The 144,179-nt window shown below is 47.5% G+C and overlaps 2 protein-coding genes and 1 long non-coding RNA gene across 6 annotated transcripts; 1 reads left to right on the plus strand and 2 right to left on the minus strand.

The window, feature by feature from the left end:
- Positions 1-4,022: 4,022 nt before the first annotated feature.
- Positions 4,023-83,503, minus strand: PHYHD1 (phytanoyl-CoA dioxygenase domain containing 1). 3 transcript variants are annotated; one of them, XM_068249808.1, is made up of 11 exons: positions 83,444-83,503; positions 29,243-29,401; positions 25,128-25,203; positions 20,634-20,681; positions 19,408-19,463; positions 14,750-14,812; positions 12,866-12,887; positions 11,260-11,388; positions 8,839-8,955; positions 6,507-6,633; positions 4,023-4,210 (listed from the first exon to the last, which is right to left on the minus strand). In XM_068249808.1, the coding sequence occupies exons 1-11, from the start codon at positions 83,489-83,491 to the stop codon at positions 4,162-4,164; spliced, it is 894 nt and encodes a 297-aa protein (XP_068105909.1). In that variant the 5' UTR covers positions 83,492-83,503; the 3' UTR covers positions 4,023-4,161. The 3 variants fall into 3 exon arrangements, with proteins under 3 accessions (XP_068105909.1, XP_068105910.1, XP_068105911.1); XM_068249809.1 differs by lacking the exon at positions 83,444-83,503 and adding an exon at positions 36,990-37,072; XM_068249810.1 differs by lacking the exon at positions 20,634-20,681.
- On the minus strand, positions 39,058-45,592 carry LOC137527713 (uncharacterized). Its single transcript, XR_011023204.1, has 2 exons — positions 44,491-45,592; positions 39,058-40,176 (listed from the first exon to the last, which is right to left on the minus strand). It is a non-coding gene; the product is annotated as an uncharacterized lncRNA (long non-coding RNA).
- Positions 83,243-107,977, plus strand: LOC137528501 (opioid growth factor receptor-like protein 1). Of its 2 annotated transcripts, XM_068249805.1 has the most exons (8): positions 83,243-83,431; positions 86,251-86,331; positions 88,532-88,612; positions 99,335-99,398; positions 103,988-104,060; positions 105,872-105,938; positions 106,016-106,164; positions 107,204-107,977. In XM_068249805.1, the coding sequence occupies exons 1-8, from the start codon at positions 83,291-83,293 to the stop codon at positions 107,712-107,714; spliced, it is 1,167 nt and encodes a 388-aa protein (XP_068105906.1). In that variant the 5' UTR covers positions 83,243-83,290; the 3' UTR covers positions 107,715-107,977. The 2 variants fall into 2 exon arrangements, with proteins under 2 accessions (XP_068105906.1, XP_068105907.1); XM_068249806.1 differs by lacking the exon at positions 88,532-88,612.
- Positions 107,978-144,179: the final 36,202 nt, after the last annotated feature.

Genomic DNA, 144,179 nt, shown 5'->3' on the forward strand with positions numbered 1-144,179 from the left:
TTCACAAGCACAAAATAAACCATATTTGCACTATAAAGAACACTTTTGTGAAACGTGTCTCCCTGGTTTGTATTTATTGGTATGTACAGCAGAGCTGGATCATCCTCAAGGTAATCCTATGCAGTTGCTTATGGCCCCGAGAGATCTAGAAGCCTGGTGGATGCTAGCCCTCACCAGATCTTACTAGAAAAAGCCAGGTGATCATCAGCGGTGGGCAAAAACTATCTTGCCTAGAGCCCCATTTAATCTTAATCCATTTCTGAGTGTTGCGTATGCCAGGACTATGTTACAGAAACCTGTGTAATTCCTCTTTCAGTTTTAACAAACTACTGTACTATTTAACTCAATGGAAATGTCTGCCTGTAATCTGTTTCCTCCTTTCTGAAGGTGCTTAGTCCTACACGCACGAGTACTGACATTCACAGGGATTGGGACTTGATCCCTCTGGTGACCGTTCAAGCCTGAGGTCTGTACATATGTGCTGCTGGATTACAGTCTAGTAACTGTTGCTATGGCGTGGGGAGGAGCAACAGAGTGGGTGGGGTGAGGAAGCCACCAGCCAACATACACATGCTAGTTTCTCGGCCACCATACCAGAGAACCATCTAGCGTGTTTGAGGCTTTTTATGATTAAGATTTGCCTGCTAACACCAGTTAAAGCCCAACTAAACATTAAAGTGGCAAAGGGGAGGGGGGGATGGGTACATGCAGAATGTAGAGTGAAGGGGTAAAGCAACTCACCTGTCCAGGACCCAGCAATGCATGTCACCAATCTTCCTCCTATGCTTCCTGGTCTTCAATTGTTCCACTGGCATCTGTCATCACATGATGATGGCTACCTATACAAGGGGGGGGGAGGGGTAGTATTACCGTTTAATATATTTAGACATCCCCTGCTAACTATACAGGGGATGCTACCACTGGGCACCTAATACTGGAGACCTATCAATTAGTGGTGGTGGGGGTACAGCCTCCTGCTAACTATACAGCGGATGCTACCACTGGACACCTAATGGTGTGTACACACTTGAAAGATATCAGACCAATTTTACCACCTTCCATGTAGTATGAGAGCCATACTCTACACAGTCTATTCTATAGAGCTGCACTCCCCATCAGATAAAAACTCTTTGCAAGATGCTGTACACATTCAAAAGATCGGTATCTGCAAAATATCTGTTCCTGCAAAAGATCCATTCCTGCAAAATGCATTCATAGTCTATGATATCTGCAGATCTTCTTACACACCTTGTTTAACAGACATTCATCTGCAGATCAGATCCACCAGGATGGATTTTCAGATCTGCAGATGAAGTCTGTTAAACAAGGTGTGTATGAGGATCTGCAGATATAGACTATGAATGCATTTTGCAGGAACGGATCTTTTGCAGATACTGTTATTTTGAATGTGTACAGCATCTTTGTGTGCAGCATCTTGCAAAGAATTTTATCTGATGGGGAGTTCAGCTCCATAGAAAAGACTGTATAGAGTATGGCTCTCATACTACATGGAAGGTGGTAAAATTGGTCTAAGATCTTTCATTTATCTTTCAAGTGGGTACACACCATTATACTGGAGACCTCTCTGGAACCTATCAATTAGTGGTGGTGGGGCAGCCTCCTGCTAACTATACAGGGAATGTATCACTGGACACCTAATACTGGCGGCTTCTCTAAAAGCTACCAGTTAGTGGTGGGAGGGATTTTACAACTGAGTTCTGGGTTGGGGGTCAGCTTTCACTCACTCAACCTCCTTGCCGGTTATCCCGAGCTCGGGGTAACCTGCGCAGGAGGATTTCTCAGGCCCCACTGGGCCGATTTGCATTTTTTTTTGTATTGCACGCAGCTAGCACTTTGCTAGCTGCGTGCATATTTCGATCGCCCTGCCGCCCCCCCCCCCCCCCCTCCATCCCCCTTGCGCAGCCTGGCCAATCAGTGCCAGGCAGCGCTAAGGGGTGGATCGGGATTCCCAATGATGTCGGTGATGTCATCCCACCCCGTCGCCATGGCGACGGGGGAAGCACAGCAGGAAATCCCGTTCTGAACGGTATTTCCTGCTTGCAAAGATCGCCGGCGGCGATCGAAGTAGGTAGGGGGATGCCGCTTGTCAGCGGCTATCATGTAGCGAGCCCTGGGCTTGCTACATGATTTAAAAAAAAAAAAAATTTAAAAGTGCTGCGCCGCCCTCTTGCTGTCAGAATTGGAACGGCAAGGGGGTTAAAGGAAACCTAAACTGAGAAGGATATGGATTTTTCCTTTTAAAATAATACCAGTTGCCTGACTCTCCTGCTGATCCTGTGTCCTTAATACTTTTAGCCACAGCCCCTGAACAAGCATGCAGATCAGGTACGCTGACTGAGGTCAGACTGGATTAGCTGCATGTTTGAGGTGTGGGATTCAGCCACCATTGCAGCCAAAGAGATCAGCAGGAGTGCCAAGCAACTGGTTTTGTTTAAAAGGAAACATCCATTTCCCTCTCAGTTTAGGTTCCCTTTAACCTCAGCTATCTATCCCAGAAGCTACCGTTTTTCTGACAAACCCCAACCACACAGCAGCAGGCAACAGAGAGTGATGACATAATCAGGGCACAGGCCTATTTGATTTACAAGCCATTTAGGCTAAGTCGACAGCAGAGACCAAATCGAACTGTTTGCTGAACCAGAGATCAATGGGCAAACAGCATCCCAAAGGACCTTATGCTAGGTACACACGTTACGTTTTTCCGCTCGGTGTCTGTCATCTGCTGCAATAGACATCATGATTACCGGGAGGGACACATCAGCTTGTACACTGCATACATTGTGTCCATACACATTGCAGGTGTGGTCCGGACCTACAGTCGCCTTCACTGTTGCATACAACAGTCTGAGTAGGAAATGAAACACTTGTGGTCATTACCATCAGGCCTTTGCTATGCCAGAGTGTTCAGTCTAACAGAATTTGTAATAATCACATTAAGGGCTGGTGGTTCTGAAGCGGTTTTTAAGACGCTTACAGGGGGAAAACTGCTTGGCTAATGAAAGTGAATGGGATGGTGCACACCAGAGCGGGGTCAATTTTTCCACAAACGCAAACTCGGGCTGCAGCATTTTTTAAATTTCTGAGGCATTTCAGCCTCAATGTTAAAGTATAGGAAAGTGGAAAACAGCTCTGAAAAACGCTAGATCAGAGTGGTTTTCCAGGCGTTTTTGTTACAGAAGCTGTTCAATAACAGCTTTTACTGTAACAATATTTGTAATCTGCTACACAAAAACGCTCTAAAAAACGCTAGGCATGTTTAGAAAATCTCCATGCCTAGAATTGCTCTGAAATCTGCTCCAAAAACCTCTAGTGTTTTGCAGATCTGCTAGAGGTTTTTGGTGTGCACTGGGCCTAACTGAAGTTTCCAAGTACACCTAATAAATATAGTCTGAAAAGAAAAATGGAAGAAACCAAGAGATGGCCACTTCTATTTCAGAAGGCGTCATCCCACACTTGTACTATAATGTTTACAGAAGAACTGTGCTCTAATACTGTATATGTTCTGCAATCCCATTATACCATTAGGAGGAACTTTTTACCAGGGATTGAACTTCATCCCAATCAGTAGCTAAAACCTTCTTTCCCACAAGAAATCTTTACCTTTTCTCAAATACATCTGGGGGAGGGGGATCTGTATGGCTGATATTGTGGTGAAACCCCTCCCACAGTGTGATGTCATGGCCCGTGCTCCTGACAGTTTGCTGTCTGTGAACCTCATCAGTGGGAAATAACGGATTTTTCCAACTGCCAAGTCAGCAATATCTCCCTCTGTGCATAGAACTCTCAGTAACAAACATTCTGCACAGATCACCTGGCAGAACTAAAGATGTCAGCACCAGTGATACATTTCAGGATGTAAATCTGAGAGAGGAAAGATTTTACAATCGGCAAACACTGACTAAATCCTCTATAAATTAATATTTTTAAAAAATAATCAATTGTATTCATTGTTTTCACTACAGTTCCTCTTTAACAACAACAAGAGCATTCTGAGATAAATATTTTCAACAAGTAAAGCTTTATTGATTGATTTTTCCTTGAATAAAACCTTTGATAAACCCTGTTTGTTTCGGACGGTGAATCTTTACTTCGTCAGGCATGATGGTGAGGACATCTCCAGAAGTTAATACACATTGAGGCTCATCTCGTGTAAAGAGATGGAAATGGCAGTTCAGGAGTTGGTTGCAACCTGGAGAAAACAATGCTTACAGCATAAATATAGTGAGCTGAGCTGGGAAGAAAGCTTTAGTCTAAGGCAGTGATCTGCAAACTTAGCTCTCCAGCTGTTAAAGAGACTCTGAAGCGAGAATAAATCTCGCTTCAGAGCTCATAGTTAGCAGGGGCATGTGTGCCCCTGCTAAACCGCCGCTATCGCGCCGCTAAACGGGGGTCCCTTCGACCCCAAACCCTTCCCCCCCTGCAACACTTGGTCGCTCATGGAGGCAGGGCTAATGGCTGCAGCCCTGCCTCCAGTCGCGTCTATCAGTGAAGGAAGACTGAGAGGGGCGGGGGAGAGGCGGAGATACGCGCTGACAGACACGTGTGGGGCAGGGCTGCGGCGGTTAGCCCTGCCCCAACCAGGAAGCGCTCCCCCGCTGCACCGAGGGGATTTGTGAGGTGAGGACCCCCGTTTAGCGGCGCAATAGCGGCGGTTTAGCAGGGGCACACATGCCCCTGCTAACTATGAGGTCTGAAGCGAGATTTATTCTCGCTTCAGACTCTCTTTAAGGAACTACAAGTCCCACAATTAATTTGCCTTTATGAATCATGACTGACTGTCAGACTCCCGCAATGCATTGTGGGACTTGTAGTTCATTAACAGCTGGAGAGCCACGTTTGCAGATCACTGGTCTAAGGGGACCCACAACTATTCTCAACAATCTGGACATGACCACTAGTGTGTAAGAAAGAGGACCCAGCAGGAAACCTTATCCACCCCGCCAAGCAAAGAAGTTTAGTAAAGATGTGTGAGCAAAGGCGGGTTCTGGAGTGTAATTTTATCTTTTGTGTTTCCCATCGCGGCCCCTATTTCTTACAAACTAGTGGATGCGACCAGACTGGCGCAGATAGGAAGTGCCCCTTGGTCGATGAGGTTTCCCCTCAACTAGACTAGCGCACACATCTTCCAGAGGATTTGCAAATATAACTGGCAAATGGTTTGTTACTATTGTTATGAACATTTCTAACATACACTGCATACCTAGGAAAGCATATTTTGTCTAGAGCTAGGCATACACGTATTGATTTTTACAGCTAATTCAACCAATCTACCTGAAGGAGAGGGTTTTCTGTCTCCTGGCAAAATACCCATAAACGCTGAAACAACTTATACAGGTTTGTATGATTTTAGAACTAAGGATGCGCAAGCATAGTTTTGTAAGATGTGAATCTGTCCCCACTTGTGACACTGTTAATTTACCTGGCTGACCTCACGCTGCATCGCTCCACCCTCCCGGCACTTCCTGCTTCACAACCGGAACTTCCACTGTGAAGTTGGCACTTCCATTAAGGCAAAGGTGGCAATCGCCCCCAGGCCCCCCAAGCATCTGTCCTCCCTTTAAAAATTACATTTGGCAAGCTGCTGGGTACCATGGCTTGTAGTGGCAGGAAGGTAAATAATTTGCCTGATTCCACGCTGGGCTGGTTGCCATGGTTTCCTCTGCCTTGCCTTTCTTCCTGGTGGTGAAACACACACACTGCAGACAGCAGCAGCGGCACTCTCCCCATCATAGCAGGCATGTGATGTCACATCAGTATGTCCATGCCTGCGAAAGGGGCTCTGCTGTTGTGCGTGCCTCACCACCAGGAAGAAAGGTGGAAGGCAAAGCGGAGGAAACCATGGCAACCGGGACGGTGTGGAATAGGTAAAGTACATGCCTTCCTATTTTCCGCTCCTGGGGGGGTGTCTGGGTACTAACTTCCAGAGGGTGGAATGGAGGGCCCCAGCTTAAGTTTACCCTGGAGCCCCAGGGGCCTTTAAACTGTCTCTGGCTGCAGCGTCCCCCTGCTTGCACACAAGCGGGTACAGATTTGTGTCTCATGAAACTGCTCGCTCATTCTTACTGGTCGCTTATCCGGGGGCTGTCCCAGTTTTGTTTATTTGTGGTTTTCTATTGCTCTAAATTTAAACATTCTTTGATTTAAAATGCCTACAGTGACGGCAATCATAGGGAAGCTATTGATGTGAATTGTGCTCCATGCTGCAGTGAGATGCTAATATGGACATAAAAATGCTACAGGACCTATTTTTCTGGACCGTTGTGCCCAGCGGAACAAAAACTGAAGGTTTTGCTGCTGCATAGGAACGAATAGAAAACTAACAGTTTATAGCACACTGGCTGTAAAAAAATGACAGTTTTTACCTGATCCTGATGGCCAGATCCGTACGGCCGGCTCCGCAAAAAAACGCTAATGTGAACCCGGGCCTTAGCTTGTCTCAGGTCAGTGCCCTTTTGTCACCACATGTTCTCTTTGAAAGTCCTTACCAGTTTTGTGGACTCCAGGTGGTGTTTTCAGATTCCATCACGTGGAAGGAGTAAGCATGACGGGAGTCCGGTGAATTGTTCAGCTCACTTTTGTGGACAACTTCGCCATGAATAAGCACCAAACTTCCTGCATACAAAACAGTCAGAGAGGAGTACTCTTGTTAAATGTTTGGTTCAGCAAAAGAAGATCTAGAAGTTTTTGTCCCTAATAAGTCATATGCTGTAAACCATCTCATTTAGGGTGCATACTAGGGGTGCTCATTCGGATTTCGCGGAATTTAAATTTAGAAATTTCTGATCGGAAATCTGGATTTCCGATTGGAAACCGGTACTCGGAAATCGGATTTCTGCAGAAATACTGCATTACTGCAATTCGGTAATTTTAGGCCAATCACAGAACTCGGAAACAATGGACCAATCAGAGAATGTAGAAACAACTCGAAAGTATTTGGCCAATCAGAGAATGCAAAAAATAACAAAAAACTACTCGGAAATCCGCGAAATCGGTAATCAGCATTGGCGGAAATTGGAATTTCTGCAGAATCGGAAATCGACATTTCCGACCATCCCCAGTGCATACACATGTACAAGCACTGTCGCTTGCAGGGACCAGGACTCAATCCCTCAGACAACAGTTCTGGACCCAGATCTGAAGGTTAACAAGGTGTCCTGTGGAGGGTGGTGGAAGGATGGCACGTGGTACACAATGGAGCTGGGGAACAATGGCCCTGGGCTTAGCCTATGCTCAGCCAAAATAATCTGGCAATCTGGATCTCAGTGATGCATGGGGGCTCTAACTTGTTATACTGGGTGCATGTACAGAACACTCCCATCTGAATTAGCATTTTTCTACAGAAAATTTAAATGTACTAATTTGAAATACACCTTTAACTACTTTCTACTTCTGGACGTAAAGCTACGTCCAAGCGGCCATGTGTGCTGCCACGGCCGATCGTATGCGTGCACGCGTGCTCCTGGCCGCGGATCGTTAGCCCAGGAATCAATGAATTGGGCCATGGTGCCCGATCACTGATTCCTCTCCCCCACAGAAAAAGTGACAGCTTCTCTCGGAAGCCTCGCTTTTTTTTCCTCCTACGCCCCCCTACGTCCCTCTAAGCGTACATGTTACGCTTAGAGTGACGTTATGTAAACAAACCTAAGGTTGCCATCTTGTGGCCAAAAAGTAAAACTACCTCTACATTAAAAAAAAAATTACTATTTACATCCCACCCTCCCAAAAATACCCAAATAAAATGTTTGATAATAATAATAAAAAGAAAACAACATTACAATAAAATAAAAAAAAACATGTAAATATTTACCTAAGGGTCTAAATTTTTTAAATATCTATGTAAAGATGAAATATTTCATTTTTTTTTTTTTTTTTTTTTATTATAAGCTTGTAAATAGTGATGGATGCAAAACGGAAAAAATGCACTTTTATTTTCAAATAAAATATTGTCGCCATACATTGTGATAGGGACAGAATTTAAATGGTGTAATAACCGGGACAAATGGGCAAATACAATACGTGGGTTTTAAATATGGAGGAATGTATTATTTTAAAACTATAATGGCCAAAAACTGAGAAATAATGATTTTTTTTTATTTTCTTATTCTTCCTGTTAAAATGCATTTAAAGTAAGGTAGCACTTAGCAAAACGTACCACCCAAAGAAAGCCTAATTGGTGGCGGAAAAAACAAGATATAGATCAGTTCATTGTGATAGTAATGATAAAGTTATAGGCTAATGAATGGGAGGTGAACATTGCTCGGATGCATAAAGTGAAAACGACTGAGGGCTGAAGCAGTTAAAGAGGAACTCCAGCCTAAACAAACATACTGTCATTAAGTTACATTAGTTATGTTAATTAAAATAGATAGGTAATATAATCTCTTACCCACACTGTTTTAAAAGAACAGGCAAATGTTTGATTTCATGACGGCAGCCATCTTTTTGGTTGAAAGAAGGTGACAGGGAGCATGAGACATAGTTCCATCTGTCCTGTGTGCTGATCACTCCTCCCAGTTGCTAGGCAACATGAACAACATAGGAAATCCCATCATGCTCTGCACAGCATCAGGAGAAAAAAGCCTGGGCTTTTTTTCTTTGACGAGTGGAGCTTAGGTAAAAATGCAGCTAAAAATGATGCTTTGGTAAGAAAAACAAAGTTCTGATGCTGTGAAACCGTTAAAGAAACACCAAGCCTTTTCAGTTCTGCTGAGTAGATTTTTAGTCCGGAGTTTCACTTTAATCCAAGAACCCAGTAAAACTATACTTCTCCCTCACCAGGTTATGACTTCCTTTTCATCTCAAGTGAACAGACGTTACCTTTTGGCACTGGAGCCGGCAGGAACAAGTCATCCTGGTAGGCTGGCTCTTCCCCGATAAATGTGGTACAAGGGATTGTGCCGGGCGGTGTGCGCACCATGCGCCGAGAGATTCCCGCTGCCAGCAAAAGGAAACAAAGCTCATTGTGTGGACTCCGCAAATCCCCAGTAATCAAAAATGACCAGTATGAAAATGATCGATCACCTAGGCTAGTCTTATGCTGGGTACACACACTATGAGATTTTCTGGCCGATTTACTGTCAGATCGACTATTTCCAACATGTCTGATCTGCTTTCCGATCGATTTCCGTTCTCTTCAATAGGAAATCGATCGAAAATGCTCGGAAATCGATCAGAAAGCAAATCGAACATGTTGGAAATAATTGATCTGACGGTAAATCGTCCAGAAAATCTCATAGTGTGTACCCAGCATAATGTGGATGGAGGTACAGTAGTTTACATGTTGGCTTCTTTGCCACCTGCTGGTGAAATTTGGAGCTACATCCCCCACTGGTCAAAACAGAAATCCAACAGAATGCAGAGGAGCAAGACATGCAACACCTATTACTGTATTTATATTGTTTTCCACATGTCTATGTTTTCTGCTGTTCGGCAATGTTTACTACATAGACATTTTGTCCATGATCCCCTCCTGTAATTCACCTTCCCTTTAACCCTTAAGCTGCCAATATAATAAGAGAAATATAAGCAACAATACAAACAGTATTAGAGCAGAAGGACAGGGAACAACAATGGTCTAACATACACATACAGACTGAGCGTAAATCTACAGAAAACCAGCGCTGCATAGAATGAACATATACTCGACCTACTGAAACTTAGTATGTCGAGGGCAGGTAGGAGGAGAGGCAAAAAGATCAGGTTCCAGGGCTCTAGTGCTTGAAAAGAAAAACAGAGGGTGGTGGGTGTCCGGGAGCCCAGAGGAAACATAAATCCTGGAACACCATTCAAAATATAGAGCTAGGGAGCCCAAGGAAAGGCATACCCAGAGACTAGATTAAATATATACAGAAATAGGGCTATATTCCATGACCTGACCTCGATCTGCCAATTTATTTAGAGGCTTGCGAGTGCTCCAGGCCAATTTATTTTAGAACATTTTTTATTTCTTAATTGTTACATTTCCTTGCTTCTAAATAGTACTGCTGTATTGTGTATTTATGGCCACTTGTCACTAGGGGGCAGTGTGAGACAAAAACAGTGGACTTCTGCTTTCAGTTTCTATATCCTCTGCTAGCAGAGAGACATCAAAACATTCCAAGAACTTACAGCACAACGAGTTCTGTTGGCTCAGGTCAAAAGCAGTGCATTTATCTCAAACAAGATAATGCCTTTGAAGCTGTTAATGGGTTAATACATGGCTTCTCCTGTTCTGGTCAATGTCCTTTCAGAAATCTTATGCAGTGCACATTTTTACAGTGCACATAGCGCAGCGGTGCAGGGGGAAGAGAGCGGCGGTGTGGGGACACAGAGGCTTGTCATGAGGCAGAGAACACGCCTTTGTGTCCCATCTACCATGGGTTCTCTTTAAAGAGGAACTGTAGCCAAGGATTGAACTTCATCCCAATCAGTAGCTGATACCCCCTTTCCCATGAGAAATCTTTACCTTTTCTCAGACAGATCATCAGGAGGCTATGTGTGGCTGATATTGTGGTGAAACCCCTCCCACAGTATGATGGCAGCACCTAGGTACTGACATCACACTGTGGGAGCCTTGTTGCATTGTGGGAAATCCAAAGGTTTGTTCCCCTGGGTAACCTCCTCCACAAGCCTTGCTCGGCCCGGGTCACCGATGCTCAATTCTCCCGTGGGTCACCACTCCACACACAGCACAATTTTCATCAATAAGGAGAAGGCACTCAACTGGCTTCCAAAACTTGCGTTTATCGAATCATTTAGCAATTACACGACATGTTTCGGGGACATCCCCTTCATCAGGTGTACATGTTTCGGGGACATCCACTTCATCAGGTGTACCTTGTACACCTGATGAAGGGGATGTCCCCGAAACATGTCAAGTTTTGGAAGCCAGTTGAGTGCCTTCTCCTTATTGATGAGCATTGTGGGAAATAGCTGTTTCCAACTACCATAAAAGCAGCATCTCCTTCCAGCAGTAAAGATTTTGCCATGTGATACATTTCAGAATGTAAATTACGGAGAGGAAAGATTTTACAATGGGCAAACACAGACTAAATCATTTATAAATAATTATTGTAAAAAATAAGCATATTTTTCATTACCGGTACATTATTTTCACTGCAGTTCCTTTTTAAACAATTCTTAAACCCTAACCTATCTCCAGACGTATGGTTAATAATATCCTAGCTTTGTACTTTCACCCCACCCTTATTGATAACCCTAAGCAGGTTTGCCATTTTGTAGCACTTCATTCTCTCTTACCCTTGTGAGAGCCTGGAATGAACCAGAGGCAGCCATTTTGCTCAGTAGCATCTTCTACAGCAATCCAGAATCCTACTATGCGACTAAGAGGCTCCGTGTTCAGGAATGTGGCGTCCTGGTGCGGTGTGACTGGTGCACAAATAAAGCAGCGTTACACAGTCAACTGGCAGGATTTATTTAATAGAAGTGTCTAATTTGTCATTACAGATGCAAATAAAACTGGAACATAAGTTCTACAGTAACCAAAGACAACTACGGTACTCAGAATCTGGTGCAGTAAAAGCAGCGCAGGAGATTTGGGGGCAGCTGCCACCACCATAGACCATAATAAGAATTACGGCTCTAGCAGCGCTCATTGAATGATTTGGGCGCCATCAGAAGACGGAACTCAAATTACTATAAAAACTGTAATTTGGCCGCCAGCAATAACTGGAAGCGGAATTACACCTTACCCCCAATATCCATGGCGGTCTGGAGGGGAAATAGTCATTAACGCTGCAGCGAGTGGTGCAAGAGCAGTGTAAGTCATTTACTGGCTTTACTTTGCGCCCAAATCTCCCGGCTGACGATTCATGTGTACTACTCAGAATCCTTCATTTACCAGCTGAAAACCTCTCCTCTCTAGAGATGGCCAGTGAAATGCAAATTATTCTGGCGTGCATGCAAATTGCTTTCAATTAGTATGCAGCCTAGAAGTGGGCCAATGAAAACTGAGAAGAAGTAAATGTAATTAGGCGTTAAAGGGCCACTATAGTGAAAAAAGTAAGCAGTTAAAATCTGACAGAACTGACAGGTTTTGGACTAGTCCATCTCCTCATGGGCGATTCTCAGAGCTTTCTTTGTTTTCAAAAGAATTCCCTGAATGGCAGTTGCTAAGTCTAACTGCCAAAATGATGTGCAAGCAAGTAGGGAGGATGACTTACTATTTTGGCAGTTAGACCAGGCAACTGCCATTCAGGAATTGCTTTTGAAAACAAAGAAAACCCTGAGAATCCCAGGAAGTGAGCACTTCCTGTGTACGCGCCATGACGTCCCTAATATGGGACCGCTCTCCTGTCTGCACTGTGGGTCACTGGGTGATCTGAGGCCTCTGTATGCCACACCACCGCCAGTCAATCGAGCAAGGGGAGTCTGAAGAGGAGGGGCCCACCTAAGCAGTCGGGGTCAGGGAGGAAGGCGAGTGGGATGCCGGGTGTGATGCTGCCCCTTGTAAGACACTGCCTGACGCAAGTAGTTCAGGCTGTGTCATACAAGGTACGCCCCTTGTACAGCAACCACTGATACCTCCCAGCCAGTGAGCAGCCATGTGCCAACATAGAGCATTGTTCTCCCCAATCACCCCACCCACTCCTGTGCCACTCTGTCAGCCCTCTGCCACCTCTTTACAGCCACAGAACACATCACTATCCTACTGGCTAGCAACGCGTCTGTAATCTGATACCGCTCCCCGGCTGGCAATATTGCTTATAGGAGTGTACAAGGCTTTAGTTCCATTATAAAAAGTCATCCAAAGCAGTTGCTGGCCCACACAATGATCACAGCTTTGTTGAGCAGAACTAGCACACAAATACTTAAAACCTTTTATATATGATAGATTATCATTTACCTTCCCCTCCGATGTTGGGTTGCTAAAATCAAAAGAAAACAACAATAAGTATGTTAGAGAATACTATGATAAGCCTGTACATACACACTTACTGCAGTTACCCCCCTAGTTCTACGTGTGGCATGGGGTCACTTCAAGAACAGCCTACTGGAAATCTCCATCATGTTTATGGAGGTTAGTTCCTGACACGACATACTGAATATGTTATAATTTAAGTAGGCCTCAGTTATTTGGCCTGAGTTTTATGTAAAAGGCTTGAGTATGCCTTTAAAATAAATAGAGTTTCTTGTGATTCAGGCAGAAGCATCTCAGTGTCTGCGTGTAGCAGATGATACACACAGATACCAAGAACATGTTCCTGAAAGAAGGCCACAGGCCTACACTGGCCTCAACATGTACACCACAAGAACAATCAACATAGGCCAGGTTTACCAAAATACAAAATTCCAGTAAGTAAGGGAAAAGTGACATTAATTATTAATGGAGTAGGTGGGTATTATGACACCACGAGGGGGCTCAGCCAATAGTCTGGTCTGTGGGAGGGCGAAGATGAGGTCACATTTAACTCTTTCCTAGTCGGTATTAAAGAAGCGGACGAGCTGAAAGAGGGCTCTCTGATTCCTGCTCTGCTTCCTACTTCATGCTACCTAGATGCTGACTAGAACCTCTAAGTATCTGTATTCTATATGTAATCTGATATAATGTATGCTGTACATAGGTAGTCTAGATGTAACTTAGAATAGATCTAAGAAGACCTGATTACAGTCACTAGGAAGGTAATCAAGAAGCTTGTAACGCAACATGAAGATTGGCGTGGCTAGGATATGATGAACTGTATCTATCTGTATTTCTGTTTCCTGAATAAATAACGTGAATATTGAAGAAGCCTGAGAAAGTCTATCTCCTGCTTGCTGTGATGAGTCGTGTGTGCAACTCTTGCTGATGAGTTGCTGGTACCGAAAAAAGGTGATTTAGAACAGTTTATAACAGAATATTTCCATAGCAGCAGTTCAGCTGTCTCTGCAACCCCACCGCTCATTGCTGGGTATTGGACTTTTCGGGTCATGTCTGTTTTGCATAGTCATTTTCCATAGGAAATTAACAATTTCTAAAGACTCATTTCCTCCCTTCAGTGTGGAACCCTGCCTACTAGGGATTGGCAGCCATCACAGACTAGATGATAAGTCATCAGGGAGGCGTGGCCTCAGCCTAACTAGGCACTAAAGCAGACCCAAACTCTTGCACAGCACACAGTGAAAGGTCTGTATTCTACATATAGTTGCTGAAGAAATTAACTTTTCACTTTGTTTATGCACATTAACCTGTCTAATTAATTCTTATCAGCAACTGTGAATTGACTGTAGGAGAGCTCTGCTCCATATAGTAAACAATGAGCAAAAGTGAAACCAATTAAGGGTCTTTTTTTGTCTTTCCATAAACTGTAATGTGGATTTTTTCCCCATAAAGGTTATCATGCTGTGGCTGATCTTTTAGAGCAAAGAGGAAGTTCTGCGTTTATTTCCACTGCAGCTGTATTTAGAGGATATATGAATTTATACAGTACATATTTTATTTAAAGCAGGCCTGAACTCAGAAGTTCCTCTCTGCGCTATAAGATAAGCAACAGCATAATAACCTTTAAAATGAAAACATTTCTTTGTCATGGCTGATAAAAATCCTGCAATAAATCTGCAGTGCGTGTCTACTTCATGCTTTCATGGAAGCAGACATAGGGTCAACATCCTGTGCAAATTCCCATGCTCGATCCCCCACATCTTCTCCTCCAGTCTGAAGTCACGCCTTCCCACTGAAGACCGACAGTCAGCAGATCATTTTCCATTAGACAATACAGATAAAGAAGGCCATAACGTACAGGAACATTACCTTAAATATGTACATGCTCTGGACTATGACTGGTTTTACAAGGCCAATCCGGCGACCCACCTCCTGCAATAGGAAACAAAAATGAGTACCGTATATTATTCCGGCATATAAGACGACTGGGCATATAAGACGACCCCCCAACTTTTCCAGTTAAATTAAAGCGTTTGGGATATACTTGCTGTATAAGACTACCCTCTTCCACCACACATCAAATAAAAATTGTAAAAAAAAAAAAAAATCACAGATACTGGTGCTGTACTGTGGTACCCAGTATATAACACTATTGTCATGCTGTAGGAATCCTGCTGGTGGTGAATTTTGGACTTGACATGAACCTCCGCTGTCCACCAGCAGGGGTCTCTATTATTGTTTGATGCTCTGTAACTTCTGGACTGACCTGCAGAGGGAGCTCTGTGAACATTTGGGGGAGTCACATGACCAGCTTGCTCGCAACCTCCTATAGCTATGCCACTAAATTCCGTAGTGATTTTGGGCATAGAGTTTCAGGCACTGCACATTTTGGTACATAAATATTTCGGCATGATGTATTTTGGCACAGTACAGTTCTGCTACCTCATTTTCTGGGGTCATGGTCTAAGATGTAATGCTTGCAGAGAAGTGTAATTTGAGTCTAGCAGGCTTTTAGCTGTTTAGGAATATTACATAGCTGGCTGAAAATGGAAATTAAAAAGGTATTAAAGTGACACTGAGGTGAAAAAAAAAAACACCTTATGATATAATGAATTGTATGTGTAGTTTGGATAATTAATAGATTAGTAGCAAAGAAAAGAGTCTCATTTTTATTTTCAGTTATATAGCTTGTTTATAACATTGCATCATTCTCTAATATTAGCAGTTTACAAACTACACTCTGCCTTTGCTCTGTTTCATCGTTTAAAATGCAATGACCCTTTGAACTTCCCTGCAGTATATTATTATCTGAAGTTATCTTTCACTGTTTTTTTCTTTTTTGATGTAGAAGTGCTTGAGAAAATAGCACTGCTGCTCTGACTAAATTAGTTGGAGAGTTCTTTTGCATAGATAACAAATTCTTAACTCTTCATGTACTGGAAACCATATAAGACTCATATCTGTGCTACTAAAGGTGCGTACACACGCACTACGGCCGCCAACGACGGGTCCGTCACACCCTCCTGCTGGGCGGACTTTCAGACGACATTAGTGCGTGTGTACGCAGTGTCGGCGGACTTATAAGGCTGTTTCTGAGCGATCCGCCCAGTCTGACGGACCCGTCGTTGGCGGCCGTAGTGCGTGTGTACGCACCTTAATGTTATATTTCTTAGCTATACTACACATACAATTCATTATCTCATAAGTGTATTTTCACTTCAGATTCCCTTTAAAACTAACACTAACCTAGATCTAATCCAATGCAATCCATCAAAGTCTAATGAAAAAAAAAAAAAAAAAAATACAGCAGAAGTTCCAATTGTGTTGAACCATTGGCAACAAAGGCATTAGGCCATTTTTCTTTGTTGAAATGTTCATGAAAAGATGTTGAAAATAAATACAAAAATGCATTGAAATCCATGGAAAAATGATTTTGCAAAAATTCTGTGCATTTTTTTCAGAAAACAAAGCCTCTGGCAAAAACATGATTCTTGCGGCAAAAATAATTTTGCAGGCTGATCGCTGGGCATAAATAGATTTTTTTTTAAATTTATCAGGGTGAAAAAATGGTAAGAGTATCTACTGAGGTGTTTCAGTTAGGTCTTTGATAAACTTGGCCCCTAGGTTGTATTTCTCCTAAAGGGACAGGTGCCTATATTAGAATTCAAGAGTGTGGGTTCTGCACACTGTTGGGTATATTGGTCTGGCATGGCAAGTTCTCTTAGCCAAAAAGGTGAAGGGTACCACCCAAATCAGAACTATATACAACTAACATTACAGCTAGCACTCACACAACTGAAACCGTTCAATAAGCCATACAGCATATTTATAGCAGATCTCCCACATTTCGGGGATACATCATGACCCCTTTCTCAAGAAAAGGCAACACAACTAGCCCTGAAAAACACCAACAATAACTAAACAATTAAGAAATCCGAAGAAAAGCTTCAAAACTGTAAGAGGTAGAAAGGTACCATGAATACCGCAACTCCCCCCCCCCCCCCCACATAAAAAAAAAAAAACAGGATGCAATAAGAACAAAAAACTTTAGGATTTATTTAAGGGCACCTTTTTTGTCCTACTAACTCATTTTTAAATGTTGGTCTATCTGTGATCCAGACACATTAGGCCGGTCACACTGTACACTGGCGGTAACAGTGCAATGCAATCAGGGGAGTAGCAATAGGGGTTGCAGAGGTTGCAACCGCATCGGGCCCTTGGGCCAGAGGGGCCCTGAAGGGCAATCCCTCAACTACAGTAACAGCTTTCTATTGGTCCTGTGTTCATAATAATCACTTCTATAGATACTTTGAATGTGGTAATCATTAACAAACTGCACCCCATCCCCTTCTAGCACCTCTGACACTGTAGTTGCCATTGGCAGGTTTGGTGCGCCGTATCAATTGTTATGTATAGAGTGCTTGGGGGCCCCAATGTAAAACTTGCATCGGGGCCCACAGCTCCTTAGCTACGCCACTGAATGCAATCGAACACTAAAAAAGGCTTTCAGGGATTTCCACGTTAATATGTGGTAATCCCCCTTCTGGCTGAAAGGCAAGCGGCAAGTGAGTAGAGTGAAGTCTTTTAGCACTGGTGATGTATGAGTGAACCTCTCTAGCACTCACTTCCTGTGGTGGAAATGCGAATCGCGTAGAAGTAGGGGCTGCACAGTTAGCACTCTCGCCTTGCAGCGCTGGGTCCCCGGTTCGAATCCCAGCCAGGTCAACATCTGCAGGGAGTTTGTATGTTCTTCCCGTGTCTGTGTGGGTTTCCTCCGGGTACTCCGGTTTCCTCCCATATCCCCAAAACATACAGATAAGTTAATTGGCTTCCCCCTAAAATTGGCCCTATACTGTGATACATACACTACACTATACATACATAGACATATGACCAGGGGCGTAGCAATAGGGGGTGCAGCGGTAGCGACCGCATCGGGGCCCTTGGGCCAGAGGGGCCCCGAGTGGCCCTCCCTCAACTACAGTATTAGCTCTATATTGGTCCTGTGCTCATAATAATCATTTATATATATACTTTGAATAGTGGTAATCATTAACAAACCATTCCCCATCCCCTTCTTGCACCTCTGACATTGTAGTTGCCATTGGCAGCTTTTAGTGCGCCATTTCAATTGCTATGTATACAGCGCATGGGGGGCCCCATTGTAAAACTTGCATCGGGGCCCACAGCTCCTTAGCTACGCCACTGCATATGACTATGGTAGGGATTAGAAATCAAAAAGGAGGAGCTTAATCATGTGCATAAAAAAATGTCAGACAATTATTGTACCTTATGCCCATCCAATATAGAGCGTGACACAGCCCTCAAAAGTGCATATAATAAAAAACGGTAAAGCTTGGGCTATTTGTGTCAACAAGGAATACAAAATTTTATTAATGCAAAACTGACAGATAAATACCTCAAAGAACAATACATAACAACCTATTATTGCCAACAATTCATTTAGTTAAAAACATGAGCCTAGCAGATAGCTTCATAGGTCAGCTGGTTGAAACCATATACGCTCCAGATTGCAATGTGTGTATGGCGTAATAACAATCATACATCCATCACTCACCTGCGCATTCACATCAAAGTGCACCGTGCCCAGCAAAGTGTTCAAAAAGTTGGGGGGCCCCCTTTCCCACTCGGCAACAGGGATTCCACTAAGGTCACAGCAGTAGCTTGGATCCTGTGTTATAACAGTCACATCCCATTTATATTCCCATATTGCACAGTATGCTGTAAAGCTGTAACACGGGGAGATCTCACCAACTTGGACACTTGTATTGCCCAGTTCCGTCTGGTATCACCGCCTCACATGGACCCAGCAGATCCTGTAAGTCCTGTCACCCCTGCTCAGTCGCAGCAGGGGATCCACACGTGATGATTCCCCGGCAAAGGGGGGTGCACGCCGGGCTCAGAGCAGTAACGGACACCCGCTGCTGCTGGAGCGATCAGCTGACCGAAGCTCAGCTTAAATTGTGAGCCCCTCAGAAGGACAGTTAAGTGACAAGACAATATACTCTATACAGCGCTGCGGAAGATGTCGGCGCTATATAAATACTAAATAATAATAATAAAGTAATAAAAATAAAGTGTATTGAAAAAAACATTTTAAAAAAATTGGTTCACCATAGATTTACATGATTTCTGGTCTGCCGCATGTCACTGTCCATGTTACCCGGCAACGCACAGATGCTCTAGTGTCAGATGCGATGTTTCTGACACATCCAGTGTGAAAGGCCCCATAGTCTTTTACTGCCCTGGCATCACCCAGCGGTAAAAAGGGTAACACACTGCAATGAAAACGTCCCAGTGTGAAAGGGGGCCTTAAATTTTTGCAATAAGCTTATGGATCATTAAACTAATCTAGTTGTATAAAGACAGTGCTTGCTGGAGCTTTCAATGTACACAGTGTCTAAAGTATGATGCACTTAATTTATAGTGTTCCAAAAGGTATACCCCTAATCACTATACCCGTCTGTCCTGTGTGCTGCAAACAAGAAGGATCTGTGCTCACTCACCTGTATTTTGGAGGAATGGGTGATGCTCTTAAAAAGTGGAACGTGAGTGTGTAGACCTGAAAATAAAGAGAAATGTAAGGGCATGTGCCATCAGGCTCTTACACGGCTGTGTAGAGAAGGGGATTATTGTTGGGGTACCATGGGTTGGGAAGGGGAGGAGAGATATGCTGGGTACTTTGGGTTTACAAGGAGACCTTACCATGTGGAGTGAGGAGTTAGGCCCTAACTGTTAGGGGACCCCTCAGCTCCTACAGGAAATGTAACTGTGCAGAATGAGGAGTGCTGAAACATCACAGAGCCCTTCTTTAAGTACAGGCTCGCCTCCTTCCTCCAGAAATTGGTAAGGAGCGTACTGAATAAGTATCATAGTTACCGGTACTAGCTTGGCTGCTAAGAGAAAACCAGCAAGCTGTTGTACTCCCACATTTCTCCTGCTGCCACTGCAGGAAGGGGGTGTGCAGGGCCGGCCCTAGACTTTTTGCCGCCTGAGGCAAATTTTGAAAAAATGTGATCCCCCGCCCATGCCTCTTACTGTCAGCTGCTTACTCACTATTTAAAGCTGGAGGGGCGCGCAGATCGGGGGACCCAGGCGAGGGAGCAGGGGGGTCGGGTAGATGCCGCCCCTAGAAGTTTGCCGCCTGAGGCAAAAGTTTCACCCCGCCTCATGAGCAGGCCGGCCCTGGGGGTGTGGCATTCAGACCACACACCAACTCTCTTCACCACAGATTGGAGCAGAGGAAAGGTGTGGCTGTTACTGCCACTGACCTCCCCCTTGCAGGGCCGAATTTCTGGAGAGGCTACAAAGGCCCTGGCCATGGGTGGCAGCTGGCTAAGGGGCCAGCTGGACATGGAAGAGGGGTTGCTGCAAATAAAGAGCAACAGATAGAAATAGGGAACTGCAGACCAAGGGATTTGTATATAATAAAAGGAGGCTGCTGTACATGGATGTCAGGCATGGAAGGGGGTCTGCACAGGGAATAGGAAGGGGAGCAGCAAAAAAGTTGGTCTAGGGGCACAAAAAGTATAAATCCAGCCTTGCCCCCTCGGTATATCCATCAGCAGGTGGCATGGCTTTGGGGCAGTGCCAATCAGAGCCAAAGGGGCTCCAACTAGCTGGGGGGACGAGAGCTCTCTGGCCAGAGAAGTTACGGTAGTTTTAGCAAAAACTCATTCCTGAAAGTGGACTTTAAATGCAGCTCTGAAACGCGGTTTACGATTGCTCTTACCATGTCCTATTTTATTCACTGACTTTTCTCTGTCTACCAAAAATTCACCTGTATAAAAAAAATAAATAAAAAAAAAATAAAAAAAAAAGTGTCAACATAAACACAAACGTACTCATTTCTACCCAGACCTCAAAATGTAAATTTCTATCTGCCATCGTTTTGTTGGGAACTGTAGTGAAATTAACAATGATTTTTTTGTTTTGTTTACAATATTCATTAAAAAGCATTTGTCCATTGTAAACACATTATGAAATTTATCACATGTGGTGACATCTTTAGTCCTGTCAGGTGATCACTGTGGAATGCCAGCCAATCCCAGCGATCTGCTCTCATAGGCATCAGGCTATGAGAGCCGATCGCTCTCTGTGCCTCTCCAGGGGACAGCTGAGTGACACGGCTGTCTCCAGTACAGCGCTGTATAGATGTAATAGTTTCGCCATCTAACAGTCTCCTAGTGGCGATCGCCGCTCTTTTTGCACATTGAACCACAAATGCATTTGCAGAGATACAATGCGTTTGTACACCTCTTTTAATGCATTGGCATGGATCAGTGGCGGACACAGCCAGCAGTGGGCCCCTGTGCAAAATATCAATTGTGGGCCCCCCTGACCTGCGGCGCGCAAAGCGCGCCGCGGCAAAAAATGGGCCTAGCTATAACCTGCAGCAAAAATGGGTGTGGCAATAACCTGCGGCAAAAAATAGGTGTGGATAGAACCTGCGGCACGTAGCACCGCGGCAAAAAATGGGCGTGGCAATGACCGGATAAGGGCGGAGCTAACTGTAATTTAAAGTGATCCCGGGGTGAGAGTGATATGGAGGCTACCATATTTATTTCCTTATGCCCAGAAAATACGTGCAATGATGTCGGCAGATATGCCCAGAAAATACGTGCAGAAAATATCGGAATACCTGGGTCCTTTGGGCTATAGGAATACCTGGGTCCTTTGGGCTATAGGAATACCTGGGTCTGGGTGGGTGGGTGGGTGGGCTATAGGAATACCTGGGTCTGGGTGGGTGGGTGGGCTATAGGAATACCTGGGTCTGGGTGGGTGGGTGGGCTATAGGAATACCTGGGTCTGGGTGGGTGGGCTATAGGATTACCTGGGTGTGGGTGGGCTATAGGATTACCTGGGGGTGGGTGGGTGGGCTATAGGATTGTCTGGGTGGGTGGGTGGGCTATAGGATTACCTGGGTCTGGGTGGGTGGGCTATAGGATTACCTGGGTCTGGGTGGGTGGGCTGTAGCAATACCTGGGTCTGGGTGGTTGGGTGGGCTGTAGGATTACCTGGGGGGGGCTGTAGAATTACCTGGGGGTGGGCTGTAGGATTACCGGGGGGGGGGCTGTAGAATTACCTGGTAGGGCCTTTAGGATTACCTGGGGGTGGGCTGTAGGATTACCTGGGGGGCGGGCTGTAGGATTACCTGGGGGGGGGAAGCTGTAGGATTACCTGGGGGGCGGGCTGTAGGATTACCTGGGGGGCGGGCTGTAGGATTACCTGGGGGGGGGGCTGTAGGAGTACCTGGGGGGGTGAAGCTGTAGGATTACCTGGGGGGGGCGGGCTGTAGGATTACCTGGGGGGCGGGCTGGTCGGTCTGGGAGGGTGAAAGATAAGATTACCTGGTGGGTGGACTATTTGCCGAGGCTGGGAGGAGGGCCCGATCACTCCCTCACCTCGGCGGGCCCCCCTCCTGTTATGCGCGGCGCCGAGCGGGAGATACAGCCAGCTATTAGTCTCCGGGCTGCAGCAGACACTAGAGCACCAGCCGCCTGTCCATTCCTGTCTCCTCCTCAGCAATACCGCTCTGCACGCACTGAATCAGGAAGTAGTGCAGAGCGGTATTGCTGAGGAGGAGACAGGAGTGGACAGGCGGCTGGTGCTCTAGTGTCTGCTGCAGCCCGGAGACAATAGCTGTATCTCCCGCTAGGCGCCGAGCATAACAGGAGGGGGGCCCGCCGAGGTGAGGGAGTGATAAGAGTCGGGCCCCCCGGGGATAAAAAAAACTAAAAAAAAAACAAACAAAAAAAACGCCTGCAATACATAATGGGCCCCTCAAAAACGGAGCTTGAGGGGCCCCTGTGCGCTTGCACGGCCGTATGTCCGCCACTGGCATGGATTTTACTCTTGTTTTGAATCTAGTTTTACTACTTATATCTGTGAACTCCATGGATTTTTTTCTTTTGGGAAAGGGGGGGGGGACAAAATGTGCATAGTATGAAAAGAGCATTCTTCTTGAGAACTTACTGGTACATAGTAAAAACCGGTACAGAGTATGGGAGTCTGTAAATCCATGGGAACTTAAAGGAGTAATCAAGCAACTAATGCTACCCAGAGTGCTACTTACCCGGGCTTTCCCTCCAGCCCCTGGCAGCCGCTATGTACCACGCCGCAGCTCCGCTCTCCGCCATTGGCACCCGGTCCCCAACGGTGCCCTCTGCGGCGCCTGTGCGAGCGCCGCTGTCATTCACCTCCACAAGGTCCAGAATGTACTGCAAAGGGGCAGAACTACTGCGCCTGCGCAGTACACTCCGGACCACATGGAGGTGCTTGACAGCAGCGCTTGCGCAGGCGCACTGCCGGGGGCCAGCAGCAGAGAGTGGAGCTAAGGCTGCAATCCAAATGCATACACGCATATTCTCAGTCCAAGTCTCGGCAGACACAAAATACTTATAACATGAAATGTTCTTCTAATGTTGTCAACAATGTTAAGTGAATATATATATATATATATATATATATATATATATATATATATATATATATATATATATATATATATATATATATATATATATATATATATACATACAAAATTGAAATTCAAAGATAATGCTGCGCAAGGTGCTAGAAAGAGTACTTAAATACAGTCCAGGCTGCAGGCAGTGTCCTCTGTATAGGCGTTGCAGAGTCTAAAATTGATCCAATACTGCTGCGCTTGTATGTCTCACAAATCCAACCGGCATATGTAGGAAAGAATAAACAGAGAGGGGAACATGGGGTGTATCGTAGGAACTACTTCAACCTCAGTGTAAAACCACACACTACCAAGAGCAGTGAATGAGCCCCAAACGCACCAAAACTGCCACCAACTCTCCCTATGGATTGGCTGCTCACCCTCAGTTTTCTTGCTAGTAAAACACAATCATCGGCAACCATTGCCATCAAAGATAAGATCCTAAAGTCAGTATAAAAGGTAACGTAGCGTAATCCCGTTTATTATAAGTAAAAAAACCCTGCTACAAAATTTTGCTTACAATGTACATGCTTGAAATATAGTGTATCACATTAAAATACTGCACCACAGCATCAGCGCGTCCGCCGGCCAGGTATAGTGTAAAGCCTCGCATCCCAAACGTCTGTGCGTGCGTCCAAGCTCCGCCCTACATGTATTGTACTGTCCACGTTTTGATTTCAGTGAATTTTATATAGTGAATGAAATGTCATTTCTGCCCTTAACTTTTTTTCTTTTCTCCTCCAATCGCTGAGTCACCTCAGCCTTGCTTGTAAACACAAGTGAGCAGAGGATTGTGTTTCAGATAGGCAGCTAGGCAGGGAAATAAATGGAAGAGGAGGAATATATTATAGATAAAAAGAACTCCCAGCATGCAACTGTTTTGCACTGACTATTAAAGGGCCAGTGCTCCTAAAGTATGTGATAACTCCAAAACCATAACAGCAGAAAAAGTTTTGAAAGTTTTGAATGCTGGATTACCATCTTTATCACTTAATACACTCAGACCAGTTGCTGTTGAAATTTGATTTTTATGGTGACAATCCCGCTTTAACCTCCCTGGCGGTTCATTTTTTTTGCCAAATTGGCAAAAATCCTTTATTTTTTTTATTTATTTTTTTGTTTCATGTAAAGCTACCAGAGTGGTAGCTACATGAAACACCACTAGAGGGCGCATGTGTCCCTCTAGTGCGATCGTCGCCGGCACTAATAGCAAACAGGGGAGCGCGTATATAATGCGTTCCCGTTTGGCTTCTCCTGTCGCCATGGCGACGATCGGGATGACGTCAGCCGATGTCCTGACGTCAGGCGCACCCGATCCAGCCCATAGCGCTGCCCGGAACTCATTGGTCCGGGCAGCGCAGGGCTCTGGCGGGGGGGCCCTCCTTCGCCGCTGCGTGTGGGCGATCGCCGCAGAGCGGCGGCGATCAAGCTGTGCGCGCGGCTAGCAAAGTGCTGGCTGCGCGCACAGCACTTTGAATGGGGCGAATCGCCCCAGTAGAGCCGGAGAAATCCTCCTGCGCGGCATAGCCCGAGCTCAGCTCGGGCTTACCGCCAGGGAGGTTAAGCAATAATATTATTCAATGCACATATAGAGGTGATAATTACCAGTATAGCAGCAATGAAGAGCTAATAGGATGTATGAAGGAGGGCCCCTAATGGGCCCCTCTAGTCCAGGGGCCCCAGTGCGGTTGCTACCTCTGCATCCCCTGTTCCTACACCACTGCCTGTGTTTGTGACTATGTAAATCCATCATGCTATTACCTTTTTCATTGAAAACTCCTTTCTCAAAAAAGAAGCGTATCTTGTCTCCGCTGGTGAGGAAATAATCAGCACTTCCCTATAGGAATGAGGGAGGGAGAGAGAGACAGGCTCAAAAAACATAATTTAAAAGCAGGATTATGTAGGATAACATAATGAGCAGAAGCAGATTATTGCACAATGCACTTCATTTGTCACCATGCAAAGGAGGCCTTAAAGGGGCACTATGGCGAAAAATTGTAAAATATGCGTAAACAGACAAATAAGAAGTACGTTTTTTCCAGAGTAAAATGAGCCATAAATTACTTTTCTCTTGTGTTGCTGTCACTTACAGTAGGTAATAGAAATCTGACAGAAGTGACAGGTTTTGGACTAGTCCATCTCTTTATAGGGGATTCTCAGCAAGGCTTCTATTCTTTATAAAGATATTACCTAAAAAGGATTTAAACAATGATGCTGGCCAGCCTCCCTGCCTGCTACACAGTTTTCTGGCAGTTAAACAGAGCAACTGCCATTCAGTAAGTGCTTTTGAAAATAAATCCCTGAGAATCCCCTATGAGATGAACTAGTCCAAAACCTGTCGCTTCTGTCAGATTTCTATTACCTACTGTAAGTGACAGCAGCATAGGAGAAAAGTAATTTATGGCTCATTTTACTCTTGAAAAAAAAAAAACTTACTTCTTATTTGTATATGTTTGGCGAAAAATTGAAACATTTTATATATGTGCATAGTGCCCCTTTAATGAGGAACTTTAACCCAGGATTGAACTTCATTCCAGGCAGTAGCTGACCCCCTTTCCCATGAGAAAGCTTTACCTTTTCTTGTATAGATCATGACAACACACTGTGGGCGGAGTTTCACCCCAATATCAGCCCCTCTGGTGTGTGTAGCTGATATTGTGGTGAAACCCTTCCCACAGTGTGATGTCATGATCACGGTCCTGACAATTTGCTGTCTGTGAACCTCATTGCATTGTGGGAATTAACGGCTTTTTCCAACTGCAAAGCAAGTTGTATCTCCCTCTGTGCATAGAAGCCTCAGTAATGAGCATTTTGTACAGATCACCTGGCAGAGCTAAAGATGTCACCACCAGTGATACATTTCATAAATCAGGAAAGAATTTTGCAATGGGCAAACAGTAATCTATAAATAAATATTGTAAAAAAAAAAAAAAAAAAAAAAACTTTTATTCATTCAGTTATTTTCACTACAGTTCCTCTTTAAAGCTTAACGTGGAAAAACAGGCTGGTGGTGTACTATACAATAAAAAAGAACCCATTATCCCACTACGTATTACTCATGTAGTTATCCTACCTGCTTTTGTCCAAAAGTAAGGTCATCTGGTTTAAAATCAGGAAATTCTATTTTTTGTTGAGAAAAATGCAGTCGATTCATTTCAGCACTATATGCTGCAAAGGTTAATTACAAATTGTGTTTAGCATGTTTATATGCATATAAATAGAATTTCACCTAAGAGAAAACTTATGAGAAAAAAACGCATTGAAACGGGCCCAAGGAGTGTGGTACTCTACGGATGAACAGCTGCATACTTGTGTTTTTAACCTTGGAACTATATACAGTGAGCTCCCAGTGGACTAGAAGATGATTATACATATAATTTTCCATTATACTGTAGATTAGGGTTAGGATATTAGTATTAGGGTTGAGACATCTTTTCACACCCTATAGATGCTGTCCTACATCCAGGGCCGGGCCGAGGCATAGGCTGGAGAGGCTCCAGCCTCAGGGCGCAGTGTAGGAGGGGGCGCAGAATTCATTCAGCTGTCATTCCTAATTGTGTTTGAAGCAGAAAGAAATAAGAAAAGGGGATACATGGCGGTGACTGCAAGCCAGATAACTAGAGATTAAGGTGTTGGGGAGGTTGTGGGCCCTGTGGCGCTTCTTAGTCTAATAGCAATCAGTGTGTAACGGCTGGGGTGGCAGAGATGGAGGGGCGCACTTTGGTGTCTCAGCCTTGGGTGCTGGAGGACCTTGTCCCGGCTCTGCCTACATCCTGCCTGAATACAGTGTTGGTAACAGCACTCCTGACAAGTACTGGTATTGCTATGGCAGTACCATACAATGGAAAATGTTCTTTAGATATATACAGTTGAGACACTTTTTTTCATCCAAGTTCTTGACAAGTTCCTTAAAAGTTGAAGTAACAGGTGGGGGATCATCACCCTTCTGCAGAGATCACTCGAGAAGCCTCTGTCGGCCATCTACTAGGAAATACTTATGGCCAATATATGTAAAATTTTAAAAAAAAAAGTGTAAAAAACAAATGGCAAACAGATATTCCTTCACTGAATGATGAATACTGGACAGAAATATTAGAGACTAGATACTGGCCAGAATACTATATGGACAGTGATCTCTGCAATGTATCGCCTCATCCAGGTTAAGTTCCTACACAGGGTATACCCCTCAGAAATTGGCAGCAATTGACCCGACAAAACTCATATTGCCCTAAATGTCGCTCTAGCACAGGATCCTTCCTACATATGTTCTGGTAGTGCAGAATGGTACAGACATTTTTGGGAGAAATGGGAAAGGTCCTTATTACTCTTCTGAAAATACCAATTGACCTGTCTACCAAGATGGCTTTACTCTGAGTATTGGATGATACAGTGAAAAACAACCATAACAAATGACTCTTATGCCTCCTATAATTCTACACCCAAAGAGAAATTCTTAAAATGATCAGATTCGTCTCCCCCTTCTAAGGCAAACTGGACAAAAATCAACAAAGCCCTTCAGATGTACAAGCTCACGTACCTAAACAGGGACTGCTACTAAATTTGACAAACTATGGTCAGCAGAGCCGGCACAAAGTCCTCCAGCACCCAAGGCTGAGACACCAAACTGTGTCGCACCCTCCCCGCTGTCACACATTGATTGCTATTACACTAATGGCCCATACGCACGGGCTACAAAAGTGGCCTGTCGCCAGCACACGTGAGCATGTGCGCGACAGGCCGGCAACAGCTCGTCGCCAGGTCCCTCCGCGTACACACGCGGAAGAGGGACCAGCGATGCGACGGAAGCTGTCGCCGACGTTCCTCCCCCCTCGCCGGAAGCGCCGTCTATTTGCAATTATGTTGCTGTCGCTAGTCCGCATACTCACGAGGACTGGCGACAGTTGCGGCGGCAACTGTCGCCAGGCGATTGACCGCGGTCAATCGCCTGGCGACATCAGCGACGAGCGACGGTTCGGGGTGCGCGCCCGTGCAATGCCTCATACTCACGGGCGACCTGTCGCCGCAACACGCGCTCGCCGCGTGTTGCGCTGACATTTGTAGCCCGTGAGTTTGGGCCATTAGAGGTGCCCCAGGGAACCCAACCCCCAACCCCCCCCCCCCCCCCTTAACACCTTAATCTCTAGTTATCTGGCTTGCAGTCACTGCCATGTATCCCCTTTTCTTATCTCTCTCTGCTTCAAATACAATAGGGGAATGATAGCTGAGTGAGTTGAACACTCCCTCCTACATTGCGCCATGAGGCTGGTGCCTCTCTCGCCTCTGTCTCGGCCCGGCCTTGATGGTCAGGCTGGCTTGGTCAGGCTGGTGGACAGGCTGGCTTGGTCAGGCTGGTGGGCGACGGCAACTAAAAACACTGTGATCATTGGCGTCGGAGGCAGTAGGCTCCATTCTTCCTCTTCTCTCTTCTCCCCCTCCTACCCCTTCCCTTCTTTCTATTTTTTTCTCCCTTCCTCTTATCCGTCTCTTGCAGGGCTATCAGCCATAGGGGCTACAAGACATGGTGATTATCTGCTACCAAAATTAAATTAAGTGATATGTGTACAACATTAACACTCTGCTTACAAGATCCTACTTTAAATATTAAAAACTAAGTTCTGTATATTATATGTTATATAATGACTGTACTGCTTCACAAGATAGAGTAGCCTCTGTACTATAATAGGCATAACTATTTTTAGTGCCTTCACTAGATGTTGTAACGTTATTTGTTAAAACAATAAAATGATTTATGCGGTAAAAATGGTTGTATCTTCCTTTGGATACACCAGGGTATTGACAAATATAAACCTTTGGCCATTACATATGGTTCTATAGGATTATCCCTCATCAGAACATCCAGAAAGCTGCTTTCGTACCTGTGCTTTAAGCTGCTCCTCTTGTTGAGTTGAGAACTCTGTTCTTAAGTGGGGAGGCACGTCCATCTCTTGTAATATCCTCCTAATTTCTTGTTTCATGGACTCGCATTCTTCGGCGCTGAATAGCCTTTCCAGAACCAGAAATCCATCTTCACGGAACTATGTATTAAACAGGGCACATGTCAAGAACTGCACTAAACAGCTGCTTAAAAAGAGCCTTGTAACAATAGAATCTCGCCATTAGGTGGTGCTATTGCTTTTAAGAACGAAATAATTTGTTCCGATGAATTCATACAGGCAGAAGAACTAGTAACTGTGTCACTTTAAGCCTCCTAGCTAGATGATCTTTGGCACTGTCTCAGTTGAGAATTAAGTATGTTTACAGTTGTCCCACAGGGCCGTGCAGAGGATCCTTAAGTGGGGGGTGCTCAAATTTAAAAAAGGGGCCTGGCAATGCCTTCCCCCGCATGCCCCCCGCTCCTCGTTTCTGGTTAGGGGGGTATTGATTGTCATGCTGCTGAATGCAGATGATGGGTGCCATGTGGGTTCTGGGTGTAAGTACTGAGTGTCATGTGGGTTCTGGCTATGGTTGGGTATCGAGTGTCATGCGGGTGTTGATTGCAAGAACTTAGTGCCATGTAGGATCTGGGTGCATGTACTGGATGTCATGTGGGTGCTGGGTGCGGGTACCGGGTGTGACATGGGTGCAAATACTTGGCGCCATGCCTGTACTGGGTGCTGGCTATGGGTGGGCTTTGGGCATCACATGGGTTTTGAATGCAGGTACTTTGGGTGCGGTTACGGGTTAAGTGGATACTTGGTGCAGATAGTGGGTGCCATGTAGAAGCCGTTTGCAGGTGTGAGTACTGGGTGCAATTTTAGGCCTGGGTACAGATACTTAGTGTCATGTGAGTGTGAGTACTGGGTGCCAGCTATGAGGGGAAGGGGTGGCTGATGGGAAAAGTAGAGGTCAGTGTGGGTGCTGCAGGAAGGGGCAGGGCCATGCAGAGGATCCTCAAGGGTGTGGTGCTCAAATTTGAAATCGATAAATCATGCTAAATTGTGTATGTAATACCTCCTCATAAGGCAGTCTTATCTCCCCCCCCACACACACACCTTTATAGCAGTATCACGCAGGCTGTGTGTCTCCTTCCAACTCTTTTGGTGCTACCACCCTCAAATCAGCAGTGATAGGTGCCCACTGTTAGTGGGTTAGAGTGGGCACAGTGGAGCCCACTGTAGAGGCACAGGCTCACCTTTCATTCCTGGGACCTCTGTCCCTCTTGATCAGCACCCAAGCCTCTTTTCAGGCAAAGAAGTGGTTACCAATATGCAGTGGTTTCTAATCATTAGTAGATGCAAAACTGCAGTAAGTGTCAAGGTGCAGTGGGTGCCCAGATGCAGTGGATGGTAAGACGCAAAGGTTCATTTTGTGGTAAGTTGCAGTGGGTGCCGAGATGCCAACGTAAAGTCTGTGTCAAGCTGCTTTGGGTACCAAGGTCCAGTTTGTATTGGGTGTTTATTTGCAGTGGGTGCTATGCAGTATTGGGTGCTGAATGAGTAGCAGATGGTGATAAACAATAGTGGGTGCCATGTAAGTGCTAATTGGTACAGGGAGCCATGTGAGTGTTGGACATGAGTGAGTAGGGAGTGCCATGTGTGGTCTGGATGTGTGCCATGGGAGAGTACTGTGTCTCATATGGGTTCGGACCAAGGATGGGTACTGGGTGCTATTTGGGTGCTGGCCATGGACGGGTACTAGGTGCACATAATGGCTTTGGAACTTGGTGACGTGTGAGTACTGTGCCATGTGGGTGTGGATTATGGGGGTATGTGGGTCTTAGGTGCAAATACTGAGTGCCAAGTGGGTACTGGGAGTGAGTACATGGTGACATATGGGTGATGGGTGCTGGCTAGTGGGATATTGGCATGTGGGTGCTAAAGGCAGATGCTGGGTGCCATGTGGGTTCTGGGTGCTAGCACAGGGTGTCATGTGGATTCTGGCTGTATGGGTGTGTATCAACCATCATGTAGGTGTTGATTGCAGGTACTCAGTCCCTTTTGAGTTCTGGGTGCAAGTACTGGATGTCATATGTGAGTGCTTGGTGTGGGTGCTGGGCACCAAGTGGAGGCTTAGTGCAACTGGAACTACTGCAGATGAAACATGTAGGTGTTGGGTGCAGGTACTGGGTATCACATAGGTGCAAATACTTGGTGCCATGCCTGCACTGGGTGCTAGCTCTGGGTGGGTGTTGTGTGTCACGTGGGTTCTGAGTGCAGGTACATCGGGTGCTAGTACTGGTTATGTGAGTGGATGCCATGTGGAGGCTGTGTGCAGGTGTGAGTAGTGAGTGACATGTCAGAGCTGGGTGCAAGTACTGTGCCATGTAGGAGTGAGTACTGGGTGCCAGCTATAGGGTGAAGGGGTGCAGGTATTGGGTGTCATGTGGCTGTTTGATGCAAGTACTAAGTGCCATATTGAGGCCAGATGTGAATATTGGGTGCAGGGTGCTTGGTGCAAGTATTGGGTGCTTGCTATAGTGGGGGTTACTGGTTGAGTGTAATGTGGGTGCTGAATATTGGTGGGATTGCTGTGGGTGCAGGGGGTGGGAGGTCACTGTGGGTACTGCTATGAATGGCATAGTTGCTGCTAGGGGAGGTCGAGGTCAGTGTGGTTGATCGGGGAAGGGTAGGTCACTGTGGGTGCTGGGGGGAGAAGGAACTGTGGGTGCTGTGGAAAGTAGAGGTCAGTATGGGTGCAGGCGGAAAGGGAGGTCGCTGTGGGTCCTTTGAGGAGATCACTGTGGGTCTCGGGAGGTAGAGGTCATTGTGGGTGCAGGGGGTGGGAGGTCACTATGGGTGCTGCTATGAATGGCATAGTTGCTGCTAAGGGAGGTAGAGGTCAGTGTGGGTGCTAGGGGAAGGGTAGGCCACTGTGGGTGCTGGGAGAAGTCAGTGTGGTTACTGGAGGAGGGAGTGGATGCTGGTTGTTGGGAGAAGCCACTGTGGGCGCTGGCAATGGGAGAGGTCACTGTAGGGGCTGCTTTTGGGATGGGAGGTCCCTGTGGGTGCTGCAGGGGACAGGAGGGTAGCCACTGGGGGAGGGAAAAAATCACTGTGGGTGCTGGGGGAGGGATAGGTTAGTGTGGGTGCTGGGGTAGGCAGGATCACTGCTAGAGCTGGGGAGGGAGAGGTCACTATGGGTCCTAGGTGGAGGGAGAGACCACTGTGGGTGCTAGGTGGAGGGAGAGGTCACTGTGGGTGCTGGGGGAGGGAAAGGTCACTGTGGGTGCTGGGGGAGGGAAAGGTCACTGTGGGTGCTAGGGGAGGGAGAGGTCACTGTGGGTGCTGGGGAGGGAGAGGTCACTATGGGTCCCAGGTGGATGGAGAGGTCACTGTGGGTGCTAGGTGGAGGGAGAGGTCACTGTGGGTGCTAGATGGAGGGAGAGGTCACTGTGGGTGCTGGGTAAGAGAGAGGTCACTGTGGGTGCTAGGTGGAGGGAGAGGTCTCTGTGGGTGCTGGGTAAGAGAGGTCACTGTGGGTGCTAGGTGGAGGGAGAGGTCACTGTGGGTGCTGGGGGAGGGAGAGGTCACTGTGGGTACTGGGTAGGGAGAGGTCAGTATGGGTCCTAGGTGGAGGGAGAGGTCACTGTGAGTGCTAGGGGAGGGAGTGGTCACTGGGTACTAGGTGGAGGGAGTGGTCACTATGGGTCCTAGGTGGAGGGAGAGGTCAGTATGCCACACTAGGATTCCTGTCTGGGCCTCTTCACTTGAAAGTGTCCCAGGCGGGGCTTCCAGTGGGTGGGCGGGGCTTATCACGGTCGGGGGCGGAGCTTATTTTGCGCGGCGAGAGGGGCCTTTTTTGAAGATTTTAAAAAGGGGAGTGCCTGGGCACCCCCCTGTGCACGTGCCTGTTGTCCCACATTGTACTTTATATGGCTCTGCTATAGCAGATCGCTAAACTACAACAGAAAGCTGTCATCCCTCCTCCTCTTTCATTTCACAATACACATTCACGTTCAAAACAAGTTTTATTATTCAAAAAACATTCAGAAATGAGAAATACAAGTAAGGGCCCTGACACACCAGAGCATTTTGCTGGTCATTTTCGTTAAAAAAAAAACCAAAAAAACAAACACTTCCATTGACTTACATTTAAATCACGGCAAAATTGTTGAGACCGATCTTGTGAAAAATCATGATCACAGCTTTTTTTGCCGTAAATCTACAGCAATTTTAATGTACGGGGTTTTTTGGGTTTTTTTTTATGAAAACAACCCATAAAGCCAGGGCCCTAAGAAAATAAAAATAAACCAATAACCCAGAGTGAACAAGAATAACAAGGTCACAAAACTTAGAGATTTCGTAACAAAAATTGCATCCTGTTTTTTATCATCCTACAAGTTCCAAAAGCTATTCTAATGTGTTCTGGCTTACTGCAGCACTTTCTGCTATCACTATCTCTGTCATAAATCAATGCATCTTTCCCCTGTCAGACTTGTCGGCCTGTGTCTGGAAGGCTGCCAAGTTCTTCAGTGTTGTGGTTCTGCTATGCACTCCCCCCTCCAGGCCCCTCTATGCACACTGCCTGTGTGTTATTTAGATTAGAGCAGCTTCTCTCTTCTCTCTTATCTTTTACAAGCTGGATAAATCGTCAACCGAGCTGGCTGGGCTTTCACATACTGAAGAATTACAGACACAGGCAGAGCGGTTTGCAGGAAGAAACGAGCAGACTGAAACTTAAGTGCATGAGAGATGCAGGGGGAAAGAAACACACAAATGATCTCTTGAGATTCAAAAGGAATGCTGTATACAGCCTGCTTGTGTATGGATGTATTTTCTATGTGTGGACATACTGTACATCAACCTACTTCCTGTTTTGGTGGCCATTTTGTTTGTTTATAAACAAACTTTTTAAAACTGTTTTTAACCACTTTTAATGCGGCGGGGAGCGGCGAAATTGTGACAGAGGGTAATAGGAGATATCCCCTAACGCACTGGTATGTTTACTTTTGTGCGATTTTAACAATACAGATTCTCTTTAATGTGGCGCAGACAATACACATTTTCCAGTGCCCATCTATAGTATAGCTGATCAAGGCAACGTTAAAGGTCTAAGCTCAATGCATGTAGCCCGATGGGTCACTAGCCTGCATTCAATCTGCGCGTAAGACCACTTTGCATCTCACTGACACTGATCATCACCTCCAGTCAATAAGCTGCAACGCTAAGGCAGGGATCACACTTGGGGGAATCACATCCATTTTGCCGCAATGCGAAATCATATTTGGAAACACACGTAATGCTTTCTTATGAACATTCACGCTCAAGTGTTACAACGTGCGTCTTTCTGCATGCAGAGAAAAAAATACCGGCTGCGTTGCTTTTCTCACACAACACGTGTGGTGCAAAGCATGGTCCATGGAAAACCAATTCCGTGGTGTAATCCCTGCTTCAGGGTTCTATCACACTATGCACATTGTGTGGTGATAAAATCACAGTGCAGTGCAATGCAATGGTGGTAAAAAGTTGCATAACGCGTTAGATGTGCACTGCGACCATACAGTGAAGCAAATGGTTCAATAAAATTGTGCTTCGCTGCCACTGTAAAGTGCACGTTGTCCAGTAAACACACAACATGCTGAGCATTACTCCGACAGGACCTGCCACTCCGTAGCATATGTGAACGTGTACCAGAGATATATCATTGCATCACATAGCAGGATGCAATGGAACGCAAGGGATTCAGTGTAAAAGTAACCTAAAGGCCTGGAGCCCACAATTTGACGAATCCCAGAAGTGCCGCAATTTCACTGCAATTCCCAACCGAACTGTAGCCACTGATGCAATCACTCCAGGAGTGCTCCCAAAATGCTGAAAGCAATGTGGGACCGCCCCCATAGTGATCCACTGATGTAGCGGTTTGCTAATTGGCAAGTACTGCAAAAGCGCTCCTAGTAGGCCCCATGCCTAAGGTGTAGTGGAGGCGCTCTGAATGGCCATTAGAGACTGTGACCCTGATTTGAGCAGTGTAGATCCATTAATAGCCTTCTCACAGGTGAGTTTGATCAGCATAGTTGCACTCACCTCTATTAGGCCTCTTATCCACGGACAGTTGAACTGTGTGCTCAGCAAGCAGTTACCAGGCAGTAGCGAGCAGTTGCCAGGCAGCAGCGAGCAGTTGCCAGGCAGCAGCAAGCAGTTGCCAGGCAGCAGCAAGCAGTTGCCAGGCAGCAGCAAGCAGTTGCCAGGCAGCAGCAAGCAGTTGCCAGACAGCAGCAAGCAGTTGCCAGGCAGCAGCAAGCAGTTGCCAGACAGCAGCAGGCAGTTGTGAGAGTTTGAGAGGTATTTCACTGCCTATCAACAGTACGGACTGTTGATAGACAGTGAAATGCCTATCAAACCCTCACAACTGCTAATTGCTGCCTGAAAACTGCTAGTTGCTGCCTGGTAACGGTTCTCTACTTGGTAACTGCTTGCTGAGCACACAGCTCAACAGTCCGTGGAAACACGAGCAGTTGATAGGCAGTGAAATGCCTTTCGAACTCTCATACCTTCTTGCTGCTGCCTGATAACTGCTCACTGCTGCCTGGTAACTGCTTGCTGAGCACACAGTTCAACTGTCTGTGGAAAAGAGGCCTTAGAGAGGGGTAGGGGTCACACTTGAAGAATGGCAAACACATGCATTTTTTTGCTAATGCGTTTCTGTTTTCCATTTTCAGATTTTTCCAAGGCCTCTTTTCCACGGACAGTTTAACTGTGTTCTCAGCAAGCAGTTACCAGGCAGCAGTGAGCAGTTATCAGGCAGCTGCAAGCAGTTGTGAGAGTTTGAGAGGCATTTCACTGCCTATCAACAGTCTGTGGAAAAGAGGCCTTAGTTTTCCATTTTTTAATGCAGTATTTTTGATGCAATTTTAATGCGTTTTGGCCCATTTTAAGGCCTCTTTTCCACGAACTGTTGAGCTGTGTGCTCAGTAAGCAGTTACCAGGCAGAAGTTAGCAGTTATCATGCAGCAACAAGCAGTTAACACGCAGCAGTGAGGAGTAGAGAGAGTTTGAGAGGCATTTCACTGCCTATCAACAGTTCGTGGAAAGGAGGCCTAATTTATTTTGCACAAATCACATGTGAAAAACGCACTTTGTAATTGGGCGCTAATCTAGTTTAGGGTACCCAGCAGTAAAACCTCATAGGGAACAGTTATCTAATCACAGCACCTTTCTACAGCACAAAGAGTTGTGATTGGCTGAATAGTGTAGGCGTAGTTTACTACAACCTATCTGAAACCCAGCAGTTCCAGAGGGTGCTGGCCACCCAATCACATTAGCGGAATTTCCCTATGAGGATTCCTTCTGGGTCCCCGAACTGCAGAGAGGAGCAGAAAACGCAGTAGCCCTATTGCTAACAATTATGTGTGTTTTCACTTTGCAGGCAAAAAAACACATGCGATTTTGCTAGGTGTGAGCCCGACCTAAGATGCAAATTTTCCAGGTTTGCATGCAAATAATAATATCAAACTGGGCCAAACAATCACAGCAAGGTCTATAAAGTTTGGTTCAAGTGGTGTGCAAGCCTGCAGTATATCGCTACAGTGACTAGTATAGATGTTAATGCTAATAGCATGCACTGAATTAGCTGTATCAGTAGAAATAGTACCCCTTGGATGCCCTGCCAATCAGCCAATAAAAGTAAAGCCCGTAATATGAAGTTTGCATGATTCAGGAAGATGCATGAATAATTTTTTCTCACCTTGTGGATCTGCTCATCTGTCACCAGAGCCATATTGAGCTGTATAATCTTCCTGTGACCTCCTGCCCAGGCAGGCGGGGAGGATGGGAAAACAGCACAACAGATGATCTGGGCAGATAAACAAGAACAAGAGGCCCTGCATTCCACTAGCGGTCATGTGACGAGAATCAGCTGGCCAACTAACTGATTATGCGTAAAAATAAAGTATTTTTTTGTACTCAAAGCCAACTGTGCATAATGTAAACTGCACTGTTTTAAAACAGAAGTGAAGCTGGAAATAGAAATACCTCCCTATATAAAAACTACAGTGGGATGCGAAAATTTGGGCAACCTTGTTAATCGTCATGATTTTCCTGTATAAATCGTTGGTTGTTATGATAAAAAATGTCAGTTAAATATATCATATATGAGACACACACAGTGATATTTGACATGTGAAATGAAGTTTATTGGATTTACAGAATGTGTGCAATAATTGTTTAAACAAAATTACGCAGGTGCATAAAAAGAAATGAAATCAATATTTAGTAGATCCTCCTTTTGCAGAAATTACAGCCTCTAAACACTTCCTGTAGGTTCCAGTGAGAGTCTGGATTCTGGTTGAAGGCATTTTGGACCACTCCTCTTTACAAAACCTCTCTAGTTCATTCAGGTTTGATGGCTTGCATGGACAGCTCTCTTTAACTCACACCACAGATTTTCAATTATATTCAGGTCTGGGGATTGAGATGGCCATTCCAGAACACTGTACTTGTTCCTCAGTGGCGCACGGAGGGGGTTGTTCTGAGTGTCTAGAACACCCCCCTGCACCGGGAGTGGGGCTGCCGCATGGCCCGGCCGGCTGGGGAGAGAAGACAGAAGAAAATGATGGAGGCGCCAGCCGCGCTAATAAGGGATGCGGGAGCCGGCTTTATTCCTCGCTCCCTCCCTCCCTCTGAATGCCCCTCACCTGCGGTGAATGTGTGCCCGGCTCCCCCATGAGTGTATGCGCAGCGGAGCGGTAGGTCCTCTTACCGCAGATCAGGCGCACCAGCAACTGTAGTCTCATGCTTCCTGTTTACCATGACGTCACAGGAAGCATGAGACTCCAGTTGCTGGTGCGCCTGATCTGCGGTAAGAGGACCTACCGCTCCGCTGCGCACACACTCATGGGGGAGCCGGCACACATTCACCGCAGGTGGGGGCATTCAGAGGGAGGGAGGGAGCGAGGAATAAAGCCGGTTCCCGCATCCCTTATTAGCGCGGCTGGCGCCTCCATCATTTTATTCTGTCTTCTCCCCCGGGCAATCTTCTCCCCACACAGGGGGCGGGCACCTTCCTTCACCTATCTTATACTGGGGGGCATATACCTATCTAATCTATCCTGGGGGCCATATACCCAGGCACGTGTAGAGGGGGGTGCTGGGGATGCTTGAGCACCCCCCCTTTTGAACTTCTCTGTCACGTGGCCCCTTTTCCCGTCTGCACAAACGGTGCAGGTAACAGTACCCTCAGTGCCTGCACAGTGAGTGAGCAGCCATCCACCGCTCACAGTGACAACTAACACGGGAGTAATAGGTCTGGAACCCCCTTCCCACTTGAGCCAAAAGCATATTGCAGCATTTAGGAGCAGGAGCAGAGAGATCAGCACACAGCGCGAACTTTGAATGAGATCTTGGCTCTCCTGTTCTGCTGCTTCATATTGCCGACTTCCGGGTAGAGTATCCTGGCTGTCAGAGCACAGCGTGAGTGCAGAGAGAAGACGGGAGAGATCAGCCAGCAGCCTGGTCTGTTATCAGCGATTATGCCTCATTCAGCTCCCCTGCTGCTGCTTATCTCTGTGAGGATCTCCTTCAGGGCTGCTCTGTACTCTGGCTGAAAGTTCGTCTGCAGACAGCGAGTGAAGCTCTCCCCAACCCCCACCTTCAGAAATGTATGTACTCTAACGTGTAGCGTAGCATTTATTTCCATCTCTTCCTAAGTGTGTGGCTGTTTACTTCCCTATTTCCCTCCTTAGCTAGCCTGTGTCACGGTCACCATGTGCTTTGTCCAAGATGTTTAAGGACAGGGAAGACTCGGACACACCTCGTCAAATAGACAACACATTTATTCATGCATCAAGGGCCGTTGATACAGGCATCATCAGTAATGCTACAGATTATTAGCACACAGCAGATTTTATAGGGTTACAAGTATGCAAAAATATACACTCCCTGGGGCTGGCCAGGATATTTGTCAGTGTTACAAAAACCAATCACAGTTCAATAATCAGTGCAGACATGAAGCAGTTAACATTTAATTCTTAGAACTCTCCACCCATATTATAATGAGTTTCACCACCCACTGTTCTCTTACTCAACCTTCTGTTTAAGCTCACAAGGGGAAGTGGTTCAGTCTGGACAACACATCACTTGTCTAAATCTGTCTGTGGGGCCCCTTTTCCACTAAAAGTCAAGGAAGCTAGGACATTGCAAAATAACGGTAAATCTACAATTATGACATATTCAAGAGTAACAAGTGTCCCTGAACACGTACACATCATGTGGCCTTCTTCTAACACATTTTGTTCATATATCACCAAATGGAGCTAATTTAGAACAAAATGTCCGTTATACAATAAAGACAGGTATCACAGCTTTGTCACTCCCTCCTCTAGTTCATCCCTGTGAACTACTTATATCAAAAGTTTTTCCTTGGTCCTTTGGTGGGGGGCCCCAGCTGATATCACCGGATGGCATTGTAGTATCTTCTCCCTCCCCAGAGCCGCACCCTTAGCCAAAACTCTGAGTTGGGTGGTGCACCCTGGGAGAGCATTATTGTGTCTCTCCTCAGGGTGAGTCAGAAAAGGTTCCTTGAGGTCCTCCATTGAAGCAAAGTGTCATACCAGGATGAAGAGTGCTCCTTTTTGATGTGGAGCGATGTCTTACCAAGGATTCAGCTGCTGTCACCTGTCCAGCTGGGGTTTCTTTCCTCACATCCTCGGGACCTCTTGCCACTGGTTTGTAGAATAACAGGTTATATGATGACACATGAGGTAGAGTTGAAATCATGAGGTAGGTGCCACACTTATGGACAACAAGTCTCTTAGGTGTCTTCTTGGTGATAAGCCAGGACCCCTTTAAGTCTTCTGAGGTAGATCTTAAGGTAGAACTAGAGGGTGATTGATGTGGTTGTTGCCCAGGTGCACAAGGAAAACACAAGAACATGTCTGCAGGACAGAGGAAAAAGTTTTTTTTTTTTTTTTTTTTTTTTTTTTTTTTATAAAGTCCCAGTACCAAGCCCCAGGTGTCTGTGGCCCCTTACTCTTTTTTTTTTTTTTTTTAAATAGAGCCATATCATATTTGTTCAATAATAACACATAGGGGATTACAATGCCTAATAAATCTACCCTCTCACTTCTAACAGACTCCTCCCGCCCCTAGCTCAGCAGTCTGACCGCTGGCTTCCGGTTCAAGAAGAGTCTGTATAATTATCAGTTTCATTCATACCTATGTTAACTTGTTTTCTCCATCGCTGGAGGACCCTACGATTTCCAGTCACTCGTGTCCATTCACACTATTTAACTACAAGGGATTGGGGTAAAATTACCATGATTACACAACATTTATCCATATTCGTCATCCGGGGATACCACCACTAAAACATCCCTGAATTTCTTTTTATTTCTTATTTATCCTTGGGCTCAACCTCTTCATTTTACAAAACATGAATAACTGAAAAAGGTCAAACAATACGGTAAGGGCTATTAGTACCACTACTGGGTTGAGCATGAGATTCAGAAAGGCACTTGCTTTTGGACTATACCCGAATAAGCTTTCCCACCAGGACACACTAGCATCTTGCTCAAGGGCATGTGAGACCTGTAACAGTTTCTCACGATTATGCTCCAGGAGCACAGTTGCTTGCCTTTCTGAAGCTCCGAGAGTTTGTATGATCTCATCCTTTTTCCCAAAATCCAATAACCACCCTTTCAATTCTGCTCCACACCCTAAAGGAATCTTTTTGTAAATAGACAGGTGTATCAGGTTTGATGTCGAGTCTCTTTTCAGGTGTTATGGGTGTTCGCCCTTCTGGCTGTGCCAGATCTATCCCTAGGACTGGGCCAATGGTGCAGTACACCCCTCGGGTCAGTGTTCTACCTTGAGTACAATTCAATGTGTACACTGCATAAGAAGTGACATTCTCCATCTGATACCAGCACCAATAACCCTGTCCCAGACATTTCATCCTGCTCGGCACCTTTTTTGTTGCGTCCATCAAACATTATCCTTCCTTGTCCCAGCGTTGCTGTCTCAAAATTATATTTTGTTGTCCTTGACATAAGAGAACATTTTCCTTTTTCCAGTGCCCATATGTATCTACTAATCTGGGCTTCCCTTCTTCATACAGCACTAAATTTCATGGTTAACCCAGGAGTGCAAAACCCGCACCTTCAGATAGAATAGAACCCAGATTTACCACTGCATAAGCTTGGTATTCTTTGCCAGCAACAGGCACTAAGAAGGAAATAGTGCCTGTGAGGCTCTGACACCCATGGAACTGAGTAAGCCACCATTTTTCATGTGTCTTGCAAAATCAAGGACAGATCTTTCAGCCTGTTTACGTAAATTTATAGGAAAATGGCCAGCGTGCAGCGAGGTTATCATTAGCTTTAAATCTTGTGAAAGTTCAGATTGAACCTGCGTACATGATAATGCCAACTGGACGTCTTCTGAATGTTTAAACAGACCTGCAATTAAACCCTTGAACTTCTTCTTCATTACTTCTGACAGTGATGCTGTAGCATCAATGTGGTCATATTGTAAATTCTCCAATAGATGACTTATATCAAAATGGGTCTTCACTCCCTCCCCTACATGCTGAGCCAACCCTCCAAGTTTATTTTGTAGCCCCTCTAAATCCATAGTGTTCAAAAAGCTCCCAAACCGAGACCCCCAGCCCCTAGTGCTGTACCCATCAAATCCCTTTTTACTTTATTGTGGCTATATCCTGATTCCAACCACCCTTTCAGCATGTATATCTGATTTTTGACATACCCACCACACCTCCTGTCTCATGCACTCACCCTAAAGTCAGTTAGGGTTACTCTCCATGTGTACAGAACAAACTGAGTACCCACCAACACTGCCCGTGGTGCGGCTAATTGGGGAACAATTAGATCCGCCGCTTTAACAGCTGGGACCTCACATGTGTCTGAACTCACCTTATCATGGACCACAACATCCTTTTCCCATTCTACTTGAACTACAGTTACACATACTTTATCTTTTCCTTCCCATGTGTACCATCCCTTTTTATTTATCGACAGGTTGCTCATACCAGGAACTGGACTTTCCCCATCCATGAGAATCTTTCCAGTCCGTGGTATGATACACTCCCCTCAATCCCTCAGACATGGGAATCCCATACATCCATTCATTTACCTTTGGTGCATCTATCCCATTGCACAGCACATCCCACCTCCAAGGGTTTGGTCCATTGAAGGAGAGATACTGATTTGATGACCAGTACGCTGCGTCAATAATACAATGACCTTCAATGTCTGATGTACAGGCCTCTCTCATAATTCTGACCATATACTGACGTACTGTTATACCTTCTTTAGGTGTGGTGTGTTCAACTGACTTACTTTCCGCATCTGTTTGTACATGCAATACCAGGGTGCTAAAATAGGCACCAAGTCTGACTTTTTCAGTGTCTTCATACTAGGCGACTTGTTTGACTACACTTCAGTTCAGTCCAACCATAATTCTTTCTTGAGTCAAGTATGTCAGAGGGTTTACAGTTCCAATGTACTCGGAACTCCATAATCCCATCTGCTAGGTTATGACACTTATTTAACAAAGTACCTTGCACCGGTTTGGGTTGGTCATAGAATATTTTCCTATACTGTCCTGTCTCTCCAACATTATATACCATGTACATAATGTTCCAGTCGTCATACCCTCCTCTTGTCGGGTCTTCAGGATATAATTTTCCTTTGTCACTTCTTACTGGCAATGGGTCAACTGAGGTTCTATTGTTTAAATTGGATAAGTCCCTCAAATCTTCACTGTCAAGTGGCTCGAGTCGTCATCTATGTCATTTGGGTCTGTAATAAAAAAATTTCTAGCATGGTACATATGTCTACTTCAGGGTCCTCATGTCCCTCACAGTCAAGTATATTTTTGTCGTGGACATATGTCAAAAAGAAAATAATCTCAGGTCTTCCCTGCAACTTCTGTTTTGGATACTCCTGGAAAGGGGGAATCATTCTGCAATGCCACAAAGTTCACCTAGGATATGCCATTCAGTGTATCTTGGCACTAATTTCCCATGTTTATACTCTATCCTGTGAAGGTGGGATGGATCCCATCCTTTTGGTTTTTATTCCCCATATTTCATAAGATTTGGGTGGAACCCAAGGTTCCTGATGGTGATTTGGGACATGCTAACTATCAGTCCCTGTGGATTCACTTGACAAACGGCATAACATACAGACTAACATAAATGCCCCTGTTGGCATAGTTGCCTTAATTATTTTCCTGTATTCTTTTGCAATGAGATGCATGGATCCAGAGAACCTTTCCCCTCCAGTTGTCACCGAATTTAGAACCTGAAATAGAGGAGACAACTTGTCCATGCAATTTGTATACATGGGTTATGTAATGATTATACACACATCTCTAATGTTTAATGCATAGTTTGTCCTTACCCTCTCTATTCCTGACATAACTGAAGCTGTATAAATATCTGTGAAAGGCTGGAGGTCCAGCCCTTCAATTCAGGTCTAGGAAGTTTATACATAGAAACTGACAAGCACCTGTTGAGGGCCCTTCCATCATGGGAGGACCCCTGCCTTTGAAAGCTAATCACATTAGTCAGCTGGAGAGTCAGATGAAGAGTCAGATAACTCAGCCTCCGTGTCCCTATCTGTCTGTGTTGAGTTATAGTTAGACTGAGGTGTGTAGCTACACTGTTTGATGAAATGCCCTGGGCTTCCACATCTGTAACATACCCTCAAACCTCGCCTACGAGGTCTAGGTGGATAGACAATTTTGAGTTGGTTTGCCAAAGCGTTTGTCCAAAAATATCCCTTTTCACTGGAGTCCTGTGACACATCCCTCGGTATAAATGTCTTGCTGACTATTTCTTTCAGGTCCCTCTCCCCACACACCCTTTTGATAAGTCGAAACATGTCTCCCCATGTGGCCTTGTAGCACGTCTGTGTATCTATTATTCCCTTTGCAAATTTGGCAGGGTCAGTTCTTGGATGGGGTATGGTACTCAGGAGTCCCTTCATTTCTGCGGGAGTCCCGGGTATATGGTGTCTAACTGTACCTGTCTGGTTACCCTGATTATCTGATAGCACTTGCTCTCTAACGGGGAATAAAAGCTCAGGTGACTGAGGACCCTCTTCCCAACTAGGAGCAGCAGGAGATCGTGACAGGTTGACACTGCTCCTTGGCCTACTTGAAGCTTGCTGTATCTGTGGTTGATTAAGGAGACTTATGTCATTTTTAAAAGGGTTAGTGTCACTTACCCTGCATGGCTGGCTGTTGGTGTTTCCTCCCTTAGCTGTGTAGGAGCTGTGGGTTTGTTTAACTCATTAGTCAGTCCTGAATACAACGAGGATTGGCATACAGATGTAGAGTCATCTCTCTCCCTGTCAGGTTGTATGTGGGCCAGCCTGTCACTGCTACTGTGTGTTGTCTCTAATGAGGTCTGCGTTAGCTGTCTGTTGTCGCTGTGTGCCTGTACTTCCTCTTTCTTAGTGAGATCAACTGGTGGCTATGTGTCAGCACTGTCATCAAGAGCTTCTGCAGCAGCTCTGTGTTTCACATGCTGAGACACGGCCTTGTCAGTCTGCCTACGAGAAGACCCGGACATAAGTGCTGTCCAAGCCTGGTGTGCTCCCATATCCAGCACATCAGTGTCTTCAGTCCCCTCATCTTCTAGCTGTGGTGACCCTCCTGTGCCTGATTGTTTTACTGTCATGATGGTGACGTCTTCGGATCGGCGAATCGCCTCCATCATCCACCTACTCCATGCTTCTCGCTCGTTTGGGCGAGTCATCCTTACCCTGTGGACATCCCACAAATTTTCCCACACCTTTGGTTTAAAAGTTCCCTTTCTGGCATATTTCTGGTTAGTCCATCGCTCCCAGTCCTCCAAGTATCGGGAGACCCACGGTCCATACTTGCTACACATCTCTTCTCGCGGCGTCAAATGCTGCGGCTCACCGCGATTTGACGCTCGCTTCTGAGCAATTGAATTCCCCATAATATGGACTATGTGTTCCCCTTGAATTCCAAGCAATTCTCACACCAGAGATGGCCAATCTCTGGTTTCGCCTGGGAGCAACTTGAGCAACAGGTTCTCTCCCTGTTGCTACCGTGTGAACCACTAAGCACACTGGAGTCAGCCAATCCCGTCACCCCTCTGTTGATTTTCACAAGGGTCAGCAAGGTTTTACTGATGTTATTCAGCACTATTGTGCTCACTCCAGCACATAGTAGAGGGAGTCACAATAGTCACACTGTCTCACGTGGTCTGGCAACATTGTGCTCACTCCAGCACACAGTAGAGGGAGTCACAATAGTCACACTGTCTCACGTGGTCTGGCAAACAGCAAGGTTTTATGTTTGTTATTCAGCAATATTGTGCTCACTCCAGCACACAGTAGAGGGAGTCACAATAATCACACTGTCTCACGTGGTCTGGCAATATTGTGCTCACTCCAGCACACAGTAGAGGGAGTCACAATAGTCACACTGTCTCACGTGGTCTGGCAAACAGCAAGGTTTTATGTTTGTTATTCAGCAATATTGTGCTCACTCCAGCACACAGTAGAGGGAGTCACAATAATCACACTGTCTCACGTGGTCTGGCAATATTGTGCTCACTCCAGCACACAGTAGAGGGAGTCACAATAATTACACTGTCTCACGTGGTCTGGCAAACAGCAAGGTTTTATGTTTGTTATTCAGCAATATTGTGCTCACTCCAGCACACAGTAGAGGGAGTCACAATAATCACACTGTCTCACGTGGTCTGGCAATATTGTGCTCACTCCAGCACACAGTAGAGGGAGTCACAATAATTACACTGTCTCACGTGGTCTGGCAAACAGCAAGGTTTTATGTTTGTTATTCAGCAATATTGTGCTCACTCCAGCACACAGTAGAGGGAGTCACAATAATCACACTGTCTCACGTGGTCTGGCAATATTGTGCTCACTCCAGCACACAGTAGAGGGAGTCACAATAGTCACACTGTCTCACGTGGTCTGGCAAACAGCAAGGTTTTATGTTTGTTATTCAGCAATATTGTGCTCACTCCAGCACACAGTAGAGGGAGTCACAATAATCACACTGTCTCACGTGGTCTGGCAATATTGTGCTCACTCCAGCACACAGTAGAGGGAGTCACAATAATTACACTGTCTCACGTGGTCTGGCAAACAGTTATGTTTGTCCTTGCTGCCCAACAGGTCACCCGATCCTTTACTGTTGCCCAGTAGGCATTGGTCTGGTGAACATTGCCAACCCTGTGAAATCCAAACTGCAATAATTGTGCGGGTGACAAACACTTAGATCTGGCTGAGTGGACCCTTCACTGGCTTGGTCTGATAGAGGGTCCCCTCCCGATGGACTAACCTCGACACCACCATCTACAATCTCTATTGAATGGCAACTGACCGAGTCTAACTGATTGGGCTCTTCTCTGAAGTGGCACTAAGTTTGCTCTCCTGATGCCCTGATACCAAAACCGAACCTCAATGCTCTCTCTGACTCAGCTTTGAGATAATAATGGGTGATCCATGAAGGGGGAAGGCTGCATATAGTGTGTTACGTAGTTGCTTATATTACTAAGATGAGTAGGGATTACTTCATAAGGGGAGCAGTGAGGTGTGCCCGTCATCATTGGTTGGAGGGGGTACATCCCATCATTTGTATTCAGAGCATAGTTGAGGGGAGTGTATTCTGACACTCTCCCTGTCCCGTATGCAGGTGGTGATTCTTCCCTTAACTGTGCTAGGGTAGTTGGCGTCCTTACTTCAGTGGTTAGCTGAGGATATATAGTGGGATGACGCAGTTTCCCTAGCTCCCCTCTTCCCCTGTGAGCTCCTAGGCTTGCTGACTCTGGCACATCCTGTCTCTGCCTCTGATCTATGTGAAACTGTACTTCCTCTGTTTCAGTGAGGTCAATGAGAGGCTGTGTTGCAGCACTGCCTCTTGTAAGAGGTTCTGCAGCAGCTTTATTGCTCACGTCCTGTGACACAGTTCTATTAAATGACTCATGCAGCTCCCTGGACATGATTGCAGACCAAGCTTGGTATGCTCCCATCTCCATTACCTCCTTCTCCTCTATTTGCTCATCCTCTGACCCATACAATTGTTCAGTGCTTGCAGTTGTAGGTCTCATCTCACCTGTGACAGTTGCAGATTGTGTCACTGTCAATATGTTCACATCCTCTGATTTCTGGATGGACTCCTTCACTCATCTACTCCATGCCTTTCTTTCATTAGGACGATTCATTCTCATTTTGTGTGTTTCCCACAGATTTTCCCAAATTTTTGGCTTAAAGGTACCCTTTTTAGCAAATTTATGGTTCGTCCACCGCTCCCACTCCTCCAAATACCGTGAAACCCATAGTCCATATTTGTACTACAGTCACAAAAGTCTGCAATGCCCCACTTAGACCCTCCAGCCCCAGTGAGAGCTTACAAAGTTCCCACCTTGCTGCCTGATTATCCTGCAAGACACCAGTACTAGTGAGGTTTCACAAAGGCTCACCTGTCTGCTTGGGTGACCTGGGGAACAGCAAAACCCTAAGTTCGGCTGTACTGCTCACCTGGTCGCCCAGTTGTGTCTAGCAGGCAATGGTCTGGTGTGCATCACAATCCCTGTGACATCCAGTAGTGACTTTCACAATAGCCTGCGATGCCTCACTTAGACCCCTTCAGCCACAGTGGAAGCTTATAAAGCTCTCACTGTGCTGCCTGGTTAGCCCGCAAGACACCAGTACCAGCGAGGTTTCACAAAGGCTCACCTGTCTGCTTGGGCGACCTGGGGAACAGCAAAACCCCAAGTTCGGCTGTACTGCTCACCTGGTCGCCCAATTATGTCTAGCAGGCAGTGGTCTGGTGTGCATCACAATCCCTGTGAAGTCCCGAACAAAGACCATGTGTTCACCCTGAATTCCACGCAATTCTCACACCAAAGGTGGCCAATCCTCTGGTTCCCAGTGGGAGCAACTCGAGCAACACTCTCTGTGTTGCTTCTGTGCAATACACTTATTGACACAAGGGTCAGCCAATCCCGCCAATCTTCTAGTGACTTTCACAATAGCTTGCGATGCCTCACTTAGACCCCTTCAGCCACAGTGGAAGTTTATAAGGCTCTCACTGTGCTGCCTGGTTAGCCTGCAAGACACCAGTACCAGTGAGGTTTCACAAAGGCTCACCTGTCTGCTTGGGCGACCTGGGGAACAGCAAAACCCTAAGTTCGGCTATACTGCTCACCTGGTCGCCCAATTATGTCTAGCAGGCAGTGGTCCGGTGTGCATCACAATCCCTGTGAAGTCCGGACTACAGTCACAAAAGTCTGCAATGCCCCACTTAGACCCTCCAGCCCCAGTGAGAGCTTACAAAGTTCCCACCTTGCTGCCTGATTATCCCGCAAGACACCAGTACTAGTGAGGTTTCACAAAGGCTCACCTGTCTGCTTGGGCGACCTGGGGAACAGCAAAACCCTAAGTTCGGCTGTACTGCTCACCTGGTCGCCCAGTTGTGTCTAGCAGGCAATGGTCTGGTGTGCATCACAATCCCTGTGACATCCAGTAATCTATTGATCGGCAATGAATTGGATCTGGCTGAGCGGAGACTTCTCTCTCGTGGTCGGGAAGCTCCTCCCCAGGTGGACAAACCTCAAAGCCAAACCTCAAAACCTCCTCTTAAGGCAGCTTGAGTCTCATATTCATCAGCCAAATCAGGACAACACAAATTCTTCCACCAGATATAACACCACTAGACTATCAGAATGATTATACTGCTAACTGTAGCAATGAGCCAATAAATCAGTGTCTCACAATCCCTCTTAGGGCAAGTAACAGCACACTGTGAGAAATTTATATTTATTTGATCAGGATAAGACCTTTTGAGCATGCGGTCACTCTCTCACTCATCCAGGGGTGTACACAGGCTATACTGTCTCAGATATGTGAGCCATCAGAGTCATCTAAGTTGTCTAGTCCCTGCCCCACCCTCTCTAATAGTTGAGGGATTGGGAGGTCCTAAGGGGGCGACTAATTTTTGATAGAAAATATAATGCTGAGCGACTATTTTAGGCTTTGGCTGGTATTCAAGACCCACTTCTGCACACTCCCAGGGTGTTGACTATAAGGGGAATTGAGTGCTGCCTGGGAGGCGTGGCACATAGGGCCTTATTACAATTGGCCTGTATCTGTCTAGAGAGGTATTGGGGATGCCGCAGGTCACTCTCCTCCTGATCAAATATTCAACTATACTGGGTACTTTTTCCAATGACGTGAGACACTCTGGGCACACTCTAAAGTGTCTGTAGAGGTTAGTACAAAAACAGCACAGTTCAGGCAAGTTTAGTTTTCTCCTTTCCACACACCAATTAAGTAGGCCCCACTGATGAGCCCCACTAGACTTTACGTAGTGTGATGTAATTTAATGTGTATTCCACCTTGGTGTTTGTTGGGAAGGAGAAGACAGTTGCCTACACATATAAGAGAACACTTAGTCAAATACAGTTATCTCTGAGCTGCACACATTAGGTACCTTGCAGCCAATAAAACACCATTACACATCACCATCAGTTTAAACACATGTTCAATCTCCCTGCTACAAGTATCCCATCCAAAGTTATGTTGTCTCAGGGGAGAGCCAGCCCACAAGTTCTCTGCTTTGAAGGAAGCGAATCTCCCCTCTGTCTGTGATTTATGACCACGGTCTATAGTTTTTCAACCTGTGGTTTCCTTCTGAAAACTTTCTCCACAGTGTGTATCCTGTGTAATAGCTGCATGTTGCAGCACCACAGGGCTATGCACACAATAGTATGCTGACTCACAGAGTTTGTAATCTAGATTGGCTCTCCTCTGTCGACCCCCAATACTCAAGATACCAACATAGAATGTTCTCTTCAGAAATATGACATTACTCAACATGAATCCACATTCATATACTACTGTAATGAATTTTCGTTACTCACACAACACTATACTCCATACAATAGCAACTAAGTCAGATTCCATGCACTAAGTCAATCACAGCAGACAGACGGCATACATAACATATGTTAGATCTCAAGCATTAAGTTAATCAGAAGAAAAAGACGGTATGCATACAGAGTACAGAGTAAGAAATAGAAGATGACATACCACATATCAGGAGACCGTTGTCATGGGAGGTCCTCACGGAAACCCTGCTGAGCGGAGTAGGGTTGCAACCAGCAGGGAGGTGCAAATATCAAGTAGGTGATCAAGTCTCACCTGGTACAGCGCTGTTTAGGGATTTGATATCTGGACCTCTCCACGGCTGTTTCTCCAAGGTTCCGCTCCTCAAGATGTCCAGGGTCCCTCCAGAGGTGTGCCACAAAGTCAATCGTTCATTGCCCGCGTTTCTCCACCAAAACTGTCCAAGATGTTTAAGGACAGGGAAGACTCGGACACACCTCGTCAAATAGACAACACATTTATTCATGCATCAAGGGCCGTTGATACAGGCATCATCAGTAATGCTACAGATTATTAGCACACAGCAGATTTTATAGGGTTACAAGTATGCAAAAATATACACTCCCTGGGGCTGGCCAGGATATTTGTCAGTGTTACAAAAACCAATCACAGTTCAATAATCAGTGCAGACATGAAGCAGTTAACATTTAATTCTTAGAACTCTCCACCCATATTATAATGAGTTTCACCACCCACTGTTCTCTTACTCAACCTTCTGTTTAAGCTCACAAGGGGAAGTGGTTCAGTCTGGACAACACATCACTTGTCTAAATCTGTCTGTGGGGCCCCTTTTCCACTAAAAGTCAAGGAAGCTAGGACATTGCAAAATAACGGTAAATCTACAATTATGACATATTCAAGAGTAACAAGTGTCCCTGAACACGTACACATCATGTGGCCTTCTTCTAACACATTTTGTTCATATATCACCAAATGGAGCTAATTTAGAACAAAATGTCCGTTATACAATAAAGACAGGTATCACAGCTTTGTCAGCTTATTTCTGTTCTAGCTTGTATCCCCCCCTCCCCCGCCCCTCCTGTGACATTCAGTGCCCCCTTCCCTATGTCACATTCAGTGCCCCACCCTCCTCCCTGTGTCACATTCAGCACCCCTGTGCCCCCCTCCCTGTGTCACATTCAGCACCCCTGTGCCCCCCTCCCTGTGTCACATTCAGCACCCCTGTGCCCCCCTCCCTGTGTCACATTCAGCACCCCTGTGCCCCCCTCCCTGTGTCACATTCAGCACCCCTGTGCCCCCTCCCTGTGTGACATTCAGTGCCCCCTCCCTATGTCACCTTCAGTGCCCCCACCCTCCTCCCTGTGTCACATTCAGCACCCCTGTGCCCCCCTCCCTGTATGACATTCAGTGCCCCCCACCCACCTCCCCATGTCACATTCAGCACCCCTGTGCCCCTTCTGCCGACGAAATAGTACGTTCATAGACAAATGCATAGTACTGTGGCACCTATACTGGCTAACCTGTACTGTGGCACCTATACTGGCTAACCTGTACTGTGACACCTATACTGGCTAACCTGTACTGCGGCACCTATACTGGCTAACCTGTACTGCGGCACCTATACTGGCTAACCTGTACTGCGGCACCTATACTGGCTAACCTGTACTGCGGCAGCTATACTGGCTAACCTGTACTGCAGCACCTAAACCGGCTAACCTGTACTGTGGCACCTATACTGGCTAACCTGTACTGTGGCACCTATACTGGCTAACCTGTACTGTGGCACCTATACTGGCTAACCTGTACTGCAGCACCTATACTGGCTAACCTGTATTGAGACACCTATACTGGCTAACCTGTACTGCAGCATTTATATTGGCTAACCTGTACTGCGACACCTATACTGGCTAACCTGTACTGTGGCCCCTATACTGGCTAACCTGTACTGTGGCCCCTATACTGGCTAACCTGTACTGTGGCACCTATACTGGCTAACCTGTACTGTGGCACCTATACTGGCTAACCTGTACTGTGGCACCTATACTGGCTAACCTGTACTGTGGCACCTATACTGGCTAACCTGTACTGCAGCACCTATACTGGCTAACCTGTATTGAGACACCTATACTGGCTAACCTGTACTGCAGCATTTATATTGGCTAACCTGTACTGCGACACCTATACTGGCTAACCTGTACTGTGGCACCTATACTGGCTAACCTGTACTGTGGCACCTATACTGGCTAACCTGTACTGTGACACCTATACTGGCTAACGTGTACTGTGGCACCTATTCTGGCTAACCTGTACTGTGGCACCTATACTGGCTAACCTATACTGTGGCACCTATACTGGCTAACCTGTACTGTGACACCTATACTGGCTAACCTGTACTGTGACACCTATACTGGCTAACCTGTACTGCGGCACCTATACTGGCTGTCCTGTACTGTGGCACCTATACTGGCTAACCTATACTGTGGCACCTATACTGGCTAACCTGTACTGCAGCACCTATACTGGCTAACCTGTACTGTGACACCTGTACTGGCTAACCTGTATTGAGACACCTATACTGGCTAACCTGTACTGCAACACCTATACTGGCTAACCCAGGCATGGGCAAACTTGGCCCTCTAGCTGTTAAGGAACTACAAGTCCCACAATGCATTGCAGGAGTCTTACAGCCACAGTCATGACTCATAAAGGCAAATGCATTGTGGCACTTGTAGTTCCTTAACAGCTGGAGGGCCAAGTTTGCCCATGCCTGGCCTAACTTGTACTGCAGCAACTATACTGGCTAACCTGTACTGCGAAACCTATAGCTGGCTTACCTATACTAGGGCACCTATAGCTGGCTAAACTATAATGGGGGCACCTATACGTGGCTACCTATATTGGGGGACCTCATACTCACCATCGGTGTACTGATCCATTGTTGTGAATCTAATCGAAATCATAATTTCTGACAGAAATCGGGCAATTCAATCTTTATCTAAAATCGTGCAGGCCTTCTGGCTGGCTTGTTTAAAATGACAGCTCCATGGTGGCCGGCGGGCACTGTTCTGTGACTTGATTGCACAGATCAGATGGACGGGCACAGCAGCCAGTGGATGGGCCCGGTGAGGGGTGGACCCAGGCCTGAGGATGTTCGAGGGGCCCCAAAATTTTTGATGGCAGCCCTGTGTAGGGCAAGGCCAGGGGGGGAACACATAGACGGAGCAGCTGCAGCACCTACAAACATCAAACACTTGGTGTGTTCAGCGTGCTTCCTCCTAATATCACCACGGCGCGTCTCCGTGGTAACCACGCACCGCTAATCTTACCAGACGCGGCTGCCAGAGGAAGAAACTTGCCCAGCCCCCCGGCGATGATGTCAGAGTGCGCGGCTCGCATGTGCTTGACAGGCTCACGTAGAGATTCACCAAGCAGTGTGCGCCTCTGTCCTCAGCTTGGTCACACTCACTGGAGGAAGAAAGAGTGCTCCTGCCCGGGGCTGTGCTGTCACGGTGGTGACTGATTGGTAAATGAGTCTGTCTAAATAAACCGAACTAAAGCCAGGCCTCAGAGTAGGACTGTCTGGAAGCTATAGGGGGGCCCTGACTTAACTTCAATACTTGATGCTTTGACGTGGGTGGGACTGGGAGCAGGAGGGAGACCCTGACTTTTACTTAATCTTGCTGGCTTGGCTGTTAATGTGCTTTTTTCAGGGGTAGGGGGAGGGAAGGTGGGGTGTCTATGGTGTGGGTGGGACAGGGAGCAGGGGGGGCCCTGACTAACTCGATACTGTCCTGGTTGATAGCGTGATTTTTTTGGGGGGGGGGGCGGGGCAGGTGATAGGGTGTGGGTGGGACTGGGAGTAGGAGGGGCGCCCTGACTTTAACTTGATGCTGGCCTGGTTGGTAGTTTTGGGAGGAGGGATGGAGGATCGATATGTCATGGGTGGACTGGGAGCAGGAGGGGGCCCTGGCTTTAAGTAAGTAAACCTGAGACAGGGGGATATAAAAAATGTATACATACCTGGGACTTCTTCAAGCCCCCTCTGGCCTTATCGCTCCCTCGCCGCTGTCCTCCGCTGTGCCCGGCCGTGTGCTCCTTTGGCTGGGAGTGTTTTGCTCTTGCGCAGTAGAGTTCTTGCACAGTGTTCTGCTCTCGCGCAGTAGTAGGTGCATCGACTGGACAAACTACTGGGGGGGGCTGGAGGAAGCCCCAGACATGTATAGATTTTGTATATCATCCCCATCTCAGGTACACTTTAACTTGATGCTGACCTGGTTGGTAGTGTGGTTTTTTTTTCGTGGGGGGAGGGGAGGGTGTGAGGCCCCTTTTTGAAATTGGAGCACCCCCCACTTAAGGACCCTCTGCACGGCCCTGCATATACCTATCTAACCTATACTGGGGGGCATATACCTATCTAATCTATACTGGGGGGCATATACCTATCTAACCTATACTGGGGGGCATATACCTATCTAACCTATACTGGGGGGCATATACCTATCTAACCTATACTGGGGGGCATATACCTATCTAACCTATACTGGGGGGCATATACCTATCTAATCTATTCTGGGGGGCATATACCTATCTAACCTATACTGGGGGGCATATACCTATCTAACCTATACTGGGGGGCATATACCTATCTAATCTATACTGGGGGGCATATACCTATCTAACCTATACTGGGGGGCATATACCTATCTAACCTATACTGGGGGGCATATACCTATCTAACCTATACTGGGGGGCATATACCTATCTAACCTATACTGGGGGGCATATACCTATCTAACCTATACTGGGGGGCATATGCCCTATCTAACCTATACTGGGGGGCATAGCCCTATCTAACCTATACTGGGGGGCATAGCCCTATCTAACCTATACTGGCTGGGCATATCCCTATCAAACCTATACTGGGGGGCATATACCTATCTAACCTATACTGGGGGGCATATACCTATCTAACCTATACTGGGGGACATATACCTATCTAATCTATACTGGGGGGCATATACCTATCTAACCTATACTGGGGGCAACTATATGGGCTACCTATACTGGGGGGGACCTATAGCTGGCTACCTATACTGCGGGCACCTATACCTGTCTCCACGTTGGGGGCGCATTTTACGCCCTCACCCTGGGTGCAATTTAGCCTAGAAACTGCTAGTATTTGGCTCCACCCACACCATATTTTGGCCACGCCCACACGCCACTTTCAGGAACCCCCCCCCTTGGAAATCCTGGATTTGCCCCTGTGCATGAATACCTTAGTGGATTTTGAGCAGTGTTTAGGGTTGTTGTCTTGTTGAAAAATCCAGCCCCAACGCAGCTTCAGCTTTGTATCTGATTCCTGGACATTGGTCTCCAGAATCTGCTGATACTGGGTGGAATCCATGCGTCTCTCAACTTTGAAAATATTCCAAGTCCCTGCACTGGCCACACAGCCCCACAGCATGATGGAACCACCACCATATTTTACTGTAGGTAGCAGGTGTTTTTCTTGGAATGCTGTGTTCTTTTTCCTCCATGCATAACGCTCCTTGTTATGCCCAGATGTGAAGGATTGTGGAATGGCCGCCGCATGCTCGGACGGCGTGGCGGCTAGTTCCGCGTCCAGCCCGGCGGTTTACGTGCGGCGACTTGTGTCTGATGTGATACAGCCTTCCTGTACACATAGGCTGAGGAATACACGCGCGCGTGCGGAGAGACAGAAGCTTTATGGGAAACAGAGAGGGATCAGCTGACTCCCTTGGTCAGCTGATCCCAGGATGTATGCGGATTGGCTGGAGGGGCTGGGGCGGCGCTGATCAGCGCTACACTATATAACCACTCGCCTCTCAGTCTCATGTTGTCTGCCGTTGCAAATGCTTTACGTGTTAGCACACAGACCTCAGTCAGATCCTACAGTGTGTTAGAACCAGGAGGACCTGGGAATTCACACTGAGCTAGATTACTCTCGCATACTATGTCAATGCTATGTTATGCTATAGACTAGTTCCAGGGTGTTGTGACTACGGTCCTCACACCCAAGCCTAGGAAACTGTGTCAATGCTATGTTATGCTTTAGACTAGTTCCAGGGTGTTGTGACTAGAGGTGGGCCGAAAGGTTCGCCGGCGAACGGTTCCAGGCGAACATCGGGTGGTTCGCCTTCGCCGGCGAACTTTCCCGGAAGTTCGATTCGCCCCATAATGCTCTATGAGGGTCAACTTTGACCCTCTGCATCACAGTCAGCAGGCGCATTGTAGGCAATCAGGCTACGCTAAGCCCTGGAGCCCCACCCCCCCTTATATAAGGCAGGCTCCGGCGGCCATTAGCCTCACTCGTGTGCCTGCTAGAGACAGAATAGGGAAAGCTGCTGCAGACTTGTTCTCCTAGGGACAGATTAGTCAGGCTCTTGCCTTCTTAGCTTGCTTAGCTGAATCTTATTGCTATAATAGCGCCCCAGAAAAGCTCTTTTCAGAGCTCATCCTGCTGTGATCAATTTTTTTTTCTGTGTTTGAAACTGACACTTGTGGTGTTTAGACAGCATTGCTAATTCATACTGTGTGTCACACTGCCAGCAGCAGCAACACATTCAGTGACTAGTACTACCTGTGTGTGTGATACACTTGTGTTGTTTAGACAGCATTGCTAATTCATACTGTGTGTGTCCCACTGCCAGCAGCAGCACATTCAGTGACTACTACCTGTGTGTGTGATACACTTGTGTTGCTTAGACAGCATTGCTAATTCATAATGTGTGTGTACCACTGCCAGCAGCCCACCAGCATCCAGCAGCACATTCAGTGACACCTGTGTGTGTGACAGGGAGCTGCACATTGTACTACCTACCCAGTACTGCATTTACCTACTACTAGTACCTGTTGTGTTTAGTTAACCCACCTCATCACTGCATACACCTACGTTTGTGTTGAGTGAACCCACCTCGCTGCACATAACTACCTTTTGTGTTGAGTGAACTTGCGTCACTGCATGTAACTACCTTTTAAGTTGAGTGAACTCACCTCACTGCATATATAACTACCTTTGGGTTGAGTGAACTCAGCTGACTGCATATAGCTACCTTTTGTGTTCAGTGAATTCACCTCACTGCATATAGCTACCTTTTGTGTTCAGTGAATTCACCTCACTGCATATATAACTACCTTTGGGTTGAGTGAATTCACCTCACTGCACATAGCTACCTTCTGTGTTCAGTGAACTCACCTCACTGCATATATAACTACCTTTGGGTTGAGTGAACTCAGCTGACTGCATATAGCTACCTTTTGTGTTCAGTGAATTCACCTCACTGCATATAGCTACCTTTTGTGTTCAGTGAATTCACCTCACTGCATATATAACTACCTTTGGGCTGAGTGAATTCACCTCACTGCATATATAACTACATTTGGGTTGAGTGAATTCACCTCACTGCATATAGCTACCTTTTGTGTTCAGTGAATTCACCTCACTGCATATATAACTACCTTTGGGTTGAGTGAACTCACCTCACTGCACATAGCTACCTTCTGTGTTCAGTGAACTCACCTCACTGCATATATAACTACCTTTGGGTTGAGTGAACTCAGCTGACTGCATATAGCTACCTTTTGTGTTCAGTGAACTCACCTTACTGCATATAGCTACCTTTTGTGTTCAGTGAATTCACCTCACTGCATATACCTAGCTTACCCCCGAGATGGACAAAATGGACAAACCAGGTAGAGGAAGAGGTAGAGGCAGACCCAGAGGAAGGCCACCAGGCACTGGCAGGTCTGTGCGAGTGATTTTGTGCGGCCCTGGCCCAAAGTACAGTGCTCAGAAGAAGGCACGTGCCATCACTTCCCAAAATTGTGAGGACGTGCTTGAGTATTTAACACAGAAAACCTCATCTCCCGCAGCCACCAGCGCTACAACAAGCGCCACATCCGCTACATTTGACACTTCGCAGGAGTTATTTGGTGGTGGTGGTGAAATCACTGATTCACAGCCACTACTGCAACAACAAGAAGAAGGCGCAGGTACACCACCTCATACGTCAGAGTTAGGTGGCGATAGTATGGACGTAATGTGTGAGGAGGGGCATGATTATCCACCTGAAGTTGGTGCAGTTGAGGAGGTGTCTGAGGAAAGCGAAGCTAGGCAGGAGGATTATGATGACAATTATACGGATGTCACGTATGTACCCAATAGAGGAGATGACCAGGGGGACAGTTCAGAGGGGGAGCCAGAGAGGAGTAGGAGGAGACGACTCCATGATAGAAGCAGAGGGAGCTCGTCCTCAGAAACAGCTGGGGGCAGTGTCCGGCGCCATGTATCGCCAGCTATGGCCAGCCAGCCAACATGCCCTTCAAGGTCAGCTGTTGATGCCACCGTAGTGCCATCGCCCCAGGGGGGCTCTGCGGTTTGGAAATATTTTACGGTGTGTGCCTCAGATAGGAGCAAAGCCATCTGTTCTCTCTGCCTCTAAAAATTGAGCCGTGGAAAGGCCAACAGTCACGTAGGGACAAGTGCCTTACGAAGGCACCTGGAGAGAAGGCACAAACAGCTATGGGAAGAACACCTGAGGAAAAGCAGCACCCCTCAAAAGACAAGCCACCCTCCTTCTCCTCTTCCTTCTTCAGGTGCATCGTCCTCTTTATCCGCTTTCTCCCTTGAACCTTCACAGCCACCCTCCTTCACACCGCCTCTGCCCTTGAGCGGTTCCTGCTCCTCTGCCCACAGCAGTAGCCAGGTGTCCGTGAAGGAAGTCTTTGAGCGGAAGAAGCCAATTTCGGCCAGTCACCCTCTTGCCCGGCGTCTGACAGCTGGTGTGGCGGAACTATTAGCTCACCAGCTATTACCATACAAGCTGGTGGAGTCAGAGGCTTTCCGTAAATTTGTGGCCATTGGGACACCGCACCGCAGTGGAAGATACCAGGCCGCACTTATTTTTCAGGAAAGGCCATACCTAGAGTGACCATATTTTTGTGGGTCCAACCTGGGACGGGGGGGGGGGGGGCGTGGGGGGGGGGGCGGCGCACGTAGCGCGCCGCGGCGAAAAGTGGGAAGGAGTGAGGAGCACGCAGCGGCGAAGACTGGGGGAGGGGGGCTGCGGCGCGCGCAGCGCGCCGCGCCGAAAAAATGGCCGTGGCCATGACATTGTATGGGCGGAGCTAACGTAATGATGTAACAGCGAGGCATAAGAAAGCAGTGTTTACGCCATGATGTGGACAAACGAGACTTTGTATCATGGGTGTGCAGAAACTGTGTGATGCTAATAGTATACCGTAACCACAAAGCAGCAAACATAGCCATCTATGACCATTAAATAATAAATGCAGTAACAGTTACCCCGGACACCAGAAAATAAACGCAATAGGCAACATGTCAGTATAAAATAAATGCAATGCGGGCAAACATGTCAGTACAAAATAAACGCAATGCGGGCAACATGTCAGTACAAAATAAACGCACTGCGGGCAAACATTTCACCAGAAAAGAAACGCACTGCGGCCAAACATTTCACCAGAAAAGAAACGCACTGCGGCCAAACATTTCACCAGAAAAGAAACGCAATGCGGCAAACATTTCGCCAGAAAAGAAACGCACTGCGGCAAACATTTCGCCAGAAAAGAAACAATGCGGGCAAACATTTCACCTGGAAAAGAAACAATGCGGGCAAACATTTCACCTGGAAAAGAAACAATGCGGGCAAACATTTCACCTGGAAAAGAAACAATGCGGGCAAACATTTCACCTGGAAAAGAAACAATGCGGGCAAACATTTCACCTGGAAAAGAAACAATGCGGGCAAACATTTCACCTGGAAAAGAAACAATGCGGGCAAACATTTCACCTGGAAAAGAAAGCATTTACTCACCTGGCAGAAGTGTCCGGCCTCTGGCGCGCTGCTCCGTCCCGGGACCGTCTTCCTCCTCCTGCTCTTCTCTCCCGCGCTGACAGGGCTATGGCAAGATGGCGCCCGAAGCCCTGTACTAGTGACACAAATAGGTCTCCAGTACAGGGCTTCGGCAGCCATCTTGCCGTAGCCCTGCTCGCCTGCCGGTGTCGGAAACAGACACCGGAAGAGGAGGCTGGAGCGGGGCTGCGGGCAATGAACTGGCACGGCGTCTATAGACGCCGCTGCCAGTTCATTGAGGAGAGAGTGGCCAGAGTCCCGAGGCCGGGACGTCCCGCTGCTGAAAGCGGGACGTTTCCCGGGACCTCATTAAGCCTGGGACAGCGGACCCCGAATCCGGGACGTGTCCCGGGCAATCCGGGACGTCTGGTCACTCTACCATACCCAAACTGTACCGTGCAGTTCAGAGGCAAGTGGTGTCATCTATTGCAAAGAGCGTTGGGTCAAGGGTCCACCTGACCACGGATGCCTGGTCTGCCAAGCACGGGCAGGGCCGCTACATTACGTACACAGCCCATTGGGTCAACCTGGTGACCGATGGCAGCAAGCAGGGAGTACGTGGCTGCGCAGCGGACCGACTTGTCACACCTCAACGGCTTGCAGGCAGGCCTCCTGCCACCTCCTCTCCTTCTCCTCCAGCTACATCCTCTTCGCTGTCAACCTCCTCCTCCTCAGCTGAGTGTCAGTTGAACTCTAGCGGTGCTGCCATCTCCTCTTCCTCTCCAGCTACACAGCCCCATCTCCCCAGAGCCTACGCTGCATGCCAGGTACGACGGTGTCACGCAATTTTAGACATGTCTTGCCTCAAAGCGGAGAGTCACACTGGAGCAGCTCTCCTGGCTGCTCTTAACAAACAGGTGGAGCAATGGTTGACCCCGCACCAGCTGGAGATCGGCAACATGGTGTGTGACAACGGCAGCAATCTCCTTTCCGCTTTGAATTTGGGAAAGCTGACACATGTACCCTGCATGGCACATGTGCTGAATCTGGTCGTGCAAAGATTTGTACCCAGGCTTAGAGGACGTCCTGAAGCAGACCAGGAAGTTGTGTGGGCATTTCAGGTGGTCTTATACGGCCATGGCACGGCTTGCGGACATTCAGCTGAAAAACAACTTGCCGGTGAGACGCTTGATATGCGATAGCCCGACTCGCTGGAATTCCACCCTGCTCATGTTCTCTCGCCTGCTAGACCAGGAGAAAGCCATCACCCAGTACCTGCACAGCTACAGTAGAAGGACACAATCTGGGAAGATGGGGATGTTGTGGCCCAACAGCTGGACACTGATGCGAAATGCATGCAGGACCATGCGGCCGTTTGAGGAGGTGACCAACCTGGTGAGTCGCGCTGAAGGCACCATCAGCGACTTGATCCCCTACGCTTACTTCCTGGAGCGTGCCGTGCGTAGAGTGGTGGATGAAGCTGTGGAGGAGCGGGAACAGGAACAGCTACGGCAGGAGGAGTCGTGGGACCAATTTTCAGCCGAACCACAGGTTTCCTCAACACCTGCGGCACCACAGAGGGGGGAGGAGGAGGAAGAAGAGGAGTCGTGTGGGGAAGGAGAGGAGTCAGACTCGGATGATTATGAGGAAGGTGTTTCTGTGGAGGAGGAAGAGGCGGCAGAAGAACAACTGCAGCAGCCGTCACAGGGGGCTTTTGCTGCTCCACGTTCCCGTGGTATTGTCCGTGGCTGGGGGGAGGAAGAGGAGTTGCGTGACGTCACTGTGGAAGAGCAAAAGGAGATGGAGAGTACGTCTGGATCTGACTTTGTGCAGATGGCCTCTTTCATGTTGTCCAGCCTGTTGAGGGACCCCCGTATCAAAAAACTCAAGGGGAATGACCTGTACTGGGTGGCCACGCTACTAGACCCTCGGTACAGGCACAAAGTGGCAGACCTGTTACCAACTACACACAAGGCGGAAAGGATGCTGCACTTGCAGAACAAGCTGTCAATGATGCTTTACAATGCATTTAAGGCTGATGTGACAGTACAACGCAATAAAGGTAGAGTTGGGCCGAACCTCCGATTTTAGGTTCGCGAAATGTTCGGTTCGCGTTAAAGTTCGCGAACCGCAATAGACTTCAATGGGGATGCGAACTTTGAAAAAAAAAATAATTATGCTGGCCACAAAAGTGATGGAAAAGATGTTTCAAGGGGTCTAACACCTGGAGGGGGGCATGGCGGAGTGGGATACATGCCAAAAGTCCCCGGGAAAAATCTGGATTTGACGCAAAGCAGCGTTTTAAGGGCAGAAATCACATTGAATGCTAAATGACAGGCCTAAAGTGCTTTCAAACATCTTGCATGTGTATACATCAATCAGGTAGTGTAATTAAGGTACTGCTTCACACTGACACACCAAACTCACCGTGTAACGCACCGCAAACAGCTGTTTGTGTAGTGACGGCCGTGCTGGACTGGTGCGCACCATGGCGAGAGTGCAGGTTTTGGTGGCTTTACAGCCCATATGGTCGCCTGGCTGATGTAGCTGAATGACAGAACAGTGACTGTCCAGCTGATCAAATTTGGTCTGACCACAATGAGGCAACGACCTTATTATCGTGGGTGTGCCCCCCGAGACACTCATCTAGGCGCCGGTCATTGCTTCATTGTGATACGCAAGCCCCTTCACCACGGCAAGGTAATGATCACGAAGGGGAATGGGCGCATGTACATGCCTTTTCTTTTGTTGTTGCAGCTGCCCGCAGTGCAGCCAGAAAAATTAGGCAGTCATGTACACGCACCAGAAAAATTATTACAGCGGCCGCTGCTAGCAGCGGCCTAAAAAAATTCAGCAATCCGCCTGGAGTCCCGGACCCTGTTGGTGGTGGCGGAGAAGGTAGTCAAGCGGCCTGCAGGCAGACATGCTGTGTGGAGGGACTGGGAGCGACTTAGTCTTCTTGGGGCAGGGCAGGCAGCCAGTCACACGGCGTGCAGGCAGAGATGCTGTGTGTGCGGGGACTGACTTAGTCTTGGGGCGGGCAGCAGCCCTCCGGGATCCATGCCTCATTCATTTTGATAAAGGTGAGGTACTTAACACTTTTGTGACTTAGGCGACTTCTCTTCTCTGTGACAATGCCTCCAGCTGCGCTGAAGGTCCTTTCTGACAGGACGCTTGCGGCAGGGCAGGAGAGAAGTTGGATGGCAAATTGGGACAGCTCTGGCCACAGGTCAAGCCTGCGCACCCAGTAGTTCAAGGGTTCCTCATCGCTGTTCACAGCAGTGTCTACATCCACACTTAAGGCCAGGTAGTCGGCTACCTGCCGTTCCAGGCGTTGGTGGAGGGAGGATCCGGAAGGGCTACGGCGAGGCGTTGGACTAAAGAACGTCCACATGTCCGACATCACCATGAGATCGCTGGAGCGTCCTGTCTTTGACTGCGTGGACACGGGAGGAGGATTAGTGGCAGTGGTACCTTGCTGGCGTTGTGCCGTCACATCACCCTTAAAGGCATTGTAAAGCATAGTTGACAGCTGGTTCTGCATGTGCTGCATCCTTTCTACCTTCCGGTGAGTTGGTAACAGGTCCGCCACTTTGTGCCTGTACCGAGGGTCTAGTAGTGTGGCCAACCAGTACAGGTCATTCCCCTTGAGGTTTTTTATACGGGGGTCCCTCAACAGGCAGGACAGCATAAAAGACGACATCTGCACAAAGTCGGATCCAGTACCCTCCATCTCCTCTTGCTCTTCCTCAGTGACGTCAGGTAAGTCAACCTCCTCCCCCCAGCCGCGAACAATACCACGGGAAGGTTGAGCAGCACAAGCCCCTTGCGATGCCTGCTGAGGTTGTTCTCCTGCCGCTGTCCCCTCCTCCTCCTCCTCCTCTCCCAAAGAAACACCTTGCTCATCATCCTCTGAGTCTGACTCGTCTTCTGCACACGACTTCTCTTCTTCCTCCTCCTCCCCCCTCTGTGCTGCCGCAGGTGTTGAGGAAACAGCTGGGTCTGATGAAAATTGATCCCATGCCTGTTCCTGCCGTAACGGTTCCTGGTCACGCTCATTCACAGCTTCATCCGCCACTCTCGCACAGCACGCTCCAAGAAGTAAGCGTAGGGAATTAAGTCGCTGATGGTGCCCTCACTGCGGCTCACCAGGTTGGTCACCTCCTCAAATGGCCGCATGAGCCTGCATGCATTTTTCATCAGTGTCCAGTTGTCGGGCCAGAACATCCCCATCTTCCCAGACTGTTTCATTCTACTGTAGTTGTAGAGGTAGTGGGTCACGGCTTTCTTCTGTTCTAGCAGGCGGGAGAACATGAGCAGGGTCGAGTTCCAGCGAGTCGGGCTATCGCAAATGAGGCGTCTCACCGGCATGTTGTTTTTGCGCTGAATTTCCGCAAAGCGTGCCATGGCTGTGTAAGACCGCCTCAAATGCCCACAGAACGTCCTGGCCTGCTTCAGGACATTCGCTAAGCCAGGGTACTTTGCCACAAATCTTTGAACCACTAGATTCATGACATGTGCCATGCAGGGTATGTGTGTCAGCTTCCCCATATGCAAAGCGGCAAGCAGATTGCTGCCGTTGTCGCACACCACGTTGCCTATCTCCAGGTGGTGCGGGGTCAGCCACTCATCCACCTGTTTCTTAAGAGCAGCCAGGAGAGCTGCTCCAGTGTGACTCTCCGATTTGAGACAAGACATGTCTAAGATGGCGTGACACCGTCTTACCTGGCATGCAGCATAGGCCCTGCGGAGCTGGTGCTGTGTAGCTGGAGAGGAGAACTGCCACTCAGCCAAGGAGGAGGAGGACAGCGAAGAGCATGTAGCAGGAGGAGAGGAGGTGGCAGGAGGCCTGCCTGCAAGCCGTGGAGGTGTCACAATTTGGTCCGCTGCGCCCTGCTTGCCATCGTTCACCACCAGGTTCACCCAATGGGCTGTGTACGTAATGTAGCGACCCTGCCCGTGCTTGGCAGACCAGGAATCCGTGGTCAGGTGTACCCTTGACCCAACGCTCTTCGCAAGAGATGACACCACTTGCCTCTCAACTTCACGGTGCAGTTGGGGTATGGCCTTTCTCGAAAAATAAGTGCGGCCTGGCATCTTCCACTGCGGTGTTCCGATGGCCACAAATTTACGGAAGGCCTCAGAGTCCACCAGCCGGTATGGTAACAGCTGCCGAGCTAACAGTTCCGCCACGCCAGCTGTCAGACGCCGGGCAAGGGGGTGACTGGCCGAAATTGGCTTCTTCCGCTCAAACATTTCCTTCACGGACACCTGACTGCTGCTGTGGGCAGAGGAGCAGGAACCGCTCAAGGGCAGAGGCGGAGTGGAGGAGGGTGCCTGTGAAGGTGGAAGGGAGAAAGCGGCAGAAGCAGATAATGCACCTGATGGAGGAGGAAGAGGAGAAGGAGGGTGGCTTTGCTTTTGTGTGCTGCTGCTGCTTTTGCTCAGGTGGCCATCCCATTGCTGTTTGTGCCTTTTCTCCAAGTGCCTTCGTAAGGCACTTGTCCCTACGTGAGTGTTGGCCTTTCCACGGCTCAATTTTTGTTGGCAGAGCGAACAGATGGCTTTGGTCCGATCTGAGGCACACACATTAAAAAATGTCCACACCGCTGAGCCACCCTGGGATGTGGGCACTAAGGGGACCTCAGCAGCTGATGCTGAAGGGCAAGTTGGCTGGCTGTACATAGGTGGCGATACATGGTGCCGGACTCTGCCACCAGCTGTTTCTGACGAAGAGCTGCCCCAGCTTCTTTCAGCAACTTCTCTCCTCCTACTACTCTCTGACTCCCCCTCTGAACTGTCCCTCTCTGCATCTCCTCTATTGGGAACATACAGAGGATCCCTATTACCGTGATCATCGTAGTCATCCTGCCCAGCTTCGCTTGCCTCAGACAAATCCAAACTTGCACCATCATTAGGTCCTTCATCCTCCTGACACGTTACATCCATAGTGGTGCCGCGTAACTCAGACATATGAGCTGGTGAAAATTCATCTGGCTGTAACAACAATGGCTGTGCATCAGTGATTTCACCACTAAATAATTCTTGCGAAGTGTCAAATGCAGCGGAAGTGGTGCTAGTAGTAGCGCTGGTGGCTGAGCAAGATGAGGTGTTCTGTGTCGCTAAATACTCAACCACGTCCTGACAATCTTGGGAGGTGATGGGACGAGCCTTCTTCCGAGCACTGTACTGTGGGCCAGGTCCACACGAAATTACATTTACACGACCTCGCGCAGACCTGCCGGGTGGCCTTCCTCTGGCACTACCTCTTCCTCTACCTGTTTTGTCCATATCGGGTATGCACGGAGTGGTATATCACACTGCGTGCACTCACGTAGGTAGGTGGGTTCACTTAACTGCACAGGTATGCGCACTGATGCGGTGGGTTCACTGAACAGAACAGGTATACAGTGGCGGGTTCACAGAACAGGTATGCAGTGGCAGGTTCACTGAACACAACAGGTATGCAGTGGCGGGTTCACTGAACAGGTATACAGTGGCGGGTCCACTGAACAGAACAGGTATGCAGTGGGGGGGTTCACTGAACAGGTATACAGTGGCGGGTCCACTGAACAGAACAGGTATGCAGTGGCGGGTTCACTAAACAGAACAGGTATACAGTGGCGGGTTCACTAAACAGAACAGGTATACAGTGGCGGGTTCACTGAACAGAACAGGTATGCAGTGGTGGGTTCACTGAACAGGTATACAGTGGCGGGTCCACTGAACAGAACAGGTATGCAGTGGCGGGTTCACTAAACAGAACAGGTATACAGTGGCGGGTTCACTAAACAGAACAGGTATACAGTGGTGGGTTCACAGAACAGGTATGCAGTGGCAGGTTCACTGAACACAACAGGTATGCAGTGGCAGGTTCAGTGAACAGAACAGGTATGCAGTGGCGGGTTCACTGAACAGGTATACAGTGGCGGGTCCACTGAACAGAACAGGTATGCAGTGGCGGGTTCACTGAACAGGTATACAGTGGCGGGTCCACTGAACAGAACAGGTATACAGTGGCGGGTTCACAGAACAGGTATGCAGTGGCAGGTTCACTGAACACAACAGGTATGCAGTGGCGGGTTCACTGAACAGGTATACAGTGGCGGGTCCACTGAACAGAACAGGTATGCAGTGGCGGGTTCACTGAACAGAACAGGTATGCAGTGGCGGGTCCACTGAACAGAACAGGTATGCAGTGGCAGGTTCACTAAACAGAACAGGTATACAGTGGCGGGTTCACAGAACAGGTATGCAGTGGCAGGTTCACTGAACACAACAGGTATGCAGTGGCGGGTTCACTGAACAGGTATACAGTGGCGGGTTCACTAAACAGAACAGGTATACAGTGGCGGGTTCACAGAACAGGTATGCAGTGGCAGGTTCACTGAACACAACAGGTATGCAGTGGCGGGTTCACTGAACAGAACAGGTATGCAGTGGCGGGTTCACTGAACAGGTATACAGTGGCGGGTCCACTGAACAGAACAGGTATGCAGTGGCGGGTCCACTGAACAGAACAGGTATGCAGTGGCGGGTTCACTAAACAGAACAGGTATACAGTGGCGGGTTCACAGAACAGGTATGCAGTGACAGGTTCACTGAACACAACAGGTATGCAGTGGCGGATTCACTGAACAGGTATACAGTGGCGGGTTCACTAAACAGAACAGGTATACAGTGGCGGGTTCACAGAACAGGTATGCAGTGGCGGGTTCACTGAACAGGTATACAGTGGCGGGTCCACTGAACAGAACAGGTATGCAGTGGGGGGGTTCACTGAACAGGTATACAGTGGCGGGTCCACTGAACAGAACAGGTATGCAGTGGCGGGTTCACTAAACAGAACAGGTATACAGTGGCGGGTTCACAGAACAGGTATGCAGTGGCAGGTTCACTGAACACAACAGGTATGCAGTGGCGGGTTCACTGAACACAACAGGTATGCAGTGGCGGGGTCACTAAACAGGTATACAGTGGCGGGTCCACTGAACAGAACAGGTATGCAGTGGCGGGTTCACTGAACACAACAGGTATGCAGTGGTGGGTTCACTGAACAGGTATGCAGTGGTGGGTTCACAGAACAGGTATGCAGTGGTGGGTTCACAGCACAGGTATGCAGTGGTGGGTTCACTGAACAGGTATACAGTGGCGGGTCCACTGAACAGAACAGGTATGCAGTGGCGGGTTCACTGAACAGGTATGCAGTGGTGGGTTCACAGAACAGGTATGCAGTGGTGGGTTCACAGCACAGGTATGCAGTGGTGGGTTCAATGAACAGGTATACAGTGGCGGGTCCACTGAACAGAACAGGTATGCAGTGGCAGGTTCACTGAACAGGTATGCAGTGGTGGGTTCACAGCACAGGTATGCAGTGGTGGGTTCACTGAACAGGTATGCAGTGGTGGGTTCACAGCACAGGTATGCAGTGGTGGGTTCACAGAACAGGTATGCAGTGGTGGGTTCACAGCACAGGTATGCAGTGGTGGGTTCACAGAACAGGTATGCAGCCAGACAGGAACAAGTTAAGCCTAACTAATCTTTCCCTGAGAGACAGTCTGCAGCAGCTCGCCCTACTCTCACTAACGCAGGCAGCACACGAGTGACCGTAATGGCCGCCGCTGCCTGCCTTATATAAGGGGGGGTGGGGCTCCAGGGGCTAGTGTAGCCTAATTGGCTACACTGGGCCTGCTGACTGTGATGTAGAGGGTCAAAGTTGACCCTCCATGTGCATTATGGGGCGAACCGAACTTCCGCAAAGGTTCGCCTGCGGGACGCGAACGCGAACCACTGAAGTTCGCATGGAACCGTTCGCAGGCGAACCGTTCGGCCCAACTCTAAATAAAGGTACCACTGGCAGTATTCCTCCTCCTCCTCACCAGTCCACGCAGGCAAGGACAGGCCGCTCCAGCGATCTTGGGGTGATGTCGGACATGCGGACATTCTTCAGTCCAACGCCTCGCAGTAGCCCTTCGGGATCCACCCTCCACCAACGCCTGGACCGGCAGGTAGCCGACTACCTGGCCTTAAGTGTGGATGTACACACTGCGACTGCAAGCAGCGAGGATGAACCCTTGCTCTATTGGTTGCGCAGGCTTGACCTGTGGCCAGAGCTGTCCCAATTTGCCATACAACTTCTCTCTTGCCCTGCCGCAAGCGCCCTGTCAGAAAGGACCTTCAGTGCAGCTGGAGGCATTGTCACTGAGAAGAGAAGTCGCCTAAGTCATGACAGTGTTCAGTACCTGACCTTTATCAAAATGAACGAGGCATGGATCCCTGAGGGCTATTGCACGACCGAAGACTAAGTCAGTCCCCACAGACAGCATCTCTGCCTGCAGGCCGTTTGACTGCCTTCTCCGCCGCCACCACCACCAGGGCCCAGGACTCTAGGCGGATTCCAGAATTTTTAAGGCCGCTGCTAGCAGCGGCCGCTATACTAATTTTTCTTGGGCATGCACATGCCTGCCTAATTTTTATGGCTGAACTGCAGGCGGCTGCAACAATAAACAAAAGGCATGTACATGTGCCCATCCCCCTTCGTGATCATTACCTTGCCGCGGTGAAGGGGCTTGCGTATCACAACGAAGCAATGACCGCCGGCTATATGAGTGTCTCGGTGGGGGTGGCACACCAAAGATAATAAGGTCATTGTTTCATTGTGGTCAGACCAAATTTGATCAGCTGGACAGTCACTGTTCTGTCATTCAGCTACATCAGCCAGGCGAGCATATGGGCTGAAAAGCCACTATCACCTGCACTCTCGTCATGGTGCGCACCAGTCCAGCACGGCCGTCACTACACAAACGGCTGTTTGCACTCACTGCATACCTTTCACTGCATCTGTGACTGCACATTATACCTGGCAGTCAGTGCATAACTTGCAATTGAACGGATACAGTTTCAAACAATTTAAAAATACAACCATCTAAAGTTTCAAACAATTTAAAAATACAACCATCTACATTTTCAAACAATTTAAAAAAATGCCAACAAAAATTGCCCTCATTCTTGGCAAATGCATTCGACTTGGTTTGTCTTCCGCTGGCTCAAGGGTCCATCTGACCACAGATGCCTGGTCTGCAAAGCACGGTCAGGGCAGCTACAGCATGGGTCTCAGCAGGCTCCCACTTCGGGCCGGAATCCAACCTTCATTCCCCGCGGTGACAATGGCAGACTTGCCCTCCATAACGGATTCTCGCCGGAGACCAACCTGGTGAATCGCAGTGAAGGCACCATCCGACTTGCCCTCCATAACGGATTCCCGTTAAAGGATTTAAAGTTGATTCATTACAATTAGGGCCTCAAAAGGTCCTCCTGAGTCCTGTATTGTTATTTTTGGTCACTACCTCGGGGCGGGCGTGCATGCCTGCCTGCCTGCTGCCCTCCTTGCCTGGATGTGTGGTGGTAGCCGTTGATCAGGCTCCAACTCCTGAACGCAATACAACCATCTAAAGTTTCGAACAATTTAAAAATACAACCATCTAAAGTTCCAAACAATTTAAAAATACAACCATCTACATTTTCAAACAATTTAAAAAAATGCCAACAAAAATTGCCCTCCGTAAAACATTCTTGGCAAATGCTTTCGACTTGGTTTGTCTTCCGCTGGCTCAAGGGTCCATCTGACCAGTGACCACAGATGCCTGGTCTGCAAAGCACGGTCAGGGCAGCTACAGCATGGGTCTCAGCAGGCTCCCACTTCCGGCCGGAATCCAACCTCCATTCCCCGCGGTGACAATGGCAGACTTACCCTCCATAACGGATTCCCGTTAAAGGATTTAAAGTTGATTCATTACAATTAGGGCCTCAAAGTCCTGTATTGCATGCCTGCCTGCTGCCCTCCTTGGATGTGCAGTGGTAGCCGTTGCTCAGGCTCCACACCGGATTCCATACCTCATTCCCCGGCCATTACCCGGGGTCACAAATGGAAGACTTGCCCGCCTCCATATGATTCTCGTGAAAGGAATGTGGTGTCATCTTTGCCCGCCACAATTGGTTCTCGTTAAAGGATTTAAAGTACATTCATTTCAAATACACAGCAGGGCCTCGAAAGTCTTCCTCCTGTATTGTTATTTTTGGTCACTACCTCGAGGTGGGCGTGCATGCCTGCCCGCTGCCCTCCTTGGATGTGTAGTGGTAGCCGTTTCTCAGGCTCCACACCGGATTCCATCCCTCATTCCCCGGCCATTACCCGGGGTCACAAATGGCAGACTTGCCCGCCTCCATATGATTCTCGTGAAAGGAATGTGGTGTCATCTTTGCTCGCCACAATTGGTTCTCGTTAAAGGATTTAAAGTACATTCATTTCAAATACACAGCAGGGCCTCGAAAGTCTTCCTCCTGTATTGTTATTTTTGGTCACTACCTCGAGGTGGGCGTGCATGCCTGCCTGCTGCCCTCCTTGGATGTGTTGCGTTGCTCAGGCTCCACACCGGATTCCATCCCTCATTCCCCGGCCTTTAACCGGGGTCACAATGTCAGACTTGCCCGCCTCCATAGGATTCTCATTGTAGCGGTACTGAACAAGTACACAGCAAGTAGAAAATGTAATTTAAAAACAAAACATAAGCTTTTTAACAGTGCCATGGAAAGTTGAGAAGGAAGTCACACATTACCTGACATCACTGAGTGAGGAAGAGCAATCTCGCCATGTTGCGCAGTAGTCCAGCACGGCCGTCACAACACACAACAAACAGCTATTTGCGGTGCGTTACACAGTGAGTTTGGTGTGTCAGTGTGAAGCAGTACTCTAATTACACTCCCTGATTGATGTATACACATGCAAGATGTTTTAAAGCACGTTAGGCCTGCAATTTAGCATTCAATGTGATTTCTGCCCTTAAAACGCTGCTTTGCATCACTTTAGGGGCGTCGCTAGCCCTGTTTTAGGGGGGCACGTGCCCCCAATCTTTCCTGGGGTGCCACGGATCTCCGCCCGGCCGCCCCCTCTGTCAAGACTCAGCGGCTCCCTCCAGCCGCCGCGTCACTGACAGTCTCAGACCTCAGGATCAGGCGGCGAGCCGGCGACCAATCGTGCGGGCGCTAGGACCCAGCGCCCGCACTGATATGCGGAAGTGACATCACTTCCGCATATCGAGCGGGTGCGTCCAGCGTCCGCTCGTACATCTGGTCGGGTCGCCGCTGATCCTGAGGTCTGCTGAGAGGTAGGGGGGGAGCGGCGGCGGCGGCTAGAGGGGGGGGCCTCCCTGTCACTCACTCACCAAAGGGGCTCCCTGGCACGCACTCACTCCCTAAAGGGGCTCCCTGGCACGCACTCACTCCCTAAAGGGGCTCCCTGGCACGCACTCACTCCCTAAAGGGGCTCCCCGTCACTCACTCACTGCCTAAAGGGGCTCCCTGTCACTCACTCCCTAAAGGGGCTCCCTGTCACTCACTCACTCCCTAAAGGGGCTCCCTGGCACTCACTCACTGCCTAAAGGGGCTCCCCTGGCACTCACTCACTCCCTAAAGGGGCTCCCTGGCACTCGATCACTCCCTAAAGGGGCTCCCTGGCACGCACTCACTCCCTAAAGGGGCTCCCTGGCACTCACTCACTCCCTAAAGGGGCTCCCTGTCACTCACTCACTCCCTAAAGGGGCTCCCTGTCACTCACTCACTCCCTAAAGGGGCTCCCTGTCACTCACTCACTCCCTAAAGGGGCTCCCTGGCACGCACCCACTCCCTAAAGGGGCTTCCTGGCACGCACTCACTCCCTAAAGGGGCTCCCTGTCACTCACTCACTCCCTAAAGGGGCTCCCTGTCACTCACTCACTCCCTAAAGGGGCTCCCTGGCACTCACTCACTCCCTAAAGGGGCTCCCTGTCACTCACTCACTCCCTCAAGGGGCTCCCTGTCACTCACTCCCTAAAGGGGCTCCCTGGCACGCACCCACTCCCTAAAGGGGCTCCCTGGCACGCACTCACTCCCTAAAGGGGCTCCCTGGCACGCACTCACTCCCTAAAGGGGCTCCCTGGCACGCACCCACTCCCTAAAGGGGCTCCCTGGCATGCACCCACTCCCTAAAGGGGCTCCCTGGCACGCACCCACTCCCTAAAGGGGCTCCCTGGCACGCACCCACTCCCTAAAGGGGCTCCCTGGCACGCACTCACTCCCTAAAGGGGCTCCCTGGCACGCACTCACTCCCTAAAGGGGCTCCCTGGCACGCACTCAGTTCCTAAAGGGGCTCCCTGGCACTCACTCACTCCCTAAAGGGCCTCCCTGTCACTCACTCACTCCCTAAAGGGCCTCCCTGTCACTCACTCACTCCCTAAAGGGGCTCCCTGTCACTCACTCACTGCCTAAAGGGGCTTCCTGTCACTCACTCACTGCCTAAAGGGGCTCCCTGGCACTCACTCACTGCCTAAAGGGGCTTCCTGTCACTCACTCACTGCCTAAAGGGGCTCCCTGGCACTCACTCACTACCTAAAGGTGCTCCCTGTCACTCACTATCGGGGTCCCTGTCACTCACTACCTAACTGGAGGCGCCTGTCACTCACTAGCTAACCTGGGGGTCCCTGTCACTCACTACCTAACTTGGGGGGGCTACCATATTAAGGGGGCATTCTGCCTATTTATGTGAAATGCTGTCTATTTATGTGCCTCATGACTGCTGAATGTGTCTTGTTGGGAGCCTTATGATTTGTTGGGGGCCTCATGATTGCTGAATTTGTCTTGTTGGGGGCCTCATGATTTGTTGGGGGCCTCATGATTGCTGAATTTGTCTTGTTGGGGGCCTCATGATTTGTTGGAGGCCTCATGATTGCTGAATTTGTCTTGTTGGGGGCCTCCTGATTTGTTGGGGGCCTCATGATTGCTGAATATGTCTTGTTGGGGGTCACATGATTGCTAACTGCGAGACTATGGGAAAAGCTGAATCCTTATCATATGAGACAATAGCATTAATCCTACTTTTTTAGCGTTTTAAAACAGAAAATAAAACTGGGAGGTTCTAAAAAATTGAATACATTTTTCAGGAGTAGGATGGATGAAATTGTTTATCTTCACAGTTTATTTTCAACTTGGATTTTCCATAATGTTCATGTATGAGTTAAAACGTTTGTACAGTATTTAGTTTAAATTGCTGTTGCCACTTTGCGATAGATACCGGAAAGTGACTTTTGGGTTGCAGTTTGGGCACTCGGCCTCCAAAAGGTTCGCCACCACTGTCCTAATCTGATGTCCCACCATTGCTAGGTTCATGTAAATTTGTCTCCACCCGTTACCACACCTATATTCTGGTCCATGGCCCACCCATTTTTTGGTGCGGAGCGATAAGCACGCCGCACAACGTGATCGTCATATTTTTGGCACGCTAGCTGCAGTGTGCTGAATTCTGCTGCCTACAGTATGTACAGTATACGCTGTTCTCTAGTGCTTGCACTGTGTGCTGATTTACCTCCAGTGTGTACAGTGTAAGGTGCTACTCTGTGCCTTTATTGATTGTAAACCAGCTGTATTGTATGCTGATCCCTGCTACTTTCAGTATGTACAGTATTAGCTGTAAAGCCTGGTACACACATACAATTTTGATTAGCCAATTTTAGCTCTGTTCATAAAATTCATTGTCTGTTGGCCCACTTACTGCACGGGGGTGGGAAATTGGGGGTCAGTGATTGACCAATCAAAATTGTATGTGCGTATACATCTTTGATCTATGCCTATACTGATTGTAAATGATCGAAATAAAGGACAGGGGGCTCCGTCCAATATTTCGATGGGCAGGCCCGTTATCCGTAGCTTACACCGCTGCTAAGTTCATGTACATTTGGCCCCACCCATGGCCACGCCCACTCACCGCATGGCCACGCCCATTGCCTCCCCGCCTGGTGCCCACAGGTGCCACTGATCTCCAACTGAATTCCTTTCATTACTACCTCCAGCCCCTCTGGTGGTTCTTACTCAAAGTGGTACTATTACATCATACTCTCATATCTCAGGTGTCCAAAGGTTAGACATACCTGGATTATTGGTGATGCGGCAGTTCATCCATAATCTGGTGTATATCTGTATTACTGGTGATTCTGCAGATCGCCAATAATCGGATTCTCTCTGCGTGTTGACACCATTCGTTACACCAAATAATTCAACTTTAGTTTCATCTGTCCACAGCACCTTATTCCAAAATGAAGCTGGCTTGTCCAAATGTGCTTTAGTCTCAAGCGGCTCTGTTTGTGCTATGGGCAGAGATACGCATGCAGCATCTCCTTGTGTAAAGTGTGCCAAATGGTTGAACGATGCACAGTGACTCCATCTGCAGCAAGATGATGTTGTAGGTCTTTGGTGGTGGTCTGTGGATTGACTCTGACTGCTCTCACCATTCGTCGCTTCTGTTTATCCGAGATTTTTTTTGGTCTGTCACTTCAAGCCTTAACTTGAATTGAGCCTGTGGGCTTCCATTTCCTCAATGTGTTCCTAACTGTGGAAACAGACAGCTGAAATCTCTGAAAATACAACAAAAAGAATAATCCCTGCGCTGTCTTGGATGGATGATGAGAGGAAGTGGGCGGGTGCTGCTCCGGCAGCTGCGTGGTGCCAGTGATTCTGACAAAAAACAAAGAGGGAACAAGAGCGCACCGCTGGTGCAATAACGTTTTTTATACTTCAATCAGTCACGCTGATACAAGTTACACTTACAGTGTATAGGAAATCAATGCGCCCGTCAGGCCTGCCGTCTATCCTCTCCTGTGTCCCGCGCTTGGCCAGAGCAGCAGGGTGCGTTGGAAACAGCGTGGGAGTCGGAGGCGGTGGGCGGAGCCAGGACGCGGAGATGCCGTCTGACGTCACAACGTTTCAGCGTAGACCACGCCTTCATCAGGTGACGTCAGCGGCAAGGACGGTAATGTTTTATACCCACGTATGTGGGTGGTGGCGGCAAGAAAGCCTCCTATTGGCTGTTTAAGACGTGCTTGAGGTGTAGTTTAAAAACCACGTGTATGTGTGGTGGAAACTTGGCAGCCTCCTATTGGCTGTTGTGACAGATACTTAAAAATGTATTTAGAAGATTTGAAAAACTTAGAAAAAATATGTATAAAAAAAGGGTTAAGACTTGTAAAAACAATTATGCTGAGACATAGTTGTTGTCTCTGCTATCCTAAAAAATGAATAAAATTAAAATCAATAAAAGTCAGACTTTCTTCCGTCTTTAGGAGCTGTTCCCCTAGGATTGCCAAAGCAGTTCCGCTCATGCGGAGGGATACAACTTAATGTTCCTGATACGGAATATACTGTGATGGGTGGTGCTGTTAGATCCTCGAACTCCCGATAAACTTGAATTGAATTAAAATACATTTTTGAATAGGAGAAAATAAAAGAGATTGCCCACGGCTTCTTGTGGGTTTGCTCTGCCTAACGGGATTGGCCTAAGAAATCGGACGTACAGACAGCCATATTCTGTCATGTACCCCCCCCCCCTTTTTTTCTTTCCCCTTTCTCCCCCCCCCCCCCCCCCTGCAGGTATGGCATATGTATATATGGACACCCGTAATCTGGGTAGCTCTCTTCCCCCTCCTGTGACCGCATTTATATTTAGTTAATGGCCACTGGGCAGCACTTGCTTTTCGGCACCTAACAACCAGCCCTTTCGGCCACTCAGCTGTCAACCGCATCCTAGAAGCTGCAAAAAAGAAATTTAAAATCACAAACACTGGTCCACATGACAGCCCGGAGGCCCCAGGTCTCTCTCTGGTCCACATGACCACAAACACTGGTCCACATGACTGACATCTGCTGGCCAGATAGAGTCAGGATATTGCTCTAGCTGGAAGTTAGCAATTGTGTTTGTTGCAGTTGGCATTCAGTTTAGAGGTGGTGGGGTGAGTTCCCTGGAGGTGAGAGGTCCAGGGCTTGCCCGCACTTCCCTCTAGGTGTCGCATGGTGGTTTGGGGGCCCCAGTGAGTGAGAGAGACCTGGGGCCCCTGGGCTGTCATGTGGACCAGTGTTTGTAATTTTAAATTTCTTTTTTGCAGCTTCTAGGATGCGGTTGACAGGTGAGTGGTTAGGGAGGGGACTGTGTGGGAGATGTGCCTACACGGGGCGTCCCTGTAAACGACGCAATTCACGATTGCGTCCAACCGGAGCCTCCCACCTGAATGCTAATTTATGTAATTCCTGCTAGGTATGGTACAGCAGACAAAGGGTGTATGACAGTACACCTGATTGGCTGACTGGCGTCTGCTGCCCAGATAGAGGCAGGATATTGCTCTAGCTGGAAGTTAGCAATTGTGTTTGTTGCAGTTGGCATTCAGTTTAGAGGTGGTGGGGTGAGTTCCCTGGAGGTGAGAGGTCCAGGGCTTGCCCACACTTCCCTCTAGGTGTCGCATGGTGGTTTGGGGGCCCCAGCGAGTGAGAGAGACCTGGGGCCCCCGGGCTGTCATGTGGACCAGTGTTTGAGGTGTTCATAAATGCCAGACTTCACAGGTGGATTTGCAGTTTGAACTTAAAGAAAATCTGTAAGAAGCCTCCCCCTTCCCCAGGGGATACTTACCTCGGGAGGGGGAAGCCTCTTGATCCCAAAGAAGCTTCCCGTCCTCCTCCATCCTGGCAATCCAGCGCTGGAAACACTCAAACACCAGGGAGTTAAATATTTACCTAACGCAATCCAATGCAGGCAAACCTGATCAAGCTTGGCTATTTTTGCCTGAGGCCGATCAGAAAGCCGCCACTGCATCTGTGCTGGAAAGGTAAATACTGCCGGCACTGCTGCGCCTGCGCCACAGCCGACATCCTTCTTGGCTGTGGTTTCAGGGGCTTCCAGCACAGGGATCACTGGGATGGAGGGGGACCAGGAAAGCCTCAATAGGATGCAGAGGCTTTCCCCTCCCAAGGTAAGTATCCCCTGGGAGGAGGTATTTTTGTTATAGATTATCCTTAAATGCTTCCAGGGATGAAGATGTCCTGATTGGGTGTGGCAGGGAGTTCCAAAGTGTAGGGGCAGCATAACAAAAGACTCTGTTTCCAAAGGTATAGAGGTGGACTGTGGACATGCTAGAGGACGACATTACAAGTGCTGCGGGCATATTACTGCCATTGGGGAATTGCATTCTCTTTCTTTCCAACCTACCTGTCAGCTTACTTACAGTAGCTGCTTGTATCGGCAGCCACTACACCCTCCAGTGCAGAGGTCAGAGCAGGGAATTATAGGAATCTGGCACTTCTCGGTGTCACATCCATCCCCATCATTCAGCACTTGTCATATGATGTCATATCAAGGCCGCTTCTGGGCATAGGCAGGGAGTTCTGGCATTTCTAGCTGCTTGGGTGTTGCATTCACTTCCCTCCTGGTCTGCCAGTTAGTCCGCCTGCCTGCTAAAATCTGCAGCTTCTCCCCCCAATCCAATGTAGAGGACATCGCAATGAAGTTTGTGGATCTGGCATATTTATCTGATGCTCTCTCCTCTAGCGCTTTAGCTCTCAAGTCCATTGCCATCTCTCTTGTTTGTAATGTCACATCTGGACCATTTCTGTGTATAATTGGAGAGTTCGGCCACTGCTGGTTGGTATTCTCTTGCCTCACAGCTGACCTGCTTGCTTAGACGGACCCGTTGGACACAATGGCCTCAATTCACTAAGCATTACCACATTCGGTGATGCAGAAAACAGCTAATTTTCCAGATCACCTTCCCAAATTCCAATTCACTATATCTATAAGGGCCGGTTCACACGGACGGCAGGTGGTGTTGGGGCGGCCAGGAAGTCGCATCGTCCTGTGACGTCTCGTTCGGTGGCAGCGGTACGGGGACATGAAGCCGCATCAACTAGCCATCCCTGGACGTCGCATGCGGCTTCTAGGGACGGCAGAAACGACGCGTTAAATTAGGATCGGAACGCCGCATTTATGCAATCGACGGTAATCTGCGGTAACCGCGCAATGCTAAACGCTCCCATTCACTTGAATGGGAGGGTTTAGCCGATGGGTCCCGAACGCTTGCCGGTAGACGCCGCCAAGCGTCCGTGTGAACCAGCCCTTACTGCACACAAAGTTAAAATTACTGACTAGTGAGGTGAAAATGCTCGAGTGAATTTGGGAAAAAGGTTTAAAATGGGGTATTTTACCAACCTACATTATTTATTTTATTAATTTTACTAAACTTCCCTTAGTGAGGCCAATGTGTCAAAAACTGGTGTTCAAAGAAAGGCAGTAGATTTTAATATGCGCAGTCCTGAAGTTTTAAGTAGCAATGTGGTGTTCAGTGGTAAATATGATAACCAGAGAATGATGATGGTGTGAGATATTGATAAATTTACTGAGATAGAAAATAGGGAAAATGTCCCAGTGCAAAATGTACTCCTATTAAAAAGCAAAAAGATGAAAAAGACAAGACACAAAATATTTATAGTGCGCTTTTCTCTTGGCGGACTCAAAACACCAGAGCTGCAGCCACTAGGGCACACTCTATGGAAGACCAGGTTCATCAGGGAGTCTTGCCCAAGGACTACTTACTGTTTTATGTACCGGCTTCAGCCGGTATTCTAACCCCGGTTACAGGCTCACACCCCTCATCAAATGCAAAGGCCTTACCAGTACGCTATCCAGCTGATAATTGAGTGAAAGGTTGCCATGCGGAAGGGTTTATGTTGAAGAGATAGTTCCAAGAAAATGAAAAAATTGATATTTGTCCTACAGGGAGGAAATGAAGCAAGCCAGAGGTGATTGAGTGCCAGGCAAAAATGTTCATGTTAACCCATTCTCTAGAGGCTTCCTATGTCCTCCTTGGGACAAAGGCCATGCAGAGGGGGGTCGCGTTCAAGGGCGTCATGTTCAAATTCTAAAAAGGCCCCCACCTCACCCCTTGATAGCAGTATCAGGCAATGATAGGTGCCCTATATTAGAGCGGGCAACCACTTGTGGCTTTCTGCATCCTATACGTTGCTATACGGTGTTGTATCTCCAAGTAGCCAATATTCTGCTCTGCTTCTGTTGGTTATTGCTGGCTGCATTGCATCAGTACTGCAGTTGAACTGTGACTCGTGCAGGACCACCTCCATGCTACTGCACAGGCCATCCTTGTGTGACTGCAGTATGGCCATGCTCGTGACAGAAGAGGAGCATGACCTCCATGTTAAAGGGGCTCCCGGCAAGTGACGGGCAACCAGAGGACAATGAGGGAAGACTCAATAGGATCCAGAGACTTTCTTCTCCTTGGGTAAGTATCCGGGTTTTTTCGGTTTTCTTTTAAAGAGAACCCGAGGTGGGTTTTACAAATCCTATTAGCACACAGAGGCTAGTTCTGCATATAATGCCCAGGCCCCCCCTGCGCTCTGCAGTGCCCCCCAAAGTAAACCGCTATGCTAGCGACACACAGCGTGTCGCCAGCAGGCAGTTTACATGTACACTGTCACTCTCCGCCGCTCCCCCGCCTCCTCTATGTCGCTGCTCCCCACCCAACGTCCCTTCCCTCCCCGCTGATTGGTGCGGCGGTTTACTTTGGGGGGCACAGCAGAGTGCAGGGGGGGCCTGGGGGGATATAATATAGCAACAGAGGCTGGGAATTATATGCAGAACCAGCCTCTGTGTGCTAATAGGATTTGTAAAACCCACCTCAGGTTCTCTTTAAGATGAATTTTATTAAATTTTAAACGACATACAACAATACAAAACAAACAACCCAAAACCCTTGCCGCCCTTCGCCCTCCAAAGGTTCAGTGCGTCCAACATTCTTGCAACGAGGGCATATGTAGATATCAGGTCAAGGTGCCATATAGGCCATTACTATAGCCATACATAGCTTTAGGACAACAACAGTGTCAGTGACAGGAAGCGGGCTTAGACTCATGAAACATGTTGCCTGTGCATAAACAAAAATTTCTCTTTTCTATTATGAGAATGTAGTGGGCTGTGGGTGTCAGAACACCCTCTAAGAAAAGGCACAGGAGACAAAAAAAGGGAGCCCGATTGTGCAGTATGTATCAGCAATGTGGTGGTGGAAGAAATGTGAAAGAACTACTCACAAAGGTGGGTTGCAGGGGGCACCCGACCACAGGAAGCAGGTGGAGACAATAAACCCGACTCCACTCGTGGTGGTCACCGGGGACCTGGATGAGGTCGCTCTCTTTGAAGAAAAATAGGAAACAGGTCTTCCTGTGTAGGGAGCCTCCCTACAAGAGAGGCTCCCTCCCTACGCTGGACTTTTCATTTAATTTGGCACTGTTATTGGCCTGAGGAAGCGGGCTCAGACCCGCGAAATGCGTTGCCTGTGCTATCTCTAATAAAATCTTTTGCACCATAAAGATTTTTCGTCATTGAGGTAAGCTACCTCATTTTCTTTATCGATTTTAAACTGTTTTTAAACGCTTTTATTACACACCAGGGCGCCTCTTTAAACCATTTTGTGCTATTATGAGAATGTCTTCATTGAGGTAAGCTGCCTCGTCCTTTTTTCGCTTTTAATATTGTTTTTAACATAGTTTTACACACCCCTGGGGGCTTCTCTATCCCTATTGTGCAAAGACAGAAGGAAGTGAATTTGATTACCCAGTTCCAGCTTCCAAGCTGCATCCCACTGACTTTCTCGATTTGAGATTGAGTAGGGTAAGAAAGGCGTGTATGAAAAGAGGGCACGAGGAATAATGGGCACCCGTTTTCATTAATAAAATTATTGTTACTATCTACTTGCCGTATATTCTTAGTTTTAAAAGTGTAAATAGTGTAAGTTATAATGAAATATTACACTCTCACACAGAACTCTCCACCCCTCCAATGGCTATCCTTAAAATACCCCATACTGATGACTAACCCTAAAACCTAGGTTCTCAACATGTGGTACTTGGGCTTGATATACTTAACCAGGAATAACGAATTTAGAGTTTTAGAAAATGATAAATCTTATGTAAACAACACCAAATTAGTTTGTTAGCTAATTAAAATCAATAGCAAATGCTTGGAAATTGTTTAGAACCAATTATCATGTACTACCATTAAATATATATTTGTCAAGTGGTACTTGTGATAATGTTTACTATGTTAGGGGGTACTTGGTGAGTACAGGCTTTTAAAAGGGGTACATACCAATAAAATGTTGAGAAACACTGGTCTAAAACACCCCATCCTGATGCCTAACCCTGAAACACGATATCCTGATGACTAACCCTAAACCTCCCCCTTCCTGACAACTAACCCTAATACCTCCCTTGATGATGCCTAACCCTAAAATCCCCTTTCCTGACGCCTAATACTAAAACTCTCCTTCCTGATGCCTAACCCTAACCCCCCCCCCCCCTACATGACGCAAAACCCTAAAACCTCCTTTCCTGTCGGCTAACCCTAAAACTCCCTTGCCTGATACCTAACCCTAAAACTCCCTAACGCCTAACCCTAAAACCCCTCTTTCCTGATGCCTAACCCTAAAACCCTTCCTTCCTGACGTCTAACCCTAAAACCCCCCTTGATGATGCCTAACCCTAAAACCCCCCTTACTCATGCCTAACCCTAAAATCCCCCTGCCTCATCCTAAAATCCCCCTTCCTCATGCCTAACCCTAAAACCCCCCTTCCTGACACCTAACCCTAAAACCCCCCTTCGACCTCTTTCACATTGCTCTCTGTTCACGTTGGGCGCTTTTTGACACGTTTTTTTTTTCTTTTTCCGGCGCTTGGGTGGGCAATGCGTTTTTGTTAAAATCTCTTTTCGAATCCTAAAACCCTCCTTCCTGAAACCTAACCCTAAAACCTCCCTTCCTGATGCCTAACCCTAAATCCCCCTTTCCTGACGCCTAAACCTAAATCCCCCCTTCCTGACACCTAACCCTAAAACCCCCTTCCTAACCTTATAATGTTCAAAACTATACATTTCAAAACAATAATTTTTAAAAAATGAATAATTTTTTAATACAAAACGTTAAAAAACGTCAAAACCTATAACGTTCTAATTTTAAAGGCGATAAAAATTGTAAAAAATATAGCATCATAATTTTGATAACAATAATTATCGTGCACCCAAATTTCTTCTTTGGGCATCTAATAGCAATAGCAATAGCTAATTGCATTAGCGCCTATCACCCATTAGCTGCTGGCCGCCCAAATTTCCTGCTTCCTAAGAAAGGTGGTTCTTCGATCACTGATAATAAGTTGCGCAAAGTGATCCATGAATTGCCAGTGTGTACTGTTAGCAACTCCTGTACCTTCAGAGAGACACACCTATGCCACAGATCACTGGCAGCTATGACAGCGCAGGCCATGGTAACGCACGGAGTACAGTTTGTAACCTGAAACCTTCTGTGTGTTCTAAAGGTTGCCCAGCCCTAGGCACAGCTTTCACTTTCTGTTTATAACGATCTGAGCTGTAAGTTATGAGGAAGTCAAAATCTGTCCCCCAGCAAAGAGCCAGAACCCCCCCATATTATGACTCTGAATATGACTCAACCTGGGAAGACGCAGAACACTTATCCTGGGGAAATGAGGGGCGAGGAAAAAAGGAGAAACAACAACAGGTACTACCTCACCCAGAGCGCTGGTCTGTGTACGTGTGATAGAAGCAGGACACAGGGCATCTCAAGCAATAGTTATGGCTTGCACTGCTGTCATGGTTACAGCAGCTCCAACATATACATATGGTAGTTTATGCAATCATAGTTTTTTTTTAAATGGTGCAAAAAATAATAACAAGGTAAGTTTGCTGTAAGAGAGAAAAAAAAAGTGATGTTTGGCTGGTTGACATGGCATGGATCATTGCAAACCATCCTGCCTGATCTGCACAATTGCTAATGTAATGCTATGTGTGTGATCCCACTTGAGGGATGTGATTTTTAGGCCCCTTTTCCACGAGCATTTGAAAGCAAGTGAAAAGCCTCTTAAAGGGGTTCTGTGGAGTGCTGGAAAAAAGAAAAACGGACACTTACCTGGAGCTTCTATCAGCCCCCTGCAGCTGTCATGTCCCGCACCGTCCTCCTCCGATCACCCATTCCCCGCCGCCGGTCTTGGTCAGTTATTTGTCTGACAAGACGAATAGTGTGCGCTCCCGCTCGCGTCTCCGGGAGCTTACTGCGCAGGCGCAGTACAAGGTGTTTTGTACTGCGCAGTAAGCTCCCGGAGACGTGCACGGCTGCGCAGCCACAGTTAACGCAACAGACGTGCAATTAGAACAGTGCCGGCGGCGGGAGATTTTTCCAGCACTCCTCCACAGAACTCCTTTAAACTCTCACAACTGTTTGCTGCTGCCTGGTAACTGTTTGCTGCTGCCTGGTAACTGTTTGCTGCTGCCTGGTAACTGCTTGCTGAACACACAGTATAACAACCTATGGAAACGAGCCCGTAAAGGAAACTTGAACTGAATAAAATTATTTAAAATAAACACGATGTAGCTGCAAATGAATATTACATACTTACCTTGCCATCAGTTCCTCTCAGAAGCTCACCATTTTCTTCTTACAGTGAACCCTTCCAGTTCTGACAAGATTTTGTCAGAGCTAAAATATACCAGTTGCAGTCAGTTATATATCCCCTGCTGTCAGTTACAACTGAATGTGCAAGGTAATGTCCATGTTTCCCTATGGCTCAAGTGGGTGATATTACAGTTTAACAGCGTGCTGAACAGGAAGCTCTTATCAGGTTATGGCCATTTTCAAAATAGAGGACAGAGAATTCCATTGATCACAGAGGACAAAGAGGATGCAGGAGAGGAGAAAGAGATTGAGTAGTTGACTACATGGGAGGTAAGTAAGACTTTTAATTTTCAGTTCAGGTTCTCTTTAAAGGATACATCTGGGAAACATTTAAAAATCAGATTTACTTACCTAGGGCTTCCTCCAGCCCCTGGAAGCCTACATGTCCCTCCAACCCTGTCTCACGGGGTCCTCTCTGTAGCAGCCGCTGATCAGGCACGGTCGGCGATCACTGCACATGCGCGATTGTGCAGTCGCGCTCCTCTCACATGCCCATTGGTTGCTGACCTGGCCAGATCGGCGGCTGCTACTATGGAGGGGACCCCAGAAGACTGGCGAGGGACACATAGGCTTCCAGGGGCTAGAGGAAGCCCTAGGTCAGTAAATCTGATTCTTTAATTAATGTTTCGCAGGTGTATCCTTTAAAAAAATTGCCCTTAGCATTAAATTAGCTAGAGCAAGACCTCTTTAGATTCAGATTACAAATGCTTAATAAAAGCGCTGCTAGTGGGTCCCAGGCCATAGATTCAAAGCCTGGTTGGTTGTTTTGTGCTCATGCTCCACTGTAGCATGGTAGTATGCCACATTACAAATCGGCCGTTATACCACAACGCCCCACTGTGAACTTGGCCTCAAGCTTTCATCTCCTTATAAATAATTGTGCTTAAAGAGAACCCGAGGTGGGATTTAATTATGTTAGTGGGGCACAGAGACTGGTTGTGCACACTATCACCAGCCTCTGTTGCCCTATGGTGTGCCTCCAGGACCCCCCTACGCGCCGCTATACCCCCCACAGTGCTGGCGACACACAGCGTGTCGCCAGCACAATGTTTACCTGTGCGCTGTCTGTCAGCTCCGCTCCCCCGCCTCCTCCGTATCGGCGCTACCCGCCCGTGTCCCTTCCCTCCCGCTGATTGGAGGTAAGTGTGTGTGTCGCCAGCACTGCGGGGGGTATAGCGGTGCGCAGGGGGGTCCTGGAGGCACACCATGGGGCAACAGAGGCTGGTGTTAGTGTGCACAACCAGCCTCTGTGCCCCACTAACATAATTAGTTTAGAGTCTGTTAAACACTTTTTCAGTTGAAAAATCATATATTTACATAGATCTGTGCATCAGTCCTGAAAGAAGGACAAATGAGGGAGAAAGAGGGACAGAGTGATTTGGTTCCCAAAAAGGGACAGTTGGGAGCTATGACTATCATGATAAATTGTAAAATATAAAAGACATAATATGCATATGTACAAAATAAATGTACATTTGTCCAAGAGAGAAATGCATATTTTTTTTTACACTATGCTCAGGACTCTGCATAGGGAAGGAGGGAGGGAGGCACTGGGGGAGGGGAGTAAGCTGACTTTCCATCATCAGGCGCCTGTAGGCATGCGCCTACAGTGCCTTATGGAAAATCCGGTCCTGCACTTAGGGCTGGGACCTACTGGGAGTGCTTTTCTAGCACCTGCCGATCAGCAAGGCTGATTCCCCTACAGAAATCACCAGCACTTGCAATCATTGCTTTGCGAATTGCGATTAGTGATCTCCCTGCCGCACTCCCCCCTCCCTCACCCGACTCTCCAGTCAATCTGAAGCCATGCTCCACCAAAAGAGGTACCAGGCATCACTAATGGATCATGTTCTCTGCTTTAATTATAGCCTCATAGAGAAAGCTCTAGAACTAGAGCAGCCAGAGAGCTTCAGAACTACAGACATGGATACCCAGCTGCCGAGTATGAGGTAAGACCTTTCTCACCATGGTAATGACTAGAGATGTCCCGAACGGTTCCAGGCAAACTTCGGGTGGTTCGAACTTTTGCGGAAGTTCGATTCGCCCCATAATGCACTATGAGGGTCAACTGTGACCCTCTACATCACAGTCAGCAGGCACATTGTAGCCAATCCTGCTACACTCAGCACTGGAGCCCCCCCCCCCCCACCCCTTATATAAGGCAGGCTCGCCGGCCATTACACTCACTCGTGTGCCTGCTAGAGACAGACTAGGGTGAGCTGCTGATGATTTTTTCTCCTAGGGAAAGATTAGTCAGGCTCTTGGCTTGTTAAGCTTGCTCCTGGCTGAATCTTATTGCTTTAATAGCACCCCTCATTCAACAGCTCTTTTCAGAGTTAATCCTTTTCTTGTGATCTTTTTTTTTTTATCTGTGTGTCAAACTGACACTTGTGTTGCATAGACAGGATTGCTAATTCATACTGTGTGTGTGCCACTGCCAGCAGCCCAGCAGCACATTCAGTGACTATACCTGTGTGTGTGACAGGGAGCTGCACATTGTACTACCCAGTACTGCATATAATACCTACTAGTACCTGTTGTGTTTAGTTAACCCACCTCATCACTGCATATACCTACCTTTGCTTTGTGTTGAGTGAACCCACCTCAATGCATCTACCTAGCTGTTGTGTTGAGTGATCCCACCTCACTGCATCTAACTACCTTTAGTGTTCAGTGAACCCACCTCACTGCATCTAACTACCTTTAGTGTTCAGTTAACCCACCTCACTGCATCTAACTACCTTTAGTGTTCAGTGAATCCACCTTACTGCATATAGCTAGCTGTTGTGTTGAGTAAACCCACCTCACTGCATATACCTAGCATCCCCCCGAGATGGACAAAATGGACAAACCAGGTAGAGGAAGAGGTAGAGGCAGACCCAGAGGAAGGCCACCTGGCACTGCCAGGTCTGTACGAGGTTGTGTTGATGTGATTTCGTGCGAACCTGGCCCAAAGTACAGTGCTCAGAAGAAGGCACGTGCCATCACTTCCCAAAATTGTGAGGACGTGGTTGAGTATTTAACACAGAACACCTCATCTCCCGCTGCCACCAGCGCTACTACAAGCACCACATCTGCTGCATTTGACACTTCGCAGGAGTTATTTGGTGTGGAAATCACTGATTCACAGCCAATAATGCTGCAACAAGATGATGACGTCATCAAGCTGGGACCCGACGCTGACGTGAGACTGAGCAGAGATGCTGGCCAGAGCAGAAGGGGGCGCCGATCGTCGCTGGAATGGCACGGAGATGAGTGGATCCTCTTCTTTTCCCTCCTACCGCCGCAGCTGTCAAAGTGATCGCTACGATCCGACGGCGATTGTAGTGAGCACGTGATCAGCAGCCATACGCGACGGCTGCTGATCACTCGGGGGAGATGCCAGCTGTCATAAGACAGCTTAATCTCCCCTCTCCGGTGCGCAAGATCGCGTCGGGACGGTTTGTTAGCGCGGACGTTGAATCAACGTCCGGTCAGAACGGTAGCACCACCTGCTGGACGTTGATTCAACGTCCGTGGTCCCCAAAAGGTTAAACACTGTATATCAATTCAAATATAGTTTAGAGTCTGTTAAACACTTTTTCAGTTGAAAAATCATATATTTGCATAGATCTGTGCATCAGTCCTGAAAGAGGGACAAATGAGGGAGAAAGAGGGACAGAGTGATTTGGTTCCCAAAAAGGGACAGTTGGGAGCTATGACTATCATGATAAATTGTAAAATATAAAAGACATAATATGCATATGTACAAAATAAATGTACATTTGTCCAAGAGAGAAATGCATATATTTTTTACACTATGCTCAGGACTCTGCATAGGGAAGGAGGGAAGGAGGCACTGGGGGAGGGGAGTAAGCTGACTTTCCATCATCAGGCGCCTGTAGGCATGCGCCTACAGTGCCTTATGGAAAATGCGGTCCTGCACTTAGGGTTGGGACCTACTGGAAGTGCTTTTCTAGCACCTGCCGATCAGCGAGGCTGATTACCCTACAGAAATCACCAGCACTTGCAATCATTGCTTTGCGAATTGCGATTAGTGATCTCCCTGCTGCACTCCCCCACCCGACTCTCCAGTCAATCTGAAGCCATGTTCCACCAAAAGAGATACCAGGCATCACTAATGGATCATGTTCTCTGCTTTAATTATAGCCTCATAGAGAAAGCTCTAGAACTAGAGCAGCCAGAGAGCTTCAGAACTACAGACATGGATACCCAGCTGCCGAGTATGAGGTAAGACCTCTCTCACCATGGTAATGACTAGAGATGTCCCGAACGGTTTGCCGGCGAACGGTTCCAGGCGAACTTCGGGTGGTTCGAACTTTTGCGGAAGTTCGATTCGCCCCATAATGCACTATGAGGGTCAACTGTGACCCTCTACATCACAGTCAGCAGGCACATTGTAGCCAATCCTGCTACACTCAGCCCTGGAGCCCCATCCCCCCTTATATAAGGCAGGCTCGCCGGCCATTACACTCACTCGTGTGCCTGCTAGAGACAGACTAGGGCGAGCTGCTGCAGATTTTTTCTCCTAGGGAAAGATTAGTCAGGCTTTTGGCTTGTTAAGCTTTCTCCTGGCTGAATCTTATTACTTTAATAGCACCCCTCATTCAACAGCTCTTTTCAGAGCTAATCCTTTTCTTGTGATCTTTTTATTTTTATCTGTGTGTCAAACTGACACTTGTGTTGCATAGACAGGATTGCTAATTCATACTGTGTGTGTGCCACTGCCAGCAGCCCAGCAGCACAATCAGTGACTATACCTGTGTGCAGGGCTGGGCCGAGGCATAGGCTGGAGAGGCTCCAGCCTCAGGGCGCAGTGTAGGAGGGGGCGACAATTCATTAAGCTGTCATTCCTAATTGTGTTTGAAGCAGAAGGAAATAAGAAAAGGGGATACATAGCAGTGACTGCAAGCCAGATAACTAGATATTAAGGTGTTGGGGAGGTTGTGGGCACTGTGGCACCTCTTAGTCTAATAGCAATCAGTGTGTGACGGCTGGGGTGACAGGGATGGAGGGGCGCACTTTGGTGTCTCAGCCTTGGATGCTGGAGGACCTTGTCCCGCCTCTGCCTGTGTGTGTGACAGGGAGCTGCACATTGTACTACCCAGTACTGCATATAATACCTACTAGTACCTGTTGTGTTTAGTTAACCCACCTCATCACTGCATATACCTACCTTTGCTTTGTGTTGAGTGAACCCACCTCACTGCATCTACCTAGCTGTTGTGCTGAGTGAACCCACCTCACTGCATCTAACTACCTTTAGTGTTCAGTGAACCCACCTCACTGCATCTAACTACCTTTAGTGTTCAGTGAACCCACCTCACTGCATCTAACTACCTTTAGTGTTCAGTGAACCCACCTTACTGCATATAGCTAGCTGTTGTGTTGAGTGAACCCACCTCACTGCATCTAACTACTTATTGTGTTGAGTGAACCCACCTCACTGCATCTAACTACCTTTAGTGTTCAGTGAACCCACCTCACTGCATATAGCTAGCTGTTGTGTTGAGTGAACCCACCTCACTGCATCTAAATACCTATTGTGTTGAGTGAACCCACCTCACTGCATCTAACTACCTTCAGTGTTCAGTGAACCCACCTCACTGCATATAGCTAGCTGTTGTGTTGAGTGAACCCACCTTACTGCATCTAACTACCTATTGTGTTCAGTGAACCCACCTCACTGCATCTAACTACCTATTGGGCTCGATTCACAAAGCGGTGATAACCCAGTTAAAGACTTTAGGCGTGATAACCATTTTTATCATGCCTAAACTCAGTTTAGGCATGATAAGTTTAGGCATGATAAGTTTAGGTGTGATAAGTTTAGGTGTGATAAGTTTAGGCATGCTAAGTTTAGATAAGTTTATTACGCGCGCAAAGTCCCGCACGCAAAGCAGCGCCATTAAAATCTATGCAAAGTGCACCAGACTTTGCTAGCGCAAAACTTTTGATCAGCTGTGCACTGCGGTGCTAATCCAGTTGGTGCTTAAACTTATCACGCCTAAAAACGTATCACACCTAAACTTATCATGCCTAAACTTATCACACCTAAACTTATCACACCTAAACTTATCATGCCTAAACAGAGTTTAGGCGTGATAAAGGGCTTTTCACCACGGTGCTAACTGTTAGCACCGCTTTGTGAATCAGGCCCCTTGTGTTGAGTGAACCCCCCTCACTGCATATACCTAGCATCCCCCCGAGATCGACAAAATGGACAAACCAGGTAGAGGAAGAAGTAGAGGCAGACCCAGAGGAAGGCCCCCTGGCACTGCCAGGTCTGTGCGAGGTCATGTTGATGTGATTTCGTGCGGACCTGGCCCAAAGTACAGTGCTCAGAAGAAGGCACGTGCCATCACTTTCCAAAATTGTGAGGACGTGGTTGAGTATTTAACACAGAAATCCTCATCTCCTGCAGCCACCAGTGCTACTACAAGCACCACATCCGCTGCATTTGACACTTCGGGGGAGTTATTTGGTGTGGAAATCACTGATTCACAGCCAATAATGCTGCAACAAGATGAAGGCGCTAAGCAAGTTACAACACCTCATACGTTTGAGTTAGGTGGCGATAGTATGGACGTAACGTGTGAGGAGGGGGATGATGAAGCACCTGATGTTGGTGCAGTTGTGGAGGTGTCTGAGGAAAGCAAAGCTGGGCAGGAGGATTATGATGGCGATTATACGGATGCCACGTATGTTCCCAATAGAGTATATGACCAGGGGGACAGTTCAGAGGGGGAGCTAGAGAGGAGTAGGAGGAGACGAGTCCATGAAAGAAGCAGAGGGAGCTCGTCCTCAGAAACAGCTGGGGGCAGTGTCCGGCGCCATGTATTGCCAGCTATAGACAGCCAGCCAACATGCCCTTCAACATCAGCTGCTGAAGCCACCATAGTGCCATCACCCCAGGGGGGCTCAGCGGTTTGGAAATTTTTTAACGTGTGTACCTCAGATCTGCCTCCAAAAATTGAGCCGTGGAAAGGCCAACACTCACGTAGGGACAAGTGCCTTACGAAGGCACCTGGAGAAAAGGCACAAACAGGAATGGGAAGAACATCTGAGGAAAAGCAGCACCCAAAAGACAAGCCACCCTCCATCTCCTCTTCCTCCTTCAGGTGCATCGTCTTCATCCGCTTTCTCCCTTGCACCTTCACAGCCACTCTCCTCCACACCGCCTCTGCCCTTGAGCGAGCGGTTCCTGCTCCTCTGCCCACAGCAGTAGCCAGGTGTCCATGAAGGAAGTCTTTGAGCGGAAGAAGCCAATTTCAGCCAGTCACCCTCTTGCCCGGCGTCTGACAGCTGGCATGGCGGAACTATTAGCTCGCCAGCTATTACCATACAAGCTGGTGGAGTCAGAGGCTTTCCGTAAATTTGTGGCCATTGGGACACCGCAGTGGAAGATACCAGGCCGCAATTATTATTCACAAAAGGCCATACCCAAACTGTACCGTGCAGTTGAGAGGCAAGTGGTGTCATCTCTTGCGAAGAGCGTTGGGTCAAGGGTCCACCTGACCACGGATGCCTAGCCTGCCAAGCACGGGCAGGGCCGCTACATTACGTACACAGCCCATTGGGTCAACCTGGTGACCGATGGCAAGCATGGAGTACGTGGCTGCACAGCGGACCAACTTGTGACACCTCCACGTCTTGCAGGCAGGCCTCCTGGCACCTCCTCTCCTTCTCCTCCTGCTACATCCTCTTCGCTGTCATCCTCCTCCTCCTCCTTGGCTGAGTGGCAGTTCTACTCTAGTGGTGCTGCCATCTCCTCCTCTCCAGCTACACAGCCCCATCTCCCTAGAGCCTACGCTGCATGCCAGGTACGACGGTGTCACACCATTTTAGACATGTCTTGCCTCAAAGCGGAGAGTCACACTGGACCAGCTCTCCTGGCTGCTCTTAACAAAGAGGTGGAGCAATGGCTGATCCCGCACCAGCTGGAGATTGGCAACGTGGTGTGGGACAACGGCAGCAATCTCCTTTCCGCTTTGAATTTGGGAAAGCTGACACATGTACCCTGCATGGCTCATGTGCTGAATCTGGTGGTGCAAAGATTTGTGTCAAAGTACCCAGGCTTAGAGGACGTCCTGAAGCAGGCCAGGAAGTTGTGTGGGCATTTCAGGCGGTCTTACACTGCCACGGCCCGCTTTGCGGACATTCAGCAGAGAAACAAGTTGCCAGTGAGACGCCTCATTTGCGATAGCCCGACTCGCTGGAATTCCACCCTGCTCATGTTCTCTCGCCTGCTAGACCAGGAGAAAGCCGTCATCCAGTACCTGTACAATTATAGTAGAAGGACACAATCTGGGAAGATGGGGATGTTGTGGCCCAACAGCTGGACACTGATGCGAAATGCATGCAGGATCATGCAGCCGTTTGAGGAGGTGACCAACCTGGTGAGTCGCGCTGAAGGCACTATCAGCGACTTGATCCCCTACGCTTACTTCCTGGAGCGTGCCGTGCGTAGAGTGGTGGATGAAGCTGTGGAGGAGTGTGAACAAGAACAGTTATGGCAGGAGGAGTCGTGGGAGCGATTTTCATCCGAACCAGATGTTTACTCGACACCTCCAGCAGCACAGAGGGGGGAGGAGGAGGAAGAAGAGGAGTCGTGTGGGGAAGGAGAGGAGTCAGACTCAGATGAGGATGAGAAAGGTGTTTCTGTGGAGGAGGAAGAGGCGGCGGCAGAAGAACAACCGCAGCAGCCGTCACAGGGGGCTTGTGCTGCTCCACATTCCCGTGGTATTGTTCATGGCTGGGGGGAGGAAGAGGAGTTGCGTGACGTCACTCAAGAAGAGCAAGAGGAGATGGAGAGTACGTCTGGATCCGACTTTGTGCAGATGGCCTATTTCATGTTGTCCAGCCTGTTGAGGGACCCCCGTATCAAAAAACTCAAGGGGAATAACCTGTACTGGGTGGCCACGCTACTAGACCCTCGGTACAGGCACAAAGTGGCAGACCTGTTAACAACTCAACAGAAGGCGGAAAGGATGCAGCACTTGCAGAACAAGCTGTCAATGATGCTTTACAATGCGTTTAAGCGTGATGTGACATCACAACGCAATAAAGGTACCACTGGCAGTAATCCTCCTCCTCCCAAGTCCACACAGGCAAGGACAGGATGCTCCAGCGATCTCGGGGTGATGTCAGACATGCGGACTTTCTTTAGTCCAACGCCTCGCCGTAGCCCTTCTGGATCCACTCTCCACCAACGCCTGGACCCGCAGGTAGCCGACTACCTGGCCTTAAGTGTGGATGTAGACACTGCGAGCAGCGACGATGAACCCTTGGTCTACTGGGTGCGCAGGCTTGACCTGTGGCCAGAGCTGTCCCAATTTGCCATCCAATTTCTCTCTTGTCCTGCCGCAAGCGTCCTGTCAGAAAGGACCTTCAGTGCAGCTGGAGGCATTGTCACTGAGAAGAGAAGTCACTTAAGTCACAAAAGTGTTCAGTACCTCACCTTTATCAAAGTGAATGAGGCATGGATCCCGGAGGGCTTCTGTCCGACCGAAGACTAAGTCAGTCCCCACACACAACATCTCTGCCTGCAGGCCGCTTGCCTTCTCCGCCCCCACCAACAGGGTCCAGGACTCTAGGCGGATTCCTGAATTTTTAAGGCCGCTGCCAGCAGTGGCCGCTATACTAATTTTTCTGGTGCGTGTACATGCCTGCCTAATTTTTCAGGCTGCACTGCGGGCGGCTGCAGCAAAAAAACAAAAGGCATGTTGTAACGAATGTGGGATTCTCTCCGTGATCAGCGCACAACGCGTGTGCCGATACGGCGGAAATCCTCCACAAGCGTATAATTGCAGGAACCCAGCAAAAGGTGCTACGCACCCGTAGAGGGAAATTCCTGTCGGCAGATGGCGCTGGGGAGTGCAGAGGAACCAATCCTCTGTACCTCCACAAATGCCAGACAGGAATTGTACGAAGCGCAGAACGCAATCGCAAGAGAAGCGATTGCGAATGAGAACGAGCAAAGGGACAGGTTGTATGTGTGTGCGCCAATATAGTCGCCACCCCGCGACAGCGCACACACAACAGCAGATACGAAACAGAAATGCAACCGCAAGAAAGGCGATTGCCAGAAGTGACACAAGGCAGATCAGAACAGAATACGAGGATAGCAAAGGCACAGCAAATCATACAACGAGAAGGTAAAGAAAACAACAAGCGCTAACTGAACGCGAACACCGCACTCATTCGCAACAGTGCACGCGTTCGTGTGCGGTCCCCGCGTGATAAGCACAGCAGGGACAAGCACGTCTAACTAACCACCGACATACAAACATAAAACAGAGGACGCGAGCGCTTGCTTAACGGTTACCTCACCGAGCCTCCAGCAAGCGTTCGTAGGAGACAAGACAGACACACGGAAACAGGAACAAGCGAGAGACAGGACCCACAGCACTAGTGAAAGAGGCTAGTGCGATACAGGAAGACAGAACAGAAGGATCCACAGTGCTAGCGCAAGATGCTAGTGCGATCCAGGTACAGAGTAGCAGAACAGAAGGATCCACAGCACTAGCGCAGGATGCTAGTGCGATCCAGGTACAGAGTAGCAGAACAGAAGGATCCACAGCCCTAGCGCAGGATGCTAGTGCGATCCAGGTACAGAGTAGCAGAACAGAAGGATCCACAGCACTAGCGCAGGATGCTAGTGCGATCCAGGGAGGCAGAACAGAAGGATCCACAGCACTAGCGAAAAGGGGCTAGCGCGATCCAAGGAGACAGAACAGAAGGATCCACAGCACTAGCGCAAGATGCTAGTGCGATTCAAGTGAGACAGATCAGAAGAGATAGCTGGTAGCAACCGCTGCACCAGCTATACTCCAAGAACAGAGATCAGAACGATTTCCTGTCGACCACCGCTGGGACAGGACAATCACAACAGAACAAACAAAACAGATAAGCAATCCTAACTGCACTAGAGAAACCTGCCTAGCGCAGTTTCAGGAATTACTCTAAGCTGATCTTCAAACAAAGAGTAAGGCTGACACTCCTCCAGGAGTGTTTTACAGGAAGGAATCCTTATGACCACCCAAGCATTGTGGGAAACACATAGTACTTATAGTACTCGCCTCCAATGAATGTGGCCAGGCAATTTGCATGACAACGTATGCAAATTCCTCAGCAAGCACAAGCTGCAAAGCTGACAGAAGGTCTCCTTTCCAGAGTCCTGCAGCATGCAAACCTAAACAATGGTCAAAAGGCTGCCTGCCTGCGCAGGCAGCTAAGCGGATTCTCACACATGTACATGTGCCCATCCCCCTTCGTGATCATTACCTTGCCGCGGTGAAGGGGCTTGCGTATCACAATGAAGCAATGACCGCCGGCTATATGAGTGTCTCGGGTGGGGGTGGCACACCAAAGATAATAAGATCGTTGCTTCATTGTGGTCAGACCAAATTTGATCAGCAGGACAGTCACTGTTTTTCTATCATTGAGCTACCACAGCCTGGCGACCATATGGCCTGGAAAACCGCCACGGCCTGCACTCTGGCCATGTTGCGCACCAGTCCAGCACGGCCGTCACTACGCAAACAGCTGTTTGCGGTGCGTTACACATTGAGTTTGGTGTGTCAGTGTGAAGCAGTACTCTAATTACACTCCCTGATTGATGTATACACATGCAAGATGTTTGAAAGCACTTTAGGCCTGCAATTTAGCATTCAATGTGATTTCTGCCCTTAAAACGCTGCTTTGCGTGAAATCCAGATTTTTCCCCGGGACTTTTGCCGTGTATCCCACTCCGCCATGCCCCTCTCCAGGTGTTAGACCCCTTGAAACATGTTTTCCATCACTTTTGTGGCCAGCATAAATTTTTTCTATTTTTGAAAGTTCGCCTCCCCATTGAAGTCTATTGCGGTTCACGAACTTTTGCGCGAACCAAACCTTCCGCGGAAGTTCGCGAACCGAAAATAGGAGGTTCGTGACATCTCTAGTAATGACATGATCAGTGTTCTTTCTTTCAACCACTGCAAGATTGTTCAGTAGAGAAAAGATCCAGTAATCTACACGCTTGTGCAAGCACACGCCTTTTTCTGATGGGACCAGTGAGGCAGTGTTCCCACTTGGTGCTGGACTACGTGCGGCCAGCGGGAGCGGACAGTGTAGGCTGGAGCCTGGGGCAGATGCACTCCCCCATAGGCTATATGGTGGAACGCATCCGCCTGCATGGGATTATAGTGGACTGCACAGAAGTGCGGTCCGCTTACTGCAATGGATCCTGCGGAGCTGCTCACTGTCCATTTAGCGATGAGCAAAGAACTGACAAAAATGTGACTTAAAATAAAAAAATAAATAAAAACGATTTTTTTATTAAACTGATCAATAACAGTAGATCAACAACTGTAGAATAATATTACCATAATTACTAAATATACTAAAAATATAATTACCGTACTATATTTTAACATTTTTAAAACACAGTTCATGATAAGTATACATTGTGGGGTATAGAACTGTATTAGACCTATTTTTTAACATTGAGTCTCAGGCTGGATTCACATATGACATAGCGTGAAAAAGTAGCGTTAAAGTATAGTGCATTTTACTGCATTTTTGGTGCGTTTTGCAGGTTTTTTTAACGCAGATGCGTTTCTCATGCGTTTTGCGTGAGTTTTAATGCATTTGCGGTTCGCTAATGTAAAACACATATGCGTTTTGTACACTTTTTTTAATTTAAATTTATGCAAATCGCTAGAAAGACAAAAGGAAGCGGAAACACATAAGAAATCTTTTTTAGGCTCCCTGCACACTGCATGCGATTCCGATTCCGCTTTTTAATCTTTACTGCATGCTGCATTTTTTGATCCGTTTTTCTGTTGAATGTATTCAGGGAAAATCGGAATTGAAAATCGGAATCGGAATCGCAAAACGGATTTGCAGTGTGCAGGGAGCCTTAATCTTTTTTTTAATTAAAAACGCATTACAAAACGCATGCAATACACAATGCATATGCGTTACCATAGACTTTCATTATGTGCGGTTTGGCAGCCATCCTGCATATTATGCAACACTACCAGCGCTTGGGAAATGCATACTGTAAAAACGCAGCTTCTTCAGCATCCCATAGACTAACATTGCTGCATAAAACGCAGCGTTTCTGCTATGTGTGCACCCAGCCTCAAGCAACAAGAAAGCACACTTATCCGGCATCAGCTGATACCCATCGGTGTCGGATAACTACAACTCTACTGAAGATATATCTATGCATATGTGTGTGTATTATATTTTACAGTATATATTTTTTATCTCTGTATTTGTATTTATATAGTGCTGAAATCTTCCACTGTGATGTATAATAGAGTTGGTGGGGCAGCCAATCACAGATGAACTTCATTTTTGATAGCAAATTTGCAGCAGCTAATCTAGGGTGTGGCAACCAATCATCTACAATAGATCCCATGACACAAGCCATTTCTGCCATACCCTAGAGGCATGGCCGGATTTACCGTAAGGCACTATAGGCACGTGCCTACAGACGCCTGATGATGAAAAGGCGGCTTACTCCCCTCCTTGAGTATCTCCTTCCTTACCATCCCAAGTGGACCATAAATGAGAGGGTTACTCATCCATCTCTCTGCATTCCACTAACAAGATCTCCCTTCAGTCAGGGGCACCTCTACCTACTTTATACTAGTTAGCCAGAGGTACACTCAGTATTATGGGACACCTATAGCAACATACCCCGGGCAGGGGAAGTAAAAGAGAAGTGACAGCTGGGACAGCCAGCACACTTGCAGTGCGGATCAATGGGGGTTTGTAGGATCATGGAGGGCAAAGTCTGAGGTGCCGGAACATCTGTGCCTATAGGCTCCTGTGATGTAAATCCGGGCCTGCCTAGATGTGCCTCTGTTCCCAGATAAGAGCAGGGGCTGCAAAAAAAAAAAAAAAAAAAAAAGTGGGTAGTGGGTTAAGCCAGCCAACACTGGTAAACATTAAAGGCAATGAAGTTGATTCCATGAAACCTGTCTAACTGATTGGGTATATAGGAGTGATGCCATTTTCAGGTTTACAGCAACTACATTTATTATAAAACATATTAAAGAGAATCTGTAGTAAAAATAAAAAACAGATACTCACCTAAGGAGAGGGAAGACACTGGGTGCTATAGAGCCTTCTTGTTCTCTTCATGGTCCCCACATTCCAGCACTGGGTCCACTGTTCAAATCCCCCACCACAGGAGGTTTCGGAAGTCTTCAGGAGCACTTGGGCTCCTGAAGACGGGTGTCTCTGTTACTGTACTGCGCACACGCGAGTGCGTGAGAGAGGGTCCATGCACGTGCGCAGTACAGAGCGGCCTGAGTGCTTCCGAAGACTCCCGAAGCCCACTAGAAGCAGAAGAGAGCAGTCTACGACCCGTGGCCCTGGGTCGTAGACTGCTAACAGGGAAGCCTGCAGGGGAACACGGGGCCGTGAGGTGAATGGGAAGGCTCTATAGGACCCAGAGACCCTCTCTTGCCTAGAGGCCATGGTTCCAGTCCAAGCCAGGATCCTATCGGCATGGAAGTTGTATGTTCTCTCTGTGTTAAAGTGAGTTTCCTCTTCAGGGTAATCTGGTTTGCTCTCACATCCCAAAAACATATTGGTAGGTTAATTGATTTTAGACTGCAGTGGAGACATAAAAAATTGTGAACCCCACTGTGAGGAAGGTATTCATGGCAATTGTTTGATGTTCTCTGTTAAATGCTTTGTGTAGTGTTCATACATGTGGCCTGCAGATGGCACTGTTCTGCTTGTATTCCTGCATACGATTATCTAGACTGTTCTGGGTCATTTGTTCCTGTTTAGCTAGGAACACGGAGTGACGTCACAAGACTACTGAACACAACATTTTGGTAAAAATGTTGGTGCTAAATACAAGTAACAATAATAACAAGGCAATACTAATTTCCAATATTATGCAGTACTGTTTTTAAATTTGCTTTTTTTCCTCTTCTTGCTAAGGTCACACATCCAAAGACTCCTAACTTCGATTTCTATAAAAAAAGGATTCCGTTTAAGCCGAATGGTCAGTAAGAATAATACAAATTATCATGATCTTGCTCATCTTCTATTAAAGAGATTCAAACTTTTATGAAAAAGAAAAAACAAAACAAAAGCAAATCAAAAAAAAAAAATCTCTCAAGGTAAATGAGATGATTGAGCACCTGAACAGTAAGGGCCTGTTTCCATTACATGCAGTACGATGCGGCTACATAGATGCATGGCACCGCGGCCGAACTGTAACCAAGGCACTGCAATGAAACAGTTTCCAGCGTGTGCTGGTTATCTGAAGCAGTGCATATTCTTGCACGGCCGCATTTGCATCCGCTCTCATCCTATTCACTTCCGCATCAGGAGATGCGGAAATGATGCGGATGGGAGCGGAAGTAATGCGTAGCCGCATCGCATCCCTTTCGGCTCCCATTCGCTAGTGGAAACGGGTCCTAACTATAATAATTGGGTGGGTCTGCAGAGGAACTGCTCAGACTATGTGCAAAAAGACTTACATGCGTGCCAGTCACCAAACGATTTACTGTTGCCATGGTTGCAAATACCATACTTTGAATCACCTGCTTTGGAAACCAACAGCTGGCTGAAAACAAAAATTTAAAGAGCCTCTGTAACAAAATTTTCAGCCTTATTTCTTCTATCCTATAAGTTCCTATACCTGTTCTAATGTGGTCTGGCTTACTGCAGCCTTTTCTAGTTGCACTGTCTCTGTAATATATCTAATCTTCTTTTCTTTGTCAAGCTTTGTCGACCCAAGGAGGAATGGGCTGCCTCTGTTGTAATGAATACAAGATATGCATGCCCCCCAGGCTCTGTGTGTCGTTTGTTTATTCATGAGGCTGAGAGGGAAGGGAGCTGCCTGTCACATGCTGAGAAACTGTGCTATTTCATTTAGAGCTATTTTTTAGCTTTTACTGTACTAGCACTTGATTCACTAAATGCTGGGAAGAATTTTCCTTAGGGCCCGTTTCCACTAGATGAAAATTTGTGTATCTTTTTTAAGCACACTAATTCGCATAGCAATGATTCCTAGGGCCCTTTTCCATTAGATGCAAAAATTGCATCCAGAAAAAAAAAATCCAGACAGCACTGTTACAATTTTTCGGACCCGTATGCTGTTTTATACAAAATATTTTGAAAGCACTACAATGAATGCTGAAAGCACAACAAATAAAATATACTAAAATGTCCAAAAAGTAATAATAAAAAACTTGAAGACAGAGTCTCTACACAGGTGCGCTTCTATATTAGCCGTGGCAGGCTTTCTCCGTAAATCCTTGTTTATAGTAGACAGCGCTCACAGTGTTCTTATATCCACCACCAGGCACCCCGTTAGGGAATAGACTTACCCTGCAGATGTGACCACTGCTAGACTGGTCATATAGCGCTCAGCAATTGCCCAGCACTTTGGGTTGTCGGCTCCTCCCTCCTCAGTGTGTTAGTGTTGTGTGGATCCAACAAACCTCATATGAAGAGAATGTGCTCATAACATAATTCCATCAAAGTAAAAAAGCTTTTATTTTTAAAATGCACTCACAAGCAAGTGGCAGGTACAGCAGGCATAGAGTATTAACGGGCTCTCCCCGTTGCCTCCCGGGCAGGCTCTTGGTTAATTCCCGTTCTTGCCGCCTAGCTCCAGGACCACATCAAAGGCACTTCCTGGACATCTGCTAGGCTCGCCTTTAGGTCAGAAACCCACTAGGAGCACTTTCTAAGCACCAGTGATTTTAAAAAGCTCTTGTTAATGCAATGCTGTGGGGGATTTTTATAAAATCACATTGCTCAAGTGGGATCACACCCATAGCATTACATTAGCAAGAAAGCGCTCAGAAAATCGCTCCTAGTGGGTTTCTGGCCTTTCTGTTATACACATTATATAAATTACTCTACAGAGCTTATGCAGCTATTTATTTTAGCCTTTGCTACCCCAGGAACTTACCATCTAATAATTCCCCAGCCACACTCATACCAACATTCATGTACAAACTGACCGTACAACTAGATTGATCAGCTGCAAACAGACGATTGGAAGGTATTTTTTGGATTGTCAGAAAAGAATGTCATCGCTGCTTATCCCATCCAAGAGTTCTAAAAGTGAATCCAAAAAATGCTTCACTCCAGTTGGCATAGACATGCAAAAAATTTCTTTATGCCGTTGTAAGGCAGGTGCGCATGCAGAATCGCTAGCTTATAACATAGCTAATGACTTTCATGTTATAGTCATTGAATCTAGGCTTTAACTCCTTGCCGACCGCTCCAAGCCAATTGGCGTGAATGCGGCGGCAGCCCCAGGACCGCTCCACGCCAATCGCGTGAACGGCCTTTTATGGGGCTAGCAGAAGAGTGTGCGCGCCGATGCGCACACATTTCCGCTTGGAAGGCAGAGCTACGCTCTGCCTTCAGCCTCCCAGTGGTGATCGCCATTCTGAGACTGTTATTAAGACTGTTGTTAATAGGGCTGTACAGCACTGCGATCTAAGGCAGCGCTGTATTGGGGAAAGCCGTGTGACATGGCTGTCCCCCAGGGGGACACAGAAGCGATCGGCAGTGATAGGCTGATTGCTGTGATAGGCTGACAGGGGGAGTGAGGGAGGTAAAAAAAAAAAATAGGCATTTTTATTAATAAAAAAATAAGAAAAATATTTGTAAAAAAAAAAAAAAAAAATACATTGGGGGAGTGATCAGACCCCACCAACAGAGAGCTCTGTTGGTGGGGAGAAAAGGGAGAAAAGGGAGGGGGGGAATCACTTGTGTGCTGAGTTGTGCGGCCCTGCAGCGAACCCTTAAAGCTGCAGTGGCCTATGTAGTTAAAATGGCCTGGTCACTAGGGGGGTTTAACACCGCGATCCTCAAGTGGTTAATGACAGTCGTAGCAAATGTTATGTAGGTCTTGATTTCTTAACTAATTACAAGCTAAATATGTCAGGGCCCCCCTCCCTGCCAGGCCTTCCTGAAATATCTAGGGCTACATCCCCAGGGGCATAGCAATAGGGGTTGCAGAGGTTGCGACCGCATCGGGGCCCTTGGGCAAGAGGTTCCCTCCCTCATCTGCAGTATTAGATCTCTATTGGTCCTGTGCTCATAATAACCATTTCTATAGATGCTATGAATGGTAGTAATCATTAACCTCTTGGCGACCAGCTAACGCCGATTGGCGTAAACTGGTTGTCCGCGGGTTACCATGGAGGCCTTTTCATGTCAGTTCACGGAGGGTGTCTCCGTGAACAGCCGGAGAGCCGCTGATCGCGGCTCGCCGGCAAAATGTAAACAAGCGGGGAAGAAATCCCCGCTGTTTACATCATACGGCGCTGCTGCGCAGCAGCGCGTAAGGCAGATCGGCGATCCCCGGGCCTCTGATTGGGCGGGGATCACCGGCATATGATAGGCTGAAGCCTATCCTTCAATGCGCAGGACGGAAATCCGTCCTGCGCAGCTCACAGGGGGAGGGAGAGGGAGGGAGCGGCAAGACGGCGGAGAACGCTGCGGAGGGGGGCTTTGAAGAGCCTTCCCCCCCCCCCCCCCCCGCTAAGCAAATGCAGCCGGCGACGATCAGACCCCCCCAGCAGGACATCCCCCTAGTGGGGAAAAAAGGGGGGTAGTCTGATCGCCCTGCTGCACTCCTGATCGGTGCTGCGGGCTGTAGAGCCCACGCAGCACCAATCACTGAAAAATCCCCTGGTCGGCAAGTGGTTAACAAACTGTTCTCCATCCCCTTCTTGCACATCAGGCACTGTTGTTGCCATTGGCAGGTTTTGGTGCGCCATATTAATTGTTATGTATAGAGTGCTTGGGGGGCCCCATTGTAAAACTTGCATCAGGGCCCAGAGCTCCTTAGCTACGCCACTGTACATCCCCATAGTTGCACCACTGTACATCCCAATAGTTGCACCACTGTACATCCCCATAGTTGCACCACTGTACATCCCCATAGTTGCACCACTGTACATCCCCATAGTTGCACCACTGTACATCCCCATAGTTGCACCACTGCACATCCCAATAGTTGCACCACTGCACATCCCCATAGTTGCACCACTTCACATAAGGTCACATTTTTCCTTTACCAAATGAAGCCTGGATGCAGGCAGTTTGACGCCATTTGGACAGCCCTGGTCTTTCCACAAGACACTGTACCCCCTTCAATCTCGGTCCCCCTTCTTCCTTTATACCAGTGGGAGAAAGATGGTAGAGAAGCACAATTAAAACTATTTGAGGAGAAGGAATTGAAAGGACACCTGAAGTGAGAGGGATATGGAGTCTGCCATGTTTTTTTTTCCTCTTAATCAATCCTCGTTCCCTGGTATCCTGCTGTTCTTCAATGAATCTGTAGTGCCTGAATCACACACCTGAAATAAGCATGCAGCAAATCCAGTCAGACTTCAGTCAGAAACGCCGGATCTGCTGCAGGCTTGTTCAGTGTCAATGGCTAAAAGTATTAGAGGCAGAGGGTGAGCAGGAATGCCAGGCAATCTGCAATGTTAAGGAAATAAATAGAAAAAATATGGCAGCCTCCATATACCTCTCACTTTAGGTGTCCTCTAAATATAAGTATCACTTCTATAACTAAACGAACACTTTAAATATTATATTATTGCCTCTTTGCAGGAGTAGACATAGAGGAGGTACTTGAAAAATGGAACAATGACAAGCTAGAAAGGAACCATTCCTATATCCAGTGGTGAGTCTGATTCTTTTATCACGTTGACACTAGGAATTAAGGGGTATCTGTCTGATTTATACATCACTCTGCTTCACTATACAGCACAGTGATTTGATTTATAATACATTAAGATGTAGTTACTAGGAGCTGGAACACAGGTTTAAGATCTATGATTAAAGGGAAGGTTCAGGGAGTGGGAAAAAAAAATCCATATCCACTTACCTGGGGCTTCCTCCAGCCCGTGGCAGGCAGGAGGTGCCCTCGCCGCCGCTCCGGAGGCTCCCGGTCATCTCCGGTGGCTGACCCGACCTGGCCAGGCCCGGCTGCCAGGTCGGGCTCTTCTGCGCTCCAATCTGCGCCTCACGGTGGTGCGCTGATGTCATCGGACGTCCTCCGGGCTGTACTGCACAGGCGCAGTAGTTCTGGGCCTGCGCAGTACAGCCCGGAGGACGTCCGATGACGTCAGCGCGCCCGCGTGGAACGCAGAAGAGCCCGACCTGGCAGCTGGCCTGGCCAGGTCAGGTCAGCCACCGGAGACCACCGGGAGCCTGCGGTGCAGCGGCGAGGGCACCTCCTGCCTGCTACGGGCTGGAGGAAGCCCCAGGTAAGTGGATATGGATTTTTTATTTTTTTCCCACTCCCTGAACCTTCCCTTTAAGTAAGTAAGTAAGGGAAGTGCGCCCTCTACGTATCTCTCTAGCAGCTGCTGGAGAGATTCGCAAAGAGTGCACTTCTCCTGCGTAGACTGACTGTGACTGACGGAAGTGTGGGGACCCGGTACCGGAGCTGCAGACATCGGAGGACCAGAGGCGTATTTAGAGGGGTGCAGATATGGCTTATGCCATGGGCGCCATGCCTGCCTCTGTGCTGCACCCCCATGCCCGCCTCTGTACCTCCCCGTTACTCAGACCTCAGATCAGATTCATTCTGTTAACTGGGGAACATGGCTACTTAATTTCTGTATGTAGGACACACTTGGCTTAGTGTTAGCAAAGAGGACAGAGAGACAATAAGAAGAGATATTTCCAAAAAAGTAACTTCAGCAATATTGCGAGCCAAAAATATAGGCAACCATAACATGTACGTGAGAAACTATGCTGTTTTTAGATGGGAAGGGGGCTCTGACTAGGGAGAAGGGGGGCACAATTTCAGTGTTTGCCATAGGCACAATATTACTCAGATGCGCCCCTGCGGAGGACGGTGGCGTGGGAGCGATCCGAGCGGATGGGGCTGGAGGAAGCCCCAGGTAAGTATAAATCTTTTTGTTTTAAAGAGCGCTGGTACACTTTCAAGTGGGCCTGAATTCTTGCACAACTAAAGGAAAACAGAGAAATGCACCCTGCGTGTATTTACAGAGTTTAGCCTGTCCAATTCTCCCTCATCTCTGATTGTAATTCGATTTCTCAGCCGTGTCATCTCAGGAATCTTCTCTGCTACAGCAAAACCGCTAATCTGTAAACACAGGATGTTAACAATATGTCTGCTTCCATGAAAGCAGAAAGTAGACACACTGCAGATTGATTGCAGGATTTCTATCAGCTGTAACAGAGAAATGTGTTTTTTTTTACGGTTATTATGCTGTTGCTTATTTTTTAAAGCAGAGAGGAAGTTCTGAGTTCCGCTTTAAGAGGGTTCTTAAACCTTTAAAAAAAATGTTTTACCTGGGGCTTCTACCAGCCCCCTGCAGACGTCCTGTCCCACACCGGTCCTCAAGGATCCTCCGAGCCGCGGCTCACTTGCACTGTTCTGCAGTCAGGCAGCGTGACAAAGTTTTAGACAAAGACTTCCAATTTTCATTCCAGGTTCAAGTTAGTTGTATTTCATTACAGGCTATTTCCACTGCGGGAGATGGGGATGAATTCACAGGCCACACCACTGACGCTAGAGGAGATTGCGGTACGGTACCCTAGTAGCCTGTGATTGGCTGAATCCCTGTACTGTGATGCTCTGGCTAATTTTCCAGTCTCTTCCAGATGATGAAGGAAGATAGTGAAGTTATGAGAAGATTTCTATCAGCGTATAAACTGATGCTGAGCTTCTACGGGATCAGACTCCAATGCGGCATGACTGGGGAAGTAGAGCGAAGTGCAAATTACAGGGAAAGATTTGAAAACCTGGACAAGTTAGTATCTATTTTGAACAATGACAAGGCTAAAGGAGAAAAATGGGGGTTAAACTAAAATACAACACATTTGGCTCTATTATTCACAAAGTTTCTCATAAATGACTTATTTATCGACTAATTGATAAGAATAACTTTTCAGCACATTTACAAGAAAAATAATCACTCAAAGTAAGTTGTTCCTGATTAACCTCATTACAATATTACTTTTCTTACCTTAATTATATTATATTTTTGCTCTTAGGAAGCTTACAAATGTAACAGATAAGGTGAAAACAGGTGAAAAAACTTTGTGAGTCATGCCCATTGCTTCAAATTAAAATAGGACTAAAGTCAAATAAAAAATACAACCTAACATATATCAAACTAAGGGATGGTGCACACCAGAGCGGTTCTGGAGCGTTTTTAAACGCTGAAATTCTGAGGTGGCGTTAATGCAATCCCCTCTCTGAGCTGTCGCAATTCAGGGGGCATGTAATTCAGGCAGCAGCTATTTTTAGCAGCTGAATTACCTTGTACTTTTCTTACTTGAGCTCTGGCAATTGCCAGCGTCCAAATTAGACACTGAGCGCCACTATAGCCGTAATTCTCCTTTGGGCCTTTGGTGGCGCCCAAATCATTGGTGCAGCTCTGCACCGAAATTAGTTGTCGCGCCATGTAACAGCCATGTGTTTGTTTTTGGGAAGTGGGAGGAAACCAGAGTGCATGGATTAAACCCATACAAACACAGGGAGAGCATTCAAACTCCAAGTAGATATTGTTCAGATCTGAACTTGGAACCCAGCAATGCAAGGCGAGAGTGCTGTCCACTATGCCACCATCCTGCTCAATTTAGTGACTTCCTGTAATCCCCTAAATCTTTAAAGATTCAGTCGATAGCCCTCAGTATACGCATTGTAATATGCGCTCACAGCACTGCGTCCACGCCTTGCATATTACAAATGCCTGTTAGATGTACTGTATACATTGTTTGTCTTTGATATTACATTTTTTTTTAGCTTCTAGAAAACAAAAATCTCTCCTTTATTTTTTCCTGCAGTCACCCTCACAACAACCTGCGCATCACCCGGATCCTGAAGAGCCTTGGAGAGCTGGGCTACGAGTGCCTAAAGGCTCCTCTGGTCAGGTTTTTCCTGAAGGAGACTCTCCGCGAGGGAACCTTACGGGATGTTCAAAGAAGCGCACTGTACTATTTCATTTTCACTGTGAAGAGCAGGAGAGAACGCAGAGAACTGCTTTACTTTGCCTGGCAGAATTATGAACCAAAAATCAGATTTATCTGGGGACCAATGAAGAATATCATGGACTATCATCAGAGGAAACAAAGACAGCATGCTGAAGTTCAACAAGAAGTGTATAAAAGTGATGGACATGGTAGAATATCCTCTCTACCGTCTGGAGCCAATGAGCACCTGGGACATAGTGCCAGTGGGTACCACAGAGATGCTCCTGGCAAGCAGCAGTATAGGAAAAAAACAAAGGGCACACCTAACCCACAAAAATCTTCAGGTGTTCAGTCATCCAGTAAACGAAAGACCTGGAAATTCTAGCAAAATATTGATTAGTGGATAGCCACAGTTGAAGCTTCCATTCATAGGCATGCACATATTTCAGCTAGTGTACACAATATACAGGTATGATGTGGTATGAGGGTGGGGGTCATAGGATAAAAACAAGATCAGCGATCACAGCCCTCAAACACAAATATCTGTTGGTGGTCAGAAGGGGGGGCGGGTGCAAATCCCTTGTGTGCTGAGTTGTACGGCCCTGCAGCGCGCCCTTATAGCTGCAGTGGCCTAACTGGTAAGAAATAGCCTGGTCACTTGGGGGGGGGGGGGGGGGGGAGGGGGGTGCATAATGCCTGTGGTAGGACGCCCAGCGCAGGTGCAGTGATACCCAGCCGACTAGGAAAAGGGGGCCGGAGGGCATTTAGGAGGATGGGAGAGGCAGAATGGAGAACGGGGGAGCGGTGAGCATCAGGACAGTTTACCATACATGCCTGCCCCCCCATTTCTCATATTCATTTGGGCTCTGCAGTAGAGAGGGTACTTTTCCGTTAGATGAGCGCATCCGGCAGCTTTCGCTAATTACATTAAAAGTTCACATTAACACAAAAGTGTTAATGTAACCGCTTGTCGGCAGGTGGCGCTAATTAAATGAATACTTGACGTCATGTAAAATTGTTAATGCCAAATGTATAGTGTTTGAAGTGGCCGGCTCGCTACGGCCAAATGTATATTAAAAAGTGAGTAAAGTGAATGACAAATGAGCCGGCGGCTTATACAATACTGGCAGCCGGCAGGGACATGCGTGTCCCCCCAGAGTCATTCGTCTCGGTAGGGAATCCTGCTGGTTTTATTGCGACACGAGTTCTCCCAGGGCTGCCAGTGTTCTATTGTATAGAAGAGAGAGGGCAAGGGGGGAGGAGAGCGAGAGCCGAAGCCGGCGGCTTGATCTGTTACATTGCCGCCGGCTTACTTGACATTCAACTTACTCACTTTTTAATACACATTTGGCCGCAGCTAGCCGGCCACTTCAAACATTATACATTCGGCGACATTAACAATTTTATGTGACGTCAAGTATTAATTTAATTAGCGCCACCTGCCGACAAGCGGTTACATTAACACTTTTGTGTTAATGTGAACTTTTAATGTAATTAGCGGCATCTGCCGGATGCGCCCGGCTAACGGAAAAGTACCGTACAGAGTACCTAGCAAGCTTTTGGTTTTGGCTTCCTAATTTGGGCTCTGGAATGCTTTAAATAATACACCTATAGCCAATGCAATGAATATGTTTTGCAATAATCTTCTGCTGTTATGCCTCGGTAATGAGAGAACTTTCTATAAGCCAGCAATTAGGACTAAACCAGCAGATAATAATTTGAACTGATGGGGCAGAATTGATTTCTAAATATAGACAGATTGCAGCTGGTTTATTGGCTTTCCGTGCCTTTCTGCAGCGCCTTCCTCCTGTGTTCAATACTTATTCTCTGTGTCATTCCTACACATCATTTATGAAGTTATTTGTTTTGATTGCCTTTTGTGTATGTGTGTATTATTTTTTGAAGTTGCCAACATCTGTTATAAATGTATTTACTGAGAGAGAAAACAGTGTTCATTACTAATTTATCTCGATCTCTCTATATACATATACAGTACATATAAAGCAAAGTCCCCAGTATCCAGCACAGGTGGGGATTGCCTGATGCCAGATACGTGTGCTTGCAGGTAGCTTAACCATTTCAGCCCATGGGGATTTTTCACCTTGAGCATCAGAGCAATTTTCACCTCCCATTCATTCGCTAATAACTTTATCACTACTTAACACAATTTATTGATCTATATCTTGTTTTTTTCCACCACTAATTAAGCTTTCTTTGGATGGTACATTTTGCTAAGAATTAATTTTTTTATATGCATTTTAACAGGATTAATAAGAAAAAATGGAAAAAATTCATTATTTCTCAGTTTTCGGCCATTATAGCTTTAAAATAATCCACGCTACCATAACTAAAACCTATGTATTTTATTTGCCCGTTTGTCTCGGTTATGACACCAATTAAATTTTGTCCCTATCACAATATATAGCACCAATATTTTATTTGGAAATGAAGGTGCAGTTTTGCTTCATCACTATTTACAAGCTTATAATTTAAAAAGTGTTCGTAGTATACTCCCTTCAAATGCATATTTAAAAAGTTCAGACCCTTAGGTAACTATTTATGTCTTTCTTTTTTTTTTAATTGTAATTTTTTTTTTCCATTAAAAATTTTATTTGGGTAATATTTTGGTGTGGGAAATAAACAGTTAATTTTTAATGTTAATATAGGTGTATATTGTAATGTAAAAAATATGTAGATGTAGTTTTACTATTTGGCCACCTTGAGTTTTTTTTTCTCCTTGTGCTTCTCGCTAACCGGAAGCACAAGGACGACGCGGAAAATTATATGTGCAGAAAGACTGAAGCCTCTAGTAAGAGCGCTTTGGTTTTTCTTCTGGGGACATGGATCGGTGATCGGGAACCATGTTCCCGTTCACTGATCCCAGGGCTACCGGGGCGGGGGACGGCACGGGAGCGCGCCTGCGATCGCATGCCGAAGCGAGGCACCGCAGCAGAGCAGCTGCCTGGACGTGAGCATCACGTCCGGGCGGCAGAAATGGTTAAAGAGAGTCTGAACCCAATTTAAATACTTGTTTTTACCTCTTATTTAAGTTAAGGAATATGAGCAGTGCTAAAACGCCGCATTCCCACAGTAGAACGAGGGCATAATACCCCCCAAATCCCTGGGGCAAAAATCCACGACTTTCCAGGTCATGGATTTTGCTGCCCGGGGAGGCAGAGCTTTGCGCTGTAGCTCTGCCTCTACTGGAGAGTAGAATCAATCTCCATGGATCTCCGCCTCTCCCTGCCCCTCTCAGTGAAATAAGATTGAGAGGCTCAGGGAGAGGCGGCGATCGCCGGAGATTGGCTCCAGTAGAGGTAGAGCTACAGCGCTAAGCTCTGCCTCTACCAGGAAGCGCTCCCCGATTTTTGCCCAGGGGATTTGGGGGTATAAAGCCCTCGTAGTGCCGTGGGAATGCGGCGTTTTAGCACTGCTCATATTCCTTAACATAAATAACAGGTAAAAACAAGTATTTTAATTGACTTCAGACTCTCTTTAAGAGCAACAGACTTGTATTGCAGCATCAAAGACAACAGTGACATTGAAGTGGCTGGATAGCGTACTGGTTAAATGGAACCATAACAGAGGGATATGGATGTTTCCCTTCAAACAATACCAGTTGCTTGTCAGTCCTGCTGATATCTTTGTTGGCAGTAATGGCTGAATCACACACCTGAAACGCGCATGCAGCTAATCCAGTCTGACTACAGTCAGAGCACCTGATCTGCATGCTTGTTAAGGGTCTGTGACTAAAAGTATTAAGCCTCATCTACACGCGTAGATGAGGCTCCGATCCGGCGGCTCGATTAGCCGCCGGATCACCTCTTCCGCATCCCCACGCATCCCCGCTCGCCCGCGCGTCGGATACGATTCCCCGCCGGCGCCGCTTATCTTCCGTTCAATTCCCTGCCATTGTCCCCTCGTGGGGAACGAGCAGGGAATCGGCGGTGGCGAGATCCGTCCTGTCGGATCTTATCAATTGAGCCGCACCAGTTTGGATTCCCTTTAAGGCCACCACCTTTGACACAAGTCTTGGCTCTTCCTATTCAGTAAGCCAGTACTTATTCAGTAAGGAGGTTTTAGGCAAGACTCCAAACACTACAGAGTGGCCTACTGAGCGCACCCTAATGGCTGCAGCTCTCAAGTGCTTTAAATCAGACAGGAGAAAAGCACTATACATATGTTGGAATTATCTTTTTAAAGGGTACTGAAGTGAAAAGAATATGGAGACTGCCATCTTCATTCTCTAATAAAACAATTACTGACACTCGAAGAATATGATATGTACACGATCCTATGGGTTGGCCCTATATGCATCAATTAAAAGGCCACAATTGTAAAAAAAAAAATTGTTACGTGTAATTATCCCCCAGATTAAAATGAGCTATATGTTACTTTTCTCCTGTGTTTCTGTAATTTACAGTAGGTAGTAAATATCTAACAAATCTATCAGGTTTTGGACTATTCCATTTCTCCATGGGGGATTCTCAGTATGTCCTTTATTCTTTACAAAAGCATTCCCTAAAAATGATCTATACAAAGATGCCGGGCGGGCTATCTATTTGTTGTCAAACTAGTCTGGCAGTTGGACTGAGCAACTGCTGTTAAGTAAGTGCGTTCGAAAATAAAGAAATCCCTGAAAATCCCCCATGAGGAGATGGAGTAGTACAAAACCTGTCAGATTTTTCAGATCTATACTGCCTCCTGTAAGTGGCAGCAAAATGGGAGAAACATAGTTTATAGCATATTGGACTCTGGGTCAAAGGTACATTTCATTTTCTATGCATACATGTGTATTTTACATTTTAAAATGATTTGTGATAGTGGTCCTGTAAAGCGGAACTGAAGAACGTAATAAAACAAAGTGTTTCACTTACCTGGGGCTTCTGCCAGCCCTGTGCAGCCTTCCTGTCCCATGCTAGTCCTCTACGATCCTCCAGTCAACCATCGCCAGCCGGTTTAGTTACCGTCGACTTGTAAGTCAACGGCAACTGCGCCTGAGTGCCCTGAGCCACCTGTATTTTTTCCCGCGTTCCAGCCTGCAATAGCTTCCTGCACTATTAGGGCGATATTGCGGGCGGAAAAAGATACATATGGCTCAGGACATGCAGGCGAAACTAGCTGGCGGCGGGAGAACGGAACATCGTGGGAGGACCGGCGCGGGACAGGAAGGCTGCACAGGGCTGGCAGAAGCTGCAGGTAAATGAAACACTGTTTTATTACGTTCTTCAGTTCTGCTTTAAACTAACTTTTATTGAGTTTGTCTAAAATAATAGCCGAGTATTTACACAACATACACACATGTGCTGCATGAATTTAGGCCTCAATTTATTTCTAGTCACTCTGTCACTTCCAATACACTGGAAAACATCTATACTGTAAAAAAGTGTAATGCTATATCTTAACCACTTGAGGACCACAGTGGAAAACCCCCCTAAAGACCAGGCACATTTTAACTAAAATGGCCACTGCAGCTTTAAGGGCTCGCTGCAGGACCGCACAACACAGCACACGAGTTTCCCCCCCCCCCCCCCCCACCAACAGAGCTCTCTGTTTGTGGGGTCTGATCACCCCCAAGTTTTTTGTTTTTAATAAATATTTATCTCCATTTTTTTTAAACAAAATATGCATTTTTTGTTGTTATTCCCTCCCTCCCTGCACCCAGCCAATCATGTGATCGGCTGTCATAGGCTTCTGCCTATGAGAGCCATTTGCTCTCTCGTCCCCCAGGGGGACTGCCGTGTCACACGGCTGTCCCCAGTACAGCGCTGCTGCTGATTGCAGCACTGTACAAGTAAATAGACGGCGATCACGCTATCTAACAGTCTCCAGAGCGGCAATAGTCGCTCGGAGACTAAAGAGGGGGCAGAGCTCCGCTCTCCGAGTATGAGATGTGCGCGCGATCTCATGCAAATTGGAGCCCCAGGACTTGACACCAATTGGCGTTAGGCGGTCCTGGGGCAGCCGCCGCGGCCACGCCCATTGGCGTTAGCCGGTCGGCAAGTAGTTAAACAGACTCAAATAGACTTCCGGTTCCGGCGCCTGGATGTAAGCAGGAGGGGGAAAGAGCTCCGCAGGCCGCGCTGACTATTATCAGCCACAACAGCTGCTAAAGTGCCCCCACTCACTCGTGCAAGCTGCGGATATCCTCCAGTGCGATCGGCGCTCCCCCCGATACCGAGCATGGACCGCTATGTAATGCGGTCGGGCCGCAAGAGAAGTAAGGAGGGCGAGGAAGGAGAAGACGGCAAGATGGCGCCTGACGCCTCCCCGCAAAACTCCAATGCTGGCAGCCAGTCCCCAGAGTGGGAGAACAACCAACAGCGTGATGACTGGGACCCTGCCGCCGATCTCCAGGGAGCAGGTGAGCAGATGTCCACAGTGGACTATAAAAGAATAGCCGCGGAGGTAGTAGCGACACTCAAGCCCGAGCTACATGCGGCAATACAGGCCGCCCTGGACAGGTCCATGAGAGACATTCACAGGCAGCTACAAAAACACGAATCCAGATTTACACACGCGGAAGACCGCATACAAAAGCTGGAAGATAGAGAACAGCAGAGAGAGAGCAAGGTACAATTTCTCCTGGATGACAATAAACAAATGTACTCCAAACTGCAAGATCTAGAAAACCGATCTAGACGAAACAATATCAGAATTGTAGGCCTCCCAGAATCCATGCAAATGCAAGCCCTCCATGATTTTTCCGCTGCAACATTACCCAAATTGCTAGACCTAAAGAAAGGGTACAAAGTGGAACGATCTCACAGAGTCGGGCCCCCCCGCAACCCAGAGGACAAGAAACCCCCTAGAATGGTAATGACCCGCTACCTCGACTTTGCGGATAAAACAGCTATAATGAGGGCATACAGGGCAATGGAGGGTTCCCTTGATTTTCAGGGCAACACCATCAGATTATTTAATGACTACTCTGCAGAGGTCTCCAGACAAAGGCAGGCCTTCAACCCTGCGTGTGCCTTATGCATCCAGAAGAAGATAAAATTCTCTTTGCAATATCCCGCTATATTAAAGATTACAGATGGAGATGAAGAACTGCACTCTTTCACCTCAGCAAAGGAGGCTTTAAAATTCCTAAAAAGCAAGAATTTCTCTCCACCACAGAATCTTCCAGAATGACCTTATAGTGTATTTCTATGGAAACATCTTCAAAACCACTAGGGGGCACTGTTGCACTAGTAATAATCCACAGTGCTGGAAAACTTTCATCATCTTTTAACTTTGAAATCTACAAGCACATAGGATCACTATTTAGAACTTATTCACAAAGGCTGTATATGAGGAGGCCAGGCCTTGGAGCTACCACAGAACTAACTGCTTCCAGGGAAGAAGCGAAGCCACATTTCGCATGGTTTGGTTTTTGGTTTTGTTTTTTGTTTGGTTCCTTTTAAAAGCTTTTCAAGTTCATGGAGACCCGATGCCACAGAAATATTTCCAGCACGACATGTTTCACGACCTCGGCCGTGGCTTGCTGGAAGGCTTACAATTCCATATAATTATATACGCATCTGATCTCCAGCCACAAATGCACTGTTCAGGGGGAAAGGGGGGAGGGATATTGTTGGTCAGTTCTTTCTATAACCTAATGTTTAATGTTTTATGGGTTGTGAAATACGCAGTCGGATTCTTAGACCCTGGTTAAGATGTCTTTTAAAATCACCAGTTGGAATGTGAAGGGACTTAGATCCCCAGGTAAGCGCTCAATGATCCTGAGGCACCTAAAAAAAATTCACACTGACATAGCCTTATTGCAGGAAACCCACCTAACCAAAGAACAATTCATATATATGAAAAAGTCATGGGTTGGACAGGTATATGGCTCTCCATCCCAAGAGAGGAAATCGGGAGTTCTAATCCTAATTCATAAAAATTTTCCGGGAGAAATGATAGAATATAACAACGATGATAAAGGGAGATGGGTAAAGATCCGACTGCGGGTTCACTGCGAAGAATATGTGATTATGAGTGTGTATGCCCCAACGGATGAGGATAGGGTTTTTTTTAGATCTCTCCTTGCTACTACACTATCAGTTAATACAGCCAAGTTTATACAAGGGGGTGATTTTAACTCATTAATGCATACTAAAGAAGACAGATCTGGGACCTCCTTAATTAGCCCCTCAACTAGAAACAAATCTAAACTGTTGGTAGATTATACAAATGAAACCGGTCTATGTGACAGCTGGAGGACCCTCCATCCTGATGAATCCCAATATACTTTCTATTCGAACCCCCATAACACCTGGTCCAGGTTAGATTATTTCTTCACCTCGCCCCTTCTAATGCAACAAATTGAATCTGTGGAAATTCTCGATCTCCTAATCTCAGATCACGCCCCTGTACAACTATCAGTGCTCCCCAAAATGCCGAAAGGCTCTGATATTCTCTGGAGATTTCCAAACTACTTATATCAGGATGAAGGGTTCGCAGCTCTACTTCAGCAATGGTGGTGGGAATACAAGGAAACAAACAAAGAGCATAGGGGTAATGTCTTTCTATATTGGGAGGCGGCCAAACCGGTCCTTAGAGGAAGAATAATCAGCTATGTAGCAGGGAAAAGGAAGCACTCAAATGCACAGTACTTGGAGTCAGTGGATACCTTACGTACAGCGCATAAAAATTTTCTAGATAGGCCATCCTTAGAAAACAAGCTAGCTTGGCTACGAGCCAAGGGTCTGGCTGACCAATGCCTAAAGACTAGAGACAAATACCTTAAAACATACAGAGATCTGTACTACCATAAATTTGGCAACAAAATGGGCACCCTACTGTCCAGACTAGCGAGACCCCCCCACCCAAATTCCGTAATATCCAGCATATGTACTACTCCAGGCCAAATTACTCACGACCCACGTAAAATAAACAACACATTTAAAGACTTCTATGAATCCCTGTACCGTAATCAAAAAACCCAAATGAGCTCCGGGCAAGAACAGGATCTGCTAAAAAACATTGGACTACCTACGCTTAGCGAGGACGACCTTAGTTTTCTAAATGCAGAAATAACTGAAGCCGAGGTCACTTCCACTATTAAAAATTTAGCAAATAATAAGGCCCCCGGACCAGACGGATTAACCCCGGAATTCTATAAACTACTTAAAACCGACCTTGCCCCGGTACTCACTTCCCTTTTTAATCATATCCTAAAGGAAGGTAAATACCCCAATTCGGCAAACATAGCATACATTAAAATACTATTAAAATCAGGTAAGGACCCCCTGTTACCCAGCTCATACAGACCCATATCGCTCATAAACCAGGATCTCAAACTCCTATCTAAAATAATGGCAGACCGCCTGGCAGAGCTGATGCCTAAACTAGTAAGCCCCCACCAAGCAGGCTTCATCAGACAGAGGTCAGCGGTCTCAAATATACGCAAACTATTAATAGCCCAAGACTATGTAAAAGCATACCCCGACACATGTAAAAACTACGCTGTTCTGCTAATTGACGCGGAAAAAGCTTTCGACAATGTGCAATGGGATTGGCTAGACAGAGTACTGGACAAACTAAACATCACAGGCCCTTTCCGCAACTTAGTCAAAGCTACACAGACTGACCCCTGCGCCCAAATTTATACACCAGGATTCCTCTCCCCAAGGTTCAAATTAGAAAAGGGAACAAGGCAGGGTTGTCCCCTGTCCCCCCTCCTCTTCAACCTAGCGCTGGATCCACTGACCCGAATGCTGGAAACACACATAGAAGGCATCCGCATAGGAGACGCTGTACTGACCCAAGCATTATTCGCCGACGACGTCATGATCTTCCTATCTGACCCCGCAAACCAAATGCAAACAGTGTTTAGCCTATTGGAAGAGGTGGGAAAGGAAAGTGGGTTTAAAGCAAATGTTTCAAAGTGTGAAATTATGTTCCTATCCAAGCAGGCCCTGATCCCCCCGCAAGCCACTTATCCTGTAAAAATATGCTCACAAGTCAAATACCTAGGACTGAACTTTAGTAGACACCCAGATAAGCTATACACGCTTAACTACACCCCCTTGATAGCCAAAATAAAACGCCAACTGTTGAGCTGGGCCTCTCTGCCAATTAATCTAGTGGGCAGAGCAGCACTTCTCAAATCTGTCAGTTTTGGCAGACTTCTATACCCACTCCAAACCCTACCAATCCTCATGAAACATATAGATATCAAAGAACTGAACAGAGCCTTTGCGCACTTCTTATGGGGAAAGGGAAAACATAGGATTGCCTTCAGTAAACTCCAGATGCCCAAAGAAAAAGGAGGGTTGAACCTACCAGATATTAGACGCTATAACCTGGCGTGTATGACCAGACATATAAGAGACTGGATCAACGGCTCTAGCATTTTTTCAAATCACACTTTAGAGGCAGCATATGCTGAACCATGGTCCCTACCGGGCCTTCTACACAGCAAGATTACATCATTGCCCCTACGCCTCAGATACAGCGAAACAATGCGAGACACAATAATCACATGGAAAGAAATATGCAAAAGATTTAAAATACCTTACCAGATCACAAAATACATGCCCTTTTGGGGCAACCCCGGTTTCCCTCCCAGCCTAACACATAGGGGATTTCTGGACTGGGAAAAGAGAGGCCTAGTGAAACTAGGTCAGCTCATACATCTAAGAGAAAATAAAATACTGTCCTTCTCCGAAACCAGAGCAAAATTCTCCCTCCCGCCTCACCACTTTTTGTACTTTGGGCAGATGAGAGCCCACATAGCCAGCATGCTGAAAGACCTATCTAGCCTAACACATATAAATGCATTTGACTCCTTCATCGCCCCACACCTAACAAGGGTGTCCCTATCTCAACTCCAATCCTCCCTACAGATTCAGGATAGCACCTCGAAAACTTGCCTTACTTTCCAATCATGGGGTAAAGACCTACAGGACCCAAACATATCATCCAAAATAATATCGGGACTGGGAACTTTCAGAAAACTGATGATAGGGGAAAAATGGAGAGAATCCCACCTCAAATTTATTCACAGAGCAAAATATGCTTTCAACATTAAATATACCAGACCCCCCCCATACTATTCACCAAAATGCCCCAAATGCCAACACCCAAATGCAGATATATTACATTGTATATGGTCATGCCCTCATATTAGAGTATTCTGGCTAAAAGTCCTAGACTACATCTATAAACTGTGCAAACAAAAACTGCAGTTAGACCCAGCATTATTGTTATTTAATTGCCATGAGACCCCTGAAGCACGAGATGGGGCGGAAAGTACAGCCAAAGGTGTGGGCCCTTTTCCACACTTGGTCATTATCGCATCCAGAAAAGTAATTTTCAACAAATGGATCCATGCAGCACACCCCTCCATTTGGGATGTTAAGGAAGAACTAACACACCTGTTCAATCTGGACAGGCTGGATGCCCTAGTCCATAAAGAAAAACGGACTAAACACCTCTTTAAAACTTGGAAGCCTTTCATCCTGGCTACCTTCACTACAGCGGAAAAAAACAAACTCATGGAACATTTCAAATATACTGGCTGGTACTGCACTGCTCAACTGCAAGGCACCCTGGGCAGACTGGAAATTACAAATTAAAGTCATTTACCACGCTCTATGCTGGAAATAATTACTGCAGAAACAGAAGATCCTAGCTAAAATTCGTCCTAATAGCAAATTCACCTAGGCAAGAACTGACCAACAGGGGTGGGTTAGGGAGGGGTAGTTAAAATGTTTCTTTGTTGTGGTGCCCTGGTTTGGGGGCAACCTCATGTGACACATGGACAAATATCAGGCACCCTGGCAATATCTTGTATATCATATTACCCATGTTGGGCTGTAACCTGGTGTCTCAGACTTCTCACGATCAGGAAACTTGTTAACATCTGTTATTTGCTTTGTTGTGTAATCTCCTGAAAAATCCAAATAAAATATGTTTAAAAAAAAAAAAAAAAACAGACTCAATAAAAGTTATATTTTAATTAATGCATATTTGATCTATCTGTAGGATCCTCCATCTTACTATTATAAATGCGAAAGTTTGGATGTTTGTTACTGGAATAATCAACAATGGCTGAACGGATTTGAATGAAATTTGGCCCACACATCGTATACTACCTGGAATGACATACAGGATACCTTTTATACCCACAACCAAAAAGTAGGCAGAGACAAATACAAATTTCACTTGGAAAATATAAACTGCGGCCATTCTTACACTGTTAAAGGGAACCTAAACTGAGAAGGATATGGATTTTTCCTTTTAAAATAATACCAGTTGCCGGACTCTCCTGCTGATCCTGTGTCTCTAATACTTTTAGCCACAGCCCCTGAACAAGCATGCAGATCAGGTGTTCTGACTGAAGTCAGACTGGATTAGCTGCATGCTTGTTTCAGGTGTGTGATTCAACCACTATTGCAGCTAGGGATGATCGGAAAGTGCAATTTCCGATTCCGCGGAAATCCAGAATTCCGTCAGAACGAAATTCCGTAACCGTTCCATTCCGTTGGTATTTCACGGAATTCCACGTTCCGGCGGAACAATTTCAGTAATCTCATTTGAAACCTTTTTTTGCAGCAGGAGTTGTTGTAGGCTGTGGGATCCAGAGGTGGTTCCACGGCAGTCATAAAACATTTTTGTTTGCAGCAGCAGGATTTGTCGTAGGCCAATTATTGTAGTCATCTTATTGTATTGTATCATTATCTTATGAATTAGTGAGAAGGGCCTTGTAATTGTCGCTGATCCATGACTGAGCGAGTTCAGGCCAGGTATCCAGTTGTTTTGTCCAATACTCCATGGGGTCATTATTACTCTCCATATTGTCTGGAGCACTGGCTGACCCCAAGTAATCATTCACCATACGGGCCAGCTGCTGGCGGTGACCACTTTGTCCGCTGGTAGTGCTGCTGCTAGAAGGAGTATCTGGCATTGGCTGATAAAATTCCTTCAACATGCTCAGCAGGTTCACAGATTGGCTATTGGTGGTGCTGCTGGGAGTGGGACCACCAGACCTTTGCTGAGTGTGATGAGGCTTGGTAGCTTGGGCCCGGGATACAGGTGCAGGAAACGCATCTTCTACCAAACGAAGAAGGGCATCCTGGATGTGACTCATCCTGGCGTCTGCTTGGAAGGGGGGTATGAACTGGCGCATTTTCCCCTTGCACCGGGGATCTAAGATGGTGGCCACCCACATGTCGAGCTTTGATTTTAGAGTTTTAATCCGGGGGTCCTTACGGAGGCACTGGAGCATATGTGCAGCCATAGGGAAGAGATGTCTGCCATGATTCACCTCTTCCTGGCTAGAGTTGGGCCGAACGGTTCGCCTGCGAACGGTTCCATGCGAACTTCAGTGGTTCGTGTTCGCGTCCCGCAGGCGAACCTTTGCGGAAGTTTGGTTCGCCCCATAATGCACATGGAGGGTCAACTTTGACCCTCTACATCACAGTCAGCAGGCCCAGTGTAGCCAATTAGGCTACACTAGCCCCTGGAGCCCCACCCCCCCTTATATAAGGCAGGCAGCGGCGGCCATTACGGTCACTCGTGTGCTGCCTGCGTTAGTGAGAGTAGGGCGAGCTGCTGCAGACTGTCTCTCAGGGAAAGATTAGTTAGGCTTAACTTGTTCCTGTCTGGCTGCATACCTGTTCTGTGAACCCACCACTGCATACCTGTGCTGTGAACCCACCACTGCATACCTGTGCTGTGAACCCACCACTGCATACCTGTGCTGTGAACCCACCACTGCATACCTGTGCTGTGAACCCACCACTGCATACCTGTTCAGTGAACCTGCCACTGCATACCTGTTCTGTTCAGTGGACCCGCCACTGTATACCTGTTCATTGAACCCACCACTGCATACCTGTGCTGTGAACCCACCACTGCATACCTGTTCTGTGAACCCACCACTGCATACCTGTGCTGTGAACCCACCACTGCATACCTGTTCAGTGAACCTGCCACTGCATACCTGTTCTGTTCAGTGGACCCGCCACTGTATACCTGTTCATTGAACCCACCACTGCATACCTGTGCTGTGAACCCACCACTGCATACCTGTTCTGTGAACCCACCACTGCATACCTGTGCTGTGAACCCACCACTGCATACCTGTTCTGTTCAGTGGACCCGCCACTGTATACCTGTTCAGTGAACCCGCCACTGCATACCTGTTCTGTTCAGTGGACCCGCCACTGTATATCTGTTCAGTGAACCCGCTACTGCATACCTATTGTGTTCAGTGAACCTGCCACTGCATACCTGTTCTGTGAACCCGCCACTGTACACCTGTTCTGTTTAGTGAACTCGCCACTGCATACCTGTTCTGTTCAGTGGACCCTCCACTGTATACCTGTTCAGTGAACCCGCCACTGCATACCTGTTGTGTTCAGTGAACCTGCCACTGCATACCTGTTCTGTGAACCCGCCACTGTATACCTGTTCTGTTTAGTGAACCCGCCACTGCATACCTGTTCTGTTCAGTGGACCCGCCACTGTATACCTGTTCAGTGAACCCGCCACTGCATACCTGTTGTGTTCAGTGAACCTGCCACTGCATACCTGTTGTGTTCAGTGGACCCGCCACTGTATACCTGTTCAGTGAACCCGCCACTGCATACCTGTTGTGTTCAGTGAACCCGCCACTGCATACCTGTTGTGTTCAGTGAACCTGCCACTGCATATCTGTTCTGTGAACCCGCCACTGTATACCTGTTCTGTTTAGTGAACCCGCCACTGCATACCTGTTCTGTTCAGTGGACCCGCCACTGTATACCTGTTCAGTGAACCCGCCACTGCATACCTGTTGTGTTCAGTGAACCTACCACTGCATACCTGTTCTGTTCAGTGGACCCGCCTCTGTATACCTGTTCAGTGAACCCGCCACTGCATACCTGTTGTGTTCAGTGAACCCGCCACTGCATACCTGTTCTGTTCAGTGGACCCGCCACTGTATACCTGTTCAGTGAACCCGCCACTGCATACCTGTTGTGTTCAGTGAACCCGCCACTGCATACCTGTTGTGTTCAGTGAACCTGCCACTGCATACCTGTTCTGTGAACCCGCCACTGTATACCTGTTCTGTTTAGTGAACCCGCCACTGCATACCTGTTCTGTTCAGTGGACCCGCCACTGTATACCTGTTCAGTGAACCCGCCACTGCATACCTGTTGTGTTCAGTGAACCTACCACTGCATACCTGTTCTGTTCAGTGGACCCGCCTCTGTATACCTGTTCAGTGAACCCGCCACTGCATACCTGTTGTGTTCAGTGAACCTGCCACTGCATACCTGTTCTGTGAACCCGCCACTGTATACCTGTTCTGTTTAGTGAACCCGCCACTGTATACCTGTTCTGTTTAGTGAACCCGCCACTGCATACCTGTTCTGTTCAGTGGACCCGCCACTGTATACCTGTTCAGTGAACCCGCCACTGCATACCTGTTGTGTTCAATGAACCTGCCACTGCATACCTGTTCTGTGAACCCGCCACTGTATACCTGTTCTGTTTAGTGAACCCGCCACTGCATACCTGTTCTGTTCAGTGGACCCGCCACTGTATACCTGTTCTGTTCAGTGAACCCGCCACTGCATACCTGTTGTGTTCAGTGAACCTGCCACTGCATACCTGTTCTGTGAACCCGCCACTGTATACCTGTTCTGTTTAGTGAACCCGCCACTGTATACCTGTTCTGTTTAGTGAACCCGCCACTGCATACCTGTTCTGTTCAGTGGACCCGCCTCTGTATACCTGTTCAGTGAACCCGCCACTGCATACCTGTTGTGTTCAGTGAACCTACCACTGCATACCTGTTCTGTGAACCCGCCACTGTATACCTGTTCTGTTTAGTGAACCCGCCACTGTATACCTGTTCTGTTTAGTGAACCCGCCACTGCATACCTGTTCTGTTCAGTGGACCCGCCACTGTATACCTGTTCAGTGAACCCGCCACTGCATACCTGTTCTGTTCAGTGGACCCGCCACTGTATACCTGTTCAGTGAACCCGCCACTGCATACCTGTTGTGTTCAGTGAACCTGCCACTGCATACCTGTTCTGTGAACCCGCCACTGTATACCTGTTCTGTTTAGTGAACCCGCCACTGTATACCTGTTCTGTTTAGTGAACCCGCCACTGCATACCTGTTCTGTTCAGTGGACCCGCCACTGTATACCTGTTAAGTGAACCCGCCACTGCATACCTGTTGTGTTCAGTGAACCTGCCACTGCATACCTGTTCTGTGAACCCGCCACTGTATACCTGTTCTGTTCAATGAACCCACCGCATCAGTGCGCATACCTGTGCAGTTAAGTGAACCCACCTACCTACGTGAGTGCACGCAGTGTGATATACCACTCCGTGCATACCCGATATGGACAAAACAGGTAGAGGAAGAGGTAGTGCCAGAGCCAGAGGAAGGCCACCCGGCAGGTCTGCGCGAGGTCGTGTAAATGTAATTTCGTGTGGACCTGGCCCACAGTACAGTGCTCGGAAGAAGGCACGTCCCATCACCTCCCAAGATTGTCAGGACGTGGTTGAGTATTTAGCGACACAGAACACCTCATCTTGCTCAGCCACCAGCGCTACTACTAGCACCACTTCCGCTGCATTTGACACTTCGCAAGAATTATTTAGTGGTGAAATCACTGATGCACAGCCATTGTTGTTACAGCCAGATGAATTTTTACCAGCTCATATGTCTGAGTTACGCGGCAACACTATGGATGTAACGTGTCAGGAGGATGAAGGACCTACTGATGGTGCAAGTTTGGATTTGTCTGAGGCAAGCAAAACTGGGCAGGATGACTACGATGATGACGGTAATAGGGATCCTCTGTATGTTCCCAATAGAGGAGATGAAGAGGGGGACAGTTCAGAGGGGGAGTCAGAGAGTAGTAGGAGGAGAGAAGTTGCTGAAAGAAGCTGGGGCAGCTCTTCGTCAGAAACAGCTGGTGGCAGAGTCCGGCACCATGTATCGCCACCTTTGTACAGCCAGCCAACTTGCCCTTCAGCATCAGCTGCTGAGGTCCCCATAGTGCCCACATCCCAGGGTGGCTCAGCGGTGTGGAAATGTTTTAATGTGTGTGCCTCAGATCGGACCAAAGCCATCTGTTCGCTCTGCCAACAAAAATTGAGCCGTGGAAAGGCCAACACTCACGTAGGGACAAGTGCCTTACGAAGGCACCTGGAGAAAAGGCACAAACAGCAATGGGATGGCCACCTGAGCAAAAGCAGCAGCAGCACACAAAAGCAAAGCCACCCTCCTTCTCCTCTTCCTCCTCCATCAGGTGCATTATCTGCTTCTGCCACTTTCTCCCTTCCACCTTCACAGGCACCCTCCTCCACTCCGCCTCTGCCCTTGAGCGGTTCCTGCTCCTCTGCCCACAGCAGCAGTCAGGTGTCCGTGAAGGAAATGTTTGAGCGGAAGAAGCCAATTTCGGCCAGTCACCCCCTTGCCCGGCGTCTGACAGCTGGCGTGGCGGAACTGTTAGCTCGGCAGCTGTTACCATACCGGCTGGTGGACTCTGAGGCCTTCCGTAAATTTGTGGCCATCGGAACACCGCAGTGGAAGATGCCAGGCCGCACTTATTTTTCGAGAAAGGCCATACCCCAACTGCACCGTGAAGTTGAGAGGCAAGTGGTGTCATCTCTTGCGAAGAGCGTTGGGTCAAGGGTACACCTGACCACGGATGCCTGGTCTGCCAAGCACGGGCAGGGCCGCTACATTACCTACACAGCCCATTGGGTGAACCTGGTGGTGAACGATGGCAAGCAGGGCGCAGCGGACCAAATTGTGACACCTCCACGGCTTGCAGGCAGGCCTCCTGCCACCTCCTCTCCTCCTGCTACATGCTCTTCGCTGTCCTCCTCCTCCTTGGCTGAGTGGCAGTTCTCCTCTCCAGCTACACAGCCCCAGCTCCGCAGGGCCTATGCTGCATGCCAGGTAAGACGGTGTCACGCCATCTTAGACATGTCTTGTCTCAAAGCGGAGAGTCACACTGGAGCAGCTCTCCTGGCTGCTCTTAAGAAACAGGTGGATGAGTGGCTGACCCCGCACCACCTGGAGATAGGCAACATGGTGTGCGACAACGGCAGCAATCTGCTTGCCGCTTTGCATATGGGGAAGCTGACACACATACCCTGCATGGCACATGTCATGAATCTAGTGGTTCAAAGATTTGTGGCAAAGTACCCTGGCTTAGCGAATGTCCTGAAGCAGGCCAGGAAGTTCTGTGGGCATTTGAGGCGGTCTTACACAGCCATGGCACGCTTTGCGGAAATTCAGCGCAAAAACAACATGCCGGTGAGACGCCTCATTTGCGATAGCCCGACTCGCTGGAACTCGACCCTGCTCATGTTCTCCCGCCTGCTAGAACAGAAGAAAGCCGTGACCCACTACCTCTACAACTACAGTAGAATGAAACAGTCTGGGAAGATGGGGATGTTCTGGCCCGACAACTGGACACTGATGGAAAATGCATGCAGGCTCATGCGGCCGTTTGAGGAGGTGACCAACCTGGTGAGCCGCAGTGAGGGCACCATCAGCGACTTAATTCCCTACGCTTACTTCTTGGAGCGTGCTGTGCGTAGAGTGGCGGATGAAGCTGTGAATGAGCGTGACCAGGAACCGTTACGGCAGGAACAGGCATGGGACCAATTTTCATCAGACCCAGCTGTTTCCTCAACACCTGCGGCAGCACAGAGGAGGGAGGAGGAGGAAGAAGAGAAGTCGTGTGCAGAAGACGAGTCAGACTCAGAGGATGATATGCAAGGTGTTTCTTTGGGGGAGGAGGAGGAGGGGACAGCGGCAGGAGAACAACCTCAGCAGGGATCGCAAGGGGCTTGTGCTGCTCAACCTTCCCGTGGTATTGTTCGCGGCTGGGGGGAGGAGGTTGACTTACCTGACGTCACTGAGGAAGAGCAAGAGGAGATGGAGGGTACTGGATCAGACTTTGTGCAGATGTCGTCTTTTATGCTGTCCTGCCTGTTGAGGGACCCCCGTATAAAAAACCTCAAGGGGAATGACCTGTACTGGGTGGCCACACTACTAGACCCTCGGTACAGGCACAAAGTGGCGGACCTGTTACCAACTCACCGGAAGGTGGAAAGGATGCCGCACATGCAGAACCAGCTGTCAACTATGCTTTACAATGCCTTTAAGGGTGATGTGACGGCACAACGCCAGCAAGGTACCACTGCCACTAATCCTCCTCCCGTGTCCACGCAGTCAAAGACAGGACGCTCCAGCGATCTCATGGTGATGTCGGACATGCGGACGTTCTTTAGTCCAACGCCTCGCCGTATCCACCCTCCACCAACGCCTGGAACGGCAGGTAGCCGACTACCTGGCCTTAAGTGTGGATGTAGACACTGCTGTGAACAGCGATGAGGAACCCTTGAACTACTGGGTGCGCAGGCTTGACCTGTGGCCAGAGCTGTCCCAATTTGCCATCCAACTTCTCTCCTGCCCTGCCGCAAGTGTCCTGTCAGAAAGGACCTTCAGCGCAGCTGGAGGCATTGTCACAGAGAAGAGAAGTCGCCTAAGTCACAAAAGTGTTAAGTACCTCACCTTTATCAAAATGAATGAGGCATGGATCCCGGAGGGCTGCTGCCCGCCCCAAGACTAAGTCAGTCCCCGCACACACATCATCTCTGCCTGCACGCCGTGTGACTGGCTGCCTGGCCTGCCCCAAGAAGACTAAGTCGCTCCCAGTCCCTCCACACAGCATGTCTGCCTGCAGGCCGCTTGACTACCTTCTCCGCCACCACCAACAGGGTCCGGGACTCCAGGCGGATTGCTGAATTTTTTAGGCCGCTGTAATAATTTTTCTGGTGCGTGTACATGACTGCCTAATTTTTCTGGCTGCACTGCGGGCAGCTGCAACAACAACAGAAAAGGCATGTACATGCGCCCATTCCCCTTCGTGATCATTACCTTGCCGTGGTGAAGGGGCTTGCGTATCACAATGAAGCAATGACCGGCGCCTAGATGAGTGTCTCGGGGGGCACACCCACGATAATAAGGTCATTGCCTCATTGTGGTCAGACCAAATTTGATCAGCTGGACAGTCACTGTTCTGTCATTCAGCTACATCAGCCAGGCGACCATATGGGCTGTAAAGCCACCAAAACCTGCACTCTCGCCATGGTGCGCACCAGTCCAGCACGGCCGTCACTACACAAACAGCTGTTTGCGGTGCGTTACACGGCGAGTTTGGTGTGTCAGTGTGAAGCAGTACCTTAATTACACTACCTGATTGATGTATACACATGCAAGACGTTTGAAAGCACTTTAGGCCTGTCATTTAGCATTCAATGTGATTTCTGCCCTTAAAACGCTGCTTTGCGTCAAATCCAGATTTTTCCCCGGGACTTTTGGCATGTATCCCACTCCGCCATGCCCCCCTCCAGGTGTTAGACCCCTTGAAACATCTTTTCCATCACTTTTGTGGCCAGCATAATTATTTTTTTTTTCAAAGTTCGCATCCCCATTGAAGTCTATTGCGGTTCGCGAACTTTAACGCGAACCGAACCTTCCGCGGAAGTTCGCGAACCAGGTTCGCGAACCTAAAATCGGAGGTTCGGCCCAACTCTATTCCTGGCTTTCAGATCTGTCGTCATGCTCCAGCTCCACATCATCTGAATCTTCTTCCCACCCCCGGACAATGGACCTCCTCATCCCGGACTGGAGCATGCTCACTCACTCCCCAACTTGACTGACTACTGTTCAGTAGGGCTTCCTCCCCCTGTTCGAGCAGTTTGTCAAGAGCCTCAATCAAGAGAAAAAGAGGCCTTGCACATCCCTGTAAAACTGGATTTTTGAATTAAAAGTGAAGTTTTAAAAGGATGTGCAAGGCCTCTTTTTCTCTTGATTGGAACTGTTGCATAAATGATTGGCCAATTGCACTCCATGTTTATACCATAAAGTTTTTCCTGTGCACGGAGCAACATCTTTCTATTTAGTTTGTCAAGAGCCTTGTCTAACATGAAAACAAGAGGGCGCACCTCTGATATGCTGCAGTGCTCCTCACTGACCACTTTTGTTGCCTGCTCAAACGGCTCCAACACTTTGCACACCTGTCGAATCAACTGCCACTGGTCCCCAGTAATGTATTACAGTGGCCCTGTTCTGGTGGAAGATGTCTGAGACAGGTACAGCCTGACCGCCATGCGCTGCTCCCACAACCTTTCCAGCATGTGGAGAGTGGAGTTCCACCGCGTCGGACAATCGGAAATAAGCCTGTGCTGCGGCAGGCTATGGCGGCGCTGCAGCAGTTTCAAGGTCGCGGTGGCAGTTGCAGAGCGACGGATGTGGGCTGACACTTTTTGCGCTGAGGCCACAGCGTCCTTTAAATAATCAAAAGTCTGTAAAAACTTCTGGATTCAAAGGTTGAAGACGTGAGCCAAGAAAGGGAAGTGGGTATAGCCACCTTCCGAAATGGCGGCCAGCATGTTGGCACCATTATCAGACACCACTACACCTGTGTCCAGTTTTCGGGGGGTCAGCCACTGCCGAATCTGATTGTGTAAGGCTGCAAGGATTACAGATCCGGTTTGCCTGTTCTCGTCCATGGATTCCAGTTTCAGCACGGCTTGGCATCGATGGTGCTGCAGACCAGTGTAGGAGCGGGACCACTTGCTGGGAGGCTCAGCAACAGCAGACTGCCCTTGGACAGAACAGGTAGCAGAGGGAAGTGGAACAGGCCTCCCCTTCAACCCACGTGGCGGCACCACCAGCTGAGATGCCCCAGATCTTGCACCCTCCTCAGCAGCACCATGGAGGGTGACCCAATGGGCGGTAAATGTTAGATACTTTCCCTGCCCATGCCTGCTGCTCCAGCCATCCATAGTGAAGTGCACCTTGCCACCGTCAGCGTGATCCATAGACCGGCCGACACACTCAACAATGTGCTGGTGAAGGGCAGGGATAGAATTCCTGGCAAAATAATGGCGACTGGGGATCCGCCATTGTGGAGCAACACTGTTCATCAGTCTGCGGAAGGGGGCACAGTCCACAAACTGGTAGGGCAGCAGCTGTTGGCCCAACAGCCTTGCAGGAACGCATTATTTTTCACCACAAACGGATCACTTGCAGGGAGCATCCGCTTCCTCTGCAACATTTCTGGCACAGAGGCCTGACGCTGGAACATTGGTGATTCAGAGAAAACCTTCAAGGGTGATGATGAGGTGCTTGCCGAGGTCTGGAGTCCTCTACCAGCCTGGCATGCAGAGAGATTTGAAGTGTAATGGGACTGAGCAGGTTGGATAGGGACCGGACAAGTAGAAAAAGAAGAGGAGGGGCCTGTTGCTGCTGCTTTTCCTCCACCCATCTTATTGAAATGTTTTACATATTCAAACTCCCGTCTGTGGTGGTTGCGCAGATGGCTTATCAGCCTTGAAGTGCCGAACCCGCGGCCCGATTTTCCTCTGCTCACCGATTTACGGCACACAGAACAGACTGCCCTGGATTCATCCTCTTCAAGTACAGTAAAAAAAATTCCATGCACGGGACGTGCATGCACGTCGAAGCGACCTGTTCTAGCACCTCGATGCTCAGCATTGGATTGGTGGCGGGTACCGACAGACGGGAAAGCACTTGCAGGCTTCTGGCCAACCGTCTGCTCTGTTTCTCCAAGGTGCTCACGCCTGCTAGTGCCTAACCCACCAGATGGCGACCATGTCTGATCAGCCGCCTCATCATCCAAAGTATCATCCAGTTCAATAAGTGACTCTTCTGGACCCTCCACCTGGCCACCAAACACCTCTGTAGTAGACTGGTGGTGATGTTGACTGGTGACACTAGATGAAGAAAACACAGGGGCCATTTCTGTCACCACAGAACCCAACACTTCTTGGGACCTCCAATGCCTCCTCCCAATCCTTCTGTACATCTCTCTCATCGACATAGGTGTGCTTTACTTCTGGAGGGGAGTACTGGGAGGAAGCAACCTCGTCAAGAGAAGCAGCTGCGGTCGGGTTCTGGTCATGAGGAACCTGGCGGCCGGTGCTGCTGCAACTAGCTTCAAGTTCCTCAGACTGGGTAGAGGGTTCCTGACCTAAATAATCCACAACTCTCTTAGCCTCCTGCTCTGTCAACATTTTCCTGCGTGCGAACACAGGGAAGACATCTCTGACCGGGGGGGGGGGGGGAGCGCTTCCTGCTGCTGCCACCCTCAACCTGATCACGTACTTGACGTGATCCACCAACACCACCATCACTCCATTTCCTTTTAGGAGTGTCAGGAAATTTCTGCTGCTCTCGCTCCATTATTTTGGGGCCACAAACTTTATTTGGGAAGGGGTATGAGCGACAGAACAGATCAGAAAATAAGGGGGTGAAGAAAATAAATCAAAAAAACAAAATAAAGAAAACAAAATGAACTTAGAAAACAAAAAACAAAACCTTGCACTACACTCAACTAATCAATCACCTCTCTCACTCTGTCAAACACTAAGCCTGCGGCCTGGCTGGCTCTGTCTAACCCTCTCCATATGAGTACATTTGAAATCGGCGCCGGTAGACTTGGGAGCAGGATACAGCCGGTATATGGCTGATCCTGCTTCTGCACAAGTCCAGGCCGTTTTAATTACTATTCCCCCTCCAGGCCGCCATGGATAGTGGGGGAATGAAATAATTCGGCTTCCAGCGATTGCTGGAGGCCGAATTATTCTGCTTTTTAAGCAACTTCGGCTCCGTCTTCTGACGGAGCCGACGTTACTGAGCGCCGCTATAGACTGATTCCCATTACAGTCTATGGCGGCGCTGGCTGCGCCCAAATCTAGCAGCGCTGAAAAGCACTGCTCCTCTCCACACAGCAACTAGTACTAGCACACTACACTACAATCTATCACTCAAACTAACAATCTACTGTCACTCTATCAGTCACAAATACACCTAGTTGCTACTACTACTACTAATTAGAGGTGTACCGAACGGTTCGCCGGCGAACGGTTCCAGGCGAACATTGGGGGTTCGCGTTCGCCTGCGCCAGGCGAACTTTTCCGGAAGTTCGATTCGCCCCATAATGCACTATGAGGGTCAACTTTGACCCTCTGCATCACAGTCAGCAGGCACATTGTAGCCATTCAGGCTACAGTAAGCCCTGGAGCCCCACCCCCCCTTATATAAGGCAGCCTCCGGCGGCCATTACAGTCACTCGTGTGCCTGCTAGAGAGAGGAAAGGGACAGCTGCTGCAGACTTTTTCTCTTAGGGACAGATTAGTTAGGTTCTAGGCTGCTTTGCTTGTTCCTGACTGATTAATATTGCTTTTAAAGCACCCAGCAACAGCTCTTTTCAGAGCTCAACCTGTACATTTTTTTTTCTGACACTTTTGTTGCATGCACAGCCTTGCTAATTGATAGTGTGTGTGCCACTGCCAGCAGCCCAGCACATTCAGTGACTGACTGCCTGTGTGTGTGACAGGGAGCTGCACATTGTACTACCCAGTACTGCATATACCCCAGTACCTGTTGTGTTTACTTAACCCACCTCATCACTGCATATACCTAGCTTTGTGTTGAGTGAACCCAGCTCACTGCATCTAACTACCCAGTACCTGTTGTGTTTACTTAACCCACCTCATCACTGCATATACCTAGCGTTGTGTTGAGTAAACCCAGCTCACTGCATCTAAGTCTAACTACCTGTTGTGTTGAGTGAGAACCCACCTCACTGCATCTTAAGTACCTTTACTGTATACTGTTCAGTGAACCCAGCTCACTGCATCTAACTACCCAGTACCTGTTGTGTTTACTTAACCCACATCATCACTGCATATACCTAGCGTTGTGTTGAGTGAACCCAGCTCACTGCATCTAACTACCTGTTGTGTTGAGTGAGAACCCACCTCACTGCATCTTAAGTACCTTTACTGTTGAGTGAACCCAGCTCACTGCATCTAACTACCCAGTACCTGTTGTGTTTACTTAACCCACCTCATCACTGCATATACCTAGCCTTGTGTTGAGTGAACCCAGCTCACTGCATCTAATTACCTGTTGTGTTGAGTGTGAACCCACCTGGCCACCTCACTGCATCTAACTACCTGTTGTGTTGAGTGAGAACCCACCTCACTGCATCTTAATTACCTTTACTGTTGAGTAAACCCAGCTCACTGCATCTAACTACCTGTTGTGTTGAGTGTGAACCCACCTGGCCACCTCACTGCATCTAACTACCTGTTGTGTTGAGTGAGAACCCACCTCACTGCATCTTAAGTACCTTTACTGTTGAGTGAACCCAGCTCACTGCATCTAATTACCTGTTGTGTTGAGTGTGAACCCACCTGGCCACCTCACTGCATCTAACTACCTGTTGTGTTGAGTGAGAACCCACCTCACTGCATCTTAAGTACCTTTACTGTTGAGTGAACCCAGCTCACTGCATCTAACTACCTGTTGTGTTGAGTGTGAACCCACCTGGCCACCTCACTGCATCTAACTACCTGTTGTGTTGAGTGAGAACCCACCTCACTGCATATAGCTAGCATACCCCCGAGATGGACAAAATGGACAAACCAGGTAGAGGAAGAGGTAGAGGCAGACCCAGAGGAAGGCCACCAGGCAACGGCAGGTCTGTGCGAGGTGGTGTTGCTGTGATTTCATGCGGACCTGCCCCAAAATACAGTGCTCAGAAGAAGGCACGTGCCATCACTTCCCAAAATCGTGAGGAGGTGATTGAGTATTTAACACAGAACACCTCATCTCCCGCAGCCACCAGCGCTACAACAAGCACCACATCCGCTGCATTTGACACTTCGCAGGAGTTATTTGGTGGTGAAATCACTGATTCCCAGCCACTACTGCAACAACAACAAGAAGGCGCAGGTACACCACCTCATACGTCTGAGTTAGGTGGCGATAGTATGGACGTAACGTGTGTGGATGGGGATGATGGTGGACCACTTGAAGTTGGTGCACTTGAGGAGGTGTCTGAGGAAAGCGCAGCTGGCCAGGAGGATTATGATGACGATTATACGGATACCACATATGTTCCCGGTAGAGGAGATGACCAGGGGGACAGTTCAGAGGAGGAGTCAGAGAGGAGTAGGAGGAGACTACTCCATGATAGAAGCAGAGGGAGCTCGTCCTCAGAAACAGCTGGGGGCAGTGTCCGGTGCCATGTATCGCCAGCTATGGCCAGGGAGCACACATGCCCTTCAACGTCAGCTGCTGCTGATGCCACCGTAGCGCCATCACCCCAGGGGGGCTCAGCGGTTTGGAAATTTTTTCACGTGTGTGTCTCAGATCAGAGCAAAGCCATCTGTTGTCTCTGCCAGCAAAAATTGAGCCGTGGAAAGGCCAACTGTCACGTAGGGACAAGTGCTTTATGAAGGCACCTGGAGAGAAGGCACAAACAGCTATGGCAAGAACACCTGAGGAAAAGAAGCACCCCTCAAAAGACAAGCAGCGGAGAACAAATGTGGCAGCCGTCACAGGGGGCTTCTGCTGCTCCACGTTCCCATGGTATTGTTCGTGGCTGGGGGGAGGAAGAATGGATACACTTTTAAACAATTTAAAAATACAACCATCTAAACTTTCAAACAATTTAAAAATACAACCATCTAAACTTTCAAACAATTTAAAAATACAACCATCTATCATTTTCAAAAAATTTAAAAAAAGGGCAAAAAAACTTGCCCTCCGTAAAACATTCTTGGCAAATGCTTTCGACTTGGTTTGTCTTCCGCTGGCTCAAGGGTCCATCTGACCACAGATGCCTGGTCTGCAAAGCACGGTCAGGGCAGCTACAGCATGGGTCTCAGCAGGCTCCCACTTCGGGCCGCAATCCAACCTTCATTCCCCGCGGTGACAATGGCAGACTTGCCCTCCATAACGGATTCCCGTTAAAGGATTTAAAGTTAATTCATTTCAAATACACAGCAGGGCCTCGAAAGTCCGCCTCCTGTATTGTTATTTTTGGTCACTACCTCGGGGCGGGCGTGCATGCCTACCTGCTGCCCTCCTTGGATGTGTAGTGGTAGCCGTTTCTCAGGCTCCACACCGGATTCCATCCCTCATTCCCCGGCCATTACCCGGGGTCACAAATGACAGACTTGCCCGCCTCCATATGATTCTCGTGAAAGGAATGTGGTGTCATCTTTGCCCGCCATAACTGGTTCTCGTTAAAGGATTTAAAGTACATTAATTTCAAATACACAGCAGGGCCTCGAAAGTCCTCCTCCTGTATTGTTATTTTTGGTCACTACCTCGGGGCGGGCGGGCGTGGTGCCTGCCCGCTGCCCTCCTTGGATGTGTAGTGGTAGCCGTTGCTCAGGCTCCACACCGGATTTAAACCTCTCATTCCCCGGCCATTACCCGGGGTCACAATGGCAGACTTGCCCGCCTCCGCAGGATTCTCATTGTAGCGGTACTGAACAAGTACACAGCAAGTAGAAAATGTAAATTAAAAACAAAACGTAAGCTTTTTAACAATGCCATGGAAAGTTGAGAAGGAAGTCACACATTACCTGACATCACTGAGTGAGGAAGAGCAATCACGCCATGTTGCGCAGTAGTCCAGCATGGCCGTCACTACACAGACAGCTGTTTGTGGTGCGTTACACAGTGAGTTTGGTGTGTCAGTGTGAAGCAGTACTCTAATTACACTCCCTGTTTGATGTATACACATGCAAGATGTTTGAAAGCACGTTAGGCCTGCAATTTAGCATTCAATGTGATTTCTGCCCTTAAAACGCTGCTTTGCGTCACATCCAGATTTTTCACCGGGACTTTTGGCATGTATCCCACTCCGCCATGCCCCCCTCCAGGTGTTAGACCCCTTGAAACATCTTTTCCATCACTTTTGTGGCCAGCATAATTTTTTCTATTTTTCAAAGTTCGCCTCCCCATTGAAGTCTATTGCGGTTCGGGAATTTTTCCGCAAACCGAACCTTCTGCGGAAGTTCACGAACCGAAAATCGGAGGTTCGCGACATCTCTACTACTAATATAGCTCACACTAATTCTCTCTCACAGAGTCTTTAAAAAGACTTTTGGTTTATATAATCTTTAAAAAGACTTGTTTTATGTTAAAACAACTAATATGGGTCTGTCTCTCCTCTCTCTCCAACACCAGACTGAAACCCACAAGCTTTGCGACTGCGCAGCTCTCTTATATACAAAATGGATGGTATAGCTGCTGATAGGTAGCTAGGTAAGTGGTTGCTAACGTAGGATTAGTTGGTTTTTCTTAAGACTCTAATTGGTGCAGAAATCCTGTTTTCACTTAGAAGCTTCTGTTTAGGGTCTTCCTTCTGATTGGCTGAAAAAAATCCGCATTCCAACAATTCTGGAATTTCCGCTTAGCGCTATAGCAATTCCATTCCGATGCGACGGAACGGAATTGCCAATTTCCAACAGGAATCGCGGAAAATGGAATTCCGCGGAATGAGGTGAGCACCCCTAATTGCAGCCTAAGAGATAAAAAGGACTGCCAAGCAAATTGTATTGTTTAAAAGGAAACATCCATATCCCTCTCAGTTTAGGTTCCCTTTAATGGTAGGGTTCTCAAACTTTGCACTGTTGGTCACTGGGTGACAGGAATTCATATTCAGAAAGGTGGGTGGAGCCTAGAAAAGCCAATCAAAATTCACCTATTGATTTAACCACTTCACCACTGAGGGGTTTTACCCCCTGACCACCAGAGCAATTTTCACCTTTCAGCGCTCCTTCCATTCATTCGTCTATAACTTTATCATTACTTATCACAATTAAACGATCTATATCTTGTTTTTTCCACCACTAATTAGGCTTTCTTTAGGTGGGACATTATGCCAAGAATTATTTTATTCTAAATGTGTTTTAATGGGAAAATAGGAAAAATCTGGGAAAAAATTAATTATTTTTCAGTTTTTGGCCATTATAGTTTTTAATTAATGCACGCTACTGTAATTAAAATCCATGAAATGTATTTGCCCTTTTGTCCCGGTTATAAAACCGTATAAATTATGTCCCTATCACAATGTTTGGCGCCAATATTTTATTTGGAAATAAAGGTGCATTTTTTTCAGTTTTGCGTCCATCCCTAATTACAAGCCCATAGTTTATAAAGTAACAGTGTTGTACCCTCCTGACATAAATATTTAAAAAGTTCAGTCCCTAAGGTAACTATTTATGTATTTTTTTTTATTGTACATTTTTTTATTTTTTTTTAATTACAAAAAAAAAAAATTGGGAGTGTGGGAGGTAATGAGTTAATTTTTTGTGTAAAATTTATTTGTATGTGAAAAATGTGTAGGGTGTAGTTTACTATTTGGCCACAAGATGGCCACAGTAACTTTTTGTTTTAATGCGACCTCCAAGCGTCCTTCCGGAAGCTTGGAGGAAGTACTTGGAGGCTGGGTAAGATCACAATGATCGCGCTGCCCATCGGAGAGCAGCGGATCATTGCGGGGCTTAGATCAACGAACGGGAATGGATTTTCCCGTTCATTGATCTCCGGGCGAGCGGGCGGCGGCGTGTTTACTAGCGGCGGGCGGCGTGTTTACTAGCGGCGGGCGGCGTGTTTACGAGCGGGAGCGCGGACAGCGGCGGGAGTGCGCAAAGTACGGATTTCTCCGTCCCTGGGGGTTAAAGGATGGAAAAAGGGACGGAGAAATTCGTACGGGCGGGGGGAAAGTGGTTAATTGCTGACATTCTTGCACTGTTAATGGCACAAGCCTCAAACCTGGTACAGTTGGTCATTTGGTGACTGGCAGTGGTGTAGCTAAAGAGCTGTGGGCCCTGATGCAAGTTTTACAATGGGGACCCCCCAAGCACTCTATGAATAACAATTGATATGGCGCACCAAAATCTGCCAATGGCAATTACAGTGTCAGAGGTGCAAGAAGGGAATGGGGACCAGTTTGTTAATGATTACCACTATTCAAAGTATCTATAGAAGGGATTATTATGAGTACAGGACCAATAGAGAGCTAATACTGTAGTTGAGGGAGGACCCTCCAGGGCCCCTCTGGCCCAAGGGCCCTGATGTGGTCGCAACCTCTGCAACCCCTATTGCTACACCCTTGGTGATTGGGGTTCATATTCAGGAAAAGGGGTGGAGCCAGAGACAATCAGATGTGTTTCATTTTAATGCAAAATGATTGCTGCCAAAGACCACAAAGCTCTCAAAACTAGGTCATTGAGTAATTGTGTGTTAGGGTTAGAAAAATTGGGCGGAGCCAACACTAGCCAAATACATACCTGGGCAAGTCGGGCCATTAACTAGTATCTAATAAAACAATGCTACCTGACTGATGTTCTGCCTCTAATACTTTAGGCCCCCTTCACACTCAGTCAGTTGCAACTGGCATTGAAAGAATGAATGCAGCCTTCGTATTTCTCTCATTCCAAGCTCCCTTAAAGGACCACTATCGCGAAAATCGTAAAATTTAAAATACTTGTAAACACAAGTACAAAAAAAATAGAAAATACAAATAAGAAGTCAGTTACTTCCGGAGTAAAATGAGCAATACATTACTTTTCTCTTATGTTGCTGTCACTTTCAGTAGGTAGTAGAAATCTGACATAACTGGACTAGTCTATCTACTCATAGGGGATCCTCAGGGTTTTGTTTATTATCAAAAGCACTTATGGCTCATTTTACTCTGAAAAAAACAAAACAAAAACATACTACTTGTGTTTATTAGTATTTTAAATTGTACTATTTCCACCATAGTGAATAAGTAAATTACACTAGAATGTCAAATTCTGCTTATTGTTTATAGAGCAGGGTATGGAAAAAAAATTCAGACAATCCATGCAAAAAGTCCAAGAGGAACAGTGCTTTCAAATGCAGAAATGTTTTTTTTGTTTTTTGGTCATGTTTGTTCTCCCATTTGTTCCACTTTAGCCTGCTGATCACTTAGCAGGTGGGGCATGCCTCTACAGGGGCCTTTAAAAAGTGAACTAAGCACCATTTTTTAGCACCCCGAGTATCTCAATAGCACATTAAAAATGCATGCCAATAACACCCTGCCCGACCACAGAAATTTCAGGCAGATAAGGACTGATGCAATTATTTTATTGCACACATTAGCAAAAGCTTTCATCAGCAGGGGGTGGGGCTTATTAAACCATGCTTGAAAGAGTTTAGGAAGTCACAGATGCTATCTTCACACCTTCCCCTGGATAACAAATGGACAGCCAGAAGGGGCTCCTATAGCTATTAGAAACCAGGGGGGTGAGAAGAGTTAAATACCTTGGCGATGATTCTTTCCGGATTTTAGGGTCTAAAAGCATAACAATTTTTTTGCACCCTTTCAGACCCTAAAACCTGGAAAAAAATTCATGCTGCCAGGGAGATCTGCAGCATTCTTACAATCAATCACCTCCCTGGCTCTAGCGCTGCAGATATGTCTCCATCTCCCGGGCGGCGATGCAACTGTAAAGTGAAATTGCATGACGACAGCCGGCGATCCCACCAGCAGGAAGCAGAGCCCCGGAGGACAGGCAGAAGAATGGCAGCCTAGTCAGGATCCCCCGGCAGGTATGTAAAACCGCCCGCTACATGCTATACTCTGCACACACCTCCGGCGGCTACCCCGAGTAGAGTTGGGCCGAACCTCCGATTTTAGGTTCGCGAACTTCCGCGGAAGGTTCGGTTCGCGTTAAAGTTCGCGAACCGCAATAGACTTCAATGGAGATGCGAACTTTGAAAAAAAAAAAAATAATTATGCTGGCCACAAAAGTGATGGAAAAGATGTTTCAAGGGGTCTAACACCTGGAGGGGGGCATGGCGGAGTGGGATACATGCCAAAAGTCCCCGGGAAAAATCTGGATTTGACGCAAAGCAGCGTTTTAAGGGCAGAAATCACATTGAATGCTAAATGACAGGCCTAAAGTGCTTTCAAACATCTTGCATGTGTATACATCACTCAGGTAGTGTAATTAAGGTACTGCTTCACACTGACACACCAAACTCACCGTGTAACGCAGCGTAAACAGAACAGGTATACAGTGGCGGGTTCACTAAACAGAACAGGTATACAGTGGCGGGTTCACTAAACAGAACAGGTATACAGTGGCGGGTTCACAGAACAGGCATGCAGTGGCAGGTTCACTGAACACAACAGGTATGCAGTGGCGGGTTCACTGAACAGGTATACAGTGGCGGGTCCACTGAACAGAACAGGTATACAGTGGCGGGTTCACAAAACAGGTATGCAGTGGCAGGTTCACTGAACACAACAGGTATGCAGTGGCGGGTTCACTGAACAGGTATACAGTGGCGGGTCCACTGAACAGAACAGGTATGCAGTGGCGGGTCCACTGAACAGAACAGGTATGCAGTGGCGGGTTCACTAAACAGAACAGGTATACAGTGGCGGGTTCACTAAACAGAACAGGTATACAGTGGCGGGTTCACAGAACAGGCATGCAGTGGCAGGTTCACTGAACACAACAGGTATGCAGTGGCGGGTTCACTGAACAGGTATACAGTGGCGGGTCCACTGAACAGAACAGGTATACAGTGGCGGGTTCACAAAACAGGTATGCAGTGGCAGGTTCACTGAACACAACAGGTATGCAGTGGCGGGTTCACTGAACAGGTATACAGTGGCGGGTCCACTGAACAGAACAGGTATGCAGTGGCGGGTTCACTGAACAGGTATGCAGTGGTGGGTTCACAGAACAGGTATGCAGTGGTGGGTTCACAGAACAGGTATGCAGTGGTGGGTTCACAGCACAGGTATGCAGTGGTGGGTTCAATGAACAGGTATACAGTGGCGGGTCCACTGAACAGATATGCAGTGGCGGGTTCACTGAACAGGTATGCAGTGGTGGGTTCACTGAACAGGTATGCAGTGGTGGGTTCACAGCACAGGTATGCAGTGGTGGGTTCACAGCACAGGTATGCAGTGGTGGGTTCACAGCACAGGTATGCAGTGGTGGGTTCACAGCACAGGTATGCAGTGGTGGGTTCACAGAACAGGTATGCAGCCAGACAGGAACAAGTTAAGCCTAACTAATCTTTCCCTGAGAGACAGTCTGCAGCAGCTCGCCCTACTCTCACTAACGCAGGCAGCACACGAGTGACCGTAATGGCCGCCGCTGCCTGCCTTATATAAGGGGGGGTGGGGCTCCAGGGGCTAGTGTAGCCTAATTGGCTACACTGGGCCTGCTGACTGTGATGTAGAGGGTCAAAGTTGACCCTCCATGTGCATTATGGGGCGAACCGAACTTCCGCAAAGGTTCGCCTGCGGGACGCGAACGCGAACCACTGAAGTTCGCATGGAACCGTTCGCAGGCGAACCGTTCGGCCCAACTCTAACCCCGAGCACAGGTCGGGATTACCGCTCTTAGCTGCAGTTTTCCGCCCCGACCCTAGCTCAGAATTACCGCCAAGGAGGATAAGAGAAAAAAAAAAGAGAGTAGAGCTTGGTTCCCTTAAAAGATTATGGTAGCTAGCTCCAATTGCTGCTAAACAATTCATCCCCAGGCTAAAGAGGAGCAACTGGGTAAACATACTGTACAAGTCCACCCAGCTCCAGCCACCACCTGCAGGTGATACAGGGAATTACAGTCCTAGTCCAAAGGCTGGAGAAAACCCCATCACAGTTCATACTTATTCTGCTAATAGCAGGTGTAACGTGGTACAGTTTTCGACACATCCATACTTCCCCCTCCATAGCAACAGATGTGTTACTAGCCTGCACTCTGCTGCCGAACTGTCATCTGAAAAATCGTGCAACTTAAGTTGTTGAGAGAGAGGAGAAGAATTTTATCTATTAGCATACCCAAAGTTCTCCTTCACAGATTTGTACTATTTTATTAAACAAGCCTGTGACAGATCTTTAACGGAGACGCAATGAAAAACTCACACACAGTCAAGTCGGCTTTACAGAGGACATTTATAAATGATACAAAGAAAAGCATGTGCATAAGCATTTTCCCTTCAACTGATGTAAAGCAGAAATTTATAAGTGAGACAAATGCCACCTGATACAGGCAGCTGAAAGTAACAGGTCAGCCAAAGTGAGCAGAACTCATACCCACCCCTGGGCACACAGAGGAGAAATGTCCTGCACTGACATACAAAAAACAAGGGCTCTCTTGATCATCTGTGGCGTATGGAAGACATTATTAGCTATGGCAATGATGCTGTTCAATCATCTCTTTGGATTACAGGAAGTTATTACACAGGCACATACATTATACCAGAGTTTCACCCACACCAATTCTCTTGGAGACATAAGTGATCTGATACTGGCTTAAAGGACATCTGAGGTGAAAATAAACTGATGAGAAAAACAATTGTATCCATCCTCCTAAAAATGACTTTTTTTTTAGAGATCCCACAGTTTTATTTTATATTTAAATCTAGTATTTAAATTTTTACTGTTTCATTGGTCTCAATTCACTAAGATTATCTCCGGTCTTTAATAACTCTTCTAGAGTTGTTACCATGGTGATAAAGCATGTAGTATTCAGGAAACATTTTACCTCAGGCAAACCTAAAGTTAACTCTTCTGTCTTTAAGTTAACTCTCCAATCCTTAAAATAACTCCAGAGTTAAAGACAGGCTGTTAATTAACTGCATGTGAAAATAACTACAGAGGAGGTAACTTAACTACAGAGGGGGTAAATTGACTACAGAGGGGGTAACTTAAGGAATGAAGAGATAAGATAACTCTCTCACTGTGTGGAGGTAAGTTTTCTCTTGCCTTATTATCTTCAGCATGATCTTAGTGAATTGAGGCCATTGTGTTTGCTCAATGACACCTTCATTGAAGTATGCCAGAGCTCAAATCTATGAATTATTGAACTGTATATCTCTTTTCTGCTCTCAGAAGCCATTTACTGACAGGAAAGTGCTTTATGGCTGTAATTACTTATCATTAAAGGTTATGCTATAGTCTGACCCAGTCCCGACCCGGACAGAAACTCACTTGCATACCTGATGTTTAACTCTTTCAGGCAGAGAAAGAAAAAAAGTAACACAGCCTAGTTATTTGTGTGCTTGGCACTGTACATACACGTCACTTCACTTGCCCTTTAAAGGAAACCTGAGGTGAGAGGGATATGGAGGCTGATAGATTTATTTCTTTTTAAACAATACCAGTTGATGACTATCCTACTGACCCTTTGCCTCTAATGCTTTTAGCCATAGACCCTGAACAAGCATGCAGATCAGGTGCTCTGACTGAAGTGTGACTTGAAGTACCGCATGCTTGTTTCAGTGGGATGATTCAGACAAAACTGATGCATGAAAGATCAGCAGGCATGCCAAACAACTGGTATTGTTTAAAGAGGGTCTGAAGCGAAAATAAATCCTGCTTTTTACCTGCCATTTAGCTTAACCTCCCTAGCGTTCTGGACGAGCTGAGCTCGTCCAGAGGCGCTAGAGGGCACCGCTCAGGCCCCGCTGGGCCGATTTTGATAATTTTTTTTCAAACACTTTGCCCTGATCCTCGCTGATTCGCGGCTACCCAACGCGAAAGAGGGCCCCCCGCAGCCTGGCCAATCGCCGCCAGGCTGCACTTTGGGGTGGATCGGGAATCCCTGTGACGTCACGACGTCACTCAGAAAGCCCTAAAGGAAATCCCGTTCAGAACGGGATTTCCTTATGGGCGTGATCGCCGGCGGCGATCGGAAGGGTTGGAGGGAGGGAGCAGGAAGGGGACAATCATGTAGCTAGCGCTAGGCTAGCTACATGATCAAGGAAAAAAAAAAAAAAAAAATTGGGCGAAAAAAACCCTCAGAATCATAACGCCCAGCAGGTTAAGCAGTTTAATGAGAGGTGAAACACTGCATTCCTGCAGCAAAACGAAGGCTTTACACCCACCAAATCCCTGGGGCAAAATGTGGGTAGCACTTCCTGTAAGAGGGAGAGCTTTACGCTGTAGCTCTGCCTCTACTGGAGTCAAACTCTGCCTCTCCCCACCCCTCTCAATCTTCTTTTACTGAGAGGGGCAGGGAGAGGCAGAGATCGACTGGACTGGAGGCAGAGCTACAGCGCTGTAGCTCTGTCTCCCCCGGGCAGCAAAACCCACAACCTGGAAAGCTGTGGAATTTTGCTCGGGATTTGGGGGTATAAAGCCCTCTTTTTGCTGGGGGAATTGGCGTTTCACCTCTGCTCATACTGGGTATAGAGCCTCTAACAAAATTTTCAGCCTTATTTCTTCTATCCTATAAGTTCCTATACCTGTTCTAATGTAGTCTGGCTTACTGCAGCCTGTTCTACTTGCACTGTCTCTGTAATATATCTAATCATCTTTTCCTTGTCAAACTTTGTCGACCCAGAGAGGAATGCACTGCCTCTGATGTGATAGGGAGAAGTTATGCATGCACCCTGCACGCTCTGTGTGTGTGCTTCGTTTATTAGTCACAGACAGCTCTCTGCTCTCAATTTCAGCTTGTCTGACGGGAAGGGAGCTTCCCATGCTGAGAAACTGTGAGAATCCCTGACTGGAGTACAGGAGTACACTATGTACTAAAAACTTGTAGTATACTGATAGAGAGATATACATACACACATACACACACACACACACACACACACATCACTTCTTGGTTAGCGGCCAGGTTTTTGTTTGTAAACACTGCCTAAAACTGGCAATTAAAAACCAGAATCACGGCGGGGAGCGGCGGAATTGGCAAAGAGGGATCCGGGAGATCACAGTGACTCGATTGGTATGTTTTTTATTGTACAAATCGGACAGTACAGATTCTCTTTAAGCTAAACAGCAGGTAAAAAAGCAGGATTTATATTCGCTTCAGACTGTCTTTTTAAAAGGAAATACATACAACAGCCTCCATATCTCCCTCACTTCAGGTTTTAAAAATTTTACAGATTGAAGAGAACAGTTGGGCCATGAAAGCTTGATCTGACAAAAAGTCATATGACAAAACAATTGTTTCGATAACATGATCTATGCAAAGTGAAAGTATGTAAAACTGAC

Source organism: Hyperolius riggenbachi, chromosome 8 (assembly GCF_040937935.1).
Source record: "Hyperolius riggenbachi isolate aHypRig1 chromosome 8, aHypRig1.pri, whole genome shotgun sequence".
Lineage (NCBI taxonomy): Eukaryota > Metazoa > Chordata > Amphibia > Anura > Hyperoliidae > Hyperolius > Hyperolius riggenbachi.

What these genes read in the sequence shown, in the direction of transcription:
- PHYHD1 (XM_068249808.1), bottom strand. Translation starts at nt 83,491, where the DNA reads ATGCCCTGTGTCCTGCTTCTATCACACGTACACAGACCAGCGCTCTGG. An exon ending in AGGAGTTTTCAATGAAAAAG is followed by an intron (nt 20,682 to 25,127) that starts GTAATAGCATGA and finishes TTTTTTATACAG; the next exon opens with GTGAATTTTTGGTAGACAGA. An exon ending in GCCGGCTCCAGTGCCAAAAG is followed by an intron (nt 6,634 to 8,838) that starts GTAACGTCTGTT and finishes TTTTGTATGCAG; the next exon opens with GAAGTTTGGTGCTTATTCAT.
- LOC137528501 (XM_068249805.1), top strand. Translation starts at nt 83,291, where the DNA reads ATGAGGAAGTCAAAATCTGTCCCCCAGCAAAGAGCCAGAACCCCCCCA. An exon ending in AAAAGGAGAAACAACAACAG is followed by an intron (nt 83,432 to 86,250) that starts GTACTACCTCAC and finishes CTTTAATTATAG; the next exon opens with CCTCATAGAGAAAGCTCTAG. An exon ending in GATTCCGTTTAAGCCGAATG is followed by an intron (nt 99,399 to 103,987) that starts GTCAGTAAGAAT and finishes GCCTCTTTGCAG; the next exon opens with GAGTAGACATAGAGGAGGTA.